General features: G+C 42.8%; 1 protein-coding gene and 1 pseudogene across 4 annotated transcripts; one reads left to right on the forward strand and one right to left on the reverse strand.

The window, feature by feature from the left end:
* Positions 1–15,108: 15,108 nt before the first annotated feature.
* On the reverse strand, positions 15,109–103,103 carry TENT4B (terminal nucleotidyltransferase 4B; the record flags this gene model as incomplete). 3 transcript variants are annotated; one of them, XM_080702729.1, is made up of 12 exons in its annotated part: positions 15,109–15,285; positions 17,238–17,402; positions 20,962–21,008; positions 21,248–21,351; positions 21,447–21,573; positions 23,490–23,703; positions 24,586–24,714; positions 28,310–28,417; positions 30,651–30,771; positions 32,820–32,866; positions 35,187–35,310; positions 102,472–103,103. In XM_080702729.1, 12 exons carry the CDS (start codon positions 103,101–103,103, stop codon positions 15,109–15,111), a joined length of 1,995 nt encoding a protein of 664 aa, XP_080558855.1. The 3 variants fall into 3 exon arrangements, with proteins under 3 accessions (XP_080558855.1, XP_080558853.1, XP_080558854.1); XM_080702727.1 differs by having other exon boundaries at positions 20,962–21,149; XM_080702728.1 differs by lacking the exon at positions 24,586–24,714 and having other exon boundaries at positions 20,962–21,149.
* LOC308267865 (low molecular weight phosphotyrosine protein phosphatase-like) lies at positions 67,629–68,127 on the forward strand (annotated as a pseudogene). The gene has a single exon. The product of its transcript is annotated as a low molecular weight phosphotyrosine protein phosphatase-like (transcript).
* Positions 103,104–124,713: the final 21,610 nt, after the last annotated feature.

Below are 124,713 nucleotides of genomic sequence, written 5' to 3' on the forward strand. Positions count from 1 at the left end.
AGAAAGGAAATGGGAGAGAAAGCTACTTAGCTTTCTTTTCGGTGGTAGGGATTGAATCTAGGGGCATTCTATATCCAAGCTCCACCCTCCCCCCACCTGCCTGCATTTATTTATTTTTTATTTTTACTTTTTCAGTACTGGTGATTGAATCCAGAGGCATTCTACCACCAAGCTACCCCCAGCCCTGTTTTTTTTATTCTTTATTTTGAAACAGGGTCTCACTAAGTTGCTAAGGCTGGTCTCAAACCTGTGATCCTCTTGTCTCAGTTTCCAGGCACAGGAATTACAGACCTACATGTGTGTGCTACCACACCTGACACTATTAAGCTGTGTGTGTGTGTGTGTGTGTGTGTGTGTGTGTGTGTGTGACTGAGTATTGAACCCAGAGGCATCATTTTACCTCTGAGATATACCCTCAGCCCTATTTTATTTTTTATTTTGAAACAGTGTCTCATTAAATCACTGAGGTTGGTCTCAAACCTACTATCTTCCTGTCTCAGACTCCCAAATACTGGGATGGGAGTATAAATTTTTGCCACCACGACTGGCTCAACATTTGGCTTTATCTATCTATCTATCTATCTATCTATCTATCTATCTGTCTATCATCTATCTAATCATCTATCTTTCATCTATTTTGTGGTACTGGGGAATTGAACCCAGGGGCATTCTATATAGCTCTGAGCTACACCTCCAGCCCTATTTTTTACTCTTTTTTTTTTGAAGCAGGGTCTCACTAAGTTGCAGAAAGCCTCACTAAGTAGCTGAGGCTGGCTGTGAACCTGCAATCCTCCTGTCTCAGCCTCCCAAGTACTGGGATTACAAAAGTGGTAGCCCCTGCTTATCTGTTTATATTTATTTATTTACTTATTTATTGCGGGTCTGGGGATTAAACCCAGGGGCATTCTACCTCTGAGCTACAATCCCAGCCCTAATTATTATTCTTTATTTTGAAACAGGGTCTCACTGAGTTGCAAATGGCCTCACTACGTAGCTGAGGCTGAGGCTGTCTGCGAACCGTGATCATCTTGTCTCAGCCTCCCAAATGCTAGGATTACAAGTGTGTACCACAACACCCGGCTCCATTTTATATTTTTAAGAAGCCTCTGTTTCATTTTAATGATGTCATTAAACATTAATATGGTGTTCTTTCTATTTACATCTGTGCTTTAGATGGTTCCTCTTCAACAACAATTTTTTTTTTCCAGTACTGGGGATTGAACCCAGAGTCATTCTATAACCAAGCTACACCCCCAGCCCTATTTTTATTCTTTTTTTTTTTTTCCAAGTCTGGGGATGGAACTCAAGGGCATTAGACCTCCAAGCTACATCCCCTGCCCTATTTTTTTATTTTGAAACAGGGTCTCACTGAGTTGCAGAGGGCCTCACTAAGTAGCTGAGGCTGTCCGCAAACCGTGATCCTCCAGTCTCAGCCTCCTAAATGCTGGGATTACAAGTGTGAGCCACCATGCCTGTCTTATTCTTTATTTTGAAACAGGGTCTTACTAGGTCATGGGGGGCCTAAGTAGCTGAATCTGGCCTCAAACCTGTGATCCTCCTGTCTCAGCCTCCCAAGTACTGGAATTACAAGCATGTGCCACCAAGCCCAACTTTCAATGACAAAATTTTAATCTCACATTTTAAAAATTGAAACTAAACACACACAAAAACTAGTGGCCCACACCTATAATCCCAGTTATTCCAGAGGCTGAGGCTGGAGAATTGCAAGTTCCAGGCCAGCCTGGGGAATTTGTTGAGACCTTGTCTCAAAGTAAAGAATAAAAAGTGGTAGAACACACAAGTGTGAAGCCCTAGGTTCAATTCTCAGTATTGAAAAAAAAAAAATAAAAAGGGCTGGAGGTGTAGTTCAGTGGTAGAGTGCTTGACTAGCATGTGTGAGCCCCAAGGATTAACCCCTGGTACTGCAAAACAAAACAACACAAAAAACTGACTGTGGTGGCTTGTCATCCCAGTGTTTAGGAGGCTGAGACAGGAGGATCATAGGTTCAAGGCCAGCCACAGCGACTTAGTGAGACCCTGTTTCAAAGAACAAAAATAGGTTTGGGGGTACAGCTCAGAGGTAGAATGCCCCTGGGTTCAAACTCTAGTAGCAAAAACAACAAAGACATACTTTTTTTTTAGTACTGGGAATCAAATCCAGGGCACTTTACCACTGACCTATATCCTCAGGCCATTTTACTTTTTGTGACAGGATCTCACTAAATTGTATGGACTGCCTTTCAACTTGTGATCTTCCTGCCTCAGGATCCAAGTATGTGCCTTTGCACCTGGCTACATACAACAGGATTTTTTTTTCTTTTTTTCCGTTTTTATTTTGTGGTGCTGGGGATTGAACCCAGGGACATTCTATCTCCAAACTACACCCTCAGCCCGATTTTTAAAAAATTCTTTATTTTGAAACAGGGTCTCACTGAGTTGCAAAGAGCCTCATTATGTAGCTGAGGCTGTCCTTGAACCTGGATCCTCCTGTCTTAGCCTCCCAAATGCTAGGATTACAAGCATGCACCACCACGCTTGGTTTACAACAGTATTTTTTAAAAAGAAAAAAAGTCACCCTTAAATACCACCACCCCCCCCACACACATATCTTTCCCTCACTTCTTTTTTTTTTTTTTTTTTTTTTTTTTTGGTGGTACTGGGTTCCTGGAAGCCCTTCTACCTCCGGGCTACACTCCCAGACCTATTTTATATTTTTGAAACAGGGTCTCTTACGCCAGCGCGGCTGGCTTCGAACCTGCGAGATCCTCCTGTCTCCGCCTCCCAAGCGCAGGGATTACAGGCGTGCGCCACCACGCCCGGCCCTTTCCCTCACTTCTGCCGCTTCTGCAATTGATTATTTCAGATTTCCAGTTCCGGCTTTAAATGGTTTTCTTAGACAAATAAACTGAAAGCATTTTACTTAAACGATGAAATGTTCCCAGTGTAAAAGTCAAAGTTGCATTCTGTAGTTAACCTGGTAAATCTAGAACATCTAATAATAAACTTCTGAACACCCATGAAAGGAAATTATAGAAATTCTATAATCATATAAAGACTGACCAAGAAAGTGATTTCAATGAAAACATCTTAAAAATACCACTGTGAGCTGGGCGTAGTGGTGCACGCTTGTAATCCTAGTACTTGGGAAACTAAGACAGGAGGATCACAGGTTCAAAGCCAGCCTCAGCTACTTAGGCCCTCTGCAACTTAGACCCTGTTTCAAAATAAAGAATAAAACATAGGGCAGGGGGGTGTAGCTCAGAGCTACAATGCTCCTGGGTTCGATACCCAGCACCACATAAAACAAAAACAAAAACCACTCGCCAGGCATGGTGGCACACGCTTATAATCCCAGCATTTGGGAGGCTGAGACCAGAGGATCGCGGTTCGCAGACAGCCTCAGCTACTTAGTGAGGCCCTCTGCAACTTAGTGAGACCCCCGTTTCAAATTAGACTAAAAACTAGGGCAGGGGGTGTAGCTCAGAGGTCGAATGTCCCTGGTTCCACCCCAGACCCTCAAACAAAGCAAAACAAAACAAAACAAAACAAAAACACAAAAAACTCTACTCCAAGTAGAGAAATCCAAGTCTGAAACTCCCTGCTAGCTTCTGTTCTCTTTTCTCAATGATTTTCCCCAGATTTTCCTAACAAAACTGAGACAGCTGTCTGTCCTGTATCCCAATTAACTGGCTTTCCCCTCACTCTGCCCCACTCAGTCCCCTCTCTCTAATCCCCCTGTGATTCGTTCATTTTAAGACAGGTACCTCGGTTTTAGGGTTGGAGTTTGCTTTTTTTTTTTTTTTTGTACTAGGCATTGAACCCAGGGCATTTTACCTCTGAGCTACACCTTTAGCCCTTTTTGTTTTGGATAAAATAAAATCTCATTAAGCTGCTGAAGCTGTCCTGGAACCTGTGATCCTGTCTCAAGTACTGGGATTGCAGGCATGTGCCACCACGCCCAGCTTGGATTTGTTATGTGGTTCACGGACAGAACCTAGAGCTTCTTGTATGCCAGCTAAGAGCTATACCACTACCACTGAGCTGCACCCCAGCTCCATATATGATGAAATTGTAAAATGTACACGTGTAATCCCCACGCTTGGGAGGCTGAGACAGGAGGATCGCATAGGTTCAAAGCCAGCCTCAGCTACTGAGTGAGGCTCTCAGCAGCTTAGTGAGACCCTGTTTCCAAATAAAGTATAAAATATGTCTGGTAGTATAGCCTGGAGGTAGAAAGCCCCTGAGTTTCACCCCCAGTACCACACACACACACACACACACACACACACACACACATGCCGAGACCGCCTACTTCCTCTCGGCATCTGCGTGTGTGACAACCTCCCACGTAGTCAAAATTGGCAATTAGCCCCGAGAGAAGGTGTGGTCTCTGGCCAAAAGTACTCCCCACTTTCAGATATTCTTTCATAACTATTATTCTTTTGGTAATGATTCTTTTAACTCTCCACACGAATTGCTCCGGTGGTGTAAGATCAGGACTGTGAGAGAAACTGAGTCCGTGGAAAATAAAGTTTCTCGTAATTTGTCTAAGCCTCTAAACGTCCTCGGCTTTGTTCAAATGGTAATAAAGTCTAGTTAGAATTTAGATGCAGTGGCAGCATTCCTGTCAGTAATTACAAATGCAGATTTCCCCTCTATCTTTGACCTTCATTCTAACCATTACAATAGAGCCAAGGGCTAGAAGGAATCTTGACCTTTGCACCTAGTGATAGCGCTGCCTGGAGACAGGGCAACACCACCTGGTTAAAATAGCTATGTCAGAACAAAGGACAGATAAAATAGTGTAAATGTGAAAGAAAGAAAATATGGTGAGAATAAGAAAGCATTTTTGTATGAAGAGGAGCTTATCCTAAGATTGTCCCAAATGGGAAAGAAAGGAATTAGAAAGATTAAAAGCAGGTTACAGAAGGATTGTGGTATGGAAATGGATCATTAAAAGAGGAATAGGCTTCTAATAAGCCTATCGTTTGAGGAAAAGTGCTTAGCTGCTAGAGAAGTACATCTGACAACTAAATCTAAAAACTTCATGTTATTTCTTGGTGTTTACCTGCTAAACTGTGTTATGAGCTTGCGTAAGCTTTCAGGCAGCAGATGGTATTGCAGACAAAATCCAGCAGACATTCATCGAAATCCTCTAAATCATCATAAATGTACACGGATTTCCCTACACCAACTACATGTATGAAAGCTGGAGCCAGGCGTGGTGGCGCACGCTTGTAATCCCAGTGCTTGGGAGGCTGAGACAGGAGGATCGCACGGGTTCGAAGCCAGCCTCAGCTACTTAGTGAGGCTTTCAGCAACTTAGCGAGACCCTGTTTCCAAATAAAATATAAAAAAAAAAAAGGTCTGGGAGTATAGCCCGGAGGTAGAAAGCCTCTGGGTTCCACCCCTAGTACCACCAAAAAAAAAAAAAAACAAAAACAAAAACACGTATGAAAGCTGGAATCTCGGACTTCGTCCCCCATTCAGCTCAAAGGAGGTTGCTAGATAGAGAAGGACATTGGACTAAGTAAGCCCTAGGAATAAAGTTCCGAAAGGGTTAAAGAAAACTCTTAAAAACTGGATTCTTCAAGTGACTTTGGGTGTGACTTTTGTTCTTCTGGAATTTGCCCACTAAAAGCCTCTGCAGCTGCAAGGCCAGAGGGGCTGACTCAAGCACAAGACCCACCTGTAGGGTCATGGGACTGATTTCAATCACAAGGACCTGTGATGACACAGGCCTCACTTTTGTCTTGTTCGGGGTTGGTGATTTGCATGTGTATCTCACTACTGTATTTTGGGTGTTTGCACTTTTCTTCTAGGGAATCACGGGGAAATGGGGAAATATAAAAAATCTTGTGTCTAGAATAAAGTGTTCGATTGCACAAGAAGCATTGATCCATGTCAGATTCTTTCCAGAAGCACCATAAATAGGAACTTAAAGAAATTTATTTCCTAGAGGGGAAAGAATCGCTGCAGATAAGTGGCTGCAGTACGGCACCCTAATTCTTCGCCCATCTTTTCTGAGATCGGTTCGATCGCGAGTGGACTCGCGCCCCATTTGGACTGAGCAAGTCTGCGGCACACACATACACACACACATGGATGGACATAACTGGCCTATATATTAGTTCATTCTATCATTTACTATGCAAGAAACATCTAGGGTGATACTGAAAATAATTTTTTTCTTTTTTGTACTAAGGAATTGAACTCAGGGGCATTCTCCCTCCAAGCTATACCCATAGCCCTATTTTATTTTTATTTTGAAACAGGATCTTGCTAGGTTGCTAAGAGTCTATTTGCTGAGGCTATCCTTGAACCTGTGATCCTATTGTCTCAGCCTCTCAAGTACTGGGATTACAATCCTGTACCACCATGCCCAGTTGTTTTTTTTTTTTTTTGTGTGTGTGTGTGTGTGTGTGTGTGTGTGTGGTACTGGCGATAGAACCTAGGTGCATTCTGCCTCTAAGTTGCACCCCAGTACTTTTTTTTAAGATTTTGAAACCAGGTCTTGCTAGGTTGCTGACAGTCTGTTTGAGGCTGTCTTCGAAACTGCACTCCTTCTGTTTTGGCTTCCCAAGTAGTGGGATAACAGGTGTGAGCCACTATATCTGGCTAGGAATTACTTTTTTTTTTTTTTGCCAGGCATGTTGGTGTACACCTGTAATTCCAGTACTTAAGAGGCGGAGACAAGGGGATTGTAAGTTTGAAGCCAGCCTCAGCAATTTAGTGAGATCTTTTCAATTTTTTTTCCCCAAAATCTATTGCCCAACAGCAATTCCATTCTAAATTATTTTTTATCATTGCTGGACTCAAACCTGAGATTTTTCTTGTAATCCAAGTACTCAGGAGGCTGAGACAGGAGGATCACAGGTTCACCAACAGCCTCAGCTACTTAGTGAAGCCCTCCACAACTTAGTGAGACCCTGTTCCAAAATAAAGAGCTGGACGTGGTTGTGCACACTAGTAACCCCAGCATTTGGGAGGCTGAGACCAAAGGATCACGGTTTGCAGACAGCCTCAGCTACTTAGTGAGGCCCTTTGCAACTCAGTGAGACCCTGTTTCAAAATAAATAATAAAAAATAGGGGTGTAGCTCGGAGGTAGAATGCCCCTGGGTTCCATCTCCAGTACTGCAAAAACAAAACAAAACAAAACACCTCAAGTATTAGGATTACAGATGTGTGTCATCCAGCCAGACATCATTTACAATCATCTTGAAGCTAATTATCAGGTACTTCTTCACCACCACTAAGGGGTCTCAGGCACCACCAGTCCTAGTGAAAGGACCACCAATTCTAGTCCCCTTTGCAGAATTCTGAAAACACTCTGGGTGTTGTGCTTTATTAACCCTAAGAACCATTTTCACCATTCTCCTGAAGCAGTCTGTGTATAACTCCTTACTTGTTAATGCAAGGATGAAACTGCACTGCTATCTACAAATAACCAAATCCTACAGGGTTGACTTTCAGCCTTGCCATGGCTATGGGAAAGTCAAACTGGCATCATGGTCTAAGACAAGGCTGGAGAAAACGACATCCTAAAGGATCTCTCTCTTTACAGCCTGAGTTAAAGAGGAGGAAAGCCAGGTTTGAGGTCATTAAGGAACCCACAGAAATATTATAATCACAAGAATACCTCCCCTTCTCCCAAATAAGACTTTACTTATTTTGCAGTACTGTGGGTATAGAACCCAGGGGCATGCTACCTCTGAGCTACAACCCTGGCCCTATTTTTTTATTCTTTATTTTGAAACAGGGTCTCACTCAGTTGTAAGAGCCTAAGTAGTAGCTGAGGCTGTCCTCCAGCAAAGAGCTTCCTGTCTCAGCCTCCCAAATGCTAGGATTACAAGCATGAGCCACCGTGCCCAGTTTATCCAGCTGAATTTAGATTGAAAGAAAAAAAGTCTTTATAAGTAAGTAGCCATCAGGCCAGGCATGGTGGCACATGCCTGTAATCTTAGTACTTGGGAGGCTGAGACTGGAGGATCACAAGGTTCAAATACAGCCTCAGCAAGTAGTGAGACTATCAACCTAGTAAAACCCTGTTTCATACTAAAAACCAGGGCTAGGGGTTTGGCTCAGTGGTTGAATGCCTCTGGGTTCATCTTAGTACTAAAAAAAATTTTAAAGTAGCCCTTTACGATTCACATAAAGGCTCATACCAGATGTTTTGAAGATAAATGAAAGCACAAAGCCTTTATTGAATTGCAGATTATGAATAATAAACCCAATGATAAGGGAAGGGATTGAGGGGGGTGGTGGCTGATGTGCATAGAAATGCAATTTATAAAATTTTCAAGGCAAACAACTGACATCTTTGTAGATACTGTCGCTTGCTTAAAAAAAGCTTCCAGGTGTGCAGTTCATTCAGTTTTCATAACTGGTGCCCAGTGATTTGACGTCAGGAAATGTTGAGATTTCATAAATCATTTGTACCAAATCTCTTTCTGTGGTAAAATTCTTAGTGCCTCTGCAGCAGTAACTAGACTGGATGGGAAAACTTTCAAGATGATTCAAACCTCCAGCACTTCACAGGAGTCCGAATTTCTTAACACAGAAGGCAATGCTAATCAAGGAAGAAAATAAAAAGGTTATTACATCCAAACACTGACTTCACCAAACTCTCTAAACACAGGCCTATATGTATGTGCTGCTAAAAACACACTGGTCCCCAAAGTCCTTCCCATTTTGTGTCTGGAAACTACAGGGCTGCCTTACTTTTCACCTTTAACACTGCACATCTAAACTGCTGTGTCAGTAGTCGATAAAGTTTGAAGATCTGTAGGACTGCAGGTCTTTCAAACTTAAAAAAAAAATCAGGCGGGCGTGGTGGCGCACGCTTGTAATGCCCGCGCTTGGGAGGCGAAGACAGGAGGATCACACAGGTTCGAAGCCAGCCGCGCTGGCTTAAGAGACCCTGTTTCAAAAAAAAAAAAAAAAAAAAAGGATAAGATAGGTCTAGGAGTGTAGCCCGGAGGTAGAAGGGCTTCCGGTAGAAGGGCTTCCAGGAACCCCAGTGCCACAAAAAAAATTAATAATAAGTAAAAATTTTTAAAAATTAAAAAAGAAATAAACTTATGTAAATTTCAATATGAAAAATCAGAGAGGGAATCTCAAAATTCAGAGATGACATTTAGGAACAAAACTGTATCATGATAAATTGCAATATATAAATAAAAGATGAAGCATAGAGCCCAAACTAAAAAGTGAAGATGGATTTAAACTCAACATGGCCAATAACCCGTAATCTCACACTGGATGTGGGCAAGTACTTGCCTACACCAAGTACCAGCTTCCAAGGGCCTCTCCCAGGCCTCCTCTCCCACCTATCACTCAGGTCATGAGAAATCTGCTTCCCTCCATCATCCCTCAGTGATTTTTTTTTTTTTTTTTTGGTGGTACTGGGGTTCCTGGAAGCCCTTCTACCTCCGGGCTACACTCCCAGACCTATTTTTACATTTTTATTTGGAAACAGGGTCTCCTAAGCCAGCGCGCGCGGCTGGCTTCGAACCTGCGCGATCCTCCTGTCTCTGCCTCCCAAGCGCGGGGATTACAAGCGTGCGCCACCACGCCCGGCTCCTCAGTGGTTTTAAATGTTTTATTTCCATAGCATCTATAAGACAAAATGATACTGATAAAAAAAAAATTCCTTTGGACTGTGTTCTTATCTGAGATCTTCCTTATATAATCAGGCCACATAGAATCTGGGGCAGAGAAAGGCATGCAAACTACAGTGTGTTAAAGTTGAAATGTAGAAATAAAGATGATATACAAATACTGATAAAAAAAAAACTTTGACACATACAAGCTAGGTGAATACCTGAGTCCACATTATCATTACTGTCTGTCCTGACAGTTAACAGCCCTACTAAGGAAATCCAGGAGACATTGCAAACTTAAAATAACCAATATGGATGCGCTATCTCCTTCCCTCTGCTCCCACCTCTCTCTAAAGTGTTCTCTATTGGATTAGTAGGCCATGAACTGGGGTAACCTCAGTAAGACACATCTTTAAGCAAAAAATGCCAAGGCCAAATACATGTTTAAAAACAGCAGCAAAAACTCTGAGAAAGAGTAAAACATTAAGCAGTTTATTAACTGAAGACTATTTCTAAATATTTAATCTGATATCATAGCAGGCTTTAAAAGCAAAAATTTTTGGTAAATAATTTCATCAACAATTTCTACATATGTTTAGCTCATTATCTTTGGCCTACGAACAAAAATAAAACAAAACTAAATTGCTTCATGTGTGAGGTCAAAACAGCTCATGAGCAGGGCGTGGTGGCGCACGCTTGTAATCCCCACGCTTGGGAGGCTGAGACAGGAGGATCGAGCTGGTTTGAAGCCAGCCTCGCTGGTTTAAGAGACCCTGTTTCCACATAAAGTTAAAAAATAGGTCTGGGAGTGTTGCCCGTGGGAGTGTAGCCCGGAGGTAGAAGGGCTTCCAGGAACCCCAGTACCACCACCAAAAAAAAAAAAAAAAAAACAGCTCATGAGGTCAAGAAAAAGGTTTTGGAGCGAGGAGTGGTAGGGCATGCTTGTATTGGGAGGCTGAGACAGGAGGATCGCAGGTTCAAAGCCAGCCTCAGTGGAGCTTGGTGGAGCATGCTTGTAATCCCCACGCTTGGGAGGTGGAGACAGGAGGATCGCGCAGGTTCGAAGCCAGCCGTGCTGGCTTAGGAGACCCTGTTTTCCAAAAAAAAAAAAAAAAAAGGTCTGGGAGTGTAGCCCGGAAGTAGAAGGGCTTCCAGGAACCCCAGTGCCACTAAAAAATAAAAATAAATAAATAAATAATAATAATAAAAACTAAAGAATAAAAAAATAGGGCTGAGGGGTGTAGCTTGGAGGTAGAATGTCCCTGGGTTCAGTCCCCAGCACCACAAAAATAAATAAATAATGCCCACAGTAAATTCTGGGCTTGTTATATGTAAAATACTCAAGAGCATATTAAGATATTAAAATGTGTTCTGTAAGACTCAACCCACCCATAAATGTTTTGATAAAATGGTAGGCGGCTAGAGTTGTGAGGCTCAGAAAAAGAAGAGAAATACAACACTACCAAGAAAATGCTTATACTGGTCCTCTTCCCAACGTAATGCTTCATCTGTCTCTAAATATCTCACTGGATGAACTATGTCACTGATGAAAGGATAACTATTAAATACAACTTTCCTATTCAATTAAGTTTAATGGGGCCACTTACAGAAGACTGCTCACAAGAGACTTCTGTGGACACTACATCTCCTAACCCTATCAGTTTAATGAGCTAGGAGACTAAGAATAAATCCTGACCATTAATTTTAACATTTCAGTATCTATCATGGCAAAATTGGGAATGTCTTCTTTAATTGTTTATTGTTTAATCTTTGAAAAAATAATTGTGAAGCAACCAATTCCCTAAAAAGTCTTTCTCTCTCTCTCTCTGTGTGTGTGTGTGTGTGTGTGTGTGTGTGTGTGTGTATACAAGGGATTGAACCCAGGGCATTTTACCTTCAAGCCACATCCCCATTCCTTTTTATTTTTTACTTTGAAACAAGGTCTCACTAAGTTATATAGGCTGGCCTTGAACCTGCAATCCTTCTGTCTTAAGTCTCCCAAGAACTGGATTGTAGCCGTGCACTCCCACATCCAGTTCCTACAAATATTCTTAGTGACTCAAACACTAAGAAATCAACAGCATGTAAAAAACAAAACTAAAAGAATCCATCAGTTTTCAACTATAGATCACTATTTAAAGATTGAGGTGATATTAAGCAAAACTAGTATCCCTATGGGATTTCTACAGAGCAACCTGAAAACTACATTTCCTCATCATTGGGGAAGTCTATGCAGGTCACGCAAAAAGGACCTTGTACCTCAAGGTATCATACTCTCTTCTGACCCTCCCACGTTTCTAGAAACCCCAATCACTAGTCCATAGGTTAAAGTAAACACAACTCACACTTACCATTCACACAAGGGAGGGAATAAGAAGGAAAATACATGGAGACATAAGACTCTGGAGGAAAGAAACTATTAAAAATGCTCTTCCTGTGGCCCATACTTTGCCCTGTGAATCAACCTAAATATTAGTGAGAGGCCCGAAATGTAAGTAAAGGTAAATACACTAAAAATGGGGCAAAAATATACCACGATCAACTGTTGAAGACTGGAGACCAGCCACATGCAAAGGGAGCAGATCCTGCAGGTCAGAGTGAGCTCTGAACACCAAGCCAATATTGCCAAACAAAACCGAGATGCTGAAGACCAGGTGCCCCCATGGTCCAAGGTGCACTGTCCTTCAGCATCAGCACACAGCCACTTGGGTTTTGTGCTGACACCCTCTGACCCACCAGCACCTCTACAAACCAGTACTTAAATGTTTCTCATAACCAGGAACACATACATGGCTGCCGGAGAAATGCCACACAGTGAGGCAGCATCTGTGAAATTCCACTCTACAACTACTTAGCAAAGGAAGGCTATGACTTGTGGATACGGATGGACTGTAGTCACAAGACCTTTATAGAAAGAAGGCATTAAAACTCAAAAAAAAAAAAAAAAGACAGGAGTCAAATACAGAGATGAAATGTACAAGACAAATGAGCAGGCAAACTAAAAGTTCTTGAAAGTATTTTACTTCAGATTGAAAAATGAACAGCTTCCATACTGTTCATCGCAAGATACACAGTATTCACGAATACAATGCTGGTCATTTGAGGAAATGTATACACACCTCAATTTCTCCTTCATGCTTTTTTCTTTTAGAAAGATACTGTTTACCAAAAAGAAACTTCAGCAGTACAGGAAAAACTATTTTCCCAATAAATTTACGAAAACCTAAGATTCCCAATGGAATCAAGATTATCTTCCCGCTACCACCACCTTAATATAATCACATGCTTATTGGAACACTAATATTCGCACCCTACAAGTACATTTACTTTCAACAATGAGGGTGATTCTTTAAAAAAAAAATTCAGTGTGGTAAATGTAACAAGGATCTCTGCAAGTATTAAGTGTCTGAAATAGGCAGCTAATACTGGATTTAATATTATTTTATAAATAATTGTTCCCTTAGCGGTAAACATAAGTCTACACATTCACAATAGTCCTACAAAATAAATACTGTGATTATGCACAATGTTATGACAAACTAGTTTCAAAAAACAAAAGCTTGACATCTTGATAAAAATTCAGATCAGAATAAAATGTGACTTCTAAAATTTAAAACATTGTCAAAATAACATCACATTTAAAATCTTCCACGGTTTACACAAAGTACTATGGGTTTCCAGTTTTGGAACACATTTTTCCATTGTGAATTAAAATACGAACATATTGAAAATTGTTAATTTCAGTGATGACATCAGTTTTGGTCTTACTTTAGCATTATTCTCTTTATAAAAAGTTTTACTAAGTGTCCATTAATGGTCTGATTGGTCTTCAATATTTCATAGATGTACATAAAAGAAATTCCTAAAAGCCAATAGTATTTCATGTGTGTGTGTGTATATATATATATATATATATATATATATATATATATGTATATATATATAAGACTCTCTTCTGAGAAATGGCCATATTTAACAGAGCCACACAAACTAATGCTAACATAAGAGCTTTCACCTTGAAAAGAAGCATTTTCAGAAATGTGACTTACACTCTATTAAACATTCTCAACTGAGTTTCAAACTCAACAGGTGATGAATAACAGAATTATACATCTCATTTGCACTCAAAACTGACCACAACCCCAATTTACAGTGTGATTAAAACAAGCCAATGGTTAAAAACACTTTAATTAAAGATAACAATTCCATGAGAGGAGAGGATAGAGAATGGGATGACAAGAAGTATTTGGTCTTAATAAGGCAATACAAAATAGATCCATTATCAAAGACCATTTAATTTTTAAGATTGACAATACCAAAAGCATAAAGTGGAGTATAAGAAAATAGTTTTTTTTTTGTAAGTATGATTTAATTAAAGCTGTTTACAGTTACTCTCTCCCACAGTAGTTAGGCATGAACTTAAAAGAATAAGAGATGGGAAACACAAGCACACGCAGCACACAGGGCCAGAGGAGCCGGCATGCAAGTCTGTGGGCTCGGGGTTTCGCTGTGACAGGAATGAGACCAGACCAGGCGGCCTTCTGCTTCCTACTAAGAGGAGGAAGGAGGGGGAAAAGGACTGCAAAGGAAACAAACACAGTCATGTAACTGCCTGTTGCCCAAAGGACAGCACTAGAGAAAACAGTTGCAAGTTATTTCTCAGAGATGACTAGAGATTTTTCAGTGTTTACACAAAAGTACATAGTACAATTTTTTCTTTTTTTTTCTTTTCTTTTTTTTTTACAAAATAAAATAAATGCCATTTGCCACCATAACCCTTCTCTTTAGGGAGGAAAAAATTTCGCAGCAGGTCACAAGTGTTCTAAATCATTTCAATGCTGAGTAAAACAAACTGAGTAACAGAACGAATCACTCCCTAGATATGGATGTCAAAATGACAAGTCAGATTATTCTTCAGACAATCCTGAAAAGAAATCTGTTTACAATTCAAACAGTAATGTTATGTAAAAAGTATTAACAAATCCACTATTACAAATATCAATTTCCTATATGGTCTTCTATATATACACACAATAAAATGGTAAATATATGCAAAAATATTAAAAAAAACCAAAACATGCACAGATCACTTTCCCCTTTGGAATCTGGACTTCCTCTAAGATACTGTTGTTTGTCTTCCCCACCCCATCCTTTGAAATTGCTTCTGTTTCTATCACCCTACCCACACTGAATACTATTCCCTATAACTCTGCATAAAGCCAATGAGAAATATATTTATTTTACATTCAAGCTTTAAATCTTAAAAGACCCTGTTGTAGCATATGACTTATCAAATAAGCAGCCTTTTTTTCCCCTTTTTTGCTTGCTTTTTGTTTTTGCAGTTGTCAGTCTTCATGATCCATTCCGTGGCGAGCTGGGAAAAAACGCAGTTGCTAAATCAACGTCTGCACAGCGTCAGGCTCCTGACTGTCCCAGGAGTCCCTATGCAACTGTCCTGAGCACGAGATCATTGCACGCAGAAGACAGTCCGTCGCACAGCGCCGACTATCTACAGAGGTCTGAGAGGGGCGCGTCCCTCCTGTGCCTCCTCTTTTTGCCATGGTAATACTGATTACTGGATTTGCCTTGATGCTGTTTGTTTGTCATCAAGGAACCATGGCTTGTCTGACTTGTACCTTGGAAGCCTTTGCTGGAAGAACGAAAGAGCCTTGCTGATCCATGCTGCAGAGAAAGAAAGCAGTCAATACACGTCAGTACCTCAGATTAGCAAACCCCAGTTCAAAGGAGCTTTCCAACCTAGAAATGCCGCTAGAGTTACCACACTGACTCACCTTGCAGGCAGAAAAATTAACTACATTTCACTCTTCTCCGCTCTCAATCTCTTACATCTTTTTTTTCTCTTCAGTACTGGGGATGGAACCCAGGGGTATTCTACCTCCGAGCTATCCCCCCAACCCTATTTTTTATTCTCTATTTTGAAACAGGGTCTCACTGAATTGCAAAGGGCCTTACTAAGTAGCTGAGGCTGTCTATGAACCGCGATCCTCCTGTCTCAGCCTCCCGAATGCTGGGGTTACAAGCGTGCGCCACCACGCCTGGCTCAAACTCTTATATTTTTAATGGAAATATTGGGGAAAAAATAGACCACTATCTTGCCTTCCTAACAAGATAGTGTATGTGGCATCTAAATCTTTTTCCAAGGACTCTAGGGGCCCATATCCCACACACCAAGCACATTCCTGGAAGCAGCTTAGACTAGCATTGCTGAGTGGGTGTGGCTGCTCCTGTGGTTGTCCATGGCACCAGTCTCTTCTACCAGCCCTGCTACTTAAATCACTACTACTTAGTGTGTTCGGTGTGAATGGCTAAGGCTGTGGAGGTGAAGTGGATTCAGCAACTACAATCAGACACAGGTGATTGTGACAAGCCAGAAGTCTCTGCTGCCAAGGGACCTTTCCCAGGACAGAAGCCAGTGCCAAGCCTGCCTCCTCCCTCCCCTTTGTCATAACCCTCAGCTAACAGAGTATCTCACAGCCAATCTCGGTCAAAGCTAATATGAATCAACTGGTCACTGTGTCTCACAGCTGCCTGAGATGGTTCTATGCTAAAAACAAGGTACTGAATATTAAAAAAGGACCCAGCATCTCTAAAAATGCACAACATTGCCATCAGGTCATGCAAAGACTTCATGTGGATTTACTTCAAATTCAACTAAAACCTTCTTATAATTAACTTACTTGTTTTTTTGGTACTAAAGGTTAAACCCAGAAGCATTCTATCTCTGAGCTATATCCCCTGCTCTGTTTTATTTATATTTGAAATAGGGAATGCTGGGTTGCTGAGACTGGTCTCGAACATGTGACACTCCTGTCTCCCAAGTACTCCTGTCTCAGTCTCACAAGTACTGAGATTATAGGCAAGTGCTACCACATCCAGCTAAACTAACTAACTTACCTTCATTTATTCATTCTTGTTGTACTAGGAATAGAACCCAGTCCTCGAGAATGCTTACACATGCACCTTTCCACTAAGCTACACCTCAACCCCAATGCAATTTTTTTATGCTGACTCTGTAATTTGTAGCAAAGTAGATTGGCCTGGATGGCTTATAAGACTGGCCAGTAGGTTCCCACAAGGGTTTATGTTATAATATGTCTCATAAACAGCTTCAGGGCAGGGTGGTAGAACACACTTGTAATCCCAGTACTTAGGAGGCTGAGATAGAAGGATCACAGGTTCGTGGCCAGACTCAGCTACTTAATGAGATTCTCCACAACTTGCTGAGACTCTATTTCAAAATGAAGAATAAATAATAGGTCTGGGAGTGTAGCTGGGAGGTAGAATGACATTGGGGTTAATCTTCAGTACAACAAAAATAAATAAATAGATAGATAGATAGATAGATAAATAAGATAGATAAAGGCTTCAGGATATCCATTACTAGATGCACTGTCATACTCTGGAAACTCATAAAACACAGCAGGTTTGTTCTTTAACCCAGAGTTTTGTTTTTTTTTTTCAAACTCAGGCTAACGACACGTAACTACTACTGTGTCTGATTGTAATTGCTGAATCCACTTCACCTCCACAGCCTTAGCCATGCACACAGGATAACAACACACTCTAACTACTTTACAATGGATACTGATATTAAAAGCACAAAACCCACACACCTGAGATTTGTTGGTGCTGTTGGATGTATTAGTGGTTTGGGTGCTCTGCATTTTCCCAACTGCCTGAGAGGACTCCAAGGACACATCTTGTGACCCTACTCGGTTCCCAGGAGATGGCCGGCAGAGCAGCTGTTTGGGGGTTTTGCATGGTGTTGCGTCGGAATCCTAACATGAGCCACATGAGTAATAACATGACATGTTACTGATTTACATATTCAGTATTCAGAAAAGAAAACAACTTCAGCTCAGTACACTCCAAACTAATCTAAAACACTTGGGAGTTTGGGATTTAGCTCAATGGCAGAGCGCTTGCCTAGCATGCGCAAAGCCCTGGGTTCAATCCTCTGCCCTGTAAAAAACAATGGAAAAAGTATAAAAAACTACAAAATCAGAGTAAACTAAAACACTTGAGAGTTAAGGAAGATCAAGGAGAATTACAAAATGGCTTAAGTTTTCCTCCAAATAGTTAACACGATTTATTTACCAGAGAGCTTCTGCTCATTGTTAAGTTCACTATCCACATCAGATCTCTTAGGAGCTCACAGGAGTCCCATGATCTGCATTTTTATTCACAGAAACAAATTATGCTGCCATGGCAAACACATGGTTTGGAGTGAAGGCCCCAGGCTCCGTCCTGTCTCAGCGTTTCTCCAATGAAACACACGAAGGCCGAGCCTCATCTGTTTCTCACTGATGTTTCTGCTTCTGTGCCCCACCCACCCCACGTATAGGAATCTAGCTTAGTGCTCTGTCCTCCAGAGCATGGCTCCAGGACCCAGCAAGGCACACGGGGAGATTCTGCACAAAAATAGTTAGAATTTCATAATGGTGTGTGTCATCATCAGCAACATAAAATTATGTGCCTTAATATTTACACTTCTTTTTTTTGTAGATCAACTCAAAATTAAAATATTAGATAAGTGGCCAGGCGTGCTGGCACACACTTGTAATCCCTGTGGTTGGGAGGCTGAGACAGGAGGATTGCACAGGTTCAAAGCCAGCCTCAGCTACTGACTGAGGATCTCAGCAACTTAGTGAGACCCTGTTTCCAAATAAAGTATAAAATAGGTCTGGGAGTATAGCCCTGAGGTAGAGAAGCCCCTGGGTTTCACCCCTAGTACCACACACACACACCAAAAAAAAATTAGGTAAGTGTATTAAAAATCTTAAGTAAACTCCAAATTTACCCTGATAAATAAAATCAATTTATGATGTAGTTGACACTTAAAATTCAATCAGAATAGGGACAGAAAGTAAATCAGAGGTTAAGAGAGTGAGGAACTGGGAGAGACTACAGTAAGTAAAGGGTTTCTTTCTGGGGTGATATAAGTATTCTTGAATTAGAGAGTAGTGATGGTTGCCTAACATGGTAACATACATTAAAAAAATTTGTATATGTGTGGGACTAGAGATTAAACTCAAGAATGTTCTAAATCTGAGCTATACCCTCAGCCCTTATTATTTGTTTTTGTTTGTTTGTTTGCGGGTCTGAGGATGGAACCCAGGGCCATTTGACCTCTGAGCTACACCCCCTGCCCTATTTTTTTATTCTTTATTTTGAAACCGGGTCTCACTGAGTTGCAGAGGGCCTCACTAAGTAGCTGAGGCTGTCCGCGAACCGTGATCCTCCAGGTCTCAGCCTCCCGAATGAATGCTGGGATTACAAGCGCGTGCAGAGGGCCTCACTAAGTAGCTGAGGCTGTCCGCGAACCGTGATCCTCCAGGTCTCAGCCTCCCGAATGAATGCTGGGATTACAAGCGCGTGCAGAGGGCCTCACTAAGTAGCTGAGGCTGTCCGCGAACCGTGATCCTCCAGGTCTCAGCCTCCCGAATGAATGCTGGGATTACAAGCGCGCGCCACCACGCCCGGCTTATTATTTGTTTTGAAATAGGATTTTGCTAGGTTGCTGAATCTCACTAAATCGCTAAAGCTCATCTTGAACCTGCAAATCCTCCTGGTCTCAGGCTCCCAAAAGTATTGGGATTCAGGCCATGCACTACTTCACCCTGCTGAATTGTACTTTCTTCTTCCTTTCTCTCTTTTGTTTGGCGGTACTGGGGATGGAACTCAGGGGCACTCTGTCTCCGAGCTACACCCCCTGCCCTATTTTTTATTCTTTATTTTGAAACGGTCTCACTGAGTTGCAGAGGGCCTCAACTAAGTAGCTGAAACTGTCCTCAAACTCTGATCCTCCTGTCTCAGCCTCCCAAATGCTGGGATTACAAGTGTGTGCCACCATACCCAGCTTTGAATTGTATTATTATTATTTTTGGTGGTACTAGGGTTCCTGGAAACCCTTCTACCTCTGGGCTACACTCCCAGACCTATTTTTTATATTTTTATTTGAAAACAGGCTCTCTTAAGCCAGTGAGGCTGGCTTTGAACCTGTGCAATCCTCCTGTCTCCGCCTCCTAAGTGTGGGGATTACAAGCGTGCGCCACCATGCTGGGAGTGAGCTGTATATTTTTAATGGTGAAATTTATGATATGCAAATTATATCTTCATTTAAAAATTTATCAAGAAGCTCAAAAACATTACTCTGAGTAAAAGATTTACAAAAAATATAGTAGTATATGCTGCTTGATTATTTATTTATTTATTTATTTTGGTGGTACTGAGGGTGGAACCCAGAGGCTATACTCCCAAACCTATTTTATATTTTATTTGGAAACAGGGTCTCATTAAATTGCTGAGAGCCTCACTAAGTAGTTGAGGCTGGCTTCAAACCTGTGCGATCCTGTCTCAGCCTCCCAAGCGTGGGGATTACAAGTGTGCGCCACCACGCTCTGCTGGCTGCTTGACTGATTCTATTTATATAAAATTCTGGAACAAGCAAAACTAATCTATGGCTCCCTTTGAGAGTGGGTCTGGGAGTTCACCTACAAGAGTCCCAAAGGAGCTCCCTGGGATGATGGTAACATTCTATGTCCTGGTAGCATCCTGGGTTACATATGTGTATGCATTTGATAAAAGTTAGTGGATGTTCAATTATAATTCCCTTTTTATGTGTGTGGGGGGGGTATTGGGAATTGAACAAAAAAACATGTCTGACCTACACTCCCAGCCCTATTTACTTTTTATTTTGAAACAGGGCCTTCTCTGGGTTGATAAGTCTCACTCTTGCTGTGGCTGACCTCGCACTTGCAATCCTCCTGTCTCAGCCTCCCAAGTACTATGATTTCAGGTGTGCGTCACCACACCCAGCCATTTATGTCAATCTTAGCAAAAGAACAAATGATAAATAAATATTAAAGTGTGGTTAATGATGTGCACTATAAAAGTCTGTAATAGTATAATGATACCTGTAATATGGTTTGAAATGGATCAAAGAATGACATGGATAATTAGATATTCAAGAGATGGACAGATCATTAGGTATCTGATAAGCAAGTCAAATGCTAATGGTAGAGTTCACAGACTTCACTAAAATTATTTTACCTTTGCTGTATGCTTGAAATTTTTCATGAGAAAGAGTGGAGAAAATGAACAAATGTGAAAGTTAAAATATCCCATAATAAGAAAAGGAGGGGCTGGGGACTTAGACCTGTGGCAGAGTACTTACCTAGCATGCACAATGCTCTGGGTTCAATCCCCAGAATCACAAAAATCAAATAAATAAATAAAAACATGCCAGGGTTGTACTATTAAAAAAAAAAAAAAAAAAGGAAAGAAGAAAAAGAAACAGTCTGAGCAAGTTTCAAAGGCCATGCCTTTCATACTTACGACGTCACTAGAGCTGGACTGCGTGGCAGAAGAGGACGACACTGGACCTGATGAAGAGTTTGAAGAGTGTTTACTAAGAGATTCCGAAGTCTTACTTCTACATTTTCCAAGGGCTTCATTTTCTTCAGACAGATTATTATTACATTTATCTAACTGTTGAGTATCTACTATCAACGTAACACCATTTCCTGAAAAAGTAGCAAAAGATTGGAAAACGTTTCTTCCCATTAAATATAAACAACACAGAAAAGCCACTGGACACAGTCAGTTATGAAAACGATCTTACCATTGCACGAAGGCTCAGGCCTGTTCTGCAAGCCCCACTGCTTTGATATCCAATCTCTGTATGTGGCAACTTCATCTGTTACTCTAATTATTCTACCTAATATGCTGCATGTGTTTAAAAAGAAAAGGAGGATGTACATTAATTTAACGACGTTACATCCAATTTTGACACAATGGGCTCATTTTAATTAAGCGTTTACCTCTCCGTTTCATTGTTGGGATAGTACTTTGCTATTGGAGATACAGCATGACTCAAAACAACGTAGGCATAATCAAAGGCCTGTTTCACTTGCATGGCCCCATATGAACTCCTTCCAACATCATTACCTTTAAAAAATGTATACATAAAGTAGTTAGTTTGACCATTACCTAATATGAATTACATGTTGATATGCCCTCTCCTAGGAGAGTGAGAGCAACAGCTAGCCCACTAGCCTTGCACCCAGCTCAGCTCCCCAGGCTTGCCCTCAGTTCCACCACCTCTGAACATGTGACCAGTACTTTCTTATAGGATATAAACTGCTTAAATGTATTCTGGCCCAACAAAGATTCTCCTATCACATAGATAAATAACCTGCAAACCAAAGAAATAGCTGCCTATTCTTCCGCAGAAAGAAAACCAAGCTGAATTAGAAATGCCTTGGGTTATTTTTTTTTAAAATTAGCTGTATACATAAAAAGCAAGGAAAATTGTCTTACTGAAAAATCCTCATGTCCTTGGTATAATGCCTTTGTATGAAGCAGACTCCCAAATGGGTATTTTTTCAATGAATAAACACAGAGAACTATTATTGTTTATAAGGCAGCTTAGTAAGACAGAAAGGGGCTTCAAGGCAATTACTCCACTTCTTTCCTTTTCTTACTCAATTTCAAAAGTATACATTAAAGCAAATGACTAAGAGTATTTCTACTAAAATCTGATAGTGCAGAATCTAAATATTTTACAATTATATCAGGAAAAAACACTGCCCAGAAAAACTAAGATACAAGCAAACCTATATAACTTCATGAAAGATGGAAGGAATTATTTTTCTGTTTGCTGCCAAACCAACACAAAGTTGAAAAAGGTGCAGGGGACTGTGCAAAATCAGAGGAAAGAAGCGGTCTGAAAACATAACCTCCATGAAACCTTTTGAATTCAGAGATAAGAGTACCACGCTCACTGCTTCTAAGTATCTCAGAATCATCTCTTTAAAGCCCTGGTTGACAACTGGTTAGAACTGCCATCAATAAAGACCCACCCAAGGCCCGGCGTGGTGGCGCACGCTTGTCATCCCCGCGCTTGGGAGGCGGAGACAGGAGGATCGCGCAGGTTCGAAGCCAGCCGCGCGCGCTGGCTTAGGAGACCCTGTTTCCAAATAAAAATGTAAAAATAGGTCTGGGAGTGTAGCCCGGAGGTAGAAGGGCTTCCAGGAACCCCAGTACCACCAAAAAGAAAAAAAAAAAGACCCACCCAAGAAAATGGAAAAAATGATGATGAATACAGAACCCACCCAAACAGTGAAGACCTAGTCTACTTAAAGGATTTTATTTCCAATTCATCTGGAAGTCTGCAAGGTATATTTCAGTATATTAACTGATGAAATATTTTGTTTTTTAAAATGACTATAATTAAGCTGGCTGGGGTGACATACAACTGTAGTCCCAGTACTTGAGAGGACGAGAAAAGAGGATCACAGGTTTTGGGACAGCCTCAGAAAGTAGTGAGACTCTCAGTAACCTAGCAAGACTCTGTCTCAAAATAAAAAAGTAAGAAAATAAAAGCCAGGCTTGGTGGCACACACTTGTGATGCCATTACTTGGGAAGCTGAGACAGGAGGATCCCAGGTTCAAAGTCAGCCTAAGCTACTTGTGAGGCCCTCTGCAACTTAGTATGACCCTGTTTCAAATAAAAGAATAAAAAATGGGGCTGGGGCTGTAGCTCGGGGATAGAATGCTCCTGACTTCAATCCCCAGTACTGCAAAAATAGAAAAAAAAAGGAAGGAAGGAAGGAAGGAAGGAGGAAAGTAAGAAAAGAAAAAAAAAAAGAAAGGAGAAAAGAAAAGAGGGCTAGGGTGTAATTTCAAAGTAGAATGCCCCTTGGTTCAATCCCCAGGAACCCCCACCACAAAACCTAAGTAAATAAATAAATATGCAGGATAATTTAGAAGTTATCCTGCATTTTTTCACTTAAAGAGAATTTAAGGAGCAGTGATTGATAACGCCCTCTCTGAACACCCACGAATTTACCTAAGTTTAATACCTGGTTGTAAAGGATCTTCAATATAAAGCATTGATGGCCTATAGCCATCTAACATGTTTTTCTGTACTTCATCTTTGGCCACATATGAACCACCATCCTTTATCCGGATGCCAGTCTTTAAATAATTAAAGTGTCGTCCATATAATTCAAAAAATTCTATTAAGAGAACACCATAGTTTGTATTGGGGATGCAAGCATCTTCCCTGGGATGTAACTAAAAAGAAAGAAAAAAAAAGAAATTTCGTTTGAATTTTCTCTAATCTGTGAGAGGTTAACATCCTAACTTTTATAAGCAATATCACAATTTTATTTAGCATAGTCAGTGGACAATAGGGTAATAATAGACTGGATTGCTATTCTGAATAAAACTATATAACAATCTCATGAGTACACAGCTGGTGGAGACAGTCTTGGAGGCTTAATTTGAGGGCTGCCCCAGGCTGCAGATAGGACTGACCTGGCCAACCATCTTGGGGAAGTCATTCTGACTCCAGCAGAGACAGGCAAATGGCAGCCTATACCACACGAACATAAGAGATGAAAACTAAGTCTTTAACTCCTTTCACCCAAGGAGCAAAAGGCATTTATACCATTTACAATTAGAAACCAGGCTATACCTATGCAAGTTAAAAACTACAGTGCAAAGTCTCAAAAATAGTAGAATATATGTGGGAATTAAAACAACAAATATTCATTCCTAAGACTGTTGAAATATGTATCTGCTACATTATAAAAAGCCAAAGCCAGGCGTGGTGGCGCACGCTTGTAATCCCCGTGCTTGGGAGGCTGAGACAGGAGGATCGCGCAGGTTCGAAGCCAGCCTCAGCTACTTAGTGAGGCTCTCAGCAACTTAGTGAGACCCTGTTTCCAAATAAAATAAAAATCAGGTCTGGGAGTATAGCCTGGAGGTAGAAAGCCTTTGGGTTCCACCCCCAGTACCACCAAAAAAAAAAAAAAAAAAAAAAAAAAGCCATAAATAATCAAGGGAAACATTCCAATAAGGCTGGCTTTAGATTTTTCCCAAATGTTCCTCCAGCTGATTCATCTCTTTTACTTCGTGTACCATACAATAGCATAGTCGTCTTGTATGACTTACCTGAAGAAAACTTACTGCCATTAAAAAGAGACTATAAGAACCAATTCCACCCGTAAATACTTCATTAAGGTCCCTCTGTAATAAGAACTGTTTCAATACTAAAACCAAGTACGGCAATACAGGATATTTCTGAAAAAGAAATGAAATTATATTTTCTATTCATTTCTGTATCAATAATAGGCCTAGGCATTAGCAGGGGCATTAAACTGGTCCTTACATTATAAAATTTGACATATATATATCATATTTAATTTTCTACTTTAAGGGTAAGCAAAAATAAAATGTAAACTGTATGTAATTAAGGCCCCTCTCCTTACATGCACAGTCTAAAACATTTGGTAATAATGGCACACACTACTCACTACAGGACAGGAACACTAACAGTATATATTTGATGATGCTCATGTATGACCATAACTGTATGATATTCATGTATCAACACGTCAAAGAACAGGGCATGGTGGCACACGCCTGTAACTTGGGAGGCTGAGACAGGAGGATGGCAGGTTTGAGGACAGCCTCAGCAAATAGTAAGGCTCTCAGCAACCTAGCAAGACCCTGTTTCCAAACAAAATCAGGCTAGGGGTATAAGCTTTAAGGTAGAATGCCTCTGGGTTCAATTCCCAGTACCACTCCTCCCCACCCCCCCAAAAAAAATAGGGCTGGCAGTGTAGCTCAGAGGTAGACTGGCCCTGGGTAAAATTCCCAATACTGCGAACTAAATAAATGAATAAATAAAATAATAAATAAATTTCCTGCATGGCACTTCACTCAATTATTCTTCTACAGCCTCGGAGCAGGAATAGTCTTGCCTGCTGTTTACCAATGGGCAAATGACTATACCAACCTCCTCTCTGTTCCACGCTTTAAAGAGGATGGAGCAGGGCTGCCCCCGAAGCGCACATGAGCTGTCAAGATGGGCAGCATGAGCCCACCTCCTGCTCATGTACACATACAGTCATCTGTATAAGCCAGGCTCTCGCCCAACAGAGAGAAACAAAGCAGGCCCAAACAACCAGAAGGAAGTCTCAACAGCCATGTTCTAGGGGTGGTAGCATCACTAGTGTTTTCTATTCTCTTCCTCTTATCTGTGTTATAGACTTCATACAGTGAATATGACCGGCTTTCATAAGAAAGAAAAGTTTATACTTTTCAAATCATATTAAAGCAAGCAAGCACGAAAAAGAATAAAAATATGGAGAAATAAGCCAAGCACATTGGCACACGCCTAGAATCCCAGCTACTCCTCAGTAGGCTGAGTCAGGAGTACCACAGTTTCAAGACCAGCCTCATCAATTTAGCAAGACCCTGTTTCAAAATAAAAAAATTGCCGGGCATGGTGGCACACGCTTGTAATCCCTGCACTTGGGAGGCGGAGACAGGAGGATCGCACAGGTTCGAAGCCAGACGTGCTGGCTTAAGAGACCCTGTTTCCAAAAATAAAAAAGTATAAAATAGGTCTGGTTGTGTAGCCTGGAGGTAGAAGGGCTTCCAGAAACCCCAGTACAAAAAAAAAAAAAAAAAAAAATCAGCTGGGGGTGTAGCTTAAAGGTAGAACACCCCTGGGTTCAACCCCTAGTACCATTAAAAATAAATAATATATGGTCGAAGTCAGAATAGTTCGTCACTTTTTGTTGTCACTGTTGTTTTGAGGTACTGGAGATTGAACTCAGGAGTGCTCTACTCTGAGCTTTATCTCCAGCCCTTTTTATTTTGAGACAAGTCTCACACTACATTGACCAGGCTGGCCTCAAATTTTTTATTTTCCTGCCTAAGCCTTTTGAGTAGCTGGGATTGCAGGCCTGTTCCACCATGTACAGCTTGATAGATAGTCTCTATGTCTCTCTCGCTCTCTCTTTGTGGTAATGGGAATGGAACCCAGGAGCCTTCTACCTCCAAGCTACCCCAGCACTATTTTTTTTTATCCTTTATTTTGAAACAGGGTCTCACTAAGTTGCAGAGGGCCTCACTAAGTAGCAGAGGTTGTCCATGAACCGCGATCCTCCTGTCTCAGCCTCCCGAATGAAGGATTACAATCGTGTGCCACCATGCCCAGCTCAATACAGTCTTTTTCAAGAACAATCAGGCAAGTGATGTGTGAATTTATCACTTTGAACCTCATTATGATGTATAATTACAATGCACCAATAAACATGGGTATGTAGCCGGGTGGGGTGGCGCACGCTTGTAATCCCTGCGCTTGGAAGGCGGAGACAGGAGGATTGTGCTGGCTTAAGAGACCCTGTTTCCAAATAAAAATATAAAAATAGGTCTGGGAGTGTAGCCCAGAGGTAGAAGGGCTTCTAAGAACCCCAATACCCCCCCCACACACAGTGGGTATGTATATATACACACATACATACATACATACATATACACACACACACACACACACACACACACACACACACACACACACACACACAATAAGCAGACACATATGCAACAGAATTTTATCTCCATGTACCCTTTGACCTAGAAATTTTGTTTCAAGGAATCTTCCTACAAACATTTTATAAGTTTAAAGACAGATGGCCAGCTTCAGCATATTAGTGAGACCTTGTTTGAAAATTAAAAAAAATTTTAAAATAGGGCCAAAAGCTGGGCATGGTGGTCCACACCAGTAATCCCAGCATTTGGGAAGCTGAGACAGGAAGACTGCAGGTTTGAGGACAGACTCATCTCATCGATGTTGTATGACTAGTGAGACATTGCTTCAAAACATAAAAAAATAAATAAATAAATAAAATTTGGGGTGTCTAATCCTAGTACTTGGGAAGATTCTAGGTATGAAACCAGCTTTAGCAACTTGATGAGACTGTCAGTAATATATATAAGACCCTGTTTCTAAATAAAAAGTAAATAGGGCTGGAGGTGTAGCTCAGAGAGAGAATGTTCCTGGGATAAATCTCTAGTACTATAAAAAACACCGGGGAACTACAAATTGAGCCTGATGCGTTCTGATAAGGATTACAAGAAGCATTTACTGAGCCATTCTTTTTGTATAAAAAGTTTCAAGTTCAAATAAGCAAAAAAAATAAGTAAGAAGTTAATGATTGTATATTTTTAAAAACTGATCTAAGCTCTTTTTTTTGAGGGGGGTACTAGGGATTGAACGGGGGAGGCATTCTACCTCGTAGCTGTACCCTCAACCCTGCTTTTTATTCTTTATTTTGAAACATTCTTTATTTTGAAAATATTTTGAAAAATATTTTCCCTATTTTGGAAGAAAGCAGAACAAACAAACTAAAGTTACTTCAAGATAAAAGTAAGGAAACTTGCAGGCATCACCTTAAAGATAACCTGGGGGAATTGAAAATCAAGAAAAGGCTCCTAGGGAGGTTCTTAATCTAAACTCTAGGATATTAAAAACAGAGTGCAATCAACTACACAGCATGATCTAAGCAAAAGGATCCAGAACACAGAATTTCTTCAAAAGCATTCTGAACTCTTAATTCATACTTGAGGTCACATTATAATTACTGATCGTTACAAACAGATTCAGGGAAATCAAAATAAATGCATATAAAAGTACACAGCATTAGTCAGCAACAAGCATATAAAAACAGACCGGCAGGCCTGGAGGTGTGGCTCAGTGGTAGAGTATTTGTCTAGTATGCAGGAGGCCCTGTGTTCCTGCTGCAAAAGGATATCAGAATACAACAAACTTGCAAGACATTTACATCGTGAGGCTTCATAGTACAGACACTACAGAGTCTCTGACCTTGGTAAAATCTTTGATGAGGTCTGCAGCTCTCACACCATTCTGGACATTAAAGCTGATATCAACTTTCACTTCAGTAAAAGAATCTGTTAATTTAATAATAGGTACCTGCAGAGAGAAGAAAGAGAAGGTTAAGATTCCTTATCCAAATTAAATGAAAAAGTCAGGAGAGGGAAGGTTACTGTGCTTGGTCTCTATACATTTCTTGAGTGTTTACAGATATCTTACATTCAGTATGTAACCTATAATTTTTCTAATTTCTATCTATTGAAAAATATGTTTGCTTCTTCTGGCATGCAACAACTTATTAATTTATTATTTATTGTATATATTTAAGGTATACAGCATTGATATTCTTTTTTTTTTCTTTTTGCAATATAGGGATGGAACCCAGGGGCATTCTACCTTTGAGCTGCACACCCCCAGCCCTATTTTTATTTTGAAACAGGGTCTCACTGAGTTGCAAAGGGCCTCACTAAGTAGCTAAGGCTGTCCGCAAACTCAGATCCTCCCGTCTCAGCCTCCCAAATGCAAGAATTACAAGCATGCACCACCATGCCCAGCTCAGCATTGATATTCTGATATATTTATCCTGATAACACACATTGAAGTGATTACCATGGTTGAGCAATTTTAATATATACACTGTTGCTGCCTTTTTTTTTCTTTTTCAGGGCTGAGCATTCCACCACTGAGCTACACCCCCAGTCCTTTTTATTTTTACTTATATTTATTTTATGAGTACTAGTACTGGTGATTGGACCTAGAGACATTCTACTTCTAAACTATACCCCAGCCCTTTTTATTTTGAAACAGCATTTTCTAAGTTATCCAGGTTGGCCTCAAACTTTCAATCCTCCTGCTTTGGCCTCTCAAGTAGCTGCACTTATAGATGTATGCCAATATGCTTGGCTTCATGAAAATTCTTTAATGGCCATTCTTACTGTGGTTAAAATGTGATTTGAAGCTGGGCATGGTGGTACACACTTGTAATCCTAGTACCTGGGAGGCTGAGACAGGAGGATTGTAGGTTCAAGGACAGCCTCAGGAAATAGACTTTCATCAACCTAGCAGGATCCTGTTTGATCAAAACAAAAAAACAAAAAACAGGGCTGGGAATGTAGTTCAGAGGTAGAATGCCCCTGGGTTCAATCCCTATGCCACACAAACACACAAATATGTGACTTAAAGCCGGGCGTGGTGGCACACACTTATAATCCCAACATTCGGGAGGTTTAAGACCTCCCTAATGGTTCACGAACAGCCTCAGCTACTTAGTGAGGCCCTCTGCAACTTAGTGAGACCCTGTTTCAAAATAAAGAATAAGCCGGGCGTGGTGGCGCACGCTTGTAATCCCCGCGCTTGGGAGGTGGAGACAGGAGGATTGTGCTGGTTCGGAGCCAGCCTCGCTGGCTTAAGAGACCCTGTTTCCAAATTAAAAAAAAAAAAAATAGGTCTGGGAGTGCAGCTCGGACATAGAAGGGCTTCCAGGAACCCCAGTACTACCAAAAAAAAAAAAAAGAATAAAAAATAGGGCTGGGGTGTAGCTCAGAGGTAGAATGCCCCTGGGTTCCATCCCCAGACCCGCAAAAAAAAAAAAAAAAAAAAAAAAAAAAAGTGACTTGATTTATAAAATCTCATTTTTTCAAGGACACAAATCAGAACAGAACAGCAACATCTATGTTAAAAATCTCTATGATAGCTGGGCATGGTGGCGCACGCTTGTAATCCCAGCATTTGGAAGGCTGGGACCTGGAGGATCGCGGTTTGCGGACAGCCTTAGCTACTTAGGCCCTCTGCAACTCAGTGAGACCCGGTCTCAAAATAAAGAATAAAAAGTAGGGCAGGGGGTGTAGCGCAGAGGTCAAATGCCCCTGGGTTCTATCCCCAAACCCGCAAAAAAAAAAAAATCTCTATGATATTATGTGTAAAAAAATAAGTATTATTTTCTCTTTCCCTCCTCCCCCCTCTCTTGGGTATGAAGAATTGAACCCAGGAGCACTCTGCCTCTGAGCTACACCTCCAGATCTAGTTAATCTTTTTATTTTGTAACAGGATCTTCCTAAGTTGTAGAGAGCGTAAGTTGCTGAGGCTGGCTGCAGACTTTTGATAAGCCTGTCTCAGCCTCCCAAGTAACTAGGACTGCATGGATCACCATACCTAGCTTGGGTATTATTTCTTAAATTAATGCATAGCCAGAATTAATTTGTTTCACAAACAGAACACTTTTTACTTACAAGCTCTGTGACATTCACAAAATCAAAGAATCACTGGCTCACAAGCCAACTCTGCTCTCCAAAATTAAAGTTCCACAGGTAAATAACAGATTTGAAGAACTTACAGTTGCTTTGTCTAGAACTTTCACCGAGTCCTCATCTGCAACTTTGTGTTTCCGAAGGGCTTCTTCCAGGGTCCATAGGGGCAGGTTCTCCCACTTCCCAAACACCACAAGATCGATGTCACTAAACATACAGAACACATTTAAAAGGGGTTGGAAAAGCAAGAAATTGCACCTCTTTTTTAACTAACACTCACACACCTAGATTTCAAGTCAGTACAGGGAAAACCTATTTTCCTCCCTGCCCACTGAAGACTTATGTGTCGGTGATGATGGTGTTAGAAGTGGAGGTAGGCCGGGCGTGGTGGCACACGCTTGTAATCCCCGCGCTTGGGAGGCGGAGACAGGAGGATCGCGCAGGTTCGAAGCCAGCCGCGCTGGCGTAAGAGACCCTGTTTCAAAAATATAAAATAGGTCTGGGAGCGTAGCCCGGAGGTAGAAGGGCTTCCAGGAACCCCAGTACCACCAAAAACAAAAAAAAAAGAAGTGGAGGTAGATCATCTTAACAACCAACAACCTTCTCTTCTCAGCCATTTCACAGAACTCAGGCCTCGGGAAATGGGTGATTTTGAAAGAAATAAAACCTCAAAAATACTAGTTAATGTTTCTTTTCAGTAGTTGTCTCTGACACTACACTTAAGTTTGCTTTTTGGATGACATTAAGATTTAGAAATATTAAGTGCAGGAGCCGGGCATGGTGGTGCACGCCTGTAATCCCAGCATTTGGGAGGCTGAGACAAGAGGATCGTGGTTTGTGGGCAGCCTCAGCTACTTAGTGAGGCCCTCTGCAACTTAGTGAGACCCTGTTACAAAATAAAGAATAAAAAATAGGGCAGGGGGTATAGCTTGGAGATCGAATACCCCTGGGTTCCATCCCCAGACCCCCACACACACAAAAAAAAGTTCAAATAAAATAAATAAAATAAAATGGAAAGCTAAGTGTGGTAGCACACACTTTAATCCCAGTACTTGGGAGGCTGAGACAGGAGAATCACAGGTTTGCCTTAGTGAGGCCTCTGCAATTTGATAAGACCCTGTTTCAAAATTAAGAATAAAAACAAGGCTGGGGGTGTGGCTTGGAGGTAGAATGCCCTTGGGTTCAACCCCCAGTATTGCAAAATAATAAATAAATAAATAAATAAATATAAAATACAATGTAATGTTTTGTAAAGATCTGTCATTTCAATTCTTAAACAGCAAGGATTCACCCATCAAGAAAGTACTATCATCCTCAAAAAGGCATCAGAAAGGAAAGTATTCCTTGGTCAGGCGTGGTGGCGCACGCTTGTAATCCCAGCATTTGGGAGGCAGAGACGGTTCGTAGACAGCCTCAGCTACTTAGTGAGGCCCTCTGCAACCTAATGAGACCCTATTTCAAAATAAGAATAAAACATAGGGCAGGGGGTATAGCTCGGAGGAAGAATGTACCTGGGTTTCATTCCCAGACCCAGAAAGAAAAAAAAAAAAAAAGGAAAGGATAATATTCCTTAGAGAAGACTGAAATGGAACAAAGGTCCTAAAAAGGCCAAGGCCTCCCTTCAGAGGAGAGTTTTGTGGCCTGAATATTTGGGTGAGGGTGCTGAAACCACAGCTGCTTAAATGAGTTCTTCATAAAAGAGGGAGGAAGACCTTGAAGTACCACAGAGTGTATTTAGCTCCATGCTACAATCATGTTACTCTTTTAACCCCTGTGTCAGTGGGTTAGGTCTTAGGACTATGCAGGGTAGTCAATTTCTTTTTCTTTTTTGGTGGTACTGGGGATCCTGGAAGCTCTTCTACCTCTGGGCTACACTCCCAGACCCATTTTATGCTTTTTTATTTGGAAACAGGGTCTCTTAAGCCAGCACAGATGGCTTTGAACCTGCGTGATCCTCCTGTCTCCGCCTCCCATGCATGGAGATTATAAGCATGTGCCACCACACCCGGCAGGGTAGTCAATTTCTAAAATTAGTAATTAACTGATTCCACTGCTATGTGCTCCTTTTTATATCTCTCAGTTATTCATCTCAGTCTCGATAAGATGATGAGAAGTAACATTCAACTTTAAAGTAGTTCAAATAAAATTCAGGTAAATGAATGTTTCATATATGTGTTTTGTTTCTTTTACACATTCAACTGTCAAAATACTCTAAAAAATGTACAACACCTTGAAAGATTCCTAAGTGTACTAACCTAGTAGGTAGATATAGGCCAGTTTTAAAACTTCCAAATATCTGGACCTGAAACAGAAAAGGAAATTATTATATAAAGGTATCATAAAATGCACCATGCTATGGAGAAATGCAAGCTTCTGTCGCCCTCTACTGGTTTTCCTTATCATTACAAGAGCATTTTTCCTATACTTTCAGAGAAGATTCTGTGCTTTGCAGGAAGACATTTAGAATATAATTTCAATTTTATCAGGTTAAAATATGATACAGACTAAACAGAAAATTTTCAGAATATTTGGATCACTAACATTCCATTATAATCCAGACACAACCACAAGTCCTTTATTTTTGTTCTCTATTCTCAAAGATCCCTGATGGAGGGTCAAATTACTAACCCAGAACCAGAGCTGGCTGGCTTAATTGGCCAAGGCCACAAGGAACATCAGGAGCTGCGTTCAAGACATCAAGCTGTGGCATATAACTTGTCATATTCTATCTCAGTCCACAGAGAATAGTACAACTTGTGCAGGTATGTGTATGCATGTAATTGCAAAATAAAATAAATGATGAAAAAGCTCAGCCTTTGAGGTGAGACAGTCCCGAGAACCTAACCAAAGTCTCTTGTTCCTTTCTGTTTATATAAAAAAAAAAAAAGCTGGGCGTGGTGGCTCACGCTTGTAATCCCAGTACTTCAAGGCTGAGACAGGAGGATCATGGTTTGCAGATAGCCTCAGCTACTTAGTGAGGCCTTCTGCAACTCAGTGAGACTCTACTTCAAAATAGAGAATAAAAAAATAGAGCTAGGGGTGCATTCTTCCCAAGTTGTGACAATCAAAAATGTCTAGGCACTGCCAAATGTTCTCTTGGGAGCAAAATCAGCCCAGTTGAGGGCCAATGAGATCACCCAGGGCAACAACACAATGCTGCATGCAGTAGCTGCTCAGTGAAGCAGGCATGTCCTCCTCCTCCTCTTTAGTGTCATCATAGAAACTCCTTTTTTTTTGTTGTTGTTTTTTTGCCAAATGGCTTCCCCTATGTCACCCCAGGGCAGAGTCTAAAGGAAAGCTACTAGACGAGTGTGGTGGTGGCCACCTAAGCAACTTAGTGTGCCGCATCAAATTAAAGAATATAAAAAAGGGCTCAGAGGTAGAATGCCCCTGGGTTTAATCCCCAGTTCTGGGGTGCTGGTGAGGGGGAGGGAGGTTCAAGGACAGCCTCAGCAATTTATTCACACCTTGTTTCAAAATAAAAGATAAAGCCAGGCAAAGCCAGGTGTGGTGGAACATGCTTGTAATCCCAGCATTTGGGAGGCTGAGACAGGACGATTATGGTTCGACAGCCTCAGCTACTACTTAGTGAGGTCCTTTGCAATACAGTGAGACCCTGTTTCAAAATAAAGAATAAAAAAATAGGGCTCGGGGCATAGCCCTGAGGTAGAATGCCCCTGGGTTCCACCCTTAATAACACAAAAAAGAAAAAATAAATAAATAAAAAGGGCTCTGCAGTGTAGCTCAAAGATAGAATGCCCCTGGGTTCAATCTCCAGTACCACCACCACCAAAACAAAATGCAATCAAGTATTAATTTACTACCAATAATAAAAACTACAATAAGCGAAGATTTTGACCACTAAGAGGCGACCATAATGGGAGAGAAGAAATTAGTTATAAGAGGACAAAACAGCAGTTTCAAGAGAGAGGCAGCAGCCAGGGGTGGTAATGCAATCCTGTAATCCCAGGACTTGGGAGTCAGAGAAAGAGGATCTGAGACTCAAGGACAGCCTCAGCAAGTAGCGAGGCTCCCAGCACCCTAAGGAGACTCTGCTGCAAAACAAAACAACAACAAAAAAGGCTGGGTATATAGCTCACAGGTAGAATGCCTGTGGGTTCAATCCCCAATACAAAGAAAGAAGAGGAAGGAGGCAGCAGAAGAAGAAAAAAGAAGAGGAAGAGAAAGAGGAAGAAGAGAAGGAAGAGGAGGGAAAAGAAGAAAAAGAGGAAGAAAAAAAAGGAAGAGAGGGAGGCAGGAGCCAGGCAATTTAGAAAGGCCCCCAAGCAATTAGTGAGATCCTTTTTCAAGATAAAAAATAAAATTGGGCTGAGAGTCATAGCTCTTAGAATAGATAGACTGCATCTGGGTTCAATCCCCAATACTCCACCATAGACATATACACAAGAGAGTTGGGGGGGAGAGAAGAGGGAAGGGGAAGGTATGGGACGGGGAAGCAGCACCAGCCATGGTACAGCATGTCTGTAATCCCAGTACTTGAGACAAGATTGCAAGTTCACAGACAGCCCCAGCAATGTAGCAAGACTCTCAGTAACCTAATGAGACCCTGCTTTAAAAACAAAGATCTCACCCAAGCCCTAGCCACCTGGACAGGGACTCACATCAGCACTGGGCCAGAGCTCCTTAATCACACTCTCGATCCTGCTCACCACCTCCATCCGCATCTTCTCCTCCTCGGGCCTTGGAGACATGTACTCATAAAAATCACTGATTTCTTCATGCAGACTAAAGACAAAAGCAGAGAAGTTCATATGAGCAGAGCTGATCTAATGAGAAAGCTGTTTCTTAAGTATGCTTCTCTAATTAAGTCTTATAATTCCACTGATGACAATACATTCAAGGGTTTTTGGCTTAATTTTAATGTTATAATTCCCTCTAAGCTAAAATGTGAATATATATAATCAAAAAGCCAAAATAATTAAATAAAATGAGAGATTCCTGTGCAGAATACTTGCTGGCTACTGATGATTTTTTTTTTTTTTATGCAGGTCTGGGGATGGAACCCAGGAGCATTTGACCTCCAAGCTACATCCCCTGCCCCCCCCCCCTTTTTCTTGCAGGTCTGGGAATGGAAGCCAGGGGCATCTGCCCAACGAGCTACACCCCCTGCCCTACTTTTTATTTTTTATTTTGAAACAGGGTTTCACTAAGTTGCAGAGGGCCTCACTAAGTAGCTGAGGCTGTCTGCGAACCACGATCCTCCTGTCTCAGCCTCCCAAATGCTGGGATTACAAGCGTGCGCCACCACACCTGGCTTGATGATGTTTTTAAAAGTGAAAACAAACTGTGAAGGCCCTGGTCTTTGCCTTTACACTTAGAATCCAGTAGAAACAAAACAAGAAGGTGAGCTTGAACCCAGTGGGGCTCGGTAAGCACCTACCAGTAGGGATGGCTACCTCCAATCCATCCCTCAAAATATGGTAGGTAGTCTCTTTAAAAGCAGTTGCTTAATGAACTAAGTGTCAAATGAACAAGTTGGTCAAGACCATCAACAGTGCCTTGAAATCAATGGCTGGCCCACAGGGCTCTGTGAAGGAGCTCAAGGCCTCCAGAGATGGCCAAGCACAGGCACCAGCTATGGGGGAGCAGCAGATGAGTGCAGCCTCTGGGGAGCAAGGTAGGCCCTGGACACCGCCCACTATGAGTTAAGCTCTCGGAAGTTCTGGCTAGGCTGTGGGTACAGTTCAATGGTAGACAGCTTACCTAGCACACTAAGGCTCTGGATTCAGGGCTCTGAGTTAATCCCCATTGTGTGCACACCCACACTCACATGCACACACAGGCGCGCGCGCGCGCACACACACACACACACACACACACTTCAAATTTCCCCTTGTAGCAATAGGGAGGGGTATTTTTTTGTGTGTGGCAATTATTATTATTTTTTATAATCATACATCACTTTAGAATACAAGACTTGAGAGGATATACAAGCACATATCATCCAATAAGCCCTCATCCAATCCCCATCCCATTCCCTCCCCCTCCCTCGAGCCCATGCTTAATTGGTAATTATCTTTGATATAATTGTTTATGCACCTCATGAGTTTTAAAGAGATTCCATCCTCCCCCACCCCTCTCCTCTGATTGGTCACCTTAATTGCTTCTCAATAGGGTCCTTTCTACTACTCAACCTTAGGGAGGGGTATTTTATTTAAATGTTTCTGACTGATCAGAGAGAGAGACTGGCTGCAAAAACCAGTAACGGTGCAAACAACGATCCACAAAGAAACCCAGATGGGATGCTGAGAATGACTGGGCTGCAGAAAGACTGGACGAAGGCCTAGGGATGAAGGCAGAAGGGGTTCTGGAAACATGGAATATGCAGACTCATCCTCGCAGGAGAGCAGGCAAGGCAGAGGCTACAGGGACCAGGAAAGAATGGTCAGGACCCACAGACAAGCTGGCTGAAATCAGTGCTGTGGGACGGCATTCCTTACAGTCCTTGAGACTGTGGACAGCCACCTGTGGGGGGAAGCAAGGAACATGGAAGAGAATGTGAGAAGGAACACCAAGAGCCGCGCTTCACTCCACCTCCCAGAGACTACTCAAGCACCGTGGAGGCTGCAGGGAAGTTGGCAGAGCCGCAAAGGACAAAGCCTGCAACTGTGCAGCCTGTGAGCTCCTGAGCAGGTCACTGGAAACACAGGGAGACCAAAAATGTTTTGACAAAGGAAGAAAATATCTCTCAATCTCCACTGGCTAGAACTTTTGCTTCATGGAATACTGATGACTTTAAAAAATGTGACTAATTGATCAATCAAGAATTTCTGCCTCTTTTGATGCCATTTTTTTAAGGCAAAGTAAAAAACTTTGAGTTCAAGCCGGGCATGGTGGTGCACGCTTGTAATCCCACATCATTTGGGAGGCTGAGACAGGAGGATCACGGTTTGCGCACAGCCTCGGCCACTTAGTGAGGCCCTCCGCAACTTCGTAAGATCCTGTTTCAAAATAAAGAATAAAAAGACATGGCAGAGAGTGTAGCTTGGAGGTCGAATGACCCTGGGTTCTATCCCTAGACCTGCAAAAAATAAAAATAAAAAAACTCCAGTTCTTCAAGTGAATCCAGAAAAATGTCCTAGTGAAGTCTTGTTTTTCCTTGGTATGTTTCTAGGTATCTTAGACTCTTCAAACTCCTGGCATTTGGGTTCTTTTCTCTAAGCCATCCCTTTCTTCTTACAGACAACAGCTAAAAGAGAAGAGCTGCTCTTTATACAGGTCTGCTGGAAAGCATTAGGAACGTATGTAATAGCACAACAGGCCACTTCTGACCCTACTGGACAGTCAGCTATGAATGATCCTATGACGTTCTAAGATCTCTACAAAACACTTGCTGTGTATGTGCATCTCTGAGGGGTTCCTTGCACTGTGTAATTTTTTGATGTTGTTTGTTTGAGGGTCTGGGGATGGAACCCAGGGGCATTCAACCTCTGAGCTACACCCCCTGCCCTATTTTTTATTCTTTATTTTGAAACCGGGTCTCACTGAGTTGCAGAGGGCCTCACTAAGTAGCTGAGGCTGTCCACGAACCGCGATCCTCTGGTCTCAGACTCCCGAATGCTGGGATAACAAGCGTGCGCCAACCATGCCCGGCTTGCATTGTGTAATTTTACCATCACAGTGTCTTGAATATCTAAGGTGCTTTAAAAGTGTGTGTGTGTGTGTGTGTGTGTGTGACACAGAGACCAAATATACACACACACACACACACACACACGCACGCACGCACGCACACACGCACGCACGCATGCACACACGGGATTGAATCCTGGGTCATTCTACCTCCAAGCTACACCCCCAGTCCTATTTTATTTTTATTTGGAAACAGAGTCTCACTAGGTTGATGAGTCTCACTACTTGCTGAGACTGTCCTCAAATCTCCAATTCTCCTGTTTCAGCCTCCCAAGTACAAGGATTACAAGCATGCAACATCATGCTCAGCAGAATATCTACATTCTAAACAACAACAACAAAAAACCTCCAGAATTTGACAATATCTATGAAGGCCCCCTTATGCATTTCTAATTCTTTTTTTTCCCAACTGCCAGTTAATGTTTAAGTCATAAGAAATTGAGTAAAAATTTATTCTCTAAACATTTCTGACCCTGTTTCCAAAATTAAAAAAATAAATAATAGGTGTTTGGGAGTGTAGTCCGGAGGTAGAAGGATTTCCAGAAACCGCCAGTACCACCAAAAAATATATATACATATTACTGAGTGCATATGTTCAAGTCCTGGGAGGAAATGGGCTTCTCAAACATGATCCTTGCCCTGCTAATTTCCATTCAACAATGGGGTCAGGGGGCTCATTGACAGTATTTTGTGAAGGGTGCAATGTATATGTTCTGTACAGCTCCACCACCAGCAGGTATCAGACAAAGAGAAGGGAGCTTTCCAGGGATCATGGCCAACCAAAATGGAAGGGGGTTGCCTTGAGGGGTGGTAGTGAGGCCCTCATCACTAGAAGTGCAAATTAGAAAACTTTAAAGATCCACAAAAGGGATTTCAGAATCTGGGGTGTTAAAAGAAGATTCTAAAATTTGCTTTTCAGCCCTGCACTCTAAACTTATTAACACATAAGTTTTGAGGGCAAATATCATATAAAATAAGCTCTTAAAACAGGACTACCCTAAACAATATTCCATGGACCCATCCTATTTAAGAAAAAAATGGTTTCACAGGTTAATCTACTTAACTTACTGAAGTATTGGAAGAAGAAAGAGTAAAGGGTTATAAAAGCAAAGACATTCTTGAACAAATAGGAAAGGCAGCCCCAACTCAGGCCCACCAGGATCATCTTACCCACACCAAGCATAAATCTCTCAATTTTCCTCTAACTAGTCACATGTAAAATACTTCTAGAACAACCAGGAAATCTTGGGACATGTAGATTATCAACATCTAGTACAGATTTTTAAATAATTCTGAGGGCTTCCTTGTCCTGTGTAATTTTGCCATCACAGTGTCTCAAATAAGGTGCTTTAAAAATGTAACAGGGCTAGGTGTGGCAGCGCATGCCTGTAATCCCAGTACTTGGGAGGGTGAGACCAGGAAGACTGAAGTCCAGCCTGAGATGAGACCTTGTTTCAAGATAAAAAAAAGAAGCTGGGGCCGGGCGTGGTGGCGCACACTTGTAATCCCCGCGCTTGGGAGGCTGAGACAGGAGGATCGTGCAGGTTCGAAGCCAGCCGCGCGCGCTGGCTTAGGAGACCCTGTTTCCAAATAAAAATGTAAAAATAGGTCTGGGAGTGTAGCCCAGAAGTAGAAGGGCTTCCAGGAACCCCAGTACCAAAAAAAAAAAAAAAAAAAAGAAGAAGAAGCTGGGAATGGACCCATTCCAAGTCTGGTACATGTTTCAGTGCCATGATGACTGAATAAAGAAAGTAAATTACAAAAATTTTGTAAGCGTGCTTTCACAACTTGATATAATGTTATGCTTCTCAAACCATCCAACTACAAAGAAAAATTTTAGCTTCTCCCATGTTGGAATCAGCCTCAGCAACTGAGCAAGACCCTGCTTCAAAATAAGAAATAAGAAAATAGGAGCCAGGCTTGGTGGCACATGTTTGTAATCCCAGAATTTGAGGGGCTGAGGCAGGAAGATTTCAGGTTCGAGGACAAGTGAGAACTTGTTTCCAAAGAAAATATAAAACAGCCCCCCACCCCGTTCCACTCCCAGCAAAAAACACACACACACACACACACACACACACACACACACACACACACAGGCTAATAGATACTCAGTATATATTTCTATTCACATTGCAAATTTTCTGGAAGAAATATTAACAGAATTTACTATATGCCCTCAAATATTTCTTAACTATGAGGTCCAAAAACCATTAAGAATAGTTCATTCTACAGAAACTTAGCTATATATTCCTAAAATCAATTATGAAATATGGATACATTTAATGAACATGACTTTTTTCCCAGTACTGGGGATAGAACCCAGGGGATTCGACCTCCGAGCCACACACCCAGCCACTTTTTTTTCTTTATTTTAAAACAGGATCACTGAGTTGCAAAGGGCCTCACTAAATAGCTGAGGCTCTCCATGAACCACAATCCTCCTGTCTCAGCCTCCCAAATGCTGGGATTACAGGCTACCACACAGGCTTAACACACATGATTCTAATACTTTACTCTTTCTCTGTGACAGAGGGTTAGGGCTTATGAACAGATGCTGCTCTGTAAATCACCACTGCTTATGACATCTCCCCTGAATACTGGTAAGAGGTAGAGCCTCACCTCCAAGAGCCCCTCCCAATGTCCAGAACATAGGGAGGTGGTTATTTGCTTAATAACTAATTTATATTAAATAAAGCAAGCTCCCAAAACATATTTAAAATACTTTACTAATAGTGATTACCATGGACAATGAAACTGGAAGAGTTTCTTTTACCTTGAAGAAAGGCTGTCACAAATTACTTTCTTTTTCTGTACTGTTGAGGTCTTTGGGGAAAGTGCTGGTATTATCTAAGGGATATGTAAAATCTTAAGAAACAAAACAAATTGATTCACAAAGAATCCATTTATACATACATAAAAAACATAATATATGTAAAGCTAGGTTGACTTTAATGAGGACTTACGCTTTCTCTAAACTTATAAAAAATAAACTTTGAAAGAAAAATGTAAATTTACAGAGGTGTGGAAACACATACCCCCCAAAATCCAAAAATCACCTATGTTCCCATCCCTTATGAACAGAAAAACACAGTCTATGGTGACTATGGACCAGGCATCCGATACAACTGTTTTATTATCCATAATATTTCAGCCAGTGGAAAAACACAACAGACAGGTCATGATCACTATGCAAATAACTGGGGGGATAAAAATGAAATTGTAGTGACTATGCATTATTCTAGAATGTGAATATACTGTAATTTAGTTCACAATCATTTATTGTTGAGCATTTAGGTTGTTTCTAATTTTTTACTACTAAACATATATATTTCTAAATTCTAATTTTTCTCTAAGAATAAATTCTTAGAAGAGGAATCCCTGTCCTCACACATGCAGGTGTGTGCCTGTAATCCCAGTGACTCAGGAGATTGAGGCAGGAGGATCATAAATTTGAGGCCAGCCCAGGCAAACTACGATGACCTTGTTCCAAAATAAACAGTAAAAGGGGTGGGAGATGCAGCTCAGAAGCAAAGTGCCTCTGGTTTCAATCTCCAGTACTGCTCCCTCAAAAAGTGGAATCCCAGGGCCGCCAGGCCCCGACCCTGGGCAGATGGGCAGGCGCTGGTGGGGCACCCTTAGGCGACTCCCTCCCCACCCAGAAGGACCCTGAGGTCTGGCCGCCCCGACCCTGGTCGGATGGGCAGGCGTTGGTGGGGCACCCTTAGGCGACCCCGTCCCCACCCAGAAGGACCCTGAGGTCCAGGCCGCCTGGCCCCAAGCCTGGGTGGGTGGCAGGCACTGGCGGGGCACCTTTAGGCGACCTCTTCCCCACCTGGAAGGACCCTGAGGTCCAGGCCACCAGGCCCAGACCCTGGATGCCTGGGCGGGCTTGGGCGGGGCACCCTTAGGCGACCCCCACCCCACACACCCGTAATGAAAAAAAATTTTCATCATTACCGAGCGCCTGAACCCACATCCTCCCCAAACCACACATACTCTCTTCTCTTAAAAAAAAAAAAAAAAAAATAGGGAAAAGAAAAAAGAAAAATATTCGAGAGGGGTTAAGATGGCCGAGACGGCTGCTAGAATATTGGAGATGCAGACAAAACATATCCATCTGAACTGGAACTTTTGGAAAAATTCCTGGCGAAGGAAAACTGAGTTTTCTCTACATCTTTAAGAATCCTGGACATCACCTGTAAGGAGAGAGTCTAGCGGAGACCTAGGAGGAAGGTGGTGGCGGCAGCAGTGGCCGAGATGGCAGTGGAGACTTGTCTTTGGGAGAGGCAGACATCTGATCCAACCCACCTTGATCCTCTGTGAAGAAATTACCCCAAAGGTCGATTGCTACCGTCGCACATGCTGTGGAACACTGGACATTGTGCGATATGGGAAAAGAGCTTGGGAAAGATTTGAAATGGTGGAGACAGTTGCACTGGCAGCGGCAAGTACTCAGGGGAGGCAGAGATCTGACGTAATACACCTGGAACTTTTGAAGAAACTACCTCAGAGGTGGAATACTACCACCACGCACCTTGGGAACGTGGGACAATCTGCTGGGTGAAGAGGGAGCTCAGATCAGAGCCTGTCGTGAGGCAAGACAGGTGATAGGGCCTCCAAGGCCGGGATTGGAGCCTGCCGAGGGGTTAGGTCGGTGCCAGGGCCAGCGAGGCTGGGATCAGAGCATGCTGTGAGGCAAAGCCGGTGCTGGGGCCTCCGAGGCCAGGTTCGGAGCCTGTCAAGGGTTTAGGCCGGTGCCGGGGCCAGTGAGGCCGGAATCAGAGCCTGCCATGAGACAAGGCCGGTGCTGAGGCCTCCGAGGCCGGGATCGGAGCCTGCCGACGGGTTAGGCCAATGCCGGGGTCATCGAGGCCGGGATCAGAGCCTGCTGTGAGGCAAAGCCGGTGCCGGGGCCTCTGAGGCCTGGATAGGAGCCTGCCAAGGGGTTAGACCGGTGCCGGAGCCAGCGAGGCCAGGATCGGAGCCTGCCTTGAGGTATGGCCAGTGCTGGGGCCTCCAAAGCCAGGATTGGAGCCTGCTGAGGGGTGAGGTCAGTGCTGGGGCCAAACAGGCTGGGTTCGGAGCCTGTCGTGAGGCAAGGCCGCTACTGATGCCTGAGGCAGGGATCGGCGCCAGCCAAGGGGTTAGGCTGGTGCCAGGGGCAGCAAGGTTGGGATTGGAGTCTGCTGTGAGGCAAGACTGCTCCTGGGACCTCCGAAGCTTGGATCGGACTCTGCTGAGGGGTAAAACTGGTGCCAGGGCCAGCGAGGCCGGGATCGGAAACTGCCATGAGGCAAGGACGGAGCTGGGACATGCGAGACCAGGATAGGAGCCTGCCGAGTGGTTAGGCGGGTGCCGGGGTCAGCGAGGCTGGGATTGGAGCCTGTCGTGAGGCTAGGCCGGTGCTGGGGCCTCTGAGGCCGGGAGCGGAGCCAGCCAAGGGGTTAGTTCTGTGCGGGGGCCAGCGAGGCCAGGATCGGGGCCTCCCATGAGGCAAAGCCAGTGCTGGAGCCAGTGAGGTTGGGATAAGAGTCCCCCTGGGTGGCCAGGCCACTACTAGGGCCGTCAAGAGTGGGATCGGAACTTGCAATGTGGCATGCACATAGAAATAGCACAGAAAATAAAATCCAGATGCTTCCCCTAATTAGTAAGAACTAGGAGGAAAGGGGTAACAGGAGGAGGTCAAGTAGTAGAAAAGGCCCTATTGAGAAGCAATTAAGGTGACCAATCAGAGGGGAGGGGATGGGGGAGGATGTTATCTCTTTAAAACTCATGAGGTACATAAACAAATGTATCAAAGATAATTACCAATTAAGCATGGGCTCTAGGGAGGGGGAGGGAATGGGATGGGGATTGGATGAGGGCTTATTGGATGATATGTGCTAGTATATCCTCTCAAGTCTTGTATTCCAAAGTGATGTAATGATTACAAAAAAATATATATATATATATTAAAAAAAGTGGAATCCCTGGTGAAAGGGTTATAAAGAGAGAGAGAGAGAGAGAGCGCGCACACACACACACACACACACACACACAATCACTCAACTACCTCCCGAACCTTTTTATTTTCTGTTTGAAGACAGAATCTGCTGCAATTCCAGGTGTGTACCACCATACTCAGGAACTAACTTTTGAAAAATATTCCCCAAATGTCCTTCATCAGAAAGGAAGCTGATATACTGTCCCATGGAAATGCTTAAAGATCCTTCCCCAACATTCATACCAATAGAGAGTTTTATTTTTATTTGACTCTCCATGCTTACTAGGTATTTGTATGCTTTGTTTCATTTCAATAAGCTATTTGCTAGAATCAATACAGTAAAGAGTATAAGCTATAACCAAACCTCTGCATCACCACATCCTGGGGACACTGGAGCAGGTTCTTTACCTCCCAAACTCTGTTTCCCATCTGTAAAGTGAGGACAACAGTAATGCCTATCCTGGAAGGTTTCTGTAGGGATTTTTAAAAGAAAAAGAAAAGAAAAAAGAATATGGAAAGGGCTTAACACAGGGTTTACTGCTCACCGTAAATCCTCTGGAGATATCAGTTATCACTAATGATTCATAAATACTAAAAAGCTTTATAAAGACTACAAAACAGTGCAGGTAAACCTTTCTTAGGGGTTAAGAGGCTGAATTTAGGGGTGTTCTACCTCTGAGCTACACTCTAGCCCTATTTTAATTTTACTTTCAAACAAGTTCTCGCCAAATTATAATAATCTCACTAAATTGCTGACCTCAAACCTGTGATCCTCTTATCTTAGCCTCCAAAGTACAGGGATTACAGGTGAGTACCACCACGCCTGACAGTGCAGGTAAAACTCGACATGCGTGCAGGTCTGATGTAGTCGTCAGGATATGGGTCTGCACACTCTACTTTTAAGTCTCCCCTTACAATATATCTCGATGCACTTTTTCTTCTTTTAAACAATGAGATAGAAAAGTATCTGAATATAAGAGAACAGGAGGATAAGCCACAGATCTACAAAAGACTAGAATCCAGAATATGCAAAGAAAAAGAAAACAATACATTTAAATAACAAGCCAAAGACCAAATAAGTAAATTAAAAATATGTTGTGTAAGCTGGATGTCGTGGCGCACACTTGTAATCCCAGCATTTGGGAGGCTGAGACAGGAGGGTCGTGGTTTGCGGCCAGCCTCAGCTACGTAGTGAGGCCCTTTGCAACTCAGTGAGACCCTACTTCAAAATAAAGACTAAAAAATAGGGCTGGGGGTGTCGCTCAGAGGTAGAATGTCCCTGGGTTCCATCTTCAATGCCAGGGGGGAGAGGGGGTATTGTTTAACCAGGAGGATCCAAGTTTGAGGCCAACCATGAAGTCCCTAGCAACTTAGTGAGACTTTGTTTCTAAATAAAATATAAAAAGGGTTGGGGTACAGCTCAGAGGAAGAATACCTCTGGGTTCAATCCCTGGTACAAAAATAAAAAATGTTCAACAACATATATCAGAGGGAACTGCAAATTTAAACAGTGATATACCACTACACATCTACTAATGGCCAAAATTCAAAACAGCAACAGTATCAAATGCTGGGGAAGATGTGGGACTACAAGAAATCTCAGTTTCTGCTGAGGGAAATGCAGAATGGTACGGCCCCTTTGAAAGACACTCTGGCAGTCTCTTACGAAATTAAACACATAGGCTGGGGGTATAGCTCAGTGGTAGAGCACTTGCCTGACATGTGCAAGGCCCTGAATTTTATTCCTAGTACTCAAGCAAAATTAAATAAGTAATTAATGAATTAAACACACTCTTACTGTAATCATGCTCCTCAGTATTTGCCAAAAGGAGTTGAAACATGACCACACAAAAACCTGCACATAGATGCTTACAGCAGCTTTATGCATAACTGCTAAAAGTTGTATGCAACAAGTAGGTGAGTGGATAAATAAACTTGGTTCATCCATATATTGGAATATTACTCAGCACTAAAAAGAAAAGCGCTATCAAGCCAGGAAAAGGCATGGAAGAATCTACAATGCTGCTGGGGGAAAGAAGCCAATCTGAAAAGGCGACAAAGTTCATGATACCAACCACCTGGCATTCTGGAAAAGCAAAGCTGTGGAGGCAATAAACGCCAGTGGCTGCCAGAGCCTGGGGGTGCAGAGGATTTTTAAGAAAGTGAAACTATTCAGTATGATACTCTAACAGTAGACATCTGCCATTACATAGTCATCTATACATAGATGAATGTACGTTAAGAGTGAACTTTAATGTAAACTACAAACCATTTGATATATCAGTGTAGACTCATTGGTTTTAACTAATATACCATTAGATGCAGCAGTCTGTGTATCTGGGGGACAGAGTATGGGAAATCTGTACCTTCCATTCCATTTTGCTATGAATTTAAAAACTATCCTAAAATATAAAGTCTATAAAAGATTTTTAAACTGACATATTTCTTCTAGTTATTTATTATTTTTTCCTATTTACTTGTCACTCATTTGGGATTTAACCAAATATAGTAAAAGGCAGGGATATACAAAAGTGGATAGATGGACTTCCATTCCAAGACCTGCAGTAGCTGCCTGAAACCACAAACAGTACTAAACTCCACACATATTATGTATAAATTATACATAAATACCTATAATAAAGTTTATAAATGAGGCAAATATCAAAGCAAAAATAAAATAGAATGATTATAAAGATATACTTAATAAAGGGTATGTGAATGTGGTATTTCTCCTTAACTCTCTCTCAAAATATTTTACCACTTGCCAGCCATGGTGGCACACGCTTGTAATTCCCGCGCTTGGGAGGCTGAGACAGAAGGATCGCACAGGTTCGAAGCCAGCCTCAGCTACTTAGTGACTTAGTGAGGCTCTCAGCAACTTAGTGAGACCCTGTTTCCAAATTTAAAAAATATAAAATGGGTCTGGGAGTATAGCCCAGAGGTAGAAGGCCTCTGGGTTCCACCCCCAGTACCACACACACACACACACACACAAAAAAAAAAAAAAAAAAATATATATATATATATATATATATATATATTTTTTTTTTTTTTTAACCTCTCTGACCTATTCACTTAAAGGAAGAGCTTTACAGCTTCTCTTTGACATATCCAAATTGCCAGTTATCTTTTCTCTTGTACTTTGTGCCATTAGGCAAAATAGGGTTTACTTGAAAACAAGCACTGCAATATTGCAAGCCAGACAATAGAGAAAGCCACAAAGTGACTAATGAGTGTGCAGGGTATACAGCCTGGATACACTGGACAAAGGATGATTCATGTCCTGCCAGAAGATGATATTTCAGCATGCTACTCAGAACAACTAATGATTTAAAATCATTGTTTCTAAAAATCCATGTAATATTTTCAGACCTTGGTTGATCGTGGAAAGCAAAACCTCAGATAAAGGCAGGCTACTATAATGTTTTTTCCTAAATAGGCACCCTTCACTGATTATCTCGTCCTTTTCTCAAAGGTGGAGCACATACTTGCTGCTCCAGACTGCCCAGTTGCCTGCCCACTCCCATCCATGATTTTAACACCAAACCATTTTTCTGAACAAACTACTCTTGCCCCTACTGGTCCAAGTGAGATTATACAACAAAGCCAATCAGCAGGATGGGAATAGGCAAGGGTGGCCACTGTTAATTCAACAGCCCATGTTCCTGGCTCAAAGATGAGTGGATGGCTTCAGCAGCCCATGCGGTACCTCTGAGGACTTTACACACATACACTAAGGAAGGTCACTTTCTTTTATGACCAGGAACTGTAAAAATAGAACCCTGGACAATAATAACCATACCTCCTTTTCCCCTAGCTGCACAGAAGAAGCCATCACCAAAAAAGGAAGAAGCATCAACCAAGGGGCCTCACCATGTCTTGACATGGTAAATGCCTTTGTTCTTGCCTAAGCCAATGTAAGTTTCTTTCTCTTGCACCTGAAAGTCTCCTGGTTCACATACAAAGCCCTTGGTTATATATAAACACTCATACATAGCTGGGCCAAATCTTGGACTTTCTTTTCAGATCTATGGTTATTTCTATGTATTCTCAAATTATCCACTCTAAAATTCTTACATAAGTCTATAAATACCTAATAGTACAAAACCAATCATTCCAACTCATCTTTAACTTTCAGAATGTTCTTAGCTATTCTTGCCTGATTATTCTTTCCAATGTTCTTTAGAATCATTTTAATTATTCTTCCCCACCCTCTCCTAAAACCAGTGGGATTTTATCTGAATTACATTAATGAACATATTAATGAGTTGATATGACATCTTCAAGATTTGTATGCCGCCAGGCATGGTGGTGCTTGGGAGGCAGAGACAGGAGGATCGCGCAGGTTCGAAGCCAGACGCGCTGGCTTAAGAGACCCTGTTTCCAAAAATAAAAACGTATCAAATAGGTCTGGGAGTGTAGCCTGGAAGTAGAAGGGCTTCCAGGAACCCCAGTACCACCCAAAAAAAAAAAAAAGTGTATGCCACACAATATGAAGCTTTTCATTTTCTTCACCCTCTCTAGCTTTGTTCTGAAATTTAGAAATTTTATTTATTTATTTAATTTAAATTATTATTTAAGCAGTACTTATTGAACCCAGGAGTATTCTACCTCCAAGCTATACCCTCAGCCCTATTTTTATTCTTTATTTTTGAAACAGGGTCTCAGTACGTCGGGCAAGGCTTCACTAAGTTAGCTGAGGCTGTCCAGGAACTGCAATCCTCCTGTCTCAGCCTCCCAAGTACTGGGATTACAAGTGTGCACCACCACGCCCAGCTAGAGATTTTATATTTACTTACTTACTTATTTATTTATTGTACTTAGGGTTTAAACTGTGAGCATTCTACCTCTGAAATATAAGTGCCCTAGTCATTCTTATTTTTATTTTGAAACAAGGTATCACTAGGTTGTTGCAAATCTTGTTAAACTGTTCAGGCTGGCTTTAAACCTCAGATCCTCCTGTCTCAATCTCCCAAGGACTAGGATTATAGATTTATGCCACCACACCTGGCTTATTTTGGGATTTTGATGCTCCAATAAGTCAAATCTTTTCTTCATCTTAAAATTATATGAATTTATACTTCTACCAATTATATAAAGGAAAGCTATTAACTTTTATATACTTGTTTTATAAGCAACCAGATAATTTTCTTGCCCTACAACATTGACTAGAAGTGCTAAGATAAAGTCAAGTGATACTGGTGCGAGCAGACAGCCTGTCTTTCTGGGTTTAATGGAAATGCCTCTAGTGTTTCATATAATGTATGTTGGATTAAAGTGCTGCTCTTCGTCAGGTGGAGGAAGCAATCTGTTCTATTAAAGTTGTACTCTTTTTTTGGGAGGGGTTACTGGTGGTTGAACCCAGAGGTATTCTATCTCTGGGCGACACCCACAGCCCTATTTTATTTTGAAACAGGGTCTCACTAAAATGCTGAGGCTATCCTCGAACCTGTGATCTTCCTGACTCAGCCTCCCAAGTACTGAAGTTACAGGTGTGTGCCACCACACATGGCAAGTTGTACTTGTGTGTGTGTGGTACTGTGGATGGGGCATTTTACCCCTCACCAGCCCTATTTTTTAGTCTTTTTATTTTTGAAACAGGATCTCACTGAGTTGTGGAGGGCCTCACTAAGTAGCTGAGGCTGCAGCAGAGCGCGCTCCTCGTCTCCACCTCCCGAATGGCGGGATTACAAGTGTGCGCCCCACGCCCGGCCCAAGTTGTGCTCCTTACAAACACAGCTTATCAAGACTTTGCTCATCCGTCATTTTCTTTTCTTTTCTTGGTGGTGGTCCTGGGGTTCCTGGACCCTTCTACCTCCGGGCCACACTCCCAGACCTATTTTATACTTTTTTTTTTTTTTTTTTTTTGAAACAGGGTCTCTTAAGCCAGCGCGTCTGGCTTCAAACCTGCACAATCCTCCTGTCTCCGCCTCCCAAGCGCAGGATTACAAGCGTGTGCCACCACGCCCGGCTCAACAGCCATTTTCAACAAGCATCTGTTATACTTTTTGCAGAATAAAGCCAAAGGGTAGTTTCTTCCTTTGATGATGGAGATGAACCAAAGCTACAGCTCTAAGTAAATGGCTTCCTCCTAATTTCACAAGCCCATTAATATTGTAGTAACAACAAAAAATGGTGTGTGTGTGTGTGTGTGTGTGTGTGTGTGTGTGTTACTGGGGATGGAACCCAGAGACATTCTACTCTAAGCTACACCCAGCCCTATTTTATTGTTTTATTTTGAAACGGGGTCTCACTAAGCAGCTGAGGCTGGCCACAAACCTGTGATCCTCCTATCTGAGCCTCCCAAGTACTGGAATTAGAAGTGTGTGGCACTACGGCCAGCTAACAAAAATGTTCAAAATCAAACAAATCCAATGCTCTAAAAAAAAAAATAAACTTTTTTTCTCCTCATATTCCCAATTAGGTAACATTCTTAATCCAATAAATACCAAGTAAAACAAAATAAAATCAAGGTACCTGATAATTTCATTGTGATATCAAACATCAGACCACTAGAGGATACTTTTTGAAGATGTGTAAGATATGTTTTGCTGTGGTGGTGGTGGTAATGGGGACTGTGCCCAGAGGCATTCTACCTTCAAGCTATATACCCAAGCCCTATTTATTTATTCACTTATTCATTCATTCATTTTTATTTTGAAACAGGGTCTTGCTAAATTACCAAGGCTATCCTCAAACCTGTGACCCTCTTATCTCAACCTCCCAAGTACTGGGATTACAGTCCTGTGCCACCATGCCCCGCTTCTTACTTAAATACAACCACCACTAGGATCAGGTTTCTACCTAGACATCAGAATCCCAGGCCTTTTAACTTCAGGACTTACGCCCCTGGTTTCTCAGGCCTTTGATCACTGATGGAGAATTATACCATTGGCTTCCTTGGTTCTGAGACCTTCAGGCTTGAACTGTAGAATTCTACAATACCAGCATCCTAGAGTCTCCGGCTTGTAGACGGTCTGCTGTGGAACTTCTCAGCCTCTACACAATCACATGTGCCAATTCTCCTAAGAAATTCCCATCCATCCATCCATCCCCCTACCTACCTACCCCTCCCTTCCCCACTCCCCTCTCTTCTCTACTGGTTCTGTCTCCCTAAAGATCCTGACTAATACAAATTTCACTACCAAGAATGGGGTTCTTGCTATAACAAATACCTGAAAATACCAGACTGGGTTTGGAACTAAGTAATGGGCAGAGGCTGGAAAAATTGGGAGGAGCAGGATAGAAAAGGCCATGAGCTATGAACGGGGCACCACAATCCTGGTGAAGGCTCAAAGACAAGAGCTCTCATGCCTGCTCTCTTGCCCTTCTGCCTTCTACCACGGGATGGCACAGCAAGGAGGCACTCACTTTAGGTTTCTCAGCCCCCACAGCGTAAGAATAAACTCTCTGGTTCTTTGTAATATTACCCAGTCTCAGGCACTGTGTTGTAACAGCACTAAAAGACTAACACTCCAACTTTCCTCATTCTCCGTCCCAGCATCTGTAAAACAGGGACATTAATTTCCATTTCTCAGCTATGAGAGGCACCAACACAGTGCCTGGTGCTTGATGCTCTTTTAAGTTCCCACGCCCAGGCTCCATTCAGCTCCTTGGGTCTTCATGAACTCACACAGCACAAGAGTAGTTGCAGAGTACGATAGCCATTTCTCTAAGACAGGTCCACCAAACAGAGTCACTTAATATGATGGTCACTAGTCATCCTCTTATCCTCTCACACACCCCTTCTCTCCTCTTCCTCGTCACCTGTGTTCCCACACACACTTGTGGAAGGCCATGGCATGCTGAGCACTGTGCCAGGCTTTCATCCATTCACTTACTGTGTGTGACATCAAATACACATCCCATCTGCAGCACTAGGATATGTGACTTTGGGTTTGTCATGTCTCTGCCAGCCTGCCTCTTTTAGTCCTTGGCCCTTTGCCTAAACCACAAGTTAACACAAAAGTGTTTCAACAAATAACTTGAGTACCACATGGTTCCATACCACCAACTAACACCCACTAATTCCTCTATACCAGAGGTCAGCAAACCACACCCAAAAGGCCAAACCCAGCTGATTTTCACACAGCCCACAAGCTAAGACTGTTTGTACATTTTTAAATGGTTGAAAAGAAGTGAAAAGAAAAACTGTACTAGGAACACATGAAAGTTATATACAATTCAAATTACAGCATGCCTAAATAATTTTATTTGACTAGACCTTCCCTCATCCATTTACATAGTCAGTGGCTGCTTTTTCATATTACAACAGAACTGAGTAATTGAGAAATAGACCACAGGACCAACAAAACTTAAAATACTATCATCCTTATAGGAAAATGTGCCAACCCCAAATTATATATAAGTTCTATAATGTATTCAAGAGTAACTTGCAGGCCTGTAATCCCAGTACTTGGCAGGCTAAAACAGAATAATAACAAGTTCAAGGCCAGCCTGGGCAACTTAGTAAGACCCTGTCTCAAAATAAAAATAAGAAGGGCTGAGGAGTGCAACTCAGTGCTCAGTAGTAGAGCACCCCTGGGATCAATCCCAGGGGTGTACATACACACAAGCACACGCACACACCCACAGCAATCTGAAAGATCAAGTCTACCAAGTAACAACATGTATTTCTCTGCAGTGCTGTGTACATTATTTGGGGGTAAAGAAACATACAGAATAGATTGTTTTAGAAAAAAATAGAGTAAGTCCTACTATTGATCATGGCAATATATATACTTCACATAAATATCTTAGTTTGATAAGAAATACCAAACATACCATTTGCTCAAAGAATCAGTTTATTTTGAAGCAAAGTCTTGCTAAATTGCTGAGGTGGCCTCAAACCTGCAATCCTCCTGTCTCAGCCTCCCAAGTACTGGGATTACGAGCCTATGCTACCATGCCTGGCTTCACATTGTAATTTTTCATAGAAATACTGAATCACATCCTGGAATTAAATGAGAGCACAACTTTATGTCATCCATAGAAGATAATGGTTTGATTTGAGGCATTATATAAGAACGTCACACCAATTAAGAAATACACTACTGGGCTTGATGACACATGCATGTGTCCCAGTACTTGGGGAGGCTGAGACAGGAAGAATGCAGGTTCGTGGTAAGCCTCCACAACTAAGACCCTGTTTCAAAATAAAAAACAAAATAAGCCTGGGGTGTTACTCAAAGGCAGAACACCAATGGGGTTTCATCCCCAGTATCGAGAGAGAGAGAAATAAAGGAAGGAAGAAAGAAGGAGGGAGAAAGGGAAGGAGAAAAGAAAAATACACAGGCAGGCAGAGTTCCTGTTTTAGCCATTTGCCCAAATCTATGAAGAGTTGAGAGGTTCTTTTCTCAAAAAAGCATTAAGGTCCACTTGTGATCCTAGTACTTAGAAGGCCAGAGGACTGCAGGTTCATGGACAGCCTCAGCAACTTCGTGATGCCCTGTTTGAAAATAAAATAGGGCTAGAGATGTGGTAAAGAGGTAGAATGCCCCTGGGTTCAATCCCCAGTACCCCCCCCCAAAAAAAAGCATTAGAAAGAAACTATCTACAAACAGAAAAAGTGCCCACAGCACTTATAACCAAAGGAACATGGAGGTTCTTTCTGTACAGTTTTATCTTGGCATAACTCACTTCCAATATTTTAAAATCAAACTGGCACAGTCTCACACTTTAAATAGGACAACTCATTTAACTGTGAGAAGACAAGATACTCCAGGGTCATGTAAACTACATAAAATAAAACTAATGTAGTAAAAGCCAACTTGACAGGATTTGGGCAGTAAAGTTATTTTTAAATACAAACATCAAAGATAAAATTGAGAATACATGTTTTGGTTTGGTTTAATTCAATGGGAAAAGCAGTATAATACAAGCCATACAATAAACAATGGAAACAAAGTTTAAGTTACAATGAAATTAAAGAAAAGATGCCAGGCATGGTGGTGCACGCTTGTAATCCCAGGCTGAGACAGGAGGATCACAGGTCTGTGGCCAGCCTCAGCTACTTAGTGAGACCTGTTTCAAAATAAAGAATGCCTCTGGGTTCAATCCCCAGTACCACAGAAAGAAAAGAAAAGAGAGAGAGGGAAAAGTAAAGATGAGTCGCCAGCTACAACCAAGGAATCCTAAACAGCACCACCTAAGGGAGCACAGGCACTGAGGCAGGCAAGAGCAAAGTGGCCTGTAAATGGAAAAGACAAAACCAACTCCTGCCAAGCCAAAATGCTGGCATCTCTAACGTAACTGCTTACATCTTGGGGAGAAATTAAATGTATAAGTAGCACAGGAAATAAGGCAGCATTTCTCAACGCGAGCAAGAGTATCAAACTGCTCTGTAGACACTTTAAGTCCATACATTCATTACAAAAAATTTTAAATTGTGCTTTCAAAATTACATTAAAAACATTAGCATAAGCCTGCTATGGATCATCCAAATGTTTCCTGGGAAGCACAGGGCTGCCAGGGATTCCCAGCTCACATGTGCTGTTGTGTTTACCAGACAGTTAAGAGCTAAACAACAGGAATTTAATTGGTCTATATCAACAAGCTGAGAACAGAGCAAGACCTGATTATCTTTATCAGGTGAAGGGCAAAGGACATATCTACATTTTTAGTTTTTAAAAAAGAAATATGAGGAAATTGAGTCACAACCTGGTAAGATAATAAAGGCATTTCCAAAGCCTGCAGTGGGCCAGAGCAGGCAATACCACACTCTCATCGAAAGTGACAATTTAGCAGGGCGTGGTTCTGCACACCTGTAATCCTAGTACTTGGGAGGCTGAGACAGGAGGATCACACAAGTTCAAAACCAGCCTCAGCTACTTAGTGAGGCTCTCAGCAACTTAGTGATACTGTTTCCAAATAAAAAAAACACATCTAAAATAGGTCTGGAAGTGTAGCCTGGAGGTAGAAAGCCCCTGAGTTTCATTCTTAGTACCACACACACAAAAAAAAGTGACAATTTGACTGAAATATCACCTATTTCATAAAGCTACATCATTTTAATTTTATTGTTGTTTTATCTATTTTAATTTATATAGTTATTAATTTACAATCTTTACTTTTATTTTTATTTTTTAAATTTTTTTGTAGAACTGGGGATTGAATCCAGGGACATTCTACCTCCGAACTACACCCTCAGCCCTATTTTTTTTATTCTTTATTTTGAAACAGCCAGTTAAGAGCTAAACAACTCACTAAGTAGCTGAGGCTGACCATAAACTTGCAATCCTCCTGTTTCAGCATCACAAGTACTGTAATTAAAAGAGTGCATCACCACGCTTCTTTACAATCTTTAAAAACAAAAGTTTATACTTGTGTGTATTCTTTTTTTTTAATGTATGTGTAATACTAAGGGTTTAACTCAGGGGCTTTTCTACCTCCAGGTTATACTCCCAGACCTATTTTATATTTTATTTGAAAACAGGGTCTCACTAAGTTGTTAAGAGCCTCACTAAGTAGCTGAGGCTGACTTCGAAACTGCGCAATCCTCCTGTCTCAGCCTCCCAAGTGCGGGGATTACAAACGTGCGCCACAAGGCCTGGCCCAGACTTACTTTTTTATTTGGAAACAGGGTCTCAGTAAGTTGCTGAGAGCCTCACTAAGTAGTTTAGGCTGGCTTTGAACCTGTGTGATCCTCCTGTCTCAGCCTCCCAAACTCTGGGATTACAAGCGTGCGCCACCACACCTGGCTCTTGTATGCATTCTTAAGTAACATTATCATGAAAGTGCCAAGACCACTCAGTAGGAAAAGGACAGTCTTTTCAACAGAAGTGCTGTGAAAAGAATATAAAATTCATACAAAAGAATGAAGTTGAAGCCGGGCGTGGTGGTGCACACTTGTAATTCCAGCATTCGCTTATAATTCCAGCATTCAGGAGGCTAAGACAAGAGAATCATGGCTCGTGGACAGCCTCAGCTACTTAGTGAGGCCCTCTGCAACTCAGTGAGACCCTGATTCAAAACAAAGAATACAAAATAAGGCTGGGGGTGTAGCTCAGAGGTAAAATGCCCCTGGGGTTCCATTCTCACTATTGCAAAAAAAAAAAAAGTTGGACCTCTGCCTTCTACAATAAATAATAGATAATAATTAACTGAAAATGAACCAAAGACCTAAACCTAAGAGCTAGAACTATAAAACTCTGGGGGAAAAAATTGAAAAAATTTTAAGCTAGGCATGGTGGCACATGCTTATAATCCCAGCATTTGGGAGGCTGCGACAGGAGGATCACCGTTCACAGACAGCATCAACTACATAGTGAGGCCCTTTGCAACTCAGTGAGAACCTACTTCAAAATAAAAAATACAAAATAGGGCTGGGGGTGTAGGTAGAATGACCCTGGGTTCCATCCTCAGTATCACAAAAAAAAAAAGAAAAAAACTTACATAAAATTGTATTTAGAAATAATTTCTTAGATGATATCAAATGCACTGGGAAGGAAAAAACCAAGTGGGCATAATGATGCACGCCTGTGATCCCAGTACTTGAGAGGCTAAGACAGAAAGATTGCAAGTTGGATGCCAGCCTCAGCAACTTAGCAAGACTCTGTTTAAAAAAAAAAAAATTAAGCTGGTCATGGTGGCGCACACTTGTAATCCCAGCATTTGGGAGGCAAGAGACGAGAGAATCGTGGTTCGAAGACAGCGTCGGCTACTACTTAGGCCCTTTGCAACTCTGTGAGACCCTGTTTCAAAATAAAGAATAAAAACTAGGGCTGGGGATATAACTCGGAGGTAGAATGCCCCTGGGTTCCATCCCCAGTACTGAAAAAAAAAAAAAAAATTAAAAGGGATAGATGGGCCAGGCGTGGTGGCACACGCCTGTAATCCCTGCGCTTGGGAGGCGGAGACAGGAGGATCACGCAGGTTCGAAGCCAGCCGCGCACGCTGGCTTAGGAGACCCTGTTTCTAAATAAAAATATAAAATAGGTCTGGGAGTGTAGCCCAGAGGTAGAAGGGCTTCCTGGAACCCCAGTACCACCAAAAAAAAAAAAAAAAAAAAAAAAAAGATAGATGGTATAACTTGGAGGTAGAGTGCCCTGGAGTTCAATCTCCAGTAACAAAAAAAAAGAGAAAAAAGAAAAAAATTTGAACATAAAATGGGAAATTTTTAGCCAGACGTGGTGGTAGTACATAACTGAACTCGCAACTGCTCTGGAGACACAAATCAGCCTGGGCAGCTTAGTGAGACCTTGTCTCAAAATAGTAAGTAAAAAGGGCAAGGAATGTAGTTCAGTGGTCAATATGCCCTTGGGTTCAATCCCTAATATAACACCAAAAAATATTTTTTTTAATTTTTATATCAAAGGACACTACCAAGAACATATAACACACAAAATGGGAGAAAGTATTTGTGAATCGTCTATTTGATAAGAAAATTGAATCCAGAGCAATGAGCCAGCATGATAGCGCACACTTGTAATCCCAGTACTTGGGAGGCTGAAACAGGAGGATCGCGCAGGTTCAAAGCCAGCCTCATCTATTTATTTAGTGAGGCTCTCAGCAATTCAGTGAGACCCTATTTCCAAATAAAATATAAAATAGGCCTGGGAGTGTAGCCCGGAGGTAGAAAGACCCTAGGTACCAGAGGGTACCACATAAATAAATAAATAAATAAATCCAGAACAATGACCCCCCCCCAAAAAAATAACCTTCAATTCAATAACGGGCAAAGGACTTGAATAGTCATTTATCCAAAGAAGAGATGTGGGTAGCCACTAAGCACCTGAGAAGATTCTCAACAACGAAGCCAGCCATGTAATCCCAGTACCAGAAGGCTAAGGCAGAAGGATCACAAGTTCCAGACCAGTCTCAGCAATTTAGAGAGGTTCTCAAAATCTAAGCAGGACTGTATTTCCAAATAAAAACTAAAATAAAACTGGGAGTGTGGCTCAGAGGTAGAATGCCCCTAGGTCATTCACAGCACGCTCTCCCAAAAGAAAAAAGATCCTCAACAACATATAGTCATTAGAGAAATAAAAATCAAAACCACAGTCTGAGCTGGGTGCAGTGGCAAATGCCTGTTAATCCAGTACTAGGGAGGCTGAAACAGGAGGATTGCAGGTTTGAGGCCAGCCTCAGAAACTTGAGAGATCTTGTATCAAAAGTGTCAAGTGTTGGTGAAAATGGGGAGAAATTGGAATTCTCAAATTTTGCTAATGGGAATGTAAGATAATTCAGCCATGATAGAAAATAGTTTGGCAATTCCAAACTATTTTATCTCTCGATTTTAGAGAGTTCCACAGAGTTGGAATTAAAAATTAAAACACTTAGGCCGGGCGTGGTGGCGCACGCTTGTAATCCCCGCGCCTGGGAGGCTGAGACAGGAGGATCGCGCAGGTTCGAAGCCAGCCGCGCGCGCTGGCTTAGGAGACCCTGTTTCCAAATATAAAATGTAAAAAGAGGTCTGGGAGTGTAGCCCGGAGGTAGAAGGGCTTCCAGGAACCCCAGTACCAAAAACAAAAAACAAAAAACAAACAAAAAAAAAATTAAAACACTTATAGCTGGGCAAAGCAATGAACGCCTGTCACTCCTAGCTACTCGGAAGTCTGAAGCATGAGGATCTTGAGTCAAGATGCCATCACGACTCACTAGCCGATTTCTCTCTCATTCTAAGACCACAACTGGTACTGTAATTTTGCTTGCTTTTAAATTTTCAACTAAAATAATCATTATTTCCCTTTAGAAGTAATGCATAAAGCTGGGTATGAGGGAACAAGCCTTTAGTCCCCACTACTTGGGAGGCTAAGACTAGAGGACTGTGGGTTCAAGGACGGCCTCAGCAACTAGCAAGACTCTCGGCAGCCGGCCCAGTACTGGGAGGCGGAGACAGGAGGGCCGAGGCTCATGGCCAGCCTCAGCTACGTACCGAGGCCCTCCGCATCTCAGTGAGGCCATTTCAAAATAGAGGATAAAGCATAGGGCTCGGGGTATAGCTCGGAGGTAGAATGCCCCTGGATTCAATCCCTAGTACCACAAAAAAGGGAAATTAACAGTACAACTAACTCATTCATACATATCTCAACACACTGCACATACACCAACAAACTCACAATGCAAAAATCAACCACTAGAGCAAAACACAAGTAAGTGATCTATATGGAAGTAGGACCCCCAAAAAACTTCAGTGTTATATTGCCCTCATTCAGTGTTGACCCTCAGTCTTTCTGGAAACATAAGAAACTTAGCAATCATATTGAGCAAGACAGATGAAGATACTAACTTTATTTACAATAAACAACAACAAAAAAGAAATTTAAATGTCCAATAGCAGGTAAATGCTTAAGAAAAGCATGGTGCCGGGCGTGGTGGCGCACGCTTGTAATCCCAGCATTCGGGAGGCTGAGACTGGAGGATCACGTTTCACGTACAGCCTCAGCTAAACTTAGTGAGGCCCTCTGCAACTCAGTGAGACCCGGTTTCAAAATAAAGAATAAAAAATAGGGCAGGGGGTGTGGCTCGGAGGTCAAAGCCTCTGGGTTCCATCCCCAGACCCGCAAAAAAAAAAAAAAAAAAAAAAAAAAGAAAAGAAAAAAGAAAGAAAAGCATGGCATATTCCAGAGAGGAAAGTACATTCATGCACACACAAACAGAGATGGATGTGTAACTATAGAAATACACAGGAAATATCACACAAAGTATAAAATAAGGGAAACGCTAATGACTTTCGTATCCTGGTGAAAATTCTCTCTCCTTTCCTCCCCTCCCATCAATAGGTTTACGGTACAAGATATTAGAGTATTCCTCGAGCCAGGCGCGGTGGCGCACGCCTGTCATCCCAGAATCACGGTTCGCGGACAGCCTCAGCTGCTCAGTGAGGCCCTCTGCAACTCAGTGAGACCCCGTTTCAAAGTAAAGAATAAAAAATAGGGCTGGTGGTGGAGTTTGGAGGTCGAATGCCTCTGGGTTCCATCCCCAAGCCCCCCAAAAAATTAATAAATAAAATAAAATAAAGTAGTATTTCTCCTAACATGTGTGTTAGTTACTGAGGATTGAATCCATGGGCATTCAACCTCTAAGCTACATCTCCCAGCCCTTTTTATTTTTTGTTTTGAAACAGGGTCTAAGTTGCTGAGGCTGGCCTCAAACCTGCAATCCTCTTGTCTCAGCCTTCTAAATACTCCAATTACAGGTGAGTAACACTCCGGCCAGCCCACCTAACATCTTTTAAATTACTTTTTAAATGAATCTTTTATAAATGCTAAGAGCTAAGTACTTAATGCTTTATAGTGAAGAGGTTTCTTTGAAATAGCATTTTTGGTGTCATTTTATAGTCAAGTCGAATAACTTTTTATGTTATTTACAGTCGACTTGAGCAAATATACAAGAAAAAATTGATACCTACAATCTAAAATTTCTAACACAAATGAAAGGCTATCACCAAAAAAATGCAAAACACATCAGATTAAGTTTGTCTCTTAAGGTTTGTAGATATTTTGACCCAATTATTCTAATTACTATAATCTATCAGTCATCGTCACATTGCTAATTCAGCATTTTTTATAAATATTTCCAAGTAAGCACCCAGTACAATAACATTTGGCCTACAGACATTACGGTCTATACGGCCTACTCCCAAATCCTCATATTGAGGACAATTAAGAGAAAAATTAAGCCAGGTATGGTGGTGCATGCCTGTAATCCCAGTACTTGAGAGGCTGGGAAGAGGCTCCAGGTTCAAGGCCAGGCTCAGCAATTTATTGAGACTGTTTCAAAATTAAAGGATTAGAAATGAGGTTCAGTGTAAAAGTAACTCTGGGTTCAATCCCAAAAGAATTTTTTTGTGGGGGTCTGGGGATGGACCCATGGGCATTTGACCTCTGAGCTACACTCCCTGGCCTATTTTTTAATTCTTTATTTTGAAACCGGGTCTCACTGAGTTGCAGAGGGCCTAAGTAGCTGAGGCTGTCCACGAACTGCAATCCTCCGGTCTCAGCCTCCTGAATGCTGGGATTACAAACACGTGCCACCTCGCCTGGCCCAAAAGAATTTTTAAAAAACATATCCAAGTACTTGGAAGGCTGAGTCAAGAGGATCAGAGGTTCATGGCCAGCCTCAGCTACTTAAGCCCTCCACAACTTAGTAAGACCATGTTTTAAAATAAAGAATAAAAAAAAAAAAAAAAAAAAAAAAGGCCGGGCATGGTGGCGCAAGCTTGTAATCTCCGCACTTGCAAGGCGGAGACAGGAGGATCTCTGCAGGTTCGAAGCCAGCCGCACTGGCTTAAGAAACCCTGTTTCCAAAAATAAAAAAATAGGTCTGGGAGTGGGAGGTAGAAGGGCTTCCAGGAACCCCAATACCACCAAAAAAAAAAAAAAAGAGGGGGGCTGGGTATGTAGCTCAGAGAAGAATGTCTCTGGGTTCAATCCCCAGTTCCACAAAAGAAAAGAGAGAAAAAAATAGTGTGTGTGTGTGTGTGTGTGTGTGTGTGTGAGAGAGAGAGAGAGAGAGAGAGAGAGAGAGAGAGAGAGAGAGAGTGTGTGTGTGTGAGTGTTAGTTCTGCTACTTTGTGGGGGTTTTTTTGTTTTTTTGGGGTTTTTTTTTTTTTTTGGAAATTTTTGGAGGGTGTGATACTGGAGATTGAGGCCCCAGGGCATTCTACCTTTGAGATACATCCCCAGCTCTATTTTATTTTTATTTTGAAACAGGGTCTTGCTAGGCTGATTAAGAATCTCACTACTTGCTAAGGCTGTCCTCGAACCTATTATCCTCCAGTCTCATCTTCTCAAGTACTAGGATTACAAGCATGTGCCACCACTTCTGGTTTTCTGTTTTGTTTTGTTTTTTGATACTGGGAATTGAACCCAGGGGCATTCTACCTCCAAGCCACACTCCCAGGCCCATCTTTTTATTTTTACTTTTATTTTAAAACAGGATCTCCCTAGGTTGATGAGAGTCTCACTGCTAAAGCTGTCGTCTTACATGCAATCTCCCCATTTCAGTCTCCCAATTACAGCCTCAGCAACTTAGCAAGACCCTGTTTCAAAATAAAAATTAAAAAGGCCTGGGGGTGTAGCTCAGAGATAGAATACCCTTGGGTTCAATCCCCAGTACCAAAAACAAAAACAAACAAAAAACCCCAGATATCTACACAGTATTTATATTACTTCTGCATAAAAAAAAGTTTCCAAAATATATTATGTGGGAAAAGCAAATGAAAACCCAAACATCATATGAAAGACTTATAATACACATCTTTGGTCAATCTACTGACAAGTCGGGTCCCTCCCCACATCCCCACGGGAGGTGGACCCTGGAGGAGAAGAGTCGGTTTTGCAGGCAGCATCACGAGAGCGTCGTTCCCATGCTTAGTCCCACCCACCCCCGAGACCTCTTCCTTAAAGGAAAGGGTTTTTCCACTCTGGCCTCGGATGGTCCCGCTGGTCAACTGGGAACAACCCCTTTGCTAACCACACCCTGGAGGAGTATCCCATTAAAAGCTGGTACCACACATTCTGATCTCCTCTGGTGTCTTTACGCCACCTCTCCACACAAAACCTAACATCTACCTGATACAAAAACAGCCCTGAAACCTAGAAACAATTACTACCTGCCAGGAAAAGGTTAGGACTAAAACTGGTGGTTGCATGAGATTTCTACCCTTCTTATGTATTACATTTTTACAACATTAATGCCTTGCTTTTATTTATTTTTAATATATTTTTATTAGTGCATTGTAGTCAAACATCACAATAGAATACATGACTTGTGAGGGTATACAAGCACACATCATCCAATTAGCCCCTATCCCCTCCCTGCGTCATTCCCTCCCCTTCCCTCGATCCCATGTTTGATTTGGTGCTTAAAATTGATTGATTTGTTTACGTATATCCTGCGTTTTAAAGAGATTCCATCTTCCCCCATCCTATTCCCTCTGACTGGTCACCTTAATTGCTCTTCCATGGGGCCCTTTCTTCAACTAGATCTCCTCCTATTACCCATTTCTTCCTAGTTTTTGCATATTAGGGAAAGCACCTGAATTTCTATTTTCTGTATGTTTCTCTATGTATGCCACATTACAAGTTTCGATCCCGCTCCTGAAGGCCCTGACGCATGCCTGGCGCCCCGGCAGACTCTGATCCCGGCCTCGCTGACCCTGGCTCCAGCCTCACCCCTCAGCAGGCTCTAATCCCGGCCTCAGAGGCTCCAGCACCGGCCTTGCCTCACAACAGGCTCCAATCCTGGCCTTGCTGGTCCAGTTACCATCCTAACCCCTCACCAGGCTCCAGTCCCGCCCTTGGAGGTCCCAGCACTGGCCTTGCCTCACGGCAGGCTTTGAACCCAACCTCAATGGCCCCAGCACCGGCCTAACTCCTCGGCAGACTCCGATTCCAGTCTCGGAGGCCCCCACACTGGCCTTGCCTCATGGCAGGCTCTGATCCCGGTCTCACTGGCCCCGGCACTGGCCTCACCCCTCGGCAGGCTCCGATCCTTGCCTTGGAGGCCCCAGCACTGGCCTTGCCTCACGGCAGGCTCCGATCCCCGCCTTGCTGGCCCTGACACCGGCCTCACCCCTCGGCAGGCTCTGATCCCGGCCTCGCTGGCTCCGGTAACAGCCTAACCCCTCAGCAGGCTCCGATCCCGGCCTCGGAGGCCTCAGCACCGGCTTTGCCTCATGGCAGGTTCCAATTCCAGCCTTGCTGGCCCTGGCCTCACCCCTCGGCAAGTTCCAATCACAGCCACAGAGGCCCTAGAACTGGCCTTGCCTCACAGCAGGCTCCAGTCCTGGTCTCACTAGCCCCAGCACCAGCCTAACCCCTCGGAAGGCTCCGATCCTGGACTCGGAGGCCCCAGCACTGCCCTTACCTCACAGCAGGCTCCGATTCCGGCCTTGCTGACCCCGACACCAGCCTCACCCCTCGGCAGGCTCTGATCCCAGCCTCAGAGACCCCAGGACTGGCCTTGCCTCATGGCAGGCTCCAGTCCAGGTCTCGCTGGCTCCAGTAACAGCCTAACCCCTCAGCAGGCTCCGATTCTGGCCTCAGAGGCCCCAGCACCGGCTTTGCCTCACGGCAGGTTCCAATCCCGGCCTTGCTGGCCCTGGCACCAGCCTCACCACTCGGCAAGCTCCAATCCTGGCCTCGGAGGCCCTAGCACCGGCCTTGCCTCATGGCAGGCTCCAATCCCAGCCACGCTAGCCCTGGCTCCGAACTCACCCCTCAGCAGGCTCTGATCCCGGCCTTGCTGGCCCCGGTACCAGCCTTACCCATTAGCAGGCTCCAATCCCGGCCTCGGAGGCCCCAGCCCCGGCCTTGCCTCACGGCAGGCTCCAGTCCAGGCAAGGCCAGGCCTGGCTCCGGCCTCACCCCTCGGCAGGCTCCAATCCCAGCCTCGGAGGCACCAGCACCAGCTTTGCCTCACGGTACACCCCGACTCTGGTCTCACTGGCCCTGGCACCGGCCTCACCCGTCAAGAGGCTCCGATCCCGGGCTCAGAGGTCCCAGCTCCGGCCTTGCCTCACAGCAGGCTCCGATTCCGGCCTCGGAGGCCCTAGTACCAGCCTTGCCTCACAGTAGGCCCCGATCCCAGCCTCACAGTAGGCCCCGGCACCGGCCTCACCCCTTGGCAGGCTCTGATCTGAGACTCAGAGAATGCTTACTTTCATAAACTTTAAGAAAAATCTCCAGACCATAAATTGCAAGTAATTTATCTAAAATTCCACTAAGGGAATTCAAATCCATGAATGTGAGTAGTATGAGTCATTACCGATAAAGGGAATTCAAGGCACACTATCTTCACATTTAAATACACAAAAAACAAGCTGGGCGTGGTGGCACACACTTGTAATCCCTGCGCTTGGGAGGCAGAGACAGGAGGATCACGCTGGTTCAAAGCCAGCCTCACTGGTTTAAGAGACCCTGTTTCTAAAAATATATATATATAATAGGTCTGAGAGTGTAGCCCGGAGGTAGAAGGGTTTCCCAGGACCCCAGTACCACCAAAAAATAAATAAAATAAAATACACAAAAAACATCTCCTCTGTACCTCTCCACCAATAATAAATACTGTCTTGCTTAAAAACAAACCCAGCTGGGCATGGTGGTCCATGCATGTAATCCCAGCATCAAGAGGCTGAGACAAGAGGATCACGGTTCAAGGCCAGCCTCGGCTACTTAGTAAGGACCTCTGCAACCCAGTGAGACTGTTTTAAAATAAAGAATAAAAAATAGGGCTAGGGGTGTAGCTCAGAGGTAGAATGCCCCTGGGTTCCATCCCTAGTACCGCAAAAAGAAAAAAGAAAGGAAAAAAAAAAAAAAACCAGCCCCCAAAACCCAGCATTTCTATTTAAAAAAAAAAATTATATATACTCTCAGGGGCCTTCTACCTCCAAGCTACACACCAGCCCTCTCTCACTCTCTCTCTCTAAGTTGCTGAGAGCCTCACTAAGTAGCTGAGGCTAGCTTTGAACCTGTGCAATCCTCCTGTCTCAGCTTCTCAAGTGTGGGGATTACAGGCATGTGCCACCACACCCGGCCCCTATTTCTTATTCTTTATTTTGAAATTGGATCTCACTAAGTTGCGGAGGGCCTCACATAGTAACTGAGGCTGGTCATGACACCGGATTCTCCTGTCTCGGCCTCCCAAGTACCAGGATTACAAGCATATACCACCATGCTTGGCTCTTAATAAACATTCTTACTCTTTTTTTTTTTTTTTTTTTTGGTGGTACTGGGGTTCCTGGAAGCCCTTCAACCTCTGGGCTACACTCCCAGACCTATTTTATATTTTTATTTGGAAACAGGGTCTCCTAAGCCAGCGCGCACGGCTGGCTTCGAACCTGCGCGATCCTCCTGTCTCTGCCTCCCAAGCACGGGGATTACAAGCATGCGCCACCACTCCCGGCAAACATTCTTACTCTTAATCCAGAAAACAATAGTGTTATAAGTCCTGTGCCAAACTTCACTTCATTAAAATAAGATCTGCTGCCCACGTAACTATTCTAAAGGTATTTTTTCCCACTTGGTTTGGTTTTAATCAAAACAGAAAAGTAACTGGGGAAACAAAACTACTTCATCTCAAGCATCATCATAAAGGACTCCAGCATCTCATCTCCCCTCTCCCCCAAAAGATTCCCCTCTGTAAATGGGGTCTGAGCTACGGGAGCTCCCATGGGTTCCTGATATGAGTCAAGCTTAGACACACAAACTTAAATACATCCTCTGAGAAGCAGTTCACAACCTGTTTCAGCTGGGCGTGGTGGCACGCGCTTGTAATCCCAGCATTTGGGAGGCTGAGACTGGAGGATCGAGGATCGCAGTTCATGGACAGTCTTCGTGGACAGCCTCAGCTAATTAGTGAGGCCCTCTGCAACTTAGTGAGACCCTGTTTCAAAATAAAGAATAAAGAATAGGGCAAGGGGTGTGGTTCAGAGGTAGAATGCCCCTGGGATTCCATCCCCAGATCCGCAAAATGAAAAGAAAAAAAAAAAAAAACACAATCTGTTTCACATGGTTATTTTTATAATTGTTGGTGTTTGGTACTGGGGATTGAAGCCAAGCACATTCTACCTCTGAACTAATACCTGCAGTCCTATTTATTATTATTTTTTTACTTTTGAAGAAGCCAGGCATGGTGGCACACGCTTATAACCCCAGTACTTGGGAGGCTGAGAAAGGAAGACAACATGTTGAGGCCAAGCCTCAGCAACATTAGCAAGACCCTGTTTCCAAATTAAAAAAATAAAATCAGTCTGGGATTATAGCTTGGAGGTAGAACACCTGAGTTCAATCCCCAGTATCACAAAAAATAAATTAGTAAATTTTAAGCCGGGTGTGCTGGTGCATTACTGTAATCCAAGTACTAGGTCAATGAGACTGGAGGATAGCAGGTTCACAGCCAACCGCAGCAAGTTAAGGAGACCCTGTTTCAAAATAAAAAAAATAGGGCATAGAGCTGGGCGTGGTGGCACACACTTGTAATCCCAGCACTTGGGAGGCTGAGACAGGAGGATCGCTCAGGTTCGAAGTCAGCCTCAGCTACTTAGGAGGTTCTCAGGAACTTAATGAGACCCTGTTTCCAAATAAAATATAAATAGGTCTGGGAGTGTAGCCCGGGGGTTAGAAAGCCCCTGGGTTCCATCCCCAGTATCACACACACACACACACACACACACACACACACACACACACACACAAAAGAAGGGCATAGAGATAGGGGTGTAGCTAAGAGGTAGATTGTCCCTAGGTTTAATCCCTAGTACCAAAAAAAAAAAAAAAGGTATAGGGTGTAGTGAAGAGGTAGAATGTCCCTGGGTTCAATCTCCAGTACCACCACCAAAAAAAAAAAAAAAAAAATATATATATATATATATATATATGTATATGTATATGTATATGTATGTATATCAATAACTAAGCAGTGCACATGCACTGCATTGGGACATAGTCGTGCCTTAGCTGGTGCAAGTGTATGCTTGAAGATGACCAAGTGGGTTCCCAAATCTGTGCTGTTTGTGTGTCGGGGTAACATTTGCCAGCCACCCACTGCAGAAGCAGTTTTCAGAATACTTGTAACAGATAGAATGTTTCAGTAATAAAGGACGGACAATGTAGCCATGTCCACATATGAAGCAGGGAAAAGCCCTGACTATGGAACTATGGAAGGCTGAGCTGAGTGAAGAAGCATGGCATCCCCATGAGTCACGCTGCCTGTCAGGCTGGCCAAAAGACTTTGCCCCATGTAACTATATACTGTGTATGGATGAAAGCAATCTCCAGGATTTGAAAAGAAAAGGCAAATCAAGTTAAAAACCACAAACCAAAAGCTGAACCTCTTGGAAGCTATGATCCACAAAAACAGCTCCTAACTGAAGATCCCATTATGGAACCAGCACTGGCTTTGAGCTGGGGCAGCAGTGTGTCAGGTGCTGCAGAGCCTTCCTGGAGAAGGCCACGAGGGCTGGCCATGCCCTGCCATGAGCCAGGACACTCGCCCCCATCTGGGCTTTTCTTTTCCCAGCCTGTTCTTCAGTGTGATGATGTTCTTTTCGCCTCATCCATACCTGTACCTTCAGCTGACCCTGTTTACCTTAAAGATAATCATAGGTAGAATCAGTTGTATTTGCAGAATGAATGAAAATGCTTAATTCAGAAAGTTATGGGGACAGTAAAGATTCTTAAAGATTAGTGGAACCTCCTGGTTTCCCTAATAACAAAATAGCAGAATAAGCAAATACAGAACAAAATAGAGCAATGAAAAAAAACTGGAAGGCCTGGCTCAGGATGAGCCCGGTGAGACCTGGATGGTGGATGATGCACCTCCCCTGTGCACCCTGCCCAGGCCTCTCAGAAGTAACGACAGCAATCCACACCAGCTCTCCACCCATGTCAGAAGGGTTTTAGCTCACACACACTTATAATACACACTCATATCAACAAGACTGTCAAAAGACTGGGTGAACTGATCTTTAGCACCTTTAATAATTTGCTGGGTTTTGTCTAGTTCATTTCATGAGGAGGCCAGCATATTTTGTCACAGCTGAGCTACTTTGCCTCTTAAAAAAAAATGTAATTCTGTCTCGAGAGAAAGACACTGATTTTTTTGGTGGCAGTGGGGATTGAACCCATAGGCATTCTACCTGAGCTAAACCCTCAGCCTAATCTTATTTGGAAATAGGATCTAAGTTGCAGAGGGCCTCACTAATTTGTGGAGGCTAGCTTCAAACCTGTGATCCTCCTGTCTCAGCCTCCAAGTCCTAGGATTACAAGTGTGAGTCACCATACCTTGCCAGAGCACACTTGAATACCACGCCTTCTATGTTAGTTGAAGAGTGTCTTATTTATACTAACCAAAATGTCAAATGCAAATCGGCTTAGGTGTGAAAGAAGTTTAGGAAGGCTTACAGGTATGTGCCAAAATGCCCGGCCTCACATGTGGTTTTAATTGATATCACAAACTTAAGCTGACAGAACCACACTCTGGTGGTACACTAGGACCCATTAGAGACCCAGCTTCAAGAAAGACAGCTGTAGAACATGCTAATAAAGTCATTTAACTTCTCCGAGGCTAATCTTTTTGTGCTAGAAAACAAAGAATGTTCTCTCAGTGAGCTAGCTATATACATCACAAAACATCAACAACAACAACAACAACAACAACAATAATAATAATAATAATAATAATAATAATAATAATAATAATAGATTGGCATCTTCTGACTTCTGGAGATCCTTTGATCTCAAACCCCATGATAATTGTACCTTATGGCTACAAATCAGTTGAGTTTGAATAAGCACAGTGGCCTATGTCTTCTGCAAGTATCAGATTCATTATAGACATATAATTTTGTTACTTAACATAAAAATCCTCCACTTTGTGTGTGTGTAGGGGGGGGGGTTTACTGGGAATTGAACCCAAAGGCATTCTACCTCTAAGCAACACCTCCAGCCCTATTTTTACTCTTTCTTTCGAAACAGAGTTTCACTAAATTGCAGAGGCCCTTACTAAGTAGATGCGACTCTTCATGAACCTGCAATCCTCCTGTCTCAGCCTCCCAAGTACTCGATTACAAGTGTGTGCCACCACACCTATTTTTTATTTTATACATATATAGTTTTCTTTTCCTTTTTACTTTTTGGTGGTACTTAAGATTTAAGGGGTATTCTACCTCCAAGCTACACCCCAGGTCTTGATAAAACTGCTGAGGCTGTCCTCAAACCTGCAATCCTTCTATCTCAGCCTCCCAAATACTGAATTACAGGTGTGCACTAACACACCCAACATAAAGTAAAAAAAATGTTTATTTTTATTGTACTAGGAATTGAAGCCAGGGACATTCTACCTCTGAGTTACACTCCCAGCCCGATTTTATTCTTTATTTTGAAACATGGTCTTCATTAAGTTACGGAATGCCTCACTAAATTGCTAAGGCTATCCTCAAACCTGCAATCCTCCTGCCTCATTCTCCCAAGTACTGGGATTACAAGCATACACCAACATACATGGCTCTAAGGCAAAACCTTTAGATATCTTATTAAATCCTTTTTTGGTCAATACCATTCTGATTTTTTGAAATTTTTTGATTTTTAAAAATGATGATAAATTATGTATAACAAAATTTATGATTTTAACCTTTTTGTTTTGTTTTTGGTGGTACTAGGAATTAAATCTAGGGGCATTCTACCTCTACAATATATCTCCACCTCTACTTTAGTTTTTGTTTTTTTTGTTTTGTTTTTGTTGTTTGGTACTGGGATGGAACCCAGGGGCATTCTACCTCCAAGCTACACTCCCAGCCCTACTTTTTATTCTTTATTTTGAAACAAGGTCTCACTGAGTTGCAAAGGCTCACTAAGTAGCTGAGGCTATCCTCAAACCACGATCCTCCTCCCTCGCCTCCCGAATGCTGAGATTACAAGCATACCACCACGCTTGGCTTAGTTTTTATTTGGAAAAGTAAATTGCTGAGCCTTGCTTCAAACCTACAATCCTCCTATTTCAGCCTCCCAAGTACTGGGATTACAGGCCAGTCATTTCAATCATCTTTAAGTATATGATTCTACGACATTAAGTACATTCATCTTGGTGTTCACCTATTACCAGTATCTCCAGAACTTTTTAATCTTTTTCACTAAGCATAGTAATTTCAAAGTTCATCCATGTTGTAGCATGTGCCAGAATGTCCTTCCTTTTTAGGGCTGAATAATATACTACTGTGTGAATGTAATATTTTGGTCGCTGGTTCATCCATGAATGGACAGTTAGAATGCTTCATTCTTGATTGAACAGTCTGCTACTTTGAAGTCACATACAACAAAGCAGAGAAAACCTTCTATCATCAGTATTTCTTTTAAGAAATAATACAGACTATATTCTCAGCCATAAAACACATCTCAATAAATTTTTTTTATTAAATTAACACGATAGAATTAAACTTTCAGATGTCAGTAACAGAAAGACAACTGGAAAATTTCAAAATACTTTTTTTTTTCCCCTTGCAGTCCTGGGGATTGAACCTAGGGGCATTCTACCTCCAGGATAGACTCTCAGTTCTATTTTTAATTCTTTATTTTGGAACAGGGTCTCACTAATTTGCAGAGGGCCTCACTAAGTAGCTGAGGCTGGCCATGAACCTGCGATCTTCCTCTCTCAGCCTCCCAAGCAATGGGATTACAAGCTTGTGCCTCCATGCCTTGCTCCAAAATATTTTCTGGAAGATTAAACAATATACTTCTAAATAGCAGGTGGGCCAGGTGCCATGGCACACATGTGTAATTCCAGTACTTGGGAGGCTGAGACAAAAGGATGTCAGGTTCAAGAACAACCTCAGCAAGTAGTGGGACTCGCAGCAACCTAGCAAGAAGACCCTGCTTCAAAATAAAAATAAAATAGGGCCAGGCATGGTGGCGCATGCTTGTAATCCCCATGCTTGGGAGGCAGAGACAGGAGGATCATGCAGGTTCGAAGCCAGCCGCGCTGGCTTAAGAGACCCTGTTTTCAAATTTTAAAAAAGTATAAAAATAGGTCTGGAAGTGTAGCCCGGAGGTAGAAGGGTTTCCAGGAACCCCAGTACCACCAAAAAAAAATAAAAAATTAAAATTAAAAAATAATAATAATAAAATAGGGCTGGAGGTACAGCTGAGAGGTAGAATGTCTCTGAGTTCAATCCCCAGTACCATACAATAATAATAATAATTAATAATAATAATAATAATAATAATAATGCAACTGAATCAAAGTAATTTCAAGAGATAATTCTAGCTAAATGAAAATAAAAATACAACTTACCAAAATTCCTGAGATACTAAGAAAGTAGGACTTAAAGATAAATTTATAGTACTGAATGCAAATATAAGAAGAGCCAGGCATGATGGTGCACGCCTGTAATCTCAATATTTAGGGGGCCGAGACAGGAAGATTGTAGGTTCCAGTAGAGCCTTCACAATGTAGCAAGACTCTCAAAAACCTAGCAAGACCCTGTTTCAAAAGTAAAAAGGGTTAGGGGTATAAATCAGAAGTTGGATGTAGATCAGGGGTAGAATGCCCTGAGTTCAATCCCCGGGGTGGAGAGGGAAGAAGACCAACAATCTAAGTTTACATTTTAGGAAAACAGGAAAAAAAAAGTAAATTAAATCCAAAGTAAGCATAAGAAAATAAAATCAGAGCAGAAATCAATAAAATTGAAGGACTTCCGGGAAGATGGCGACCGAAAAAAGTGGGGCTTAAGCGCCCCGCTAACAACCAATCTCCATTACCACAAAATCAGCGCCTTTCATAGCCAGAAAACACCATCACCAGAGAAACAAAAAAATCACCAGGCTCCAGAGAGAAAGCGGACTGAGAACAGAGCTCAGAGCCACAGAGGAGATACACCGGCCTCACGCCCGAGGACGCAGCAGCAGCACCACACTGCCTGCAACAGCGGCGAATTCACCGGACGGCTACAGCAAGCCGAAGTGAGCCGCTGCGGAAAAGCCAGGCGGGATTTCTCGGCGCAGGTAAAATCTAAAGCTCCCAGTGGCTGAGCTCAGCACACGCTGCAGGGACTCAGAGTGGAACTCAAAACCAAGAAGAAATAAGCCAGCCTCACGGCCAAGGGCATAGCAGCGGCGCCATAATGCCACCGGCAGCAGCAGCAGCGAATTCACCGAGTCCGGTACAGCTACATCTGCGAACTCAAGAACAGTGAGTCAAATTGGGGGCCACAGAGGAGAAATCCCAGTACTGTACTCCCTGGGACTTGACCCAGTGGGGGAGTAGCAGTGGCAGAGATATCACACCATAGGAGAACGTGCAACCTGGCACCCCCCATAGTTTAAAGCAGCCTCTATCGACTCCCTGGGTCGGAGACTCTGTGATACAACCCAGTAAAGGAGTCGTGGGGTCTGAGATACTACAGACTCAAGATCCAGAACACCTTAAGTGAAGCCGCAGTGACCCAAGGGAAGAACCCAGAGAAGGCACAAACTTCCGAAATCATGGGAAAGAGGAATAACACTGGAGCAATGAATGCCCACAACCCCACAACATCAGAACCCGATAAAACAGAAAATCAGAGATTTCTAGAAGATCAAATCAGGAAAATAACTGTAGAAATAATAGAGGTGCTTCGAAAATAACTCAGAGAGAGCCAAAAAGAGATAAAGGATGCAATTAATGAAGTAAAGGCCTCAATTCAAAGCACGAACAACCGATTAGACCACAAGGAGAACAGAATCTCGCTCTTAGAAGATGATCATTCCAAAAATGAACGCATAGTTTCTAATCTAGGAAAAAATATCTGACGGCAGGAATCTGATATTGAAGAAATATGGGCCCATTTTAAGAGAGCTAACCTAAGAATAATTGGAATAGAGGAGGGAAAAGAAAGTGAAACCAAAGGGATCAACAATCTCTTCAAGGAAGTAATAGCAGAAAATTTTCCAAACATAGAGCAAGAGGTTGATACACAGGTCCAGGAAACCTATAGAACTCCCTTCAGACAGGATCGGAGAAGAGGATCCCCACGCCACATAATTGTCAAAATGACCAATGTGGAAGCCAAGCAGAGAATCTTAAAGGCAACAAAAACAAAGGGCCAAGTGACATTCAGAGGCAAACCAATTAGAATCACTCCAGACTTCCCAAACCAAGTCATGAGAGCCAGAAGGGCTTGGAGTAACATATTCCAAACTCTGAAAGAAAACAACTTCCAGCCAAAAATTTCCTACCCAGCAAAACTTTCTATCAAATTAGATGGAGAAATAAGAAGCTTCCATGACAAACAGAAACTGAAGGAATTTATGTCTTCAAAACCAGCGCTAGAGAAAATACCCAAAGAGATTAACTACAAAGAAGAAATAGGTAACACACACCAGAACCAGAGAAACAAGATTTTCCATCCAACAGTCAACTAAGATTGGTTATCTGTGGAGATTCATTACTTATGTTAGTCTTTTACCTATCTCTAAATGGTATTGTTTGCCTTTATTGTTGTTAATTTTTAGGATTCTAGTTGGAATATTAATATACCTTCAGATATAGCATTTGGAAATATTTTATCCAATTCTATTAGTAACTTTTAACTGTTTACATTGTCTTTGGATATACAATATTTTTTTATTTTTTAGGGAGTTTGTATACTCTTCTGTTGCCTGTGCCATTGAAATCATATCCAAGAAATCACTGCCAATTTCAATGTTGTGAGGTTTTATGACCCAGATTTTCTTCTAAAAGTTTATAGTCTTAAGATTTATATTTAGATCTTTTATCCATTTTGAGTTAATATTTGTATATGGGATTAGGTAAGGGTCCAATTTTATTCTTTTCCATGTAAGTATTATTTTTCAACAATATTTAGTTAAGAGATTATTATTTCCACCACCAAATGTTTATGGAAACCTTGTCAAAAATAACTTGACAATATAGGGAAGAATTTAGCTCTAGGCTTTTATTTAACTCCAATGGTTTATATATCTGACTTTAGAACAGTACTACACTGTTTCAATTATTGTAGCTTTATATGGTCTGAAATCAGAAAATATATATCTTCTAGCTTTGTTCTTTTTTCAAGATCGTTTTGGGTATCTAGAGTCCATATTCCATATTAGGATAGATTTTTTTTTCTGAAAAATAAATATATAAATATATGATAGTTTCACCTAAAAAAAATAGAAAAACAAATATTCTCTGGTAAGAAAGAAAGCAAAAAGAAATACTGAAATGTTATCTTTAAGTCATCAAAAGCTTGGTATCAGACAAATGAAACTGTTATGTGAAATTATCATTTTTAATTTTGGATAAATTGCTATAATACTAGATGTCAACCACTAAGCCAAGCATGGGAAGGAGGGATGGGGAGAGAATGGGGTGGGGATCGGGTGGGGGCTGACTGGGCGATGTGTGCATGTATGTCTACAAAAGTTTGTATCCCACTATGATGTATGAATACAGTGCACCAATAAAAAAAAAAAGATTTATATTTAGGTCTTTTATCTATTTTGAGTTAATACTTGTATATGGGATTAGGTAAGGGTCCAATTTCATTCTTTTCCATGTAATTATTATTTTTCAACAATATCTAGTTAAAAGATTATTATTTCCACCACCAAATGTTCGTGGAAACCTTGTCAAAAATAACTTGACAATATAGGGAAGAATTTAGCTCTAGGCTTTTATTTAACTCCAATGGTTTATATATCTGACTTTAGAACAGTACTACACTGTTTCAATTATTGTAGCTTTATATGGTCTGAAATCAGAAAATATTTATCTTCTAGTTTTGTTCTTTTTCAAGATCGTTTTGGGTATCTAGAATCCATATTCCATATTAGGATAGAGTTTTTTCTGAAAAATAAATATATAAATATATGATAGTTTCACCTAAAATAATAAAAAAATATTCTCTGGTAAGAAAGAAAGTAAAAAGAAATATTGAAATGTTATCTTTAAGTCATCAAAAGCTTGGTATCAGACAAATGAAACTGTTATGTGAAATTATCATTTTTAATTTTGGATAAATTGCTATAATACTAGATGTCAACCACTAAGCCAAGCATGGGAAGGAGGGATGGGGAGAGAATGGGGTGTGGTTCGGGTGGGGGCTGACAGGGTGATGTGTGCATGTATGTCTACAAAAGTTTGTATCCCACTATGATGTATGAATACAGTGCACCAATAAAAATAAATAAATAAATAAATAAATAAATAAATAAAATTGAAAACAGATACAAGAGAAAAGTCAATGAAACCAAAACACTGGTTCTTCAAAAAGATCAATAAAATTGATAAACTACCCAGATTAGTGAAGAAAAAAAGGGAGAAGACACAAAAACTAGTATCAGAAAAAGATATATAGGGGTTAAATCAGTGATCTGTACATGTATGTACACACAAATTTTTTACCCCAATATGATGTATGAATATAATGCACCAATAAAAAAATTTAAAAAATTAAATAAAATAAATAAATAAATAAAAGAAGGGTGATTACTACGGATCCTCTGAATGTTAAAAAAGACAATAAAGGAATATTATGAAGAATCTATGTCCATCAATTTGATGGCCTAGATGAAATGGAACAATCTTTCAAAAACATAGGAACCAAAACTTGGACAAGGAGAAAAGGGCAATCTCAACAGATCTACCATCTATGAAGGAAACAAACTTTCCAAAGCAGAAAGTACCAGGTTCAGATGGGTTCTCTAGTGAACTCCACCGAACTTTTAAATAAAATTATCTCAATTCGTCAGCTGTGGTGGGGCATGCCTGTAATCCCTGTATGAGGTGGGAGGCTGAAACAGGAGGACTACAAGTTGGAAGACAGCCTCAGCAAGTAGTGAGGCTGGCATCAACCTAGCGAGACCCTGTTTCCAAATAAGAAATAAAATCAGGCGAGGGGGGAATGGCCCTGGGTTCAATCTCCAGTACCATCAAAAAAATAAAAATAAAAAAAATAAAAAGAATGTAAAGAAATTATCTCAATTCTATACAATCTCAGAAAATAGAAGCAAAGAGAATACTTTTTTTTTCCTTTTGGTGTGTGTGGGGGAGGGGTACTGGGGGTAGAACCCAGGGGCTTTTCTACCTCTGGGCTATACTTCCAGACCTTTTTTATACTTTGTTTGGCAACAGGGTCTCACTAAACTGCTGAGAGCCTCACTAAGTAGCTGAGGCTGGCTTCGAACCTGTGTGATCCTCCTGTCTCAGCCTCCCAAACTCTGGGATTACAAGTGTGCGCCACCACACCCGGCTAACTTTCTAACTCCTTTTATGAGGCTAGTGTCACCCTACCCCAAAACCAAACAGAAAAAAAAAGAGATGGACAAAACAGGAAAACTATAGATCAATATCACCCGTGAACACAAATGCGGGAAAATAAGGAACATTAGCAAACTGAACACAACAACATACAAAAACATTATACAGCATGACCAAAGGGAATTTACTCCAGGTATAGAAGGCTCGTTCAAAATTCAAAGATAATATTATCTATTACCTCAACAAAAGAAAGACATCCCTATAGTATCAATATATACAAATTTTTGTGTGTGTGTGTGGTACTGGGGGTGGAACCCAGAGGCTTTCTACCTCAGGGTTATACTCCCAGACCTATTTTTATATTTTATTTGGAAACAGAGTTTCACTAAGTTGCTGAGAGCCTCACTAAGTAGCTGAGGCTGGCTTCGAACCTGTGCGATCCTCCTGTCTCAGCCTCCCAAGCGCGGGGATTACAAGAGTGCGCCACCATGCCCGGCTATACAAAAATTTTTATAAGCTCCAACATCCCTTCTTCATGACAAAAATTCCCACCAAACTAGACCTACAAGATAAGTTATTTAACTTGATAAACACCTACATCTTGCCTAATTGCTCTCTGGCTTGGGCTCCCAGTACTATAAAATAATTTGTGAGCATATGCATCCTTGTGTTGTTTCTGTTTTTAAAGTAAATTTTTCCATTTTTAACCAATGAATGAGACATCAGCAATGGGCTAGTAATATGTGGTCTTTATAGAGTTTAAATCATGGAAGATGTTTAGGCTGAACGTGGTGATGCACACCTGCGTTTCCAGTTTCTGAGAGGCTGAGACAGGAAGGTCTCAAGTTTGAGAACAGCCTCAGCAACGTGGCAGGACTCTCAGTGGCCAAATGGGACCTATTTCAAAATGAAACAGTGGCCACTGGTATAGGTTCAGAGGTGGAGGGCGCCTGGGTTCAGTTCCAAGTACCACAGGGGGAAAAAAATTAGTTGAATTCTGTCATCTGCATCTATTCACATGACCATGTGACTTTTGAATACTGTTAATATCACACTCATTGATTTATATATGTTGAACTATCCTGCCAGGCATGGTGGTACACACTTATAAACCTAGTACTTGGGAGACTCAGACAGGAGGATAGCCTCAGCTACTTAGTGAGGCCCTCCACAACTTAGTGAGACCCTGTTTCAAAATAAAGAATAAAAATAGAGCTGGGGGTGTAGCTCAGAGGTAGAATGCCCCAGGACTCAATCCTCAGTACCACACACACACAAAGAACTATCCTTGTGCCTAACGGACGAATCCCACTTCATCACAGTCAATGATCTTTTTAAGGTGCTATTGAATTTGATTTGCTAATGTTTTTGTTGAAGACTTTCATATTTATTGTCATTAGAGATATAGGCCTTTCTTTTCTTACAGGGTCTGTGTATAGGGAAGGGTATAGCGGATTGAACTCAAGGGCATTCTGCCTCCTAGCTGCTGTACCCACCCCCCCCCTTTTTTTATTCTGTTTTAGAGCAGAGTCTCTCTAAGTTGCTAAGGCTGGCCTTGGCCTGAGATCATCCTGTCTTAGCCTCCAAAATGCTGGGGTTGTAGACATATGCCACCATGCCCACTTCTTTTATTATTTTTTTAATGTAGATGTTTATTGCTTTAAACCTTCCTCATAAGATCTGGTACATTTATGATTCTATTTCAGTTTGTCTCACAGTATTTTCTGGTTTGCTTTTCAATTTCTTCTTTGACCTGTTAACCATGTTCAGAAGCATGCTGTTTAAATTCCATGTATTTGTGAATTTCCTGACATTTGTTGTTTTGTGGTGCTAGGAACTGAATCCAGGACCTCACACATGCTAGGCAAGCGCTATATCACTGAGCTACATCCCCAGCCCCCATCTTATTACTGATTTCTAGTCTTATATTATTGTGATAGAAAAAATACTTGACATAATCTCAATCCTCTTAAATTCGTTAGGATTTGTGTTGCAGTTTAATATTTGATCTGGAGAGTGTTCCATGTGATTTGAGAACAGTGGTATATTCTGCCATGACTGGATAGAATGATCTCTAAGACTTGTAGGTCTAATTTGGTCTAAGTCGGGCGTGGTGGCACATGCTTGTAATCCCCGCGCTTGGGAGGCAGAGACAGGAGGATCGTGCTGATTCAAAGCCAGCCTCGCTGGCTTAAGAGACCCTGTTTCCAAATAAAAATATAAAATGGGTCTGGGAGTGTAGCCCGAAGGTAGAAGGGTTTCCAGGAACCCCAGTACCACCAAAAAATAAAAAAATAAAAAAATAATTTGGTTTTAGATATAGTTCAAGCCCAAGTTTAAGTTTTCTGTCTAGGCGGGAATGGTGGTGCACACCTGTAATCCCAGTACTTAAGAGGCTAAACTTATATGTAAAACACAAAAATATAAAATGCCTAAAAGAGCTGGGCATGGTGACACATCCCTCCAGTTCAGGCTAAATAGGAGGCTGAGGCAAGAGAATCAGCCTGGGCAACACAGAGACACACTATCTCAAAACAAAAGCAAAAACCCAAACAGCCTCCCAAGAAAGACAAGAGAAAATCTACATGATCTTAGCTTTAGCAATGACATTTTAGATATAATGCCAAATAATAATATTGTACAGATTGCACAATCCATGAGAAGTTAGAATGCACTAAAATAAAAACTTCCGCAAAAGAAAAGGCAAGCCGCAGACTGAGAGAAAATATTTTCAAAACACCTATCTGATAAAGGTTGGTTGGTTGGTTTTTGGCACTAGGAGTTGAATCCAGGGGCATTCTACCTTTGAGCCAAACCCTTACCCTACCCCCCCCCCCAGTATTAAGAATTACACTCAGAGCTGGCCGTGGTGGCACACGCTTGTAATCCCAGCATTCAGGTGGCTGAGACGGGAGGATCGCGGTTCGAGGACAGCCTCAGCTACTTAGCGAGGCCCTCCGAAACTCAGTGAGACCCGGTTTCAAAATAAAAGAATAAAAATTAGGGCAGGGGGTGTAGCTCAGAGGTCGAATGCCCCTGGGTTCCATCCCCAGACCCACAAAAAAAAAAAAAAAAAAAAGAGAGAATTACACTCAGGGGCATTCTACCTCTGAGCTATACCCAAAGCCCTAATTTTATTCTTTATTTTGAAACAAGTTCTCACTAAACCAACTCACAAAGTTGCTGAGGCTGACGAGAACCTGTGATCCTCCTGTCTCAGTTTTCCAAGTACTAGGATTACAAACATGCACCACCACACCTGGCTCCCTACTTCATTTTTTATTTTGAAACAGGGTCTAAGTTACTAAGGGTTTTGCTAAGTTGCCAAAGCTGGCCTCGAACCTGAAATCCTCTGGTCTCAGCCTCCCAAGTACTGGGATTATAGGCATGCACCATCGCACTTAAAGAATAATATAAATCAACAATAAGGCAGAGCATGGTGGTGCAGGTTCAAAACCAGCTATAGCAATTTAGTGAGAGACCTTGTTTCAAAAAAAAAGGGGGGGGCGCTCAGAGGTAGAATGCCCTTGGGTTCAATCCCCAGTATCATAAAAAAAAAAAGAAAAAAAATCCCATAAAACAAAAACAAAGATGATGTCTCAACCCATATTTTGTGGCACGCCCAGCCAGACTGAGTAATTTATAAACAATGGAAATTTATGTGGTTCACAGTTGTGAGAGCTGGGAGGTACAAGTCAAGAAGCCTCATCTGATGAGAATATTCTTGCTCCCTCAAAACATGACAGAAGCTGGGTGTGGTGACACACGCTTGTAATCCCTGCGCCTGGGAGGCAGAGACAGGAGGAACATACAGGTTTGAAGCCAGCCTCACTGGCTTAAGAGACCCTGTTTCCAAATAAAAATATAAAATAGGTCTGGGAGTGTAGCCTGGAGGTAGAAGGGTTTCCAGGAACCCAGTACCACCAAAAAAAAAAAAGAGAGAGAGAGAGAGAGAAAGGATCACATAGTGAGTGTGTAAGAAAGCAAGAAGAGACCAAATATGCTTATATAACAAACCCCGCTCTCAAGATAGCATTACGTAACAGCATCTACCCACAAAGGTCCTGCCCTCCTGACCCAATCACTCCTTGAAGTCTCATCGCTGTTTCAGTGGGGTTAAGTTTCCAACATAGGAATTTGTGCAAGATACCTTCAAACCATAGCAGATGCTCAATATCCTATGTCATTAGTGAATGACAGATGAAATAATACCACTACACATCTATTAGAATGGCAAAAGCCAAAACACTGAAGCACCAAATGCTGAGGAGGATGCGGAGCAACCTATCATTCCTTCCTGGTGGCAATGCAGAATGCAGAGCCACTTTGGCAGTCTCTTACAGAACTAAACATACTCTTGTTTTACAACCCAGAAATCATGCTCCTTGGTATTTACCCAAAAGAGCTAAAAACATACACATACAAATACCTGCACGTAAGCCAGGCATGGTGGTTCATGCCTAAAATCCCAGTACTAGGGAGGCTGAGACAAGAGGATTACAGGCTCAAGGACAGTCTCAGAAACTTAGTAAAACCCTCAGAATTTAGTGAGACCTGTTTCAAAATTAAAAAAAAGAAAAAGAGGGATGTAGCTCAGAGATATAGCATGACCTGGATTCAATCCCTAGTACTCAAAGAGGAAACAAGACCAAAAAAAAGCTGCACATAGATGTTTGTAGAAGCTTTATACATAATTGCCAAAACCTGGAAGCAACCAAGATGTCCTTAAGTAGATAAGTGAATAAACAAACTGGTACATCTATACAAAAGAGTTATTAGTCCACACTAAGAATAGCTATCAAACCAGGAAAAGATGTGCAAGAATATTAAATGTATGCCGTCAGGTGAAAGGCAGCAACTTGAAAAGGCTACATACTGTATGACACCAATTATATGGCATTCTGGAAAGGTAAAACTGTGGAGACAACAAAAGCCAGTGGCTAGCCAAGCATGGTGGTACAGGACTATAATCCCAGTACTTGGGAGGTTGAGAAAGGAGGATTGCAGGATGAAGGACAGCCTCAGCAAGTAGTGAGACTCTCATCAACTAGTGAGACCCTTTTTCAAAATAAATTTAAAAACTGGGCTGGGGGTATAGCTTAGTGGTAGAATGCCCTAGGTTCAATCCCCAGTACCACATTAACAAAATTTTAAAAGTCAGTGGTTGCCAAGTGTTCAGGAAGAGTGTGGAATGAATATGTGCAGCAAAGGAGAATTTCAGGACAGTGAAACTATTTTTTTTCCAGGTCTGGAGATGGAACCCAGGGGTATTCAACCTCTAAGTGACACCCACTGCTTTTGTGTGTGCAGATCTGGGGATGGAACCCAGGTGCATTTGACCTCCGAACTACACCCCCTGCCCTATTTTTTATTCATTATTTTAAAACCAGGTCTCACTGAGTTGCAGAGGGCCTCACTAAGTAGCTGAGGCTGTCCGCAAACCACTATCCTCCGGTCTCAGCCTCCCGAATGCTGGGATTACAAGCGTGCGCCACCACACCCGGCTCTGCCTTATTTTTTATTCTTTATTTTTGAAACAGGCTATCACTAAGTTGTAGAGGGCCTCACTAGGTAGCTGAGGCTGTCGGCGAACCATGATCCTCCAGTCTCAGCCTCCCGAATGCTAGGATTACAAGCATGCGCCACCACACCCGGCTTATTTTTTATAATACTACATAGTGGATACAAGTTGTATATTTGCTAAAATCCACAGACTCTACAACACCAGACTGAATTCTAATATAAACTATGGACTTTAGTTAATACTAATATACCAATATTTGGCTCATCAATTTTATTTATTTATTTTTTTTGGTGGTACTGGGGTTCCTGGAAGCCCTTCTACCTCCGGGCTATACTCCCAGACCTATTTTTACATTTTTATTTGGAAACAGGGTCTCCTAAGCCAACGCGCGCGGCTGGCTTCGAACCTGCGCGATCCTCCTGTCTCTGTCTCCCAAGCGTGGGGATTACAAGCATGCGCCACCACGCCGGCTTGGCTCATCAATTTTAACAAATGTATCACACCATCTTAAGGTGTTAACAACAAGGAAACGAGGGGGGGGGGTAAAAAACCGCATAAAAACTGTACTTTCTGCTAAATTTCTATAGACTATAACTACTTAAAAAAAAAAACTATTAGACTATAATTGCCTTAGCCAAATGTGATGGCACATGCTTGTAATCCCAGTACTTGATAGGAAGATCACAGGTTCAAGATCAGCCTCATGGAGGTGGACCCCTCCATAACTTAGTGAGACACTGTTTCAAAACAAAAAATTAAATAGTGCTGGGGGTACAGCTCAAAGGTATAATGCCCCAGGTTCCAATACTCAATACCTAAAATAAAATAAAATAAAATAAAGGGCTGGGGGTGTCGCTAGGAGGCAGAATACCCCGGGTTCAATCCCTAGTACCTTCAATATATAAAATAAATATATAGCTGGGGCGTAGTTCAGAGGTAGAATGTCACTGGGTTCACCAGGAAGGAAAGAAAGAAGAGAGGGAGGGTGGGCTAGTCAGCCTTATGGAGCTTCTTCAAGTCTCAGAGAAGCCTCATCTGCTGACTTACCAGAAGGAGCTACCACAAACTCCTAAGGAAAATGAACAGCAACTATGATCTAGACGGTCAGTTCTTCTCAGAATTTTATGGAGGCCATACTGCCCTTTCTTTACACAGCTGCTGCCATGCTTGCCACAGAGTTTCCTCAAGTAAATAGTATCCTTTAAAATAAATATTTGATTGTGGAGAGTTTCTTGACAAATTTACTCCCAGTAGAAAATCTTTCTTTGAGGCTGCATGGCTTATAATAGCCTGAAGGCAGGAGTGATTCTCAGAAGGTTAAGGATATTAACACAGATGAAGAAACGTAATCAAAGTTTAATTTCAAGGAAATATGGACACATTGCTTCAGGTTACTGAGTTTAAGCTGTGTGAACTCTGCCTCCTGAACCATGGCTCACAGGTCACAGGTCGGTCATGGTTTCATTCAGCTACCACAGGATAAAAGCAAAGGCCAAGTATGGCTCTGGGCAAAGCGTCCCCGACCTTTACAGACACTGTGAATTAACTTCTCAACACACACACACACACACACACACACACACACACACACACACACACATCACAGCATCAGTCACCACAAGTTCCACTTCCATAGCCCACCTTGTTTTATCTCACTAAGGGATGAAGCTTAATACCAGAGCCCATCAGAAGTTTTCCTTTCTCCTTTCTCAGCTTACCTGTTTTGCCTCTTAAAAACTGTACCCTTGGCAGGGGATGTAGCTCAGTGGCAGAGAATTTGCCTAGCATGTTTGAGGCCCAGGATTCCATCCTCAGTAATGGGGAAAAAAAAAACCCAAAACCCTGTACCCTCGTGATAAAGAGCTAAAGAAACCTGGCATGGTGGCGCAAGCTTATAATCCTAGTACTTGGGGGGCTGATACAGGAGGACTGCAGGTTCGAAGAAAGCCTCAGCAAATAGTGAGATTCTCATTAAACTAGTGAGATCCTGTTTCAAAATAAAAATAAAATAGGGCTGGGGGTGTAGCTCAAAAGTAGAATCCCCCTAGGTTCAATCCCCAGTGCCACAAAGGAAGAAAAAAAAAGAAGCAGAGAAGGGAAAGCTTCTCCCTTTATAAACATAACAGTGAAAACCCAAAAAAGGGTCAAGAGAATTACAATATCATAAGATTATAATCCTAATGAATTAATATAAAGAATGATCATTAACAGCTACTACTATCATAAAAAAAAGACATTCAGACACTACATGTCTTTTCAGAGTACACAAACCACCACTATAAAGCATTTCTGGGAAAAAGTCTTCAAGTCTCTACCTCTACAAATTTGTAGAAAATACAGAGCCAAAGAAACATTATTATAGTGACATCATGTATCAGCAAAATCAAGAATAGTGGGGGGTCAGCCGGGCGTGGTGGCGCACGCTTGTAATCCCAGCATTCGGGAGGCTGAGACCTGGAGGATCGCGGTTAGCGGACAGCCTCAGCTACTTAGTGAGGCCCTCTGCAACTCAATGAGACCCGGTTTCAAAATAAAGAATAAAAAATAGGGCAGGGGTGTAGCTCAGAGGTCAAATGCCCCTGGGTTCCATCCCCAGACCCGCACACACACACACAAAAAAATAGTGGGGGGGGGTGTCTTTTTGTATATGTGCAGTACAAGGGATTGAACCCTGGGGCATTCTTTCTACCTCCGAGTTGCACCCCCAGCCTTATTTATTTATTTATTATTTATTTATTTATTTATTTATTTATTTATTTGTACTAGAGATGGAACCCAGGTATATTCTACCTCTGAGCTACACCCCCAGCCCTACTTTTATTCTTTATTTTGAAACAGGGTCTCATTGAGTTGCAAAGAACCTCATTAAGTATCTGAGGCTGGCCACGAACTACAATCCTGTTTCAGTCTCCTGAATGCTGGGATTACAAGCGTGCGCCACCATGTCCAGTTTTTATTGTTTATTTTCAGAGTCTCCACTAAGCTACAGAGGACCTCACTAAGTTGCTGAGGCTTCAATCCTCCTATCTCAACCTCCCACCCTTCAATCCTTCAATCCTCCTGTCTCAGCCTCCCATGTACCAGGATTAGAGGCCCATACAACCAAACCTGGCTGGGAATAGGTAAATCTATTAAAAAAAAAAAAAAAAAAAAATATATATATATATATATATATATATATATATTCCTGAACAAATAAATTTATAAGTGACAGATAAATGTATAGATTAAAAGATTTAAAAAGCAGTGAAAAAAACATCTGGCCAAGTGTGGTGGTACACACCATTAATTCTAGCTACTCAGAAATGAGGTAGAAGGATACAAGTTCAAGGCCAGCCTGGGGAATTTAGTGAGACCCTATCTCAGAAGAACAAATGGAAAGAATGGAAAAGGCTGGAGATGTATATCAGTAGCAGAGCAGTTGCCTAGCATGTGTGAGGACCTGGGTTTAATTCCCAGTAATTAAAAAAAAAAGCTTCATTGTTTAGATTACACTTTGAACAAACTTTTAAAATAGTAAGGGACAAGTACAGTGATTAGTGATTATAATCCCAGGTACTCAAGAACCTGAGGCAGAAAGAGAGCAAGTTTGAGGCCAGCTAGGTAATTTACCAAGATCTTATCTCAAACTAAAAAATAAGGGCTGGTGCCTGATGTGGTATTGCATACCAGTAATCCCAGTACTTGGGAGGCTGAGACAGGAGGATCTCAGGTTCCTTTACAACCACAAAACTTAACAAGAACCTGTTTCATAAATAAATAGACTGAGCATGGTAGTGCAGGCTTATAATCCCAACATTCAGGAGGCGGAGGCTGGAGGATCGCAGATTGCGGACAGCCTCAGCTACTTAGTGAGGCCCTTTGCAACTCAGTGAGACCCTGCTTCAAAAAAGTAAAAAGACTAAAAAAAACAAGGTTGAGGGTGTAGCTCGGAAGTAGAATATCCTTAGGTTCCATCCCCGGTACTGCAAAATAAATAAACAGCTAGGTATGGTGGCACACACTTGTAATCCCAATACCTGGAAGGCTGAAACAGGAGATGAACAAGTTAGTAGCCAGTCTCAGCTACTTAGGCCCTCCGCAACTCTGTGAAACCTTATTTCAAAATAAAGAATAAACCAGGAGCCGGGTGTGGTGGCACACGCTTGTAATCTCAGCATTCGGGAGGCTGAGACAGGAGGATCACGGTTCGCGAACAGCCTCAGCTACTTAGAGAAGCCCTTTGCAATTCAGTAGGACCCGGTTTCAAAATAAAGAATAAAAAATAGGGCAGGGGGTGTAGCTAGCTCGGAGGTCAAATGCCACTGGGTTCCATCCCCAGACCTGCAAAATAATAATAATAATAATAATAATCATCATCATCATCAGCAGCAGCAGCAGCAGCAGCAGCAGCAGCCAGGCTTGGGAGGCTGAGACAGGAAGATAGCGCAGGTTCGAAGCCAGTCTCAGCTGGTTTAAGAGACCGGTTCCAAATAAAATATAAAATAGGTCTGGGAGTGGGAGGGTAGCCTGGAGGTAGAAGGCCCCTGGGTTCCATCCCCAGTACCACTACAAAAAAAAAAAAAAAAAGTGGAACTTCCAGGAAGATGGCGACCGAGAAAAGCGGGGCTTAAGAGCCCCGCTAACAACCAATCTCCATTACCACAAAATCAGCGCCTTTCATAGCCAGAAAACACCATCACCAGAGAAACAAAAAAATCACCAGGGTCCAGAGAGAAAGCGGACTGAGAACAGAACTCAGAGCCACAGAGGAGATAACCGGCCTCATGCCGGAGGACGCGGCAGCAGCGCCAAACTGCCGGCGGCAGCAGCAAATTCACCGGACGGCTACAGCAAGCCAAGGTGAGCCGCTGCGGAACAGCCAGGCGGGATTTCTCGCCGCAGGTAAAATCTAAAGCTCCCAGTGGCTGAGCTCAGCACACGCTGCAGGGATTCAGAGTGGAAATCAAAACCAAGAAGAAATAAGCCAGCCTCACGGCCGAGGGCATAGCAGCGGCGCCATATTGCCACCGGCGGCAGCAGGAGAGAATTCACCGAATCCAGTACAGCTACATCTGCGTACTCAAGAACAGTGAGTCAAATTGCGGGCCACAGAGGAGAAATCCCAGTACTGTACTCCCTGGGACTTGACCCAGTGGGGGAGGGGCGGAGGCAGAGATATCACACCATAGGAGAACGTGCAACCTGGCACCCCCCACAGTCTAAAGCAGCCTCTATCGACATTCTGGGTCGGAGACTCTGTGATACAACCCAGTAAAGGAGTTGTGGGGTCTGAGATACTACTGACTCGAGATCCAGAACACCTTAAGTGAAGTCATAGTGACCCAAGGGAAGAACCCAGAGAAGGCACAAACTTCCTAAATCATGGGAAAGAGGAATAACACTGGAGCAATGAATGCCCACAACCCCACAACATCAGAACCCGGTAAAACAGAAAATCAGAGATTTCTAGAAGATCAAATCAGGAAAATAAGTGTAGAAATAATAGAGATGCTTCGAAAAGAACTCAGAGAGAGCCAAAAAGAGATAAAGGATGCAATTAATGAAGTAAAGGCCTCAATTCAAAGCACGAACAACCGATTAGACCACACGGAGAACAGAATCTCGCTCTTAGAAGATGATCATTCCAAAAATGAACGCATAGTTTCTAATCTAGGAAAAAATATCTGACGGCAGGAATCTGATATTGAAGAAATATGGGCCCATTTTAAGAGAGCTAACCTAAGAATAATTGGAATAGAGGAGGGAAAAGAAAGTGAAACCAAAGGGATCAACAATCTCTTCAAGGAAGTAATAGCAGAAAATTTTCCAAACATAGAGCAAGAGGTTGATACACAGGTCCAGGAAACCTATAGAACTCCCTTCAGACAGGATCGGAGAAGAGGATCCCCACGCCACATAATTGTCAAAATGACCAATGTGGAAGCCAAGCAGAGAATCTTAAAGGCAACAAAAACAAAGGGCCAAGTGACATTCAGAGGCAAACCAATTAGAATCACTCCAGACTTCCCAAACCAAGTCATGAGAGCCAGAAGGGCTTGGAGTAACATATTCCAAACTCTGAAAGAAAACAACCTCCAGCCAAAAATTTCCTACCCAGCAAAACTTTCTATCAAATTAGATGGAGAAATAAGAAGCTTCCATGACAAACAGAAACTGAAGGAATTTATGTCTTCAAAACCAGCGCTAGAGAAAATACCCAAAGAGATTAACTACAAAGAAGAAATAGGTAACACACACCAGAACCAGAGAAACAAGATTTTCCATCCAACAGTCAACTAAGATTGGTTATCTGTGAAGATTCATTACTTATGTTAGTCTTTTACCTATCTCTAAATGGTATTGTTTGCCTTTATTGTTGTTAATTTTTAGGATTTCTAGTTGGAATATTAATATACCTTCAGATATAGCATTTGGAAATATTTTATCCAATTCTATTAGTAACTGTTAACTCTGTTTACATTGTCTTTGGATATACAATATATTTTTTTTATTTTTTAGGGAGTTTGTATACTCTTCTGTTGCCTGTGCCATTGAAATCATATCCAAGAAATCACTGCCAATTTCAATGTTGTGAGGTTTTATGACCCAGATTTTCTCCTAAAAGTTTATAGTCTTAAGATTTATATGTAGGTCTTTTATCTATTTTGAGTTAATATTTGTATATGGGATTAGGTAAGGGTCCAACTTTATTCTTTTCCATGTAATTATTATGTTTCAACAATATCTAGTTAAAAGATTATTATTTCTACCACCAAATGTTCGTGAAACCTTGTCAAAAATAACTTGACAATATAGGGAAGAATTTAGCTCTAGTCTTTTATTTAACTCCAATGGTTTATATCTGCCTTTAGAATAGTACTACACTGTTTCAATTATTGTAGCTTTATATGGTTTGAAATCAGAAAATATATATCTTCTAACTTTGTTCTTTTTTCAAGATCGTTTTGGGTATCTAGAGTCCATATTCCATATTAGGATAGAGTTTTTTTCTGAAAAATAAATATATAAATATATGATAGTTTCACCTAAAAAAAAAATAGAAAAAAATATTCTCTGGTAAGAAAGAAAGTAAAAAGAAATATTGAAATGTTATCTTTAAGTCATCAAAAGCTTGGTATCAGACAAATGAAACTGTTATGTGAGATTATCATTTTTAATTTTGGATAAATTGCTATAATACTAGATGTCAACCACTAAGCCAAGCATGGGAAGGAGGGATGGGGAGAATGGGGTGGGGATCAGGTGGGGGCTGACTGGGCGATGTGTGCATGTATGTCTACAAAAGTTTGTATCCCACTATGATGTATGAATACAGTGCACCAATAAAAAAATAAATAAATAAAAAGTATAAAAAGCAAAGCGGGGCATGGTGGCGCATGCTTATATTCCAGCATTTGGGAGACAGAGAGGAGGCTCACGGTTCACAAACAGCCTCAGCTACTTAGTGAGGCCCTCTGCAACTCAATGAGACCCTGATTCAAAATACAGAACAAAAAATAGGGCTGAGGGTGCCACTCGGAGGTAGAACCCTCCTGTGTTCCATCCCCAGTACCGCAAAAAAATAAAAAATAAAAAATAAAAAACAGGGGTGTAGATCACAGGTAGAATTGCCCCTGTTGTTCAATCCCCAGTTCCAAAATAATAATAATAATATTAATAATAACAAAAGTAATAATAAATTAGTAGGGCTGGGTGTATAGCTCACAGGTTGAAAACCCCTGGGCTCAATCCCTAGCACCAAAAATTAATAAAGGTTAAGGGTGTGGCTCAAGGTTAGAGCCCTCCTGGCTACAATTTCCAGTAATGTAAAAGAGAACAAAAAAACCCACTAAGGTTCATTTGGATGGATATGGTGGATGGCACGAAATGTGATCTCAGTACTTTGGAAGCTGAGACATGAAGATCACAGGTTTAAAGACAGCTTCAGAAGCTTAGTGAGACCCTCTTTCAAAATAAAAAATAAAATGGGACCGGGGTTGTGGCTTGGAGATTGAAAGTCCCTGGGTTCAATCGCCAATAACCATAAATAAATAAATAAATAAATAAATAAATAAATAAATTCAAATAAAATAAAGGTCAACTGAAACACTGGTTATTTCATACAACTAAGAATGACTGTTAATTTCTTTAAGAGTAATAAAGGTATTGTGATCCTTATCTAAACAGAGCTCGAAGGCTCACACCTCTAATCCCAGGACTCAGAGGCTAAGAAAGGAGGATCCTAGGTTCAAGGCAAGCCTCAGGAACTAAATAAGCTGGGCGTGGTGGTACATGCTTCTTATCCCAGTACTTGGGAGGCTGAGACTAGAGGATCACACACAGCTTTGCAGCCAGCCTCAGCTACTTAGCGAGGCCTTCCAAAATTTAGAAGACCGCTTCAAAATAAAGAATAAGAAATAGGGCTGGAGTATAGCTCAGAGGTTGAATCTGATCTCTCGTACTGCAAAAAAGTAAATTTAAAAATAAGATTAATAAAGCCAGGTGTGGTGGCGCACGCTTGTAATCCCCGCGCTTGGGAGGCAGAGACAGGAGGATCGCGCAGGTTCGAAGCCAGCCGTGCTAGCATAAGAGACCCTGTTTCAAAAATATAAAATAGGTCTGGGAGTGTAGCCCGGAGGAAGAAGGGCTTCCAGGAACCCGAGTACCACTAAAAATAATAATAATAATAATAAGATTAATAAAAAAATAAAAAGGGTTGGGGGAATGGCTTGAAGGTAGAATGACCCTGGTAAATCTCCAATACGAAAAAAATTTAAGAACAGAGTAAAATCAAAGTAAAATATGAAAACTGATCACCCTCCCCCCTTTTTTGGCAGTGCCAGGTGGATCAAATCAGAGCCTTGCACATGTTAGGCAAGCACTCTACCACTGAGCTTCACTCCAGCCAACTGAGGCCTTTAAAGTCATTTTACTTAAGAGATTTCTAAGGCCAGGAGTGGTGGTGCACGCTTGTAATCCCAGTGCTTGGGAGGCTGAGACAGGAGGATCGCACTGGTTTGAAGCCAGCCTCAACTACTTAGTGAGGCTCTCAGCAACTTAGTAAGACCCTGTTTCCAAATAAAATAGAAAATAGGTCTGGGAGTATAGCCTGGAGGTAGAAAGCCCCTGGGTTCCACCCCCAGTACCACCAAAAATAAATAAATAAATAAATAAAGAGTTTTTTTTTTTTTTTTTTTTTTTGGTGGTACTGGGGTTCCTGGAAGCCCTTCTCCTCCAGGCTACACTCCCAGACCTATTTTTACATTTTTATTTGGAAACAGGGTCTCCTAAGCCAGCGTGTGCGGCTGGCTTCGAACCTGCGCGATCCTCCTGTCTCTGCCTCCCCAAGCGCAGGGATTACAAGCATGTGCCACCACGCCCGGCTAAATAAAGAGATTTCTAATTGGGAATTTTTAAATAAAACTTAAGGTTAAAATTAAGTGGAAGCTGGGTGTGGTGGCACACATTTGTAATCCCAATACTTGGGAGACTGAGATAGGAGGGATCCAGGTTCGAAGACAGCCTCAGCTACTTAGTGAGGTCTTCCACAACATAGTGAGATCCTGTTTCAAACTAAAATATAAAATAGGGTTGGGCGTGTAGTTCAGAGGTAGAACACCCCGGGGTTCAAACCATACCATCAAAAAAAAAAAATTTTTTTTAAGTGGAGGGACAGGGATGTGGGTCAGTAGTTAAGCGCTTGTACAGCATAAACAAAGCCCCCAGCATTGCAAAAAGAGAGAGAGAAAAGAAAGACAGAATTATTTATGAGAAAATTAGCATGAAGAAAGCACAATGAACTAGCACTACACATACTAGAAGAGTGAAACTAAAAAAGTGACAGCAACAAATGCTGGAGAATGCTGAGAATCTGTATTCTCAAGCACTGCTGTTAAAAATGTAATATGATATACTACTCTAGAAAGTGGTTTAGCAGATTTAAAACCTTAAAATGTATTTACCATGTGACACTTTTTATCTCCTAAAAATAAAAGCTCATTTTTATATAAAAATGAACTTTTTTTTATGTGTGTGAATGTTTCAAATAACTTCATTTTAAATAGTCAAAAACTGGAAACCACCCTTCTGGACTGTCCCTTACAGGTGAATGGTTCATCCAAAGGACTACTACTCAACAATAAAAAGGAATGAACTACTGGTACATGCAAAAATTTCCATGAATCTCAAAACAATTATAGTGAGAGGAAAAAAGCAAAATACTACATACTACATGATTCCATTTATATAAAAATTTCAAAATGGCAAAATTAGAGATGGAAAGCTAGGGGTTAGGGATGAGAAGAGTACATGTGACTGAACATACAGGGTGACACGAGAGATCTTTGGTGCATGCGTGTGTGTGCTGAGATTACCGGCATGCCCCACACAACCGGTTTCATGTGAATCTTTGGGGTGATGGCATAGTTCTGCGGGGTTTTTTTCTTCTTTCATTGTTTCCCTAACCTGGAAATGAATGCAGTCCACAGCAGTGAGAGGACTGAATTCAACTTATTCCTGAAACTTGATGGTGGTGGATATATGAAACTACTCATGAAAAAACTGCACCCAAATATACACACAACTTAGTACACATGAAAAAGGTCCATCTTAAAGGGCTAAAAATTGAAACAATGCCAATTTGATGTTAAACTATAGTTAAGTGAGATGTTATCACTAGGAGAAACTGGGCTAAGAGAATATGAGCTCTCTCTGTAATAGTTTTTGCAAGTTCCTATGAATCTATATATTATTTCAAAATAAAAAGTTATAAAGCCAGGCGTGGTGGCGCACGCTTGTAATCCCAGCACTTGGAAGAATGAGACAGGAGGATTGTGCAGGTTCAAAGCCAGCCTCAGCTACTTAGTGAGGCTCTCAGCAACTTAGTGAGACTCTGTTTCCAAATAAAACATAAAGTAGGTCTGGGAGTGTAGGGGCGGGGGGTGGGTAGAAAGCCCGAGTTCCATATCAGTACCTCAAAAAAAAAAAAGTTATGAAAGGGGGGCCACCTAGTGCTGTGTGCATGTATGTCACTGTTAACATAATTTACAGTATGTGAGACTATAACATACCTAGTAGTAACATACATAGCTACTCAGTGAGGCCCTTTGCAACTCAGTGAGATCCTGTTTCAAAATAAAGAATAAAAAAAAACAGAGCTGGGAGTGTAGCTCGGAGGTAGAATGCCTCTGCGTTCCACCCCCAGTACCAAAAATAAATAAATATTCAAATATTACACCATCTCACAAGCAAAAAAAGTTATGAAAAACAATTAGATAAAGCTACGTATGAAGAAGTAAATTACAACAAATGGAAAACATTTAGTATAGCATTTGAAACATGATAATAAAGTTTCTGTGGTGAGGGGCTATACTGGGCATTAAAACCCAAGAGCATCTATCTCTGAGCCACACTCAGCTCCTACATATATTTTTGGTTTGTTTTTTGTTTTTGGCAGTACTGGGGATGGAACACAGGGGGCATTCTACCTCTGAGCTACACCCCCAGCCCTATTTTTTTTTTTTTTTTAATGGTACTGAGGATGGAACCCAGGGGCTTTCTACCTCTGGGCTACACACTCCCAGACCTATTTGATATTCTTTATTTGGAAACAGGGCCTCACTAAGTTGCGGAGGCCTCACTAAGTAACTGAGGCTGGACTTAAACCTGTGATCCTCCTATCTCAGTCTCACAAGTACTGAGATTACATTCCTGGGCCACCAACACTTAGGTTCTATGTTTTATTTTGAAACAGGGTCTAAATTGTAGAGGGCCTCTCTTAAATTGCTGATGCTGGCCACAAATCTACAACCCTACTGTCTCAGCATCTCAAGTACTAGGATTAAAAGTGTACAGTACCAAGCCCGGCTTACTGAACTTTTTTCATGTGTGTGGTACTGAGGATTGACTCCAGGGGCATTCTACCTCTGAGTTACACCTCCAACCCTATTTTTTATTCTTTATTTTGAAAAAGGGTCTGAGTTGCAAAGGGCCTCACTAAATAAGGCTGTCTAAGAAATGTCATTGGTTCGTGGGCAGCCTCAGCTTAGTGAGCCCTTCAAAATATAGAATAAAAAATAGGTCTGGGGGTATAGTTCGGAGGTAGAATGCCCTGGGTTCCATTCCCAGTACCACAAAAAATAAATAATTAAATAAAATAAAATGGGAGCCATGCATGATGGTACATGCTTACAATCCCAGTACTTGGGAGTCTGGGACAGGAAGATTACAAATTCATGGCCAGCCTCAGCAATTTATTAGACCCTTCACAACTTAGTGAGACCCTGGTTCAAAATAAAGAATAAAAATAGAGCTGGGGGGTGTAGCTTGGTGGTAGAATGCCCCTGGGTTCCATCCCCAGTACCACCAAAAAAAAAAAAAAAAAGGCTCATGGGTTCCACCCAGTACCACAGATTAAAAAAAAAAAAAAAAGTAGCCGGGCGTGGTGGCGCACGCTTGTAATCCCCGCGCTTGGGAGGCTGAGACAGGAGGATCGCACAGGTTCGAAGCCAGCCTCAAGCTACTTAATGAGGCTCTCAGCAATTTAGTGAGACCCTGTTTCCAAATAAAATAGAAAATAGGTCTGGGAGTATAGCCCGGAGGTAGAAAGCCTCTGGGTTCTACCCCCAGTACCACAAAAAAAAAAAAAAAAAAAAAATAGTAAAATAAATTTGAAATCTTCCTGGTGTCCTAAAGCAGCTCAATCCCTAGCAAATATTCACAGGTGAAAAGAATATTTTACTCACCAGGCTCTGATTGCCTCAGGAGGCTCTGAGCTATCCTGTCAACTCTGTAGGAAAGAGTAAAAATCAGCTGCTAGTAACTACCCCCTAATTTTTCTAAATAGAACTTTCTTTGCCTTAGAGCCCTACCAAGAATACTTAGTATCTGTGTGTACTTGATTAACACAGTCTCTAGTGTTGTAGGTGTGATCCTGAAATAGTTTCCACCACTAAATGTTACTCTAATGGAGTCAACGGAACAGAGAATACAAAGTTGTGTGAAATCATACAGCAGCCTACTTTTCTACTTCCCACAGGAAAAATGCCTGTCATTTTTCTCAGCTTCAGCAGGTTTAAGGATACCTAGCACCAAACAGGGCATGGTGGTGCATGCCTGTAATCCCAGTACTTGGGAGGCTGAGATAGGAAGATCCCAGGTTAGAAGCCAGCCTTGGCAACTTAGTAAAATTTCCATCAACTTAGCAAGACCCTGTTTCCAAATAAAAAATAAGGCTGCGTGTACAGCTCTGAGGTAGAATACTCCTGGGTTCATCCCAACACCTCCCCCCCAAAAAAAAAAGACCTACATATTCACTGTCATCATGTCTACATCATTCCTATGATATACCAGTCATCTGAGAACCAACCAGTGTGACAACCACCTGACCAGCCGATTATCAGCAAGTCTCTCTCCCTGGAACTTTTCGACTCCTAACAACACAACTTACTGGCAGCAGTTTCATAGAAAAAGCTGAGATGTAGAACCACCAGGCGCACTAGGTTCAGAATTGTTCTAGCACACATGCTAGAATCTGTCTCAGATATTCTAGTATCCTTTTCACCTCCTATATGGAAGGGTGCACGATTAAATCCAAGGGCTTTCTATCTGAGCTATACCGCCAGCCCTACTTTATTTTTCAGTTTGAAACAGGGTCTCACTAAGTTGTAGAGGGCGCACTAAATTGCTGAGGCTGACCACGAACCTGTGATCCTCCTGTCTCAGACTCCCAAGTACTGGTATTACAAACATGCACCACCAAACCTGGATCCACATCCTATCTCTCTTACAATGTACAAAATCCTCTGTGTGAACACAGGGAAGAATCCAAAAAGTTCCAGTCATTCACTGTTTCCTTTTGCTTCTCAAAAGTTAAAAACTTAATGGGAACTGAAAGAGTCCACACACTGAAATTATAATGACTCTTGATGGTAATCATGTTCATAGGCTAACAGACATTCAACAGAAGATCCAGGTTGTGACATTAAAGTATTTTAGTTGAAAATAGTATACTAGAATTTGAGATTTTTTTTTTTTTTTTTTGCAGTACAGGGGATTGAACCGAGGGACATGCTGCCTATAAGGTACACCCTCAGGCCTCTTTTTCATTCTTTATTTTAAAATAGGATTTCACAGCCGGGCGTGATGGCACACACTTGTAATCCCCGCGCTTGGGAGGCGGAGACAGGAGGATCGCACAGGTTCGAAGCCAGCTATGCTGGCTTAAGAGACCCTGTTTCCAAATAAAAATATAAAATGGCCTGGGAGTGTAGCCCGGAGGTAGAAGGGCTTCCAGGAACCCCAGTACCACCAAAAAAAAAATAATAATAGGATTTCACAAAGTTGCAGAGGGCCTAAGTAGCTGAGGCTGGCCATGAACTTGTGTCCTGTCTCAGCCTCCCAAGTACTGGGATTACAAGCGTGTACCACCACACCCAGCTTTCCCAGGCCTTTTTTTTTTTTTTTTTTTTTTTGCGGGTCTGGGGATGGAACCCAGGGGCAATCGACCTCCAAGCTACGGCCCCTGCCCTCTATTTTTATTCTTTATTTTTTGAAACAGGGTCTCACTAAGTTACGGAGGGCCTCACTAAGTAGGTGAGGATGTCCCAGGCCTTTGTAATTTTTATTTTGTCACTCAGTCTTGCTGTGCTATTGAGGCTGACCTCAAACCTGCAATCCTCCAGTCTCAGCCTCCCAAGTAGTGGGATTACAGGTGTGCACCACCATGCATTGCTTATAAATTCTGCTAAAAAAATCTAAAGAATGCACTTCAGAAACCAGACATGGTGGCACACACTGTAATCCCATACTTAGGAGGCTGAGACAGAGGATCACAGGTTCGCGGCCAGCCTCAGCAACTTGCAAGGCCCTCTCCAACTTAGTAAGACTCTGTTTCAAAATAAAGAATAAAATAGGGCTGGGGTGTAGCCTGGAGGTAGAATGCCCCTGGGTTCCATCCCCAGTACCAAAAAAAAAAAAAAAGAAAAAAAAAAAAAAGAAAAATGCACTTCAGTACCCAAATCAGGAAAATTTAACAACCTGAAGGTCCCACCCAGTTCACTAATAACTGCTATGAGCTACACTTGCAAATGTACAGAAATTATATTTAGCACAAATATATGGAATAAAGTCTCTAAATGTTTACTCAACCTGAATGCTATGGAGCCTAGCAGTAAAACCAATCTCATTAATAACATTACGTAGAAGTGATGCCAGTGCTGAAGAAAACCATCTGTACCGTAGGCTTACTGCGACAGAGTACACCATGAGCACTGTATCTTGACACGTATGGAGAGTACTGTCCACTGCAGTAAAAGGCACTCATCTCAGCCCTCCAAATCCCAAGCCCTCCTGGACACTCCCACCTTAACATCACCGTATCTTTGCCCAAGCCAATGGTACTTCTACCCTTTTCTTCAATAGTAACACAAACATAGACTGGTATGTTGATGCACACCTGTAATCCCAGTATTTGGGAGGTTAAAAAAAGAGAATTGCAGGTTTGAGGCCAGACTCAGAAATTTAGTGAGACCCTGTTTCAAAACAAAACAAAACAAAACAAAAAGAAACTAAAAGGAATTAGAGTATAGCCCAGAGGTAGAATGCCTCTGGGCTAAAGCCCTAGTACCCCCAAAATAAAACACAAACATTTCCCCAGTCGCTCAAGTTCAAAGCTGTAGGCTATCAAATCTACTAAGGGGTCAGGGTTCTCTCTATCCTTATCCTATAATACCTCTCCCATTCATTCTTCCTTCTACCCACAATCCTACTATCCCTAGTTCAAGGAGTTAGTCCTTAAACTTAAGTTTCCCAGGGTTAGGAGTATAGCTCAGCAGTAGACCACTTACCTAACATGCCCAAGGCCCTGGGTTCAATCAATAACACCATAAATTTAAAAAAAAAAAAAGAAAAGAAAAGAAAAGAAAAAAGAAAAAAAAGAACAGGCTGTTGTGGTCCCAGTGCTTGGGAGGCTGGGATAAGAGAATCACAGGCTCAAGGCCAGTCTCAGTAACTTAGCAAGATCTTGTTTCAAAATAAAAAACAGCCAAGCGTCATGGCGCACACTTATAATTCCAGCATTCAGGCATCAGAGATTGGAGGATCACGGTTGGAAAACAGCCTCAGCTACTTAGCAAGGCCTTCTGCAACTCAGTGAGACCCCGTTTCAAAAAAAGTAAGACTAAAAAATAGGACTGGGGGTGTAGCTCGGAGGTAAAATGCCCCTGGGTTCCATCCCCAGTACTGCAGAAATAATTAATTAATTTAAAAAAGAGGGTGTGAATATAGTTTGGAGGTAGAATGCACCTAGGATCAATTCCCAGCACACCCCCCCAAAAAAAACACACACTTCATTTTCCAGTAGTGTCTTTTTGATATATCTTTGACCAAATTCTCTCCAAAACATTATTGTGAACATGTTGTCTAAACCTTAAGAAACCACCTCCCGAGTGCTGGGATTACAAGCTTGCACCAACATGCCCAGCCCTATTTTTTTATTCTTTATTTTGAAACAGGGTCTCACTGAGTTGCAAAAAGCCTAAGTAGCTGAGGCTCTCCTCGAACGATGATTCTCCTGTCTCAGCCTCCCAAATGCTGGAATTACAAGCTTGTGCCACCAGGCCTGGCTCCATCTCCACATCTGGATAGCCAATTTGGAGGCTAGAAACCCCCACAATTTGCTAATGTACCAGCAAAGTATTAGTGTCATCCTAAGAATGCAGAAAATATTGATAACAGATTTACTATATTTAATCTCAGAATAGACTTACATTGATGTACTCTCTGAATTTGATTTTTTTAAACACCTGTATTAAGCTGGGTGTGCTAGCACAAGTTTGTAATCCCAGCATTCGGGAGGCTGAGACGGAGGATCGTGGTTCAAAGACAGCCTCAGCTACTTAGCGAAGCCCTTTGCAACTCAGTGAGACCCTGTTTCAAAACAAATAATAAAAATAGGGCTGGGGTGTAGCTTGGAGGTAAAATTCCCCTGGGTTCCATCCCCAGTACCCCCCCCCCAAAAATAGGACCAGGGGTGTAGCTCAAGAGGTAGAATACTCCTGGGTTCCATCCTTAGTGCTGCTAAATAAATAAATAAATAAATAGCTGTATTTAAAGTAGCAAAATTAGCCAGGCGTGGTGGCACACCCGTGTAATCCCAGAAATTGGGAGGCTGAGACAGGAGAATCATGGTTCGAGGACAGCCTCAGCTACTTAGTGAAGTCCTTTGTAATTCAGTGAGACCCTGTTTCAAAATAAAGAATAAAAAAATTGAACTGGGGGTGTAGCTCAGAGATAGAATGCCCCTGGGTTCCATCCCCAGCATTGCAAAAAAAAAAAAAAAATAGCAAAACTAAGCCGGGTTTGGTGGCGCACCCTTGTAATCCCAGCATTTGGGAGGCTGAGACAGGAGGATCATGCTTTGCAGACAGCCTCAGCTACTTAATGAGGCCCTCTGCAACTCAGTGAGACCCTGTTTCAAAATAAAAAATAAAATATAGGGCAGGGGGTTTAGCTCGGAGATAGAATGCCCCTGGGTTCCATCCCTAGTACCACCACCAAAAAAAAAAAAAAAAAAAAGTTACAGAATATAAGAAATAAAAGATCCACAAATCAAAATAGCAGTTAAGCACCCTAGAGCTCTTACAAAAACACTCTTAAGGCCAGGCATGGTGATGCTCACTTGTAATTCCAGTGCTTGGGAAGTTGAGACAGGAGGATGACAGATTTGAAGACCCTGGGCAATTTAGAACCTATACCAAAGAAAAAAAATAAAAAAGGCTGGGGGTGTATAACTCAAGAGACAGAATGCTCCTGGGTTCAATTCCCAGTACCACCAAAACAACAACAAAAAAATCATCCTTAGGAGCCACTTAATATGTGTGTGTGGGGGGGGGGGGGTACTGGAGGTGGAACCCAGAGGGGGGGGTTCCACCTTCAAGTGACATCCCCAGCCCTATTTTTTATTCTTTATTTGGAAACAGGGTCACACTAAGTTGTGGAGGGCCTCATTAAGTAGCTGAGGCTGTCCAAGAACCGCGATCCTCCTGTCTCAGCCTCCCAAATGCTGGGATTACAGGTGTGCGCCACCACACCTGGCTTAATATGGTTTTAAAAACTAGGAGGTCTTAAATTTTAAAAATTTTAAATCTTTAACTGCTAACATCTTCAATAGTAACAGGCAAAAGAATGGAAAGTCTGATGAAGTGATAAGCTGTTTTAAGGCACATTTACAATCAGTTTTTAAACAGTAATCCCTCTGGGAAATGAAAATTCCTCTCCTAATCCCTTTGAGGGCAATAGAATATGAATCTGGAGCAAGAACATTTTGCTTCTACCTAACTTCGAAAGTTAACCTTTTACAGTATTATCTGTATTCAATAGCAAGAAAAAAAAAAGAATAATTTCTAATTTAAAAAGTGGCCAGCATTTTGGATTTATCTTTTCTAGAAACATACAACAAAGATTCAGTAAACTGAAATTAGAGAACTGCAAGGTTTTAGTTGACAGTGATTACTTAACTGGAACTTCTTCCTATAAAATGAAACTACCAGAACCCCTCAGTATTCATTCATTCATTCGAAAACCACAGGTTTCCACAGGTTTATGCTTCAACTTGGTAATACTAACAGGATGGAACCACAAGCCTTAATAAAATGTGATGACCATGGAGAGCGCCCTTGAAGCTTGGCAACACAAGACTCAACCCTAAAGGGTTTCCCTCTGGAAAGTAGGGGCAGATGTGACATAAAACCCAGCAAAACACAGAACTACATTTTCCACAAATGGTGGGAGTAGTAATAGTAGCATATAGCAGACACCAGCCACTAGAAGCAGATGGAACCCACCAACTCATTTTACCCAGACCTTGAAAAAGGTACACAAAACTGTCTCTCCTTGCCAAACAGGACAGATATGAATGGGCAAATCGAAAAGGTTCACATAAGACTACTAATTGGTAATTTCATTTGTGTACTCTATCCCTCAATATAAGAGAGGACTGGAAAAATGAAAACAATTTGAAAACCGGTTTTCCATACTCGAACCACACACACACACACACACACACACACACACACACACACACCATGGTCCAAAAGCTTTACTTTACAAAAGAAAAAGTGACTTAATAACCTATTCCAGCACAGGGGCTCTTCTACAAGGGAAATCTAGCTGGAAACATTCCCAGCTTATGTACATAATTCACTAGGGGTCAGGTAAGATTCCATTTTGTAAGAGCTGAACTTTAAACAGAAAGTCACTGGTGGTGCAACATTCACTCATTAGCATAAAGTTACCCCTAGAATAAAAAGCACTGGCTGCCTCTGCCAAAAGGACAACTTTACAGTGAGAAGCAGGACCATGAACTCCTGGAAAGTTCCACCAGGCCTAAGAAGCACACACACCTCCACCAGCCTAAACTTAGCTGTCACCCCTGTCACTCCCTACAGACAAGGCACTGCTAATACCAAAAAAAAAAAAAAAAAAAAAAAATCAAATATAAATAAAATGATTGGCCAAAGGGTCAAGAGCAGGCAATGCCTTTCAGGACTGACATGATTCCAGTCTGGGGGTGGGGGAGGGGAGGAGCATTCTGGATGTTTCTATTCTTGGCAAGGAAAGCACCTCCAGGTCCTGAACCATCAGAACACACGCAACGGGAATGAATGATGATATGTCCGTGCTACGGGACCTCATCTTAGGAGGTGAAAAAGGTATGGAGTGCTGTTGGTGCAAGGGAGGAAGGGAGGATGGACTGGGACAGGGAAGGAGGGGATGGTTAAGTAGGGTCAGGGAAGGTGTGGACGGCTAAGAGGCAAGGGAGGAAGGTGTGAATGACTAAGGGAGGTCCGGGGAGGGTGTGGATGAGGGAACATCCACAGAAGGCGTGGACGTCTCAGGGGGATGAGGGGAGGCGTGGATAGCTAAGGGTCGGGGGGCAGGCCATCCAGACCTTGCCCTGTGAAGCAGCAGGGAAGGCAGGCCGTGGGGGTGGCCTCGCCCCGGCTCCCCCACCCCCTCTGTGGGCGTGTGCCCGGCTGCGCGTGTGTAGGGCCAGGCCAGCAGGCCGCAGGGCCACACTCACCCCACGACTCCCTGGTTGTAGTTCCTCCGCTTCCACGGGGTCCCGCTGTACACGCCCCCGCCGCCGTCTGCCCGGCCGCCCCCCAAGGCTCGCCCTCCGCTGGGCTGCAGCAGGCTGTAGTTGAGTCCGTAGGTGCTGGCCTTGTTGTCGCGCTTCCTCTTGTTGCTGCTGCCCGAGGCCGGGTCCGCGGGCTCGGCGGCGGGGACGGAGGCCGAGGGGTGCGGGGACGAGGCCGCCGAGGGGGACGAGGCCGCCGAGGGGCCCGCGGCGGCACGGCGGGCCCAGGCCGCCGGCTGGTGGTGGTTGTTGTTGTTGTTGGTTGTCTCCAGAGGCAGGAAGTCCCGCTGCTCCGCGGGCAGCGCGTGGCCGCCCAGCAGGCGCTCCCCGGAGCGGTACATGCCGGCCGGGGCCGGGGCCGGGGCCGCGCCGCCCGGGCTGCCGGTGCTGCTGCCGCTCCCGCCGGTGGCCGTGCTGCTGCCGCCGCCGCCGCCGCCGCTCGCGCCGCCGCTGCTGTGACAGTGGTGGTTGAAGTAGAGGTTCCTCAGCCCCTGGGTCGTCTCCCAGATCTGCATCCACAGACTGTTGGACGGTCCGAGCTGCTCTGGCTGGAACCAGGCGATCCTCGGATCCATCAAACGGCGGCCGCCGCTGCCCCCGCCCCTCGCGGCCGCCCGCAGGGCCGCCGCCGCCGCCGCCGCCTCAGGCGCACGCCCGGCCTCGGCCGCCGCCGCCGCCGCCGCCGCCGCCGCTGCTGCTCGGGGCCCGCCGCGGGCGGCGCGGTCGCGCAGGGAGCCGGGCCGGCGCCGGCGGCGTCGCTCCCGCCCTCGGGGGCTCCGCGGGCCCTCCCCCCCGCCCTCCGCCCCTCCGCCGAGCCCCTGTCACCGGGGTCCCCGTGCAAATGGCGGCGGCGGCGGCGGCTCCGGAGAAGGGCGAGCGGCGGCGGCGGCGGCGGCGGCGGCAGCAGCGGCAGCGGCAGCGGCAGCGGCAGCGGCGGGACGCGCCTGCTCCGTAGCGTCCTCGCTCCTCCGGCCCCGGGGCGGGGCCTCCGCCGGCTCCGCCCCGCTCGCTCCGCCCCGCCCCGCCGCCGCTCGCCCCGCCCCCGCCCCGCCGCCCGCACCCCGGCCGCGCCGCGCGTCACAGAGGCCGCGGGCGGCGGCGTCCCCGGCCGCAACCGCCCGCCAACCGTCCCCGCGCCGCCCCCGGCGGCCCCGAGTACCTGGGAGTCCGGCCGCCGCCGCCGCGCGCCGCCGCCGCCGGCCTCAGCCCTGCTCGGGGCCCAGTCGCGGAGGACGCACGAGGTCGCCGCCGCCGGCTCCGCGGGGAGGGGCGGAGGGAGGCGCCGCCCCGCCCTGGCCTCGCGGCGGCGGGTCGCCGAAGCGCCTCCCCCGGCGGGGCCGGACACACCCTCGGCGGGAGCGGCGGCGGCCGACGTCCGCGAGCCCAGCCCGGGACCGGGGAGCCGCGGCCGCCCGCACGCCGGCGCGCAGCTGCCTTCGGCGGCGAGGTCACCAACCCGGAGGGTGTACCTCACACACCCAGAACCCATTTTCTTTACAGACGCGCGCGCGCACACACACACACACACACACACACACACACACACGCGCGCGCGCGCACGAGTCCAGGGCTCAGTGTTAAATTGCCATTGCCCAAAGGTGCGCCTATAACCTTATTCCTTCTTAGGTCAGTTTCTTAACAAGACGTTAAAGTATACCTTAAAAGGTTTCTAACAGAGCGGGCGTGGGGGCAGACGCCTGTAATCCCAATACTTGCGAGTCTGAGTCAGAAGGATCACAGGTTCGAGGACTCAGCAACCTAGCGAGACTTTGTTTCAAAATGAAAAGGCTGGGATTTAGCTCGGAAGTGTAATGTCAATCCCCAATACCATGGGGAAATTAAAAAAAAAAAAAGTTTCCAACACCTTTTAAAAGCCTAAAATGAGCCAGCATTTGGGAGGCTAAGACAGGAGAAGCTTCGGATACTACTTAGGCCCTTTGCAACTCAATGAGACCTTGTTTCAAAATAAAGAAGAAAAAATAGGGCTGAGGGTGTAGCTTGGAGGTAGAATGCCCCTAGGTCTATTCTCAGTATTGAAAAAAAAAAAAAAAAAGCCTACAGTGAGGACTATATGATTACCCTCAGTGTTCCAATAAGGTGATTATTTCTGTATCTTTCCAATCCCTGTAGGGCAAAAAGAACAAGGAAGAAGGAATTTCATTATTTCAAATCATGTGTTAAGGTTGGTGCAAATCCCAAAACAAGTCGCTGACAACTGATTTGGGCCTTCTGTTTGGAAGCTCGATATCCTGGAAAGTTTTTTTGGCAAAGGATGAAAAACTGTTTATCAAAGAATAAAGTGTTGTTGTACTGTTTTTCTTGTTGTACTGTTTTTCAGCCGGGTGTGATGGTGCATGCTTGTAATCCCAGCGCTTGGGAGGCTGAGACAGGAGGATCGCACAGGTTCGAAACCAGCCTGAGCTACTTAGGCTCTCAGCAATTTAGTGCCACCCTGTTTCCAAATAAAGTATAAAAAAAAAATAGGTCTGGGAGTATAGCCCGGAGGTACATAAGCCCCTGTGTTCCAAATATATATATATATATATAAGAGCCGGGTGTGGTGGCGCACGCTTGTAATCCTCGGCTTGGGATGCAGAGACAGGAGGATCTGCGCAGGTTGGAAGCTAGCCTCGCTGACTTAGGAGACCCTGTTTCCAAATAAAAAAAAATATAAAAAATAGGTCTGGGAGTGTAGCCCAGAAGTAGAAGGGTTTCCAGGAACCCCAGTACCACCAATATATATATATAATTAACCTGGCCATGAGGACAAAGAAAACTCCAAAAACACCTTTCAGAATTTTGTTGCTATTGCTTTACTAAAAATTAGCATTAAAGGTTTTCTTAAAGCTGGGCATGGTGGCACATGCTTGAAATCCCAGCATTTGGGAGGCTGAGACAGGAGGATCAGGTTTGCAGACAGCCACTGCTACTTAGATCCTTTGCAATTCAGTGAGACCCTGTTTGAAAATAAAGAAGAAAAAATAGGGCTTGTGTTGTAGTTTGGAGGTAGAATGCCCCCAGGTTCAAACCCCAGTACTGAAAAAGTTTTCTTAATAGGAGTGTGGTTGTACATGCTTATAATCCCAGAATTTGGGATTGCTGAAATAGGAGAATCACAGATTGAAAGTCAGCCTCAGCAAGTAGTGAGACTCTATTTAACCTAGCAAGACCCTGTTTCCAAATAAAATAGGCTAGGCATAGTGGCCCACACGTGTAATCCCAGTAATTGAGAGGCTGAGACAGGAGGAGCACAGGTTCATGGCTAGCCTTAGCAATTTAGTGAGTCCCTCCGCAACTTAGTGAGATCCTGTTTCAAAAATAAAAAATAAAATAGGGCTGGGGGTATAGCTTGGAGGTAGAATGCCCCTGGATTCAAACCCCAACAACACCCCCCCCATAAAAAAAAGTAAAATAGGGATGGGGTATAGGTGGGAGGAAGAATGCCTCTGGGTTCTACCCCCAATATCACACTCACAAAGTTTTCTCAAGCAGGGCATGGTGGCACACCCCTGGAATTCCAGTACTTTGGAGGTTGAGACAGGATGATAATAGCAACTTAGGGACTGCCAGCAACCTAGTGAGTCCCTGTTTCAAAACAAAAAACAAAAAGGATATAAGTCAGAGCTAGAATGCCCTGGATTCAATTCCCTGTGCAAAAAAAAAAAAAAAAAAAAGTTCTCAAGCTGGCAGTGGTGAAGCGCACCTGTAATCCTAGTACTTGGGAATCTTGAGTTGAAGGACAGCCTCAGCAATGTAGTGAGACTCTCAGCAACCTAGTAATACCCTGTTTCAAAATAAAAATAATAAAAGGGCTAAGGGTTTAGCTAGGAGGTATAACACCTCCAGGTTCAATTCTCAGTACCACATACACAAACAGACAAAGAATTGGCTAGGTGTGGTAGTACATGCCTGTAATCCAAGTACTTGGGAGGTTGAAACACAAGGATTGCAAATTTGAGGCCAGATTCAGCAACCCAGCAAGACCTTGTTTTCAAAATAAAAAATAAGCCGGGCGTGGTGGCGCACGCTTGTAATCCCAGCATTCGGGAGGCTGAGACAGGAAGATCGTGCAGTTTCGAAGCCAGCCTCAGCTACTTAGTGAGGCCCTTTGCAACTCAGTGAGACCCTGTTTCAAAATAAGGAAGAAAAAATAAGGCTGGGGATGTAGGATGCCCCTGGGTTCCATCCCCAGTACCGCAAAATAAATAAATGAGTATATAAATAAATAAAAGTTTAAAAAAGAGCTGGGAGTATAGATTAGAGGTAAAATGTCTTAGGATTCAACCCCCAGTACTCCTCCCCCACCAAAAAAAAAGAGTTGTATAACCAGGAAAATGAGTAGTGGTGTTTTTTGTGTTATTCACACTAACAAAAATAAAACATCATGTAGAAATAGATTTCATGTGATGACTAAAAATTTGTTTAAAATTTTAAACAAGGGGCTGAGAATATCATTCAGTGGTATAGCACTTGTGTAGCAACCAGGAAACCCAGGGTTTAATCCCCAGCCTGGAAATACTTTTTTTTTTTTTTTTTTTGCAGTACTGGGGATGGAACCCGGGGAAATTCTACCCCTGACCTATCCACTCAGCCCTATTTTTATTTTTTATTTTGAAACAGGGTCTCACTGAGTTGCAAAGGGCCTAAGTAGTAGCTGAGGCTGTCTATGAATTTCAATCCTCCTGTCTCAGACTCCCAAATGCTGGGATTACAAGCATGTACCACCAAGCCTGGTTTGGAAATAAATTTTTTAAATGGAAGAACAATGGAGCCAGCATGGTGACACATACATTTCAAATGCTGTAATCCCAGCATTTGAAAGACTGAGGAAGATCACAGGTTCAAACCCAGCCTCAACAAATTAGCAAATTTCTCAGCAATTTAGTGACACCCTGTTTCAAATTTTTAAAAAGAGCAGCTGGGGGAGGGGAGGCATATTCTTATAATCCTAGTACTTGGGGACTGAGACAGGAAGATTGCAGGTTTGTGGCCAGCCTCAGCTACTTAGTGAGGCCATCCAAAACATAGTGAGACTGTTCAAAATAAAAAATAGGCTTAGGGGTGTAGGTCAGAGGTAGAATGCCCCTGGGTTCAATCTCCAGTACCGAAAAAAAAAATTTTTTTTTAATAGGCATGGTGATGGCCAGGCGTGGTGGCACATGCTTGTAATCCCAGCATTCAAAAGGCTGAGACAGGAGGATTACCGTTCAAGTATAGCCTCAACTACTACTTAGTGAGGCCCTGTTTCAAAACAAAGACTAAAAAATCAGATTGGTGGGTATAGCTCGGAGGCAGAATGCTCCTGGGTTCCATACACAGTACCACAAAAATAAATAAGTAAATAAATAATAAATAAATAGGCATGGTGACACATGCTTGTAATCCCAATACTTGAGAGGCTGAGACAGGAAATCCCAGGTTCACAGCCAGCCTCCTCTACTTGGTGAGGCCCTCCACAACGTAGTGGGAACTAATTTCAAAAATAAAGACTAGGCCGGGCGTGGGTCCCCACCCCCACCCCACACCCCCACCCCATACCCCACACACCCCCTCCTGCTTGGGAGGTGGAGACAGGAGGATCATGCAGGTTCAAAGCCAGCCTCTCTGGCTTAAGAGACCCTATTTCCAAGTAAAAATATAAAATAGGTCTGAAGTGCAGCCCGGAGGTAGAAGGGTTTCCAGGAACCCCAGTACCACAAAAAAGAAAGAAGGAAAGAGAGAGAGAGAGAGAGAGAGAGAGAGAGAGAGAGAGAAAGAAAGAAAGAAAGAGTAGGGCAGGGGTGTAGCTCAGAGATCGAATGCCCCTGGTTTCCATCCCCAGACACACAACAAATAAATTAATTAATTAATTAAATAGGTCTGATCATATAGCTCAAAGGAAGAACATCCCTGGGTTGAATCCTCAGACCAACACATGCACACACAAATATTAAATTTAAAATAATAATATAATAATAAACAATGGGAAGCTTAAGAAGGCAAAATTATCAAGGTCCCACTTATCCAGAAATAACCCACTGTGAAGACTTCGTTTAAATATTCTTCCACTGGCCATGGTAGCACACCCTTGTAATCCCCGCACTTGGGAGGCTGAGACAGGATGATCTCACAGGTTCAAAACCAGCCTCAGCTACTTAGTGAGGCTCTCAGCAACTTAGTAAGACTCTGTTTCCAAATAAAATAAAATATAGGACTTCCGGGAAGATGGCGACCGAGAAAAGCGGGGCTTAAGAGCCCGCTAACAACCAATCTCCATTACCACAAAATCAGCGCCTTTCATAGCCAGAAAACACCATCACCAGAGAAACAAAAAAATCACCAGGCTCCAGAGAGAAAGCAGACTGAGAACAGAGCTCAGAGCCACAGAGGAGATACACCGGTCTCATGCCCGAGGACACGGCAGCAGCGCTTTACTGCCGGCGGCAGCGGTGATTTCACCGGAAGGCTACAGCAAGCCGAAGTGAGCCGCTGCGGAACAGCCAGGTGGGATTTCTCGGCGCAGGGAGCATCTAAAGCTCCCAGTGGCTGAGCTCAGCACACGCTGCAGGGATTCAGAGTGGAACTCAAAACCAAGAAGAAATACGCCAGCCTCACAGCCGAGGGTGTAGCAGTGGCGCCATATTGCCACTGGCTGCAGCAGCAGAGAATTCACCGAATCCAGTACAGCTACATCTGCGTACTCAAGAACAGTGAGTCAAATTGCGGGCCACAGAGGAGAAATCCCAGTACTGTACTCCCTGGGACTTGACCCAGTGGGGGAGGGGCGGTGGCAGAGATATCACACCATAGGAGAATGTGCAACCTGGCACCCCCCACAGTCTAAAGCAGCCTCTATCGACATTCTGGGTCGGAGACTCTGTGATACAACCCAGTAAAGGAGTCGTGGGGTCTGAGATACTACTGACTCGAGATCCAGAACACCTTAAGTGAAGCCGTAGTGACCCAAGGGAAGAACCCAGAGAAGGCACAAACTTCCGAAATCATGGGAAAGAGGAATAACACTGGAGCAATGAATGCCCACAACCCCACAACATCAGAACCCGATAAAACAGAAAATCAGAGATTTCTAGAAGATCAAATCAGGAAAATAACTGTAGAAATAATAGAGGTGCTTCGAAAATAACTCAGAGAGAGCCAAAAAGAGATAAAGGATGCAATTAATGAAGTAAAGGCCTCAATTCAAAGCACAAACAACCGATTAGACCACATGGAGAACAGAATCTCGCTCTTAGAAGATGATCATTCCAAAAATGAACGCATAGTTTCTAATCTAGGAAAAAATATCCAACGGCAGGAATCTGATATTGAAGAAATATGGGCCCATTTTAAGAGAGCTAACCTAAGAATAATTGGAATAGAGGAGGGAAAAGAAAGTGAAACCAAAGGGATCAACAATCTCTTCAAGGAAGTAATAGCAGAAAATTTTCCAGACATAGAGCAAGAGGTTGATACACAGGTCCAGGAAACCTATAGAACTCCCTTCAGACAGGATCGGAGAAGAGGATCCCCACGCCACATAATTGTCAAAATGACCAATGTGGAAGCCAAGCAGAGAATCTTAAAGGCAACAAAAACAAAGGGCCAAGTGACATTCAGAGGCAAACCAATTAGAATCACTCCAGACTTCCCAAACCAAGTCATGAGAGCCAGAAGGGCTTGGAGTAACATATTCCAAACTCTGAAAGAAAACAACTTCCAGCCAAAAATTTTCTACCCAGCAAAACTTTCTATCAAATTAGATGGAGAAATAAGAAGCTTCCATGACAAACAGAAACTGAAGGAATTTATGTCTTCAAAACCAGCACTAGAGAAAATACTCAAAGAGATTAACTACAAAGAAGAAATAGGTAACACACACCAGAACCAGAGAAACAAGAGTTTCCATCCAACAGTCAACTAAGATTGGTTATCTGTGGAGATTCATTATTTATGTTAGTCTTTTACCTATCTCTAAATGGTATTGTTTGCCTTTATTGTTGTTAATTTTTAGGATTTCTAGTTGGAATATTAATATACCTTCAGATATAGCATTTGGAAATATTTTATCCCATTCTATTAGTAACTGTTAACTCTGTTTACATTGTCTTTGGATATACAATATTTTTTTTTTATTTTTTAGGGAGTTTGTATACTCTTCTGTTGCCTGGCCATTGAAATCATATCCAAGAAATCACTGCCAATTTCAATGTTGTGAGGTTCTATGCCCCAGATTTTCTCCTAAAAGTTTATAGTCTTAAGATTTATATTTAGGTCTTTTATCTATTTTGAGTTAATACTTGTATATGGGATTAGGTAAGGGTCCAATTTTATTCTTTTTCATGTAATTATTATTTTTCAACAATATTTAGTTAAAAGATTATTTCCACCACCAAATGTTCGTGGAAACCTTGTCAAAAATAACTTGACAATATAGGGAAGAATTTAGCTCTAGGCTTTTATTTAACTCCAATGGTTTATATATCTGCCTTTAGAATAGTACTACACTGTTTCAATTATTGTAGCTTTATATGGTTTGAAATCAGAAAATATATATCTTCTAGCTTTGTTCTTTTTCAAGATCGTTTTGGGTATCTAGAGTCCATATTCCATATTAGGATAGAGTTTTTTTCTGAAAAATAAATATATAAATATAGGATAGTTTCACCTAAAAAAACAAAACAAAAAAAATCCTCTGGTAGGAAAGAAAGCAAAAAGAAATATTGAAATGTTATCTTTAAGTCATCAAAAGCTTGGTATCAGACAAATGAAACTGTCATGTGAGATTAGCATTTTTAATTTTGGATAAATTGCTATAATACTAGATGTCAACCACTAAGCCAAGCATGGGAGGGAGGGATGGGGAGAGAATGGGGTGGGGATCGGGTGGGGGCTGACTGGGCGATGTGTGCATGTATGTCTACAAAAGTTTGTATCCCACTATGATGTATGAATACAGTGCACCAATATATATATATATATATATATATATATATATATATATATATATATATATATATAAAATAGGTCTGGGAGTATAGCCTGGAGGTAGAAAAGCCCTTGGGTTCCACCCTCAGTACCGTGAAAGAGAAAGAAACAAAGAAAGAGAGAAAGAAAGAAAGAAAGGAAGGAAGGAAGGAAGGAAGGAGAAAAAAGAAAAGAAAGAAAAAAAGACTAAAAAGTAGGGCTGGGGATGTAGCTCAGAGGTAGAATGCTTCTGGCTTCCATCCCCAGTACCACAATAAATAAATAAATAAATAAATAAATAAATAATATAATATAATATAATAAATATTGAAATAAATAAATAAATACTCTTCCAAGCCCAATAGGTTATGTCAAGATAGAAGTATCTAGCCAGCCTTTTAGCATTTTTCTCCAATGTTCAAGAACACATTAAATGCCACTGATAACTAAAACAAAAGTATTCAAAAGTACTAATAGAACATGCTAGAAATTGACATTTGCTATATTTGAGAGTTCATTTCTTCAGGCAAATGTTAGAACTATTAATGTATTGGCAAAATGGTCAAGAAAGGTCTGGGGTGTAATTCAGTGTTCAAGTGCTTGCCTAGCATGGGCCAGCCCATAGATTCCATCCCCAGCAACTCCCTAAAAGAGATCAAAAGAGTTAGCATATATAAGAATACTTTGTAAACTAATATGTGGCTGAAACATAAGACTTTACTATTCTCATTCAATGGCAGAAAATGCTGACTGGTTAGCCTTGCCTGTAACTTAGCCATGTTTCGGGGCATTCAGCAGATCTTGGTTGACTGACCATTATCCATGCAGAGCTATGCTAATGGCTTTAGGGGAGGTAAATAATCAACCAGGGCCTTTGGCTGCCTTCCATAAATATAGTGTCTTGGTGGGGAGGCAAAAAGAGGTAAATATTTAAATTGAATTGCAATTCATTCAATTAACTCAACAAATATGTTTCAAGCAATTATATGCCAGATTCTGAAGCTATAGTAATAAATAAGGTTGAAAAGGTCCTTACCGTTATAGACCTGGTATTTTTTTTCAGGGGGGATGGAACCCAGGGGCATTCTACCTCAGTGCTACACCCCCAGCCCTATTTTTTTTTCCTTTATTTTGAAACAGTGTCTCACTGAGTTGCAAAGGGCCTCACTAAGTAGCCGAGGCTGGCTGCAAACCACGATCCTCCTGTCTCAGCTTCCAAATACTAGAATTACAAGTGTGCACCCCACGCCCGCTGGACCTTGCACTTCAATGGGTAAGGCAAGCGTATAAAGTTGGACAATGGTAAATGCTGTGAGGAAAAAGAAAGCAGGCTAAAGGGATAGTGACTATTCTTAGACGGGCTGATCAGGGAAGGCTGCTCTGAGGAAGTGATACTTGAGCAGGGACTTAACCCAGGGAATGGACCATGACCATCTGAGGAATGATTTATTAGATGGAGTAGCAAGTCCAAAGGCCCTGAGACAGAAATATGCTTTGTGTGTGGGATGATAAAGCAATGTGATGGAGTGCTGAAACTCTGTCAGGGCACAGAATCAAAATATATCCTTTGGACGTTACCATCCAGCCCAAAGGAAAACATAAAAATATCTTATATGCACAAAAATATGTACATTTCCCCTCAAAAATCTGCAGTGTCCTGCTTCAAAGTTTTCTGCATCCAAAGAGATAGACTATGCTGGGCATGGTGCCATACAGCTGTAATCCCAGTACTTGGGAAGCTGAGACAGGAGGATGGTCTTAAGTAAAATAAAATGTGTGTCCGGCAGAGTGTGAAAAACACGAGAGAGGTCCGGTACACGTGGCATTCACTTTAATTGCACGGCTCTCCGGGGATTGGGACTCGGCAGTTGCATGGGGCCTGCGCGCCCGTCCGAGGCTAGAAGAGGCGGGCTCTTCTTTTTTAAGGTATGCATCTCAGGGGGAGGGGTTTACTCATGGGAACACACACTTCTCGCAAGATGCTGCTCGTGGGCCCCACCAATCATCTTTTGGTGATAATGGACGGAGACTGAGTCTTAAGCTACTTCCTGCTGTCAGGGGGCGTCGTAGGGGGGCCTTTGGCCAGGAGAGGTCGGGTCCTCCAGAAGTGAGCAGGTGGGAGTGTGGCTGCAGTGGAGTCGGAGGTTACCCTGGACAGCTTGGTGATGTGCATTCGAGGAGACTTTAACAGACGAGGTGCTATTAAAAGAAAAGGCAAATTAGCCGGGCGTGGTGGCGCACGCTTGTAATCCCCGCGCTTGGGAGGCGGAGACAGGAGGATCGCGCAGGTTCAAAGCCAGCCGTGCTGGCGTAAGAGACCCTGTTTCAAAAATATAAAATAGGTCTGGGAGTGTAGCCCGGAGGAAGGAGGGCTTCCAGGAACCCCAGTACCACCAAAAAAAAAAAAAAAAAAAGAAAGAAAAAAAAAGAAAAGAAAAGGCAAATTGTGAGAGCAGGTCCCAAGTTGGGCAGGAGCCCACCAGCTATTGGCCCTTACCTGGAAGGAAAGGAGCCCAGCAGCTGCTGGCCGTCGGAGCCCTTCGAGATATGAGGTAGATTGTAGGAGGAACAAAGAAATCTGTAACTGCTTACTTATGGCTGGTCTGGCATCTGGAGAGGGAGAGCATCATACTATGTAAATGAGTGGACCTTCTAAAATAAAAACATTAAAGAGAATTATGCCAAGAAAAATGAAGCTTAGTGGGCCCCAAAACTATACAAGAGAATTTGTCATGAGGCTGTTGTAGTGGAGCCCTTTGTAGACTCTGCCTGAGCTTCAGGCAGAGCAATTTTGTCCTGTAAAGGAGGGCGTGTAGTGCATGAGCAGGAGAGCTTGCCGTCAATCCCCTGTACCGAGATTGGAAAAGGAAAAATAGTACCTGAAAAGATGGAAGGACTGAGCAGGCAACCAAAAAAGGAGACTGGCTTACCCACTACCTGGAGAGTTACCCTGGGCTGGCAAGGAGGATGGAGGTTGAGGGATCCAGGAGCCATCAGTATTCGGCCAGGTTGAGTAGGGCCAGCGGCGGGGGCCTGGTCTGGAAAGGTGGTCCCCCTGTGTTGAGGCACCTGGGGCTCACTGCTTTTCCAAGGGCACTGTTCCAGTGGCCCTCATGGCTGCACGTCCGGCAAGGTCCGATTGGTTGGCGTGGCCTTACCGCACTTGAAGCAGGCTCCTGGAGGTAGTCATCGTTGCTTTCCTCCACCCCTAGGTGGTGCTCCAGAGGGCTGAGCCACCACCACCAGCCGACAGGCAGCTACCAGGGATCTGCCTTTTGGCGAAGTCAGAGTGTACACTCCATCTCCGCCTGTTCCTCTCTGGAATTAAAACTTTAAATGCCATGTTAACCAAATCTCGGATAGGAGTTTGAGGACTGTCTTCAGCCTTTCTTAATTTTTTGAAAAGCCTCCTGAGTTGGTTCCTTAAGGGAGGAAGGCAGGGGGAACAGAGCGGGTTAGAGTGGGAGGCTGTCCTGGGATAGGATGGTGACCGGGGCAGTGAGAAGAGAACCTGTAAATTAGTGTCCGCAGAAAGCAGCCCCTACAAGCCAGCTGGGTCAGATGCTGGCATCCACATGTCACCACAAAATGTGGACTGTGCCTGTGACTCAGCAAAAGTTGGCCAGGCTGGCACAGGCCAAGATGGCGACTGTGTAACGTCACATGGTCGCAAGTGTGTAATGTCACAAGATGGCGACTGTGATGTCACCAGGCAGTGACTACACACCATCACAAAATGGCAGCTGATGAGGGAGAGCATTTGGAGGGACAGAATGCAGTGGGGAAAAAGCCTGGACATAAAGACTTCCAACCATTTACCAGACCGCTTACAAAAGTTCTTAACCATTCTTGGGCCACTGTAACCCATTTCCGAACTCGTATCAAGGCCAGACTGGAGCTCAGGGCATAAGTCCTCTGCTAGTTTAAAGGTAATTGGTTCATAGGTGAAAATGAAGAACAGGAAGCAGGCGTCCCCATTTTCCTGATCAATCGTTCAGAAACAGGGGTTAAGAGATCGGGAAGGACGTCTCCATCCCTTCTCAAAACCGGAGGATGACCTGGTCATCTGGAGTGTGGTCCCAGTGGACTGGGGGACAGTGGGTCACCAAGTGCTTGGATTTTGGGGTCCCAGTGGACCAGAAGACCCAAGTCTGGAACCCACTAACCAAGGAAAGCGGAGGGAGCTTACTGGAGTGAAGTGTTGCTAGCCAGTGCTGGCTGCAGCAGAAGCGCTGAGAAGCTGCTGGGGGCGCAGTGGAGCCGGGGTGGCGCCAGTGCCTGTTCCTGGCGTGGGCGGCACTGGCGGCTGGCAGGGGCAGAATCAAACGGTGGTGTGGCTTGCTGGGTCTGCAGCATGAAAATAAAATGGCTTCCAGGCACATGGCAGATGCTGAGGCTGGACCCTGAGGAGCACCGCCAGTGAACCTGGCTCGGGGCTGGCGGAACAGCACAGCAGCAGTGAGTGGAGCTACACCTGCAAGTCAAGCCTGGCGGGAGTGCCTGTAGTGGATGCTGAAACCAGGCTGTGTGCTGCCCAACGAGCCTGGCTCGGGGCGGGCGGAACAGAACAGCCAGAGGTCCCGGTGGTGACTGGAGCACCGAGCCGGAATGGTGGTTGTGGGAGGTCCAAGTGGCAAGCAGAGGTCCTGGTCCGCACAGGTGGTCAGCAGGCAGAGCAGGCGCCAGCACCCTGCAAGGAGCCTGGCTGGGGTGGGTGGAACTGGCAGCGTGGCAGCCAACGGAGCCTACACACCGCAGTGGTGGTGGTGGCAGCAGCAGTGGGAGCAACACCTGCAGGCGAAGCGCCGGCTGGGACCTCGCAGTCGAGCTGCTGGCGGGTCAGAAAGTCCGGGGCTCAAAAAGAGAAAGAAAAAAAAAAAAACAGGAAAAAACTCCAAAACTCCTCCTGGGTTTCAGCACCAAATGTTAAGTAAAATAAAAATGTGGGTCCAGCAGAGTGTGAAAAACACGAGAGGGGTCCGGTACACATGGCATTCACTTTAATTTCACGGCTCTCCTGGGGATCAGGGCTGGGCAGTTCCATGGGGCCTGCACGCCCGACCGAGGCTAGAAGAGGCGGGCTCTCCTTTTAAGGTATGCATCTTGGGGGAAGGGGTTTACTCATGGGAACACATGCTTTTCGCGAGATGCTGCTCTTCTGGCAAGATGCTGCTCGCGGGGCAGAGTGTGGAAAGGACCCCAACCAATCAGATGGCTGGTTTAGGGATTTAACAACTTAGCAAAATCCTGTATTGAAATTTTTAAAAAGTAAATAAAAAGGGCTGTGAAGCTAGGCGTGGTGGCGCAGTCTTATAATCCCTGCACTTGGGAGGCAGAGACAGGAGGATCGTGCAGGTTCGAAGCCAGCCAAGCTGGCTTAAGAGACCCTGTTTCCAAATAAAAATATAAAATAGGTTTGGGAGTGTAGCCCGGAGGTAGAAGGATTTCCAGGAACCCCAGTACCACCAAAAACAAAAAGTGGGGGGCTGGGAATATATATCAGAGGTAGAATGCCCCTGTGTTTAATCTCCAGTACCAAACACACACACACACACACACACACACACACACACACAAACACACACACACACAAGATAGACTACACTAATTTTAATCATCAGTTTAAATTACTCAATTTTTTCATATTGCTGTTTTGAACAAAGGAAGATTTTTTACATTCTCTAAAACCATGTGCATTAAATTGATGAGCCAAAAGACAGCAATAGCAATCACAAACCCACTTTCCTCTATAATCTAGGATAGTATTCATTCTCAATATTCTTGTTCTTATTGGGGAAATTTTTGATTATCTTAACTTGCAAGATTTACTGAAATATAAAATGTTTACACAGTAAAAATTAAGTAGCAGAAGAAAATTTTCCTTCATCACAAAAATGTCAATGTTTTATTGATTTATTAACTTCAGTAAAACAGAAAGGGAACAACATATACTACCACTTGGAAGTCAGGCTCAATCCCAGTACATGAGAGACTGAGACAGGCCAGCCTCAGCAATTTAGTGAGACCCTCAGCAATTTAGTAATACCCTATTTCCAAATAAAAAATAAAATTGGGCTGGGGTATAGCTCAGAGGTAAAATTCCTCTGATTTCAACTTCCAGTATCAAAAATAAAATAAAGCCGGGCGTGGTGGCGCACGCTTGTAATTCCAACATTTGGGAGGCTGAGACAGGAGGATTGTGGTTCGCAGACAGCCTCAGCTACTTAGGCCCTTTGCAACCCAGTGAGACCCTGTTTCAAAATAAAGTATAAAAACAGGACTGGGGGTGTAGCTCGGAGGTAAAATGCCCCTGGGTTCCATCCCCGATACTGCAAAAAATAAAATAAAATACTATCACATGGTAATAATATTAATAATCTAGCAATGTGTGATTAAATTACTCCACTCTGGAATTAAGAACTACGAACAAAAATTCTATGGTAATTATATCTTGAGCATTTAACTTATAGAGCATTTGATCCAGGTATTAATAATATTGAACATAGGTCCCATTTATAAGCCTTCCTCCTTTTTGGCTCAGATGATATATTTTCTTCCTTTGAAAATATAAAAAGGATTCTAAGCCAGACATGGTGGCACATTCCTGCAATCCTGGTACTTGGGAGGCTCAGACAAGAGAATGGCAAGTTCAAAGCCAGCCTCAGCAACTTAGTGAGGCTGTCAGAAACTTAGACCTGTTTCCAAATAAAAACAATAAAATAGAGCCAGGTGTGGTGGTGCACTCTTGTAATCCCAGCATTCGGGAGGCTGAGTCAGGAGGATCTGGGTTTGCAGCCAGCCTCAGCTACTTAATGAGGCCCTCTGCAACTTACTGAGACCCTGTTTCAAAATGAAGAATAAATAATTGCAGCCGAGGTTGGTGGCGAACACTTGTAATTCCAGCATTTGGGAGGCTGAGATGGGAGGATCACGGTTCGAGGACAGCCTCAGCTAATACTTAGTGAGGCCCTTTGCAAATCAGTGAAACCCTGTTTCAAAATAGAGAATAGAAAATAGGGCTGGGGGCGTAGCTCAGAGATAGGATGCCGCTGGCTTCTATCCCCACTACTGAATTAAAAAAAAAAGTAATCGGGCTGGGGTGTAGCTCAAAGGTAGAATGCTCTTGGGTTAAATCTCCAGCACCACACACACACACACACACACACACACACACACACACACACACACAAATAGGTTTGGGATAACACACAAAAGTAGGGCTGTAGGACTGGGGATATAGCTCAGAGGTCAGAGGTAGAATTCCCCTGGGTTTACTCCCTAGTTTTTTTTTTTTAAATCAGGACAAGGGGAGCAATTGCCATGTTTGTCTGGCTGTTGTGGGGGGAAAAAACACTAGAAAATGTACAGGCCAAGGGCAAATTAACAGAACCTACTGCATAGCAAGGAACACCAGAATACAGAATAGGACTCTGAGAAGCCACACACATTTGCCAGAAATAGAAGCTTTTCAAATGTATACCTCGATCTGTTTTGTTTTGTTTTGTTTGTGGGTCTGGAGATGGAACCCAGGGACATTTGACCTCCAGGCTACACCACCTGCCCTATTTTTTTTTTAAATTCTTTATTTTGAAACAGGGTCTCACTAAGTAGCTGAGGCTGTCCGTGAACCGTGATCCTTCGGTCTCAGCCTCCCAAATGCTGGGATTATAAGCGTGCGCCACCATGCCTGGCTTCTATCTGTTTTGAAACTAGCTCATATAACCAATATAAGATAGAATGAGCCAGGTGCAGTGGCACACACTAGTAATCCCAGTATTTGCGAGGCTGAAACAGGAGGATGGCACAGGTTCGAAGCCAGCCTCAGCTATTTAGTGAGGCTCTCAGCAACTCAGTGAGACCCTGTTTCAAAAAAAAAAAACAAGAATAAAAAATAGAAAAATAGGTATGGGGATGTATCCCAGAAGTAGAAAGCCCTGTTTCCATCCCAGTAACACACACACACACACACACACACACACACACACACACACACTAGTATCTTTTCCAAGAAACATCTTAGAAACATATTTGACAAAACAGATGTCTTTCTCATCCATTCATTTATTCTATTAACATTTGACACTGGAGTACAAAAAGGTATAAGTTAGGGGTGTTTGTCTTCCACACACCCTAATGGTCCATGGGTATAAATGCATGTGTACCAGCCAATATGTCATCATCGGCAAATACTTTTTTCAGTTGACTGGAATTCAACAACTGGGAGGACAGTCATGAAAGATGCATCACTCCATGGGAAACATAGAGTCTTGAAGCCTGGTGGCATATCCTTCTATGCCCAGGTGATGATAAGGAGCAAGGAAGAGTGAGCAGGAAGAATCCAGTTCCACATATTTCAAAGAACAAGAATTGCACATCCCTCTTGTCTTAGTCAACATTCTCACTGCAGTCATTCAAAATACTGCTCACAGGTTCTTGGAGATTCTGGGTTCAGTCCTTGTGAGGCCAGGGTCTGAAGCTCAGGATATGGCAGTGGAAAGCAGAGAGCGGGAGAGAGGGAGGCTCTGCCTTCACCTTATGGAGGCTGAAAACAAGAAAGAGCAGGGGAGGAGAGGACCTCATATAGTCCTCAATGCCACGCTCTCAGGGACCCTTTATTAGCAACCAAGCCACATTTCCAAAATTGCTACCTTGTTTCTATGAAGACTAGGGGTATATTACAGAAACCATTACACTCAGCATCTGAACCCCTAGACCTCATGGCCACCTCACAGTGCAAAATGCATTTAGTTCATCTCGAAGAGTTCCCATAGTCTTAACAGTTCCAACATGACTCAGAATTTCAAAGGCCAAAGTCTTTTCTGAGACTCAAAGTAAACTCTTGGCTGTGAGCCCTGTAAAAAAAAAAAAAAAAAGCAAGTTACATACATCCAATGTCAATGGTACCAAAACAGTATTGAAATCCAGTAGAGATGTAATCTTGCAGCTCCGTTTCTGGCATTTGGGGCACATGGTGGTGAGATAGGATCTCCAAGGGGCCTTGGCAGCACCACCCCTGTGATCTGGTTGATTGCAATGGGCAGCACACTGGCTCGTCCAGCCTGGCTCCATGACTTGCAGCCTGTTATCACAGTTGTTCCACACTTCTGGCATTTCTAAATTCAGAAGATTTTCTTGCAACCTGGCTTCACCTTCACAGCTTCACAAATTGCCCCATTTGGGCCTGCTTGCATAGATTCCAACCCTGCAACATGTTGCCTGGTGCCTTTCTTTGAAATCTGGGGTCTGGGGGTGGGAGAAGAGATTCCATGATCCCCTTTTCCCAGCAAAGCAGCATTACATGATTGCCCAAATCTACTGCCAGCAGAAAAGTTACTTATGCTTTCTCTTTCTTTCTTTTCTTTTTCTTTTTCTTTTACTTCTGTTTTTTTTTTTTTTTTTTTTTTTTTTTTGTGTGTGTGTGTGGTACTGGGACAACCAGGGTCTCACTAAGTAGCTGAGGCTGGCCGCAAACCCGATCCTCCTGTTTCAGCCTCCTAAATGCTGGGATTACAAGTTTACAAGTGTTTGCCACCATGCCTGGCTTGCCCTTTTCAATTAGAGCAGCTGGGCCTACTTCCATCATGACCTTTTGCGAGCCAGTCCCCATTCTGTGTGGTGCTAGGTCTTCCTCCTCAAGGCCACAGAGAAGGAATGTGAATACCTTTCTTTAAAATGGCCACCTTAGGCCGGGCGTGGTGGCGCACGCTTGTAATCCCTGTGCTTGGTAGGCAGAGACAGGAGGATCGCGCAGGTTCGAAGCCAGCCTTGGTGGCTTAGGAGACCCTGTTTCCAAATAAAAAAATATAAAAATAGGTCTGGGAGTGTAGCCCGGAGGTAGAAGGGCTTCCAGGAACCCCAGTATCACAATAATAATAATAATGATGATGCTGATAATAATAATAATAATAATAATAATAATAATATAAAATGGCCACCTTAAGCCAGGCATGGTGGCACATGCTTGTAATCCCAGCATTCGGGAGGCTGAGACCGGAGGATCACGGTTCGCGGACAGCCTCAGCTATTTAGTGAGGCCCTCTGCAACTAAGTGAGACCCTGTTTCAAAATAAAGAATAAAAAATGGGGCAGGGGGTGTAACTCAGAGGTCAAATGCCCCTGGGTTCCATCCCCAAACCTGCAAAAAAAAAAAAAAAAAAAAAATGGCCACCTTGTCAGGCACATGCTTGTAATCCCAGTACTTGGGAGGCTGAAACAAGAGGATCTCAGGTTTTCGGCCAGCCTCAGCAATTTTGTAAAGCCCTCCACAATTTAGGGAGACTCTATTTCAATATAAAAGAATAAACTAGGAAGGTGTAGTTCAGAAGTAGAATGTCCCTGGGTTCCATGCCCAGTAACACAAAACTTAAAAATCTTTTTTTTTAATTTTGTGGTATTGAGGACAGAACCCAGGGGCATTCGACCTCTGAGATACATCCCCTGCCCTATTTAGTATTCTTTATTTTGAAACAGGGTCTCACTAAGTTGAAGAGGGCCTCAGTAAATAACTGAGGCTGCTTGCGAACCACAATCCTCTTGTCTCAGCCTCTCAAATGCTGGGATTACAAGCATGTACCACCACGCCCGGCAAAATTAAAAAATCTGAAGCACCAAGATTTTCTAGAAGTATTTACAAAAAAAATGGCATTCATTACTAATGAATGGGATAGATTAGCAATTATCACTGGGGAGGGTAGATTTGGGAGGTGGAGAAGAGGAATTTGTTTCTTGTACCCTCTCTACTCGGTATCTTGTTCACCCTGACCACTCTGCATAGACGTTACATTTTTTTTTTCTTTTCTTTTTGGTATGGAGGTTGAATACAGACTCACTCTATCTCTGTACTACACACCCAGTCCTATTTTACTTTTTATTTTGAAACAAGAACTCAGCCAGGTGTGGTGGTGCACATCTGTAATCCCAGTACATGGAAGGCTGAGACAGGAGGATAACAAGTTTGAGGATAGCCTCAGCAAGTAGTGAAACTTCCATCAACCTCATGAGACCCTGTTTAAAACAAACAAACAAAAATAGGGCTGGGAGTATAGCTCAGAGGGTTGAATGCCCTGGGTTCAATCGTCAGTAACCCCCAATAATATAAAATAAAAGGTTGGGTGGAGTGGTACACACTTGTAATGCCAGCACTTGGAAGGTTGAGACAGGAGGATTATGCCTCAGCAATTTAGTGAGGCCCTCTGCAACTTAGTGAGATACTGTTTTAAAATAAAGAATAAGAAAGCCAGGCGTGGTGGCGCTCGCTTGTAATCCCAGCATTCAGGAGGCTGAGACAGGAAGATTGTGGTTCGCGGACAGCCTCGGCTACTCAGTGAGGCCTCTGCACTCAGTGAGACCCTGTTTCAAATAAAGAATTAAAAAATAGGGCTGGGGGTGTCGCTTGAATGTCGAATGTTCCTGGGGTCCGTCTCCAGTATTGGGGGAAAAAAAAAGAATAAAGAATAGGGCTGGGGGTGTAGCTCAGAGGTAGACTGCATCTGGGTTCAATCCCCGGTACCAAAATAAATAAATAAATAAATAGGGCTGGGGTACATGTAGCTTGGAGTTAGAATGCTCCTAGGTTCAATTCCCAGTACCAGAGAGACAGAAAGACAGACAGACAGACAGTCTCACTAAGTTGCTGAGACTAGCCTGAAATCTGTAACCCTACTGTTTTAGCATACTAAATACATATTAAATATTGGGATTACAGGTGTGCACCACCACATCACCATATCTGGCTATTTTTTGTTTTGTTTTGTTTTTTGCCCATTTTGTGGTACTGGGGATTGGACTCAAGGCCTCATGCACGCCTAGGCTAGCACTCTATTACTGAGCTACATCCCTAGCCTTTTATGTTTTTTATTTTGAGGCAGGGTCTTGCTAAAATTTTCATGACTAGTCTCACATTTGCTATCCTCTTTCTTCAGATTCCTGAGTAAGTGGTATTACAGGCATGCGCCATCATCCCTGGTTTGGAATAATGTTTCCAGGGTTCATCTACGTGGTAGCATAGTGAGTGTTCATTACATATTTTTGGTTTTGTTTTGTTGGTACTGGGGATGGAACTCAGGGGCATTCTACCTCTGCGCTATACCCCCAGACTTTTTTTTTTTGGCAGGTCTGGATATGGAACCCAGGGGCATTTGACCTCCGAGCTATACCCCCTGCCCTATTTTTTATTCTTTATTTTGAAACCGGGTCTCACTGAGTTGCAGAGGGCCTCACTAAGTAGCTGAGGCTGCCTTCGAACCGCGATCCTCTGGTCTCAGCCTCCCGAATGCTGGGATTACAAGCGTGTACCACCACGCCTGGCTTTATTTATTTATTTTATTTGGATTAATATTACTTTTTTACCTTTAAATATAATCACACACCATAAATAGGATAGGATTTTTTTTTTTTTTTTTGTGGTACTGGGGTTCCTGGAAGCCCTTCTAGCTCCGGGCTACACTCCCAGACCTATTTTTACATTTTTTAAAATTTGGAAACAGGGTCTCCTAAGCCAGCGCGCGCAGTTGGCTTCGGACCTGCGCGATCCTCCTGTCTCTGCCTCCCAAGCGCGGGGATGACAAGCGTGCGCCACCACGCCCGGCGTAGGATAGGATCTTGAAAGTTCTGTCATTGTAAAACCTCATCATATAGTCATTGACAAAGGGTATTACTGCTCTTAATTAAAGCAGTATGTTGGGTTAAACAAGGTTTTTTGTCTTGGGTCTGTTAGATGCCTTGTATAAAATGAACACCCCAATGTTTATGCTGTTGAACTGTGTTGAAACAGTGTCTCTCAAAAGAATATATGTATTCAGCCAGGTGTGCCTGTAATCCCAGTACTCCGGAGGCTGAAACAGGAGGATGGTGGTTCATGGCCAGTCTCAGCTACGTAGTAGAGCCCTGTTTCAAAATAAAAAATAAAAAACTAGGGCTGGGGGTATAGCTTGGAGGTAGAATGCTCCTGGGTTCAATCTCCAGTACCAGAAACAACAACAACAAAAAAAACCTGTATCCTTACATAAGTCACTACAGCTAGTAGTCCTAGTACTTGAGAGGCTGAGACTGGAAGATTTAGGGTTTCTAGTACTTGGAAGGATGGCCATGAACCTCCTCCTGTCTCAGCCTCAGAAACTTAGTGACACCCTGTTTCAAAATAAAAAACAAAATAGGGTTGGGATATAGCTCAGAGGCAGAATGCCTTCAATGCTGAAAGAAAGAAAGAAAGATGAAAGGAAGGAAGGAAGGAAGGAAGAAAGA

The sequence above is a fragment of the Muscardinus avellanarius genome (assembly GCF_963383645.1).
Source record: "Muscardinus avellanarius genome assembly, chromosome: 10".
NCBI lineage: Eukaryota > Metazoa > Chordata > Mammalia > Rodentia > Gliridae > Muscardinus > Muscardinus avellanarius.